Here is a 144179-nt window from a genome sequence, read left to right as displayed (position 1 = left end):
CCCAGGATACAAACCATAGACCACACAAAGCTCAAGAAGGTCGACCAAAGTGTGGATGCTTCAGTCCTTCTTAGAAGGGGAAACAAAAATATTAATAGGAGGATGTATAGAGACAAAGTTTGGAGCAGAGGCTTAAAGGAATGGCCTTTCAGAGCCTGACCCACCTGGGAATTCAGCCCAGCCAAACCAAGACAATACTGATGGTGCCAAGAAGTGCATGCTGACAGGAGCCTGATATAGCTGTCTCCGGAGAGGCTCTGCCAGAGCATGACAAATACAGAGGTGAATGCTTGCAGCCAATCATTGAACTGAGAATGGAGTCCCCATTGAAGGAGTTAGAGAAACGATTGAAGGAGCTTAAGGGGCTTTCTTCCCATAAGAACCAACCAGAGCTCCCAGGGACTAAACCACCATACAAAGAGTACACATGGACAGACCCATGACTCCAGCTGCATATGTAGCAGAGGATGGCCTTTTTGGGCACCAATGGGAGGAGAAGCCCTTGGTCCCGCCAAGGTTTGATGCGCCAGTGTAAGGAAATGTAAGGGCAGGGAGGTGGGAAGGGGTGGGTGGTTCAGTGCGGGAACACCCTCATAGAAGAAGGGGAGGGGATAGGGAGTTTATGGACGGGAAACCAGAAAAGGGGATAACATTTGAAGTGTAAATTTAAAAATCCAATAAAATGTAAATATATATATTGTTCTTATAAAAGTTGGCTTGGTCATGGTATCTGTTCACAGCAGTAAAAACCTAAGATAAGCCCTTCACTGCCTTCTACATCTAAGGCTTTGTTCAGGGGCCAAACAAGTCTCTTCTGTTGCCACCATTCCCTAAGTCATAAACCTTTTTTTATTGAATTAATAGTTGTTTATTCTCCAAACATAACAGCTACTTAAGTAAATAGTATTTGCACTGGAGTTATCTGTATTTTGATGCTAATTCCACTGCCCCAAGGAGAGCTGCCTAGTCAGTACTCAGGAATCAGGTGACTTCACCAAAACCTCTCCATTGAATTTGTAAAGTACAGGTGAGGGGCAGGTACAGGATAGAAGGAAGCCTGTCATTGGAGGAGAAGGAAGGATGGATGGGAGAGAAGTTTGAAGGAAGAGGAGGAGCCTGGAAAAAAAGGAGAAGGGGAGGGAGAGGCAGAGTAGCCGTGGCAGGACGATGGAGGCTGATGTAAAGTTCTCTCTCTGTGTATTTACAGGTTGTTATCAATGTTCCTAAGGGATGGATGGTACCGGGCTTTGTATGTTTAAGTGGGCAATTATATCTTATCAATTGGATCTATGATTATTGTGTTGTGTGTTCTTTTATGTGACGGTTTGAGTAGTAAAGTGTGTGATAGCAGGAGACACTGGGCCACCAAGGAATTGGGATGTGTTTCCGCCAAGATATCTAGCAGATATCTTGGGGCACCGCGGTGCCGACCCAGCAAGGTAATAGACAACTATACTTTTTTTTTTATTTTTTATATTTTACGACAACAGAGATTGTTAAAGGTATACAAAAGGCTGTGCATAGAAGATAGTTTTTTTTGTTTTTTTTTTTTTTGGTTCTTTTTTTCGGAGCTGGGGACCGAACCCAGGGCCTTGCGCTTCCTAGGCAAGCGCTCTACCACTGAGCTAAATCCCCAACCCCAGAAGATAGTTTTTTTAAGGTACCATTAATTGCAAGAGACAAACATCTATAGATTTGATTATATCCTTTGGGGAATCTTAGAATCAATCCCGTGTGACACCTGGAGGTGACTGTACACACAATACACATTTCCAACTTATTGGTGCTGCCAACCGACAAGGGCTTCAGGTGCTACCCTAAGATGGAAGGAGGCTTCTAGGCAGCTTTGTAAAGTCTGAGATGTGCTGGGGTGGTCAGCTAGATGTGGCATGCCCCTGCTCAGTCATCAGAAACATATAGCTTGGATTTACTGCTCCTTGAAGACTAATCTGTATTGAAGATTCTGTGACTGATTTTCACATTACTCACGAGACAGACTTTTGCCTATTGATTTAACACCATGTCAACATCATTAAATGCAATAAAAACCCATAGGTTAGCCAGTCTTCTGCCTCCCTTTCTTCTCACAGGCCCACCCTCAAGGTCTGTGAACTGTCCATAAATGTGATAAGGGTTTCCTTGAAGCATAGTCCACTTTGGGCTGGAGAAAACTGACCAGACTCTTTCTATCCTTGCCCAGGCTGAGTCTGTAGGGTCCAGTGTCCAGTGTATGTGAGGGATCACACTCGCCCTTTCTCCTCCCTGGATTGGAAGTGGCCCTGGACAGACAAAGCCTTCTCCTGCTGGTATAGCAACCTGTCAAGTCTGTCATGGTGCCGTGAGGTTGGGAGGACTGTCGCTTCCACACCTATGTAACCCTCAGTTAAGACTATATCATGTTCAAAGTGATATGGTCTCTCCAGGTGACAGCCCAAGGACTCAGGTGCCTCTGTCTGCACTCTGACATCCTGGACTCTGTACCACCAGTGCCAGCTCAGCATGGAGGGAGAGAGAATTTTTCTCTAAAAGCACAAAAGATATTATTTTTATTATTTTAAATTGTTTATATGTATGTACATGTGAGTACAGGTGCCCACAGAGGCCATCAGATCCCTTTGGAGCTAGAATTACAGGTCATTGTAAACCAACCAACACAGGTGCTAGAAACAGCTCATAGATCCTGTGTGAGAGCAGTAAGAATGATTAATTGTTACTCATCTCTCCGACCCCAGAGAGAATTTTTCAATTCTAGCTGAACATTAAAATCACCTCGGGGCCTCTTTAAAAACAACTTGTTGGACACTCAGTCACACAGTATGTCATCCACCACATAAAGCATCCTTACTCAGTGTTTGTAGTATTGTCAGAGTCACGAAGCTGTCACCCCAGTGAGAACATGATTGTAGCCACATCCACATCCACGCGCACAGAGATCCAGTAGCCATTACTCATAGCCTCGCCTTGCTCATACCCTCCTGCCCCGGACCAGCATTAATCAGCTCTTTGACTGCACACATCCATTATCTGTTCCGCACATTTCCTACACACTGTCTTGTATAACGAGGGCCCTTGTATAACTGACTTCTTTGATGTAGCGTAATTTTCCATACATGCAACAGAGCTGATTTTTCTTCTTTAAGATAGGGTTTCCCTGTGTAGTCCTTGCTGTCCGGGAACTCACTATGTAGACCAGGCTGGCCTCAAACTCAGATCCGCCTTCCAAGTACTGGGATGAAAAGTGTGTTCCACCACCGCCTGACAGTACTCTGTTCTGAGTAATGTTCAGTGTGTGGATAGACCTTGCTGCATTAACCTGATGGCTGTTTGGGTTTGTATATTCTTTTTGCTATTATAGCCAATGCTGTTTTGAATAGCCTTCTTTAAATTTTTGGTAGATAGCTGCTTTCATTCCTCCTGGAGTACCTTTAATGGAGTAAATAATAACTCTATGTATGGTTTCTTCAGCAATTTCTAGGCGTTTGTTGTTGTTGTGGTGGTGGTGGTAGTGGTGGTGGTGCTGGTGCTGGTGATGGTGTTTGTGGTTCTTGTTGGTGGTGGTTGTTCTTGTTGTTGTTGGTAGTGGTTGTGGTTGTGGTTGTTGTTGGTGGTGATAGTGGTGGTTGTGGTTGTTACTGTTGGTGGTGGAGTTGTTGGTGGTTGTGGTTGTAGTTGTTGTTCTTGGTGGTGGTGGTGGTGGTGGTGGTTGTTCTTGTTGGTGGTTGTGGTGGTAGTGGTGGTGGTTGCGGTTGTTGTTGTTGTTGGTGGTGGCTGTGGTTGTTGTTCTTGGTGGTGGTAGTGGTGTTTGTGGTTGTTACTGTTAGTGGTGTTGTTGTTGGTGGTTGTGGTTGTAGTTATTGTTCTTGGTGGTGGTGGTAGTGGTTGTGGTTGTGGTTGTTGTTGTTGGTAGGGTTGTGGTGGTGGTGTTTGTGGTTGTTGTTGGTGTGGTGGTGGTGGTGGTGGTGGTGGTTGTGGTTGTGGGTTGTTGTTGGTGGTGGTGGTGGTGTTTGTGGTTGTTGTTGATGGTGGTGGTGGTGGTGGTGGTGGTGGTGGTGGTGATGGTGGAGGAGGAGAGTTTTATGCTGAAATAGTTTCATAGAGCCGAGGGTGGCATGTAACTAACCGTATAACTGAGGATGACTTTGAATGCCTGTTGCCCTAGCTCTACTTCCTAGGTGCTGGGATTACAGTTGAGCACCACCACATCTGGTTTCATGCAAGGCTGGAGATCAAAACTCAGCAAAGCTTTTTACTTTCATCCAAAAGCTAGCTCAGTACCTGATAAGGACTGTTGTGTAGTAAGAACACTGAAAATGTCCCACATGAGACAGGTTAACAGAGAGGTCTCTGGGAATATACCCACTGAGCTTCCTGCTGGTTGACTGGAAGTTGCGAAAGTATGGAAAGGGGCATGAGTTGATGAGCCAGGAGTCCACTGTCACTTGAGATGAGCCATGCCTTGAACCAGGAGCTCATAATTTGTGCACCAGATGTTCAGTTGCAGGCCTCAGACACAGATTGCTCGAAGTACAAAACTGCTTGAACTTCATGATAAACTGGGGCTTCCAGCCATCCAGGCAGGTAAGGACTTTCTCATCCTGGATTTGATCCACATTTTCTGAATGGATATTGATGCTGGGGAATGAATGAGGTTTTTTGTTTTTGTTTTTGTTTTTTTTGTTTGTTTGTTTGTTTGTTTTCTTGTCCATTTGGACTGTTCACTTATCTAAGTATTTAGGTAATTCCTCACGTTTTAATTAGGAAGTCTTTTTTTTTCTTTTTGAGACAGGGTCTAGCTATGTGACCTCTTTAGCCTCTCAAGTGTTGTTATTATAGATAGGTGTGTATGGCTATGCTAGCTAGGCCAGGTTACTTCTCTTCCTAAGAAACTGAATTGCATATTTCACTTACATGTCTTCTATCAGATTATTTGAAAACATTCTTATAAAAGTAACCTTTATTCACCTGATGCAATTGTTGTCTGGGAGCTGTACTGCTTCTGTCTGCTAACCTAGGCCTAGTCCTAGAAGCTTCTAACCTCCTCACAATCTCATCCAGGCCTAGAGTGTTTTCAGCCTCTGAGACTGCTGAATAAGCTCACGCCTTCCTAGTTCTTTCCAATCTCTGGCTGGCTGATTCAACTCAGCTGTTCTGACTTAAACTCCTCTCCAAGCTGATGGATTCAATCTGGCTTCTCTGGACTTCTCCAGAATTGCTCTGCTTGGCCTTGAACCAATTCTAGCAATCTGTTCTAATCATCTGGCTCCTTCTCATTCTCTGGCTCAATCTGTCTTCAACCTGTGTCTAGTTTGTTCTCTTCAACCTGTCTCTGTGCAACTGTCCTGATAAAACTTGTTCCTCTTCTTTTTTCTCTCTCTGTGCTGCTCTCTCTTAAGTTGCTTCCCTTTCCTCTCTCTTTTCCTGAGAGTTGGGTGGATCCTATTCTGTTACATATTTCTCTGATTTGTCACTTTGTCTGCCAATCAATTAGACATCACTTTCAACAAACTAACTTTACTTTCATTGTTTGGGATTAAAGGTATATGCTAAGGACCAAGCCACACCACAACTAGAAACAAATATCTTCAGTAAATAACACAATCTGGGGTTCACACTGTGATCAAATATCTTGCAGCAGATTCTCTCTTATTCTATAGGTATGGAAGCTTTTTAACTATTTTTTTGATACAATGTATTTTAATCATATTTTTCTCCTAGATCTTCCTCACCTCTCTACCCAGACAACTTTATATAACCAGGGCCAAGCCAATCTTGTTTCTCCAGTGTGTAGCAGTCAAGTACAGAACTGATGAATTAGGATAGTTATTATCACTGCATCCTAGAACCAATAGTCTTAGCCTCCAGAGCAGTGCACCTCCTTACACATCCACCATGATAGTTCATGGTGAGTCAGTTCTCATTTGTACATAGAAGTCACTATGTCTAGAAAAGTAAATAAAATTATATTCACCAGATATGTTATGGTTCAGGAATTGCCTCACAAACCATATGAGCACTGATCTCAGTCAGATAGGGATAGTTTATTTGAGCATACACCCCAGGACTGATTGACCAGGGCCACAGTCCAGATTCAGAAATTGAGCCATGACCCCAAGTTAATGTCCTAGGCTTTTTAAGCCTGAGAGCTACAAACATCTATACCAAATTATTTCACCGATCAGCATTTAGGGATAGAGGATTTCCTTAGGAACATGTCTTTGTTGTACATTTATCCTGCTCCCATTGGTTGGGATATTCAACTGTGACAGGGGACTTACCTTGTGTAACATTCATGTCTAATTTGTCAACCAGGATGTCAGTTGCCCACTAGCTCTTTCTGCCAGCTAAAAGGTAAGTTTCCAGGGAGGTCTTGGGAACTTAAACTTTATTTGATCACTACTCAAAATGGAAGTCTTATTTCAAATGGTTTCTTATATCTCTTATGTTGGGGTCCATCTTAGGGGCAGCTTATAAAGGCAAATACCATACAAGCATATAAGTAGGTGCAGGAAGTGTGCTGGGTAGTTGGTATTGGTCCAACCCTATTGTGGCTAACCATAAAAAGCAGTTCTACTGATTTTTATCATTATCAGTTTTCGGGGTCATGGACAGAAAATGTAATCAACTTGGCATTAGAAAGTTTCCTAGTAACAACAAAAATATGAGAAAGTTTCCTTATAATGGCAGGCTAACCAGGTAATAGGTACATATAGGTCTTAACATTTTACCTAGGCCTTAACAGATGTAAGTGTCATCTCAGAGACTTACTGCTAAATAAGCTCACACTTTCTAGTTCTTTCTGAACTCCGGTTAGCTGGTTCAACTCAGCTATTCTGACACAAAACTCCTCTCTAAGGTGACTGATTCAAACTGGCCTCTCTTGGCAACTCATTGAACTGCTCCATTTGGAAAAACTGCCTCTGTCTTCAACTAACTGAACTGCACTGACTGCATGAACTGCACAGAACTGCACAGAACTGAACAGAACTGCAGGAACTCAACTGCACCCAACTGCGTTCAGCTGAACTGCACCGAACTGCACTGAACTGAACTACACTGAGCTGCCTGAACTCAACTACTTGTATTCAACTGAACTGCACACACTGAATTACCCTCCACCTTGACTCACTCTGTACCGTTCTCCATTAGACTTTCTTTCCTCACTGTGTTCATCAAAGTTGGGCACATCCTATCTCTGACTTTTTCTGTCAGATCTTTCTCTTATTCTCTGCTTTGCCTGCCCTTCAATTAGACATCGCTTTCAAATGTTGCTGTTTCCGTATACAAACTCACATTGCCTATAGTATTTGGGATTAAAGATGTACAATAAGGGTTTGTATTCCAGACAAATGGATTAAAGGTATGTCCAGCCAGATTACACAGATGTACAAGATCTTTGGATATGATCCCTTGCCAGAGCAGCCATATTACTGGATTAAAATTCCTTTACACAGAAGGCCCTTCCATTATGTGATAATAAGAGGTTGCCCTCATCCTTCAGAATCCCCACACTTGTTCTGCCTCTCTTTCACTGTTCTCTAGGCGATGATATGGGTTCAGGAGCTGCCCCTCCTCTACTGATGCTTGCTTTTTAGCTGGTGTGCACGAGTGGAAGGGACAGTAAACAAAACAACTCCACAACACCCTCCACAGAGAGATCCGTGCTATGAAAAGTAAAGGAAGGCCATGGGGGGAATGTACTGGATACAGTGGGAAGGGTAGAGGTTGTATGTCCTTCACTCGGGAGTCGGAAACACAAATGGGAAACAACTTGTGGAATGCACACGGCACTCAGAGAAGCAAGAAACGTCTGCATCACAATGCCATTCTCTCTACATAGCCACATCCCATCAGTCTACCTGCTAATAGGGTAAATAATGCCACTAAATTTTAGATATTTAAAGCATTAACCCTAGTAGGGCCTATGAGGAGGTAGTCAAAAGGATGTAACGAAATAGTGGGATTAGAGACTTTGTGAGGGGGCTCCATGGGTACAGGAGCTGCTGCCAATCCCCCAAGGACCTACATTGGTGGAAATAGGGCCCCAGCTCCTGCAAGCTTCCCTTTAACTACAACAAGCACACACACACACTACACACACACACACACACACACACACACACACACACACACACACACACACCACAACACATACAAACACACCACATGTGTTTTTAAAGAAAGAGCCAGAAGGCGGTCTGTCATTCTCGAGTAAATGTCCTTCCTTCCTGAGGCCAGCCTCGGTCAGTGGGTTCTCAGACACAGCCTTCACAGATGACATGTTCAAGTAATTCACTGGCTTAGCCTTGATTTTCACAGCAGCTCCCACATCCAAGCCTTGTAAACATCTCAGAAGAGATTTAAACAGCTCTCAATTGTTGTCTTGCTCTTTGGGCAAAAGCTGAATATGGCGGTGGGGGAGGGGTGACCAGGGAGACAGGCTGTTATTCTCACCCAGACTATCAGCTTCCCTGGGCAATTTACCCAGTGCAGGAGCAGTGAAGCGTGGGTTTTATCCATAATGCCGCACACCCAGGCATATTAACCCAATTATTTTATTAAATGGATTATAGAAAATTCCCTTTATCTGCTGCTCTAAGAATCCCTACCAGCAAAAATATTGATATTTAAAGCCTGGATTTGGAGGGGAAGGAGATTTTATTAGGATTCAATATATCCCATGTTAGTGAAATGTAACTGTTTATAATGCACTGCATAGGCCATGAGGAACATAAGTATGAAGTATGTGCTCAGTCCTCGGCTAGCTACTGAGTAAGGCACATGAAACCCCCAGAAAACATCCAAAAGCAATATGGTTCCTTAGAGACACAGATGATGTAGTAACACACACGGAAACATTCTCAGTCCCTACCAAAATGCCAGTAAAGGTTTGAGAAGAAGGAAAACCAGTGCCACATCCACATACATGTATTCATGTGTGTTCACATGTATATGTGCAATAGTGCTTAACCATCCAGCCATCTTTCCAGCCTCTGTTCATCTATTACTTTGATGGCATGTACATCATCAAATACAAGTCTTAAAGCCAATGCTGGGCAAACCCTCCTTTGGGAGGACAAGTAGAAAGCCATTAAAACCACTTTATTTTATATCAAGAAAAGATACTATGTTCTGATACGGAGTTACCCAAAATGGGCATTTTAAAAGCCACTCTGGAAATCAATCTGGAGGTTCCTCAGAAAATTGGACATAGTACTACCTGAGGACCCAACTATACCACTCCTGGGCATATACTCAAAAGATGCTCCAACATATAACAAGGATACATGCTTTACTATGTTCACAGCAGCCTTATTTCTAATAGCCAGAAGCTGGAAAAAACCCAGATGTCCCTCAAAAGAGGAATGGATACAGAAAATGTGGTACATTTACACAATGGAGTACTATTCAGCTATCAAAAACAATGACTTCATGAAATTCTTAGGCAAATGGATGGAACTAGAAAGTATCATCCTGAGTGAGATAAGCCAGTCACAAAAAATACACATGGTATGCACTCACTGGTAAGTGGATATTAGCCCAAAAGCTCAAATTATCCAAGATACAATCCACAGACCACATGAAGCTCAAGAAGAAGGATGACCAAAGTTCAGGACCAAAGTGGGGATGCTTCAGTCCTTCTTAGAAATGGGGACAAAAATACAGAGACAAAGTTTGGAGCAGAGACTGAAGGAATGGCAATCCAGAGCCTGCCCCACCTAGGGATCCAGCCCATATACAGACAGCCACAAACCCAGACAATATTGCTGATGCCAAGAAGTGCATGCTGACAGGAACCTGATATAGCTGTCTCCTGAGAGACTCTGTCAGAGCATGACAAATACAGAGGCGAATGCTCACAGCCAACCATTGAACTGAGAACAGGGCTCCCAATTGGAGGAGTTAGAGAAAGGATTAAAGGAGCTGAAGGGGTTTGCAACCTCATAAGAACAAGAATACCAACCAACCAGAGCTCCAAGGGATTAAACCACCATCCAAAGAGTACACATGGAGGGACCCATGGCTCCAGCTGCATATGTAGCAGAGGATGGCCTTGTTGGGCACTAATGGGAGGAGAAACCCTTGGTCTCACCAAGACTGGACCCCCAATGTAGGGGAATGTCAGGGCGGGAAGGTGGGAAGAGGTGAGTGGGTGGGGGAACACCATAGAAGGGGGAGAGGGATGGGATAGGGGGTTTATGGATGGGAAACCAGGAAAGGGGATAACATTTGAAAAGTAAATTAAAATTACCCCCCCAAAAATGTGTCATTTTTGTTCTCATATAAGACCAGGACAGGTTGGTAATCAAAGGACATGGACTATAGAAGTCTCTGAATGGAGAGCTACAGTGTGATGTTGACACTGAGTGGGTGCTACACGCATATCATTATACAGATGAGAAACCCAGAACTAACCTAGAAGCCGAAAGAAATGATTGAAATAAACACACAAATTAGGATGTGAAAAGAAGGTTGAACCTGGGCAGTAGTGAGCATGCCTGCATCTTAGCACTTAGGGACTGGAGCTAAAGGATCAGGGGAAATATATAGATATAGATATAGATATAGATATAGATATAGATATAGATATAGATATGAAATGTAGGTGCCATTATCACACACTTCTCTGCACTAGAACCTTTTACCAAAATATACACAATGTCTCTGGTTTATGACAGACAAATCTAAAGATATGAATGACTTAATGGTTACCTGTGACATGGTGCCATTTAATCATAAAGCTACCTTCTTTTCCAGGCATACAAAAGTTATTGTCTTGCTTTCCAGTGCCACTCTAGTAGGGAGTAACAAAACTCAAAAGGAACACGGTAGAAATGGTCCAGATCCCAGTCCTCTGACCAATGGTGTGTGTGTGTGTGTGTGTGTGTGTGTGTGTGTGTGTGTCTGTGTGTGAGTGTCTCTGTGTGTGTGTGTGTCTGTGTGTGTGTGTGTGTGTGTGTGTGTGTGTGTGTGTGTGTATGTGTGTGTTCAAGCCCCTGGAAAATGTTCTAAATTACTCTGGGGTCAAAACTAGGATCAAAAGAGGTGGCTTGGTATTAAGAACTTGGACTGCTCTTGCGAAGGGCCAGCGTTCAGTTCCAAGCAGCTACACTGTGGTCACAGTCACCTGTTAGTCAAATTCCAGGCAACCTGATGCCCTCTTCTGTCCTCCATAGACACTGCACTGTTGTGCACACAACTACACACACACACACACACACACACACACACACACACACACACACACACATACACACATACAATTAAAAACAAAAACAGATCTTAGAAAATTAAGAAAGAGATAAATACAACATCAAAGATTGTTGGGGTTACAAAATACACACATTTATAAAATTTTCAAGATGCTACCAAAATTATATACAAATAAGTACCCAAAATGTCACAGCATGAACTATTCTCATGTGACATAAGCAAGGGGAGCCCGATCCACGACCTTTTCCTAATCTGTCTTATGAAGCTAACACACTTTAGCATCCAATACTGAAGACTACAGAAAATACAAGGCTCTTAAAGAATAGCTGACAATGATCAAGAAAACATCCCTGAAAACAAGAAGTGGGACTTTGTATTTGGAAATCTATTTACAGAATCAAAGCAAAGAGAAAATACATACCTTGGAAAATAGAAAAGTAAATGAATACATTAGAAAATACATCCCATTTGAGGTCTAAAAGTATCAGTGTAGGTTATTTAAGTAGTCAGAGAATTAATATCCATTACCTAATATAGAATACTTACAAACTAATAGCCAATGCTATTCCTGTATTGATGTATTGCAAGACGCTTGGCAGTTTTCGGTGGAGTAGAAACAATTTATATGGTGAAGTTATAATGGCATGAGCTCTTTCTGCAGCTTTTACAGCACCGGCATATTTACAAGTTGTGCATCGTCGTGTCCTTACATTACTGCACACGGTTAAAGACTTCAAACTGTGCACGCTTGCCCTGTAAACACTTCGCACCACACTCAGGGTTTCATGTTGCCTGTGTTGTGCTTTGTCCTGTGCGCTGGAACAGTGACCTCGCTGCCCCTTCCTCATTACAGCTAATCTTTGTGGAGGTCCACACCCTGTTACCGTAGTGGAGCACCTGAGGTTGGCAACTTACAAAGAAGAAAGGTTTGTCTCGCTCACTCTCTTGTAGGCTGAAAACCCAGTCACTGTGGCACTGGTTCTAGCTAGAGCCCCCAGGAATGCACCACATCATGGTGGACAGCACCACAATGGAAGGATAGAGTGGAAGGAAGCCAGTATGCACGCAGCACACAGGAAACCAGAGATGGGTTTCGAGTCAGCCTTAGAGTTTCTAACAACTCGCTGTCACAAGAACTAACTCAGGACCTGATGACAACTACTTCTCCCCCCAAACATAATATTTTTATTGATTCAAATAGCTTTATTGATTTATTTCATATAATATATACCCCTACCACATTTGCTTCCCAGTCCTTCCCTGCCCCTACCAGCAACAAACCAAAGCGAGTCCAATTTGTGTTTTCTATATATTCACTAGGGCCTGGTCAGACTCGGCAGCCTGGCCCCTAAATGGAGCTTAGTGCTTCCCCTCCTGCATCCCTGCTGGAAGTCATCTACTGTGGAGGGTGACACCCCAGCATCCTTTCACAGTCTTTAAGAGTTGTCCCCGATGGGTTCCTATCTAGGCTGCTGCCATTTGTGGGGGAGGGTGTCACTGAAACCTCCCATGTCCATTCTTTCCCAATTGTGCATCTGCAGTCATCGAGATCACAATGAAAGTAATTTATTTCTCTTTGCGGATCCCAGGAGCACGGTTTATAGGGTTGCACCTGATTTCTGGTGTCAGCACAGGCCAAAAACAGGGTCTCCTCTTACAATAGGACCATGGACCCGAAAAAGGCCTTCTGATGCAGCTGGGGTTCCAGACATCAACATGGCTTCCGGCAGCAGCATAAGCCCCTACCCAGCATTCGATGGCAACATGGCCACAGACATCAGCACAGATCTGGCCACCATAGAACCATGGACCCAGATACGGCCCTCAGCAGCACAGGCCTGAACCCATGGACCCAGGCATCAGCAGGCTGAGGCACAGACCTCGATCACTCATGTGGTCTTCCGTGGTAGTTCATGCCATGACCATCAACATAGATCCTAGAGACGTGGCCTTCACTGCGGTTTCAGGTAAAAGCGCAGGCACTCACATCAGTATGGTCCCTGGGGGCTTCATGACCCACGGACATGAATGAACATGGACTTGGGCCATGAATATCCACATGTTGTCAGATGACAAAACGGTTCTCTGACATCAACCTCGACCTTGGTCAAGCAGGGCCACCACTCTACATGTGGCCCTCAGTAAGCACTACAGAATATGATGGTCCTTCAAGGATGTCTAATCTAGAAAGTAGATGGTTTCTTGTCTCAGGCCTCTGTCATTGCCCAGATCTAGGGCAACACTGTGTCCAGGCGGCTTGTTTTCTGCTTACACTGCTGTACATCATCCCATCGACGCCTCTGGGCAAAGACCTGTTCAGCCATTCCCCTCTCCACAGCTCATGCCCATACCGCTCTGCTCCCCCATCACGCCCATCTCTCCCTCACCCATTGTTTCCTCCCAGTGGTGCCTGCCTGGGTGACCTGTGTGCCATGTTGTATGCTCAACTGACCACTGACAACTACTTTAATCCTCCCAAAAGCAACAGAGCCAGCACTCTAGAGAGCTGCCTCCAGCTTGCCCAGGCAGAGAGAACAGATTCAAGCCCCACCCAAACCTCATCACCTCTGGTTTTGTTTCCAAAACCGCTCAGTGATGCTCACTGATCTCTCAATCAGGGATCTCTCAAGGACTTTCCTATAGTGCTTAACTCAGGATCGGAGCAGTCTCTGCATTCTCACAGAGCACATCAGAAACTTCAAACAATTTCAGAAAGAGGAGCACAGCCAACAGGTCCCTCAGAGGAAGTGTGTATCCTTTGTGGTGCTTTGAATAAGAATGACTGAGTGCTTAGTCAGCAGGGAGTGGCACTATTTGAAAGGATTAGGAGGTGTGGCCTTGTTGGAGGAAATACATCACTGGGGGATAGGCTTTGAGTTTTCAAAATCCCATGCCTGGCACCGTGGCTGGTTCATTCTTCAAGATGCCTTCGGATCCAGATGTAAAACTCTCAGCTACCATGTCTGCTAGTGTGCTGCCATATTCCCCACCAAACCTCGGAAACTATAAGTAAGTCCCAATTAAATCTCCTTTATAAGAGTTACCATTGTCATGGGGGGAGGTGTCTTTGTAGCAATAGAACACTAAGACACCCTTAAATTGCTTAATGTTTTCATCTTGACAAGTAGCTAAATATTATTGCTAGAGATGAATGTGACAAAAAATATATTAAATGACACTCTTAAGAGACCTGCTGAAGAGCCCCACTGCCCCTCTCAGTTGAAGCAGACTACATCAGTAAATAACACACTATGTTGGAGACTTGGGATCTGAGATCATCACACCATTGACTCTCCTTCAACCCTACTGTGAGAGAAGTCAGCGTTCACTAGACAGTCAAGGGCAATGCCGATAAATATTAACTATCATATAATTTCCTGTGCTGATCCATGACAAGGGTTAAATTACATACACATCTGGTGGGCACACAATCCATGTATGGGATATAAAAAGTTAAGAATGGTGAGTGATTCAGCTCAGAAAGAAAGAAAATGAGCCAGCTGGGGCAATGGGCGTAAGAATGAGTGTTTATGATTTAAAAGTCGATGCTTGGTGCAGTGCAATATATAGAACACGTGTATGTATGCTATCGACACATGTGATGTAGGTAATATGTATACAGCATGTATGTATAGAATGTAGAACATCACTATATACTATTCTGTAAAAAAAAAACAAAACTATGGAGACAAAAGCCAGTAGCTGACAGGGGCTGGAGAGAAAGAGAGACAAGTAAGTGGAGCTCTGGAGATGTTTAGCTCTGGTAAAGTCTTCCATGACCCTGTCGTAATGGGTGATTGTCATAGCACTTCTACTCAATCAATAGCATGTACAGCACCAGGGTTACCTCTGCTGGGAACTCCAGACGTTGATTATGAATGATGTATTCATGAGCTGGGAAGACATCTCAGTCAGTCCTATCAAGGGTAAGACCTGAGTTCAATTGCTATCATTCATGTAAAAAAATATCTAGATACGGTAGCCCATACTAGTAACCTTAGCAGTAGAAAGTCGAGATAGTAGGATCCCTGAGGTTCTTTGGCAAACTGGTCTAGCTGAATTACCCACCGATCTCTGGGTTAGATTTAATGTCACTGTGATCATGAGATGTTTGTGGCCCTGGTTTCTCTATAGCATGGAAGATTTCCCTCACAGATAGAAGATGCCAGTGCTGACCCACGAAGTCTTAGTAAACACACATTTTGACTCCAGTGATGGTGTTAGTCTGGTTCTACTTTGCCTCGACCAAGTACCTAACCAAGCAACTTAAGAAATGGATTTAGTCTTTATCCTCATGGTTTGAAAGGTCTCAGTCCACAGTTTACTGTCTCCCTGATTAGGGCAGAGCATCCTGGTGGAACATTGCTCACCCAATGGTTACTGGGAAACAGAGGAGTTCTGACAGGAAGCGTCACAGATAAGGCAAACCATCCTGAGGCATTTCTCATTCTCCTTGTTCTCTAGCCTGATACTGCCTCGAAGTTCTAACCACTTCCAATACCACCATCACTTTGTAGCTCCGTTGAGAGATTAATCTATCCCTGGATTCAAGATCTGAATAGACCACATCAAGGTAGGGAACCAGGAAGGTGTGGCCTAGTGAGGAAGGTGGTTTCTAGGTACTTTGAAGGCTGTATCTTTAACCAGGTTCCTTCCTGTCACCTCCGCTTATGCTTTCCAATGCTATAGGGTAAGCAGCTTTGCTCTGTCACACCCTTCCATTGTGATAGCTATATGTCATCCGAAAGCAGCTCTGAAAGTGTGAGCTCCAATAAATCCTTCCCATCTCACTTTTTCTCGTGTGCCTTGTCACAGCAATGACAGGAAGAAGAGATAGCTAACTTGGAATGGCATTTGGCTTTTGACATCTCAAGGTCTGCCCCAAGTGACATATTTTCTCCAGCAAGGCCACACGACCTAAACCTACCCAACCAAACAGGGACACCGACTGGGGACCAAATATCTGAACACCTGAGAATATGGGCGACATCTCGTTTGAACCAACAACACCTTCTGACGAAGACGAGAGAATAAAGACTCGGCTTGTGGTTGTCTCACACTGCTCCATCTTGCACGTTTTTAAAGACACAATCAATGCAAGCAGCCTGCCTTTCCATCAGTGAAAATGGGTGACTGCGCACATGTCAACCCACAGCAGTGGTGGTTACCTCCACAAGATCCAGCTACCTAAAAATCCCAGCACCAGGGCTAAAGTGGACGAAAGCACTTGCTGCTCTTGTGAAGGATAAGGGCTCATCTCCCAAAACATTCCCTACAACAGGCGGCTCACAACTACCTGTAACTCCAGCTCCTGAGGGACCAACATAATCTTCTGGAATATACACACGCAAAGGCACACACAGACCCACACATGCACACACACACACACACACACACACACACACACACACACACACACACACACACACACACACACACGGGAGAGAGAGAGAGAGAGAGAGAGAGAGAGAGAGAGAGAGAGAGAGAGAGAGAGAGAAGTGTACACACCATATACCCACACACACAGAAGCATGAGTATAGACACCACACACATGAACACACACATACAAACATATACACACAGATACACATAGATACATACATACATACATGCATGCATATATATAACCACACATGTACACATCTTTTAGTGATTTTTAAAAACAATTCCAGCATAGGTGGTAGAAGGGCTCTCAAGTCTCCACGGCCAGCTCAGGAGCTGTTGGCAGTCGAGAGAGAAAAGGACACACTTCCCTTTTGGGGGTATGGCCAATGACAGGTTCCCCCCTCTCCAGTAGATAGCTCTGTATTTAAGCAGCTTATGGATAGCTAGTATTAAAGATTCAAGTGCTTGTGTGTTCGTAAATGCCAAACCGTGGACATCCACACTCTGTTGTATTGCATTGGCATAGGGCGCTCTAACGAGACTGCCTCAGAAGGAGCAGTCTGGCTCCAAATGGCTTGATCAATGCTTAGCCAAAGTCCCCCTCCCAAAAATCTCAGCTTGTTCGGGGTCTCCAACAACATTTAAAAAATAACATAATCATTCTCTAAATTATCGTCAAGAAGTAAATTAAAAGTTAAAGCTTTTGTAATGGAAAAAGGCATAGCTGGATGTTTTTAAGAATTCCCCTGGGACCGAAGGAACTAGAGGCTTGTGTTTAATAAAATAGAAACTCCTTAAAATGATATCGCAGGTTTAATGTTCCCATTAAATTTCTCCCCATTCTGCAAGGAAAACATTTTCTTTCTTTCTCTGTGAGCATTTACCAGCCGTGACCCCCTGCACCTCAGTCTGGCTCTCTGACAAATTGTGACCCCAGAGGCTGGGGACATGAATTTGTTGTTTTGAGTCAGAGTTGTCTGAGCCAAAGATGTCAGTTTTGTTCTGTCTGTTCCTTACTTTCAACAATGTTCCTGGAAACAGGACTTAGAGTTCAGTGGTGTTTAGAAACCAACTGGAGGCAGACCAGCATTGCATTGTGCGGAAGAGATGCAGGCCGGGTGCCTATGCGCCACCAAGTTATATTTTCTTCTTTCTGTATAAGTTAAGGGTGGGGAAGATGTGTGTGTATGCATACATGCATGTGTGTGCAGGCGAATTGCGATAAGCACATGTATAGACACATGGAAGCCTGAGGTCAGCCTCGGAACTTGTTTCTCAGGAGCCATTCACCTGGTATTTTTGAGACAGGGCTCTGACTGGTCTGGAAATGGCCAAGCAGGCAATACCGACAGGCCACGGAGCTAGGGGGATCTTACTGCTGTCTCCTCTCAGCATTCAGATCATAAGCATGAGCTAAGAGTCCACACTCAGACTTTGTATGTGGGTTCTGGCATTGGGCCTCAAGCTTATGCAGCAAACACGCATGGGCTAAGATACCTCTTGCATCCAAGGGACTTGTTAATTTTATGTATTTATTTTATATGAACAGGTGTCTTGTCTGCTTATATGTCTGTGGATTGTGTACACATATGGTGCTCTCAGAGGCTAGAAGAGGGCATTGGAACTGCTGGAGCAGGAGTTACCGATGGCTGTGAGCCATGTGAGTGCTGGGAACCCAACCCAGGTCACCTGGAAGAACAGCAGGTGCTCTAACCACTGAGCCATCTCTCCAGCCCCAGGACTTGTGTTTATTAAAAGGGAGTTTTAAGGCACAGGAATCAAAGGCAATGTGAGGGCATTGACTGTTTAAAGTTATAGGTTGGAAATACTCCATGTAGAACTAGGGAAATTCAACTGCAGACTGGGCGTGAACCGACACAGAACAGCCATTGTGAAGATGATACTGTGGTGGAAAGCATATTGTGTACATTTCAGCAAGAGTAGCATTCTGAAGCACTTAGTAAGGATGGTGGCCAGACATGTGTTTTTTAAAAATTAGTCAAAAATTAGTTAAAGCAGATGTAGCAATATGTAAATACAGAGGGCAGATTCAGGGTGATTATTATAGCAATTGATCTGTTTCATGTTCTGTTAGGTTTTGTTAGGTTTCAATGGTAAGGCAGAATACATTAGAGACTTTTAGAGCTCCAAGAGCCTTAACTTATACAGAAAGAAGAAAATATAACTTGGTGACACTTAGGCGCCTGAACCGCATCCTCCTCTTCCTTTTCCTCCTCCTCTTCTTCTTCATCTCCTTCCTCTTACTCTTTCTCGTCTTCCTCCTCTCCCTCTCCCTCCTCTCCCTTCTCTTCCTCTTCCTCCTCTCCCTCCTCTTCCTCTTCCTCCTTTCCCTCCTGTCCCTCTCCCTTTCCCTCCCCCTCCCCCTACTCCCCTCCCCCTCCTCCTCCTCCTTTTCCAGGATCCCCTGACTCTGTCCCACTGCCCTGAGTGCTGGGTATAAAACTCACCTAGCAGTTTTTGCACGGCTTCTGTGATGCAAACTCAGTCCCCCATGCTTGCAAAGCAACTACTTTGCCCACCGAGCCCCTTCCTTCTCCAGCACCCAAAGAACACATACTCAAATACCTTCAAAGGTACTGAAGTCACTCTTTCCAATGACGGGCACATTCTCCAAAGCTACATAATTGGTTGATGGAAGAACTGGGAGGCCTCTTCTCCCGAATCCCAGGTCAGCTCTGTAGCTCCAGTCTGCTTCTTAGAGTCAGCCCTGACCACCTCAGGCTTGAGACTAGCTCAATGTGGCTGCCACTGCAGAGCCATCCACTCCACCGCTTTCCTGCCAGCCTCAGGCATCTTCACCAGGGTCGCTCTTGCTGCCACTGTACAGTGACAGAAGCCCTGGTCCCACTACCTCTGTACCCAGTGTCACCTTAGCTGCTGTCCCCAGCAGCGATTCTACAGTGAGGCAGCTAGTCCAGCCCCTTCTTCTATGAACCTTCCATAATGGATCACAAAAATTCTACCAGAGTCAAGGGACGGCTCCTTGTCATTTTTAGCAAGGAAAAACTCCTCCAAAAATTGCTTTATTCCCATGGAATACATGGATTGAGCTAACTTTGCATTTCTCTAGTAAGTGACACTGCTTTGGGGGTTAGGGGTATGCATCTTCAAAAATGCATTAGCAGTGAGCAGGAGGGAGTTCCCAGAGATTAGATGTATTGTTCCCTCTGCAGGACAACCCTACTAAGATGGGTTAGGAAATTTCAGAATGTTTAAAACTGTAAAACAAAAGCCAACATGGTCACACAAGTTGTACCAAAGAGGAAAACTTTTAAATTTTACATTTATTTACTGGGGAAGGAGCATTGATTGGCCAGCACATGTGGAGGTCAGAGAACAACTTTTGGGAGTCAGTTCTTCCCTTTCACCATGGGTGTTCTGGGGTTCTCAGGTAATCAGGCTTGGGGACAAGTGGACTTGCCTGCTGAGTCATCTCAGTGTCTTGATAAAGAAAGTTTAATGCCCCACCTGGGGATCCAGCCCATATGCATACAGCCACCAAACCCAGACAATATTGCTGATGCCAAAAAGTGCATGCTGACAGGAGCGTGATACAGCTGTCTCCAACGAAGCTCTGCCAGAGCTTGACAAATATAGAGGCAAATGCTAGCAGTCAACCATTGAACTGAGAAAGGGGTCCCCATTGGTAGAGTTAGAGAAAGAATTGAAGGAGCTGAAAGGGCTTGTAACCCCATAAGAACAACAATACCAACCAACCAGATTTCTCTGGAATTAAACCGCCACCCAAAGAAGACACGCGGACAGACCCATGGCTCCAGCTGCATATGTAGCAGGGGATGGCCTTGTTGGGCACCAGTGGGAGGACAAGTCCTTGATCCTACCAAGGCTTGGAGCCCCAGTGTAGGGGAATGTCAAGGTGAGGAGGTGGGAAGGGATAGGTGGTTGGGTGGGGGACACCCTCATAGAAGAAGGGAGGAAGATGGGATAGGAGGTTTATGGAAGGGAAACCAAGAAAGGGGATAACATTTGAAATGTAAATAAAAAAATCCAATAAAATAAAGAAAGAAAAAAAAAGAAAGAAAATTCAAGGCTGTAAATTCATCTTTACATTTAAATCTTGATCCCTGCAGCTCTTCTTGCTTCCTCAACTTCTCCAGCCCGTGCTATAAAAACCACCTCCTCTATGACCTTTGCCTCCTTCTTACACGTCTGTGAGGAGAGTTGCTCAAGGTAAAATGAGGCTAAAGATGAACAAATGCTGTGCTCTGAGAAGATGGGAGGTGGAAGGAAAGAGAGAGAAGCATTAAAGTCTCGCTTTCTTGAAAAGGATGTCGCTGTCACTTTCCCCTGTCTGCCTCATATTTTGTTAAGAAACTTTAGTTTCCTTGCCTCCTCAGAAAATTGTTTCCTGCTTCTCTCTGGCTACATGAGGTACCTACCCTCTGAGGGTTAATGACAAACACGGGAAAGCATCAATCACCCCAGGCAGAATCCATCAGCAAAGCACATCAGCCTGCTCTCCCGGTTTCTGGGGTGATGCTCTCTAGCTGCATCCTCCTGCTGTATTGCTCCAGCCCATGGTCTGATACTTTCCTTTGGATATACAGTGTTTTGTTAATTTATAGGTGTGTGCATATCTACACACATGTGTAGATGCCCATGGAAGCCAGAAGAGGACACTGGATCTCTTGCCACTGGAGTTACAGGTTATTGTGAGTCACCCGATGTAGATGCTGCGAACTGGATTCTGGCCTTCTGGAAGAGCAGCTTACTGGTCTTCACTGCAGAGCCCTCCCTTATTTAACTGCCTTTAAATGAGCCAGAATGAGTGGTCTTGGGTAGATGCACCCTTAAGACAGGAAATCCTTTTCTTGGCCACTCTGAATTCACTGCTGTGGAGAGCACATTCTCACCCTCACACCACCAAACTTGAAATTCTCCTTCACCTGTAGCAGCTGTCACCCCATTCCTCACCGCACACCCTGCTTGTGGCTCACCATGGATGTGTGGTGTGCTTCCTTACATGCACATGCACTTCTTCACACAGAGACAAAACCTGAAATCTCTTCTGTGTGTTTGTTTTGCTTTTTCCTTTTGCAATTGAATCCTCCTATTTTTCCAGCTGACTTTGTTCCAGATGACCTCTCTTGCTGCAGAAGAGAATCTTCTTGTCCCTCTGGATTCTGGATGCAATGGTCTGGGAGTGGCAGCCCCTGTGATGCAGAGCAGTAGGGCATCTTGTGTGTGCTCACTTCCTGAGTTTGCAAGGGTCTCAAAGAGAATGGCTGACATCATTCTATCTGAATTTGGCCTGGCATTAACCTTCTGTCACTGCTGATACATATAGCTCCTTTAGAAGTCTGGAATGACTCAAAATGCTTTGATAGCCAAAGTTAATGCAAGATTGTGAGAGAATTTTTGTGAATGGATCGGGAGATGTGTTTACACTGCCGTGAAATCTCCCTTTAGAGTCTCTGATACAGAAGAAGATGAACTACAAGGAACAGATGTGTAGATGGTAGCAGGATATAAAGGACTTTGTTCTTGTGCAAAGTAGAAGCTGAGACGTCTGAGAGGTGATGAGCAAGCTGTGGAAAGCAGAGCCCTTCTGTGATGGCAGCAGATCAGGATCACATTTGCATGTGACTCAAAATACCGTGGACAAAACCACGCCATAAAGCTGTCATTTATCAATATGAACTTATGTAATAAAGACTTCCATGTACCAAACCTGCTCCAATTGCTAGCTATATACTGTATAGACTGTTACCAAACAGACATGGCATGGGTAGAGGGGTCTCTACAAAAACCATGGCCAGCAGAGTGTTGATCCATGTGAGACAAGAAGGAAGTATGGTTTAACACACTCAGTAGTTCAAACCACACACATTGGTTCAAACTTCTAGACTATGACACCAGGCAGTATTGGAAAAAAAAAAAAAAGGTTTCTAGTATAACACTATCCTGTGTGCACAATAAAACTTAAGACATAATTACATTGAAATGCTTTTCAAAATATATGTCGTCTCTTCTATAAAGACAGGTTCTGTAGATAGACTACACCTGTCATCCTAAGGATTTTGGGGAAGATCTGATATGGTCTCAGTCTTACAGATAGCACAGAGGTCACCTAGGCTAGTAACCATTTCCAGTTCTGTTTCTAAGAGTCTTAGGGATCCAGATATGGCCTCTGTCATACAGATTGGGGAGTTCACCAGACTATTAATCACATCCATTCCTAGCCTTCTGGTTACAAAATAGGTCATTTCCTCCTTTGAAAAGGCAGCCTTGTGTATTTAACATTCCTGCTTTTCCCAGTGCTTCTCTGTGAACACAAGGATCTTATGTCCTCTGCAACATCAGTTAATATCTGATGGTACCTGTCTGACGTGCTTTTAGCTAGTTATGAGGTCTCTAATTCAACACTCTTTTGGAGACTGAAGGGTTGAGTGTCATCTTAGGTCGACCAGTTGGAGCTTACTTAGTGACAGCAGGCACTAGGTAAGTGATTGTAGAATTTAGTGCCCTTTCATGGACCAGACTTTGATAGCAGGGAAACTCTTTAATCAGAAAGACACAAGAGCAGTAGTTGTCACAATTCAGCTATATTTGAGGCCTGAAATATGATCATATCAACGTTAAACTTCCCTTCCATGTTACTATAACATATTAGTGTCCTTACACATGTGTCTCTGAAGTCCTCAGGCATCTTTCTCATCACACATTCTTAACATTTGGCACAGAGCTTTTAAAAACAGGTATTAAATAAAAGTCTGCTGAAAAAGACACCTTAACACGCTTTATCTCACATTAAATAGATAATAGAAACAATAAACTATCGGATGGAAGGAAATCTGTTCACATCCTGTCTCTCTTAAATTGTCTCTCACCATAGGGAATGGAGTTCCCTTTGTGCTCACTATTGAGAACTCTTCTCTCTGTATCCTGTTACAGAGTATTGTACCGGGTACTCTAGAACTCTGCTAGGGAAGTATAACATGCGATATCTCCATGACTATTCTCTCACACGCAGAACCAAAGGACTCATGGGGATAAACACGCAGCCAGCCTGAGCCTCCCAAAGAAGCCCGGGGGGGAGCTAGACCCCCAACAAATGATACTTGCCTACTGGGGTTCAGAAATCTCAATCCATAACTGCATGGCATGTTGGTTTCTAGAGATTTTCAATGATCTATATCTCCCTGTGTATACCGCCTTCAGCGCTGCATTGGAAACACGCCAGGCACTCCTCCCCTGATGATGTCAACCTGGAAGAACATTTGCCGGCAAACAGGTGTCCCATCCCTGCTGTGCCTGGTGCCTACAGCACCCCACAGAAAAGGATTCTGTGAAATTAAGCTATAAAAGAACTAAAACATAATTATTTCAGGCTTCATGGCTTTCAAACATTGCAGTTGAATATGTTTGTTGGGACACTGTTGCCTGCTGTTTTTTAAAATACATTTTAAAATACATAAAATATTCTTAGTTGAAGAACCATAAGACATCAGACTATACAGGACTCCAGGATAACATTTCACAGCCTTCTAGCGATCACTGTTGTACTAATAACAGTAGCCAGGGAGGGAACCAGCCTAGACAGCCACCAGAGAACACATGGTAGTGATCTACGATCAATGGATTTTAAATTGCTGGGAAGAAGTATGAAACCATGGTATTTGCAGGGAAATAGATGGAAGTAGACTCATTATATTAAGTGAAATAAGGCAGACAAAATGACAAATAGCATGTTCTTTCTCATTGTGGGACATAGAGTTTAAATTATATATCTATGATGCGTGTGTGTGTGTGTGTATCTGCGTGTGTGTGTGTATGTGTGTGTATGTGTGTGTATGTGTGTATGTGTGTGTGTGTGTGTGTGTGTGTGTGGGTGGGTGTGCGCGTGGGCGTGGGCACACACACACGTGTTTGTTTATATTCATGGGTAGAGGTCATGGCACAAGAAAGGGGATCCTGAGACAGATTAAGATCTTTGAACTAGAGGCAGAGGGGCTAATAGAATAATACAGCATAAGTGAATGCAAAGGGAAGGTTAGAGGGGGAGACCAAAGCTGGGCGCCATGCAGAGAGCATGGGTGAGTGCAGTGGGGGATGGGAACACATTCCAATAGAGTATTATGCCACATATCTATGAAAATATCAAGATGAAACTTGTCATTTTACATATAGAAAATCTACTGGGCTGGTAAGAAGGCTCAGTGGATAAAGGTGCTTGGCACCAAGCCTGACTACCAGAGCCTGATCCCTGGATCACATGGTAGAAGGAAAGAACTACCCTCAAACAAATTGTCTCCTGACTCTACACATGTACAGTGTACACACACACACACACCATTAACAAACAAATACATGTAAACATTTAAAAAAATTAATAAAATAAGTTAGAGGGTCGTATTTCACCCATGATAGCTTCCTAACTCTTGGGAAATGTCAAACCCGCTGCTGGAAGATGGTATTATTCTTTCCTGTTGAAGGTGCATGAAACACAGCATGCAGTTCATTGTACTTGGGCTCTTCTGTCCTGAGAAGAACTGTCTGTCCCTGAGTCTCTGTGTGACTCAGTCCTCCGCTCCTTTACCTTCTCAGAGCTTTAGTTAACTTGTCTTAATCGTTTGGAGATGTGTTTTTATCTCACTGTTTGAGTGTTTTGCCTGCAGGCATGCGTGTGTGCCACCTGCACACAGTGCCTGAGGGGTGAGGAGAAGGCACCGCACCCTTCGAAACTGGGTTTACAGGTGGTCGGAAGCTGCCATGTGGGTGCTCGGAGCAGAAGTTTGGCCCCCTGCACAAGCATCCAGTGTTCCTAACCACTGAGCCATCTCTCCAGTTCCCAATTATCTTGCTTTTTTAAAAACAAAATTTAGAAACTTCAATATTTTTAAAAATACAAATATAATATCACACACCAAATTTAACCAGTCCCCATGTCTATATACTCAGTGAACTTCTACACAGTTAGGATTGTCTTAAAACTCTGATCCATTGCCTTAGAAAAGGAATGTGAAAATTCTTTACAAACTCTAAACTGTACTTAAACACTTGTTGTGGGGACTGTGAATGTCATTGAACTCCACAAAGATATTAATTCTCACAGGGCATCGTGGATTACTTTGTGTGGATAAGGTTCCAGTGATAGAGTGTGGGAAAACCCTAAAGAAATATTGCTTTGGAACATAAATTTTTAGCAAGCTATGAGCTTTTCTTAGAAACTGTTGTTTTGTTTACATGGGAAACTACTTTTGGGGGAGAAAGTTGTGGTGTCTTGACTTTCCACAGTCAATGGATTAAAAACCACAAAAGAAGAAATCATTTTTGTAAAATATATTTTGAGAAGTCAATAATAAATGCCAAAGATTTTGTCCTTCAGACATTAAAATGACCGGAGTCATTTCTTAGATTAAAAAAAAAAAAGATTTTAACTGATAATTAGCAAATATACCTCCGTAGAGAAACAGTACATGCAAATGAATAATTGTTGTAACCACAATGCTTGCCTGTCTAATACATTTAGGAATTAAACAGCATTGAGTGTCACTGAACTGTAGCCACTGACAAAGCTGACTTTATATTCTCCCTACAACCTTCCAAGGGTGTGCGGATGACAGAGTAAGACCGTTTATAAAATATGTATTAGAAGTCATATCTAATTCTACAGTTTGTCTTTTTATCTGTAATGTGCTTTATCATTATTTATACGTACCATTCAACATTTATAGCTTTAGGGGGAACAAAATTTGACATTTTGAAACCTGACACTTCCAGTTCCTTCCCTCCCTGGATCCTCTGTATGTCACAAAGACGCAACAACTCTCCAGGCTCTTCTATGGTCCCCAGACATCTCCTCATTAACAGTGGAAAACCACATGTGCATCGCACGCTTGCGCGCGTGCTCACACACACCGCAGTCTGACAGCCAGAGCTGCAGCACCAACCTGCCAGGAAAGACGTGCCCGCTGGTTCAGTAGTGGTTTGAGCCTTAAAGGAAGGGGAATAGAGTGCAATGGGTAAAGGAGGAAGGGATCGTCAGGGCACATCACACACATTCACATGGAATGCTGAAGGGGTGAGTGACAAAGGCCAGTGAAATTAACGAAGGGAGACTGAACACGGATCCGTAAAGCTCAAAAAGGACCACTGCACAACCACACGTGCACCCCAGCCGAGCAGATAAAGCTCCATGAGAAATTCAGGAAGACAGTGATGGACGTTCAACAGGCTCTCTCAAGACAAGTGTCCAGTAAACAGGGAATACACATATCCTCAAAATAATCCTGTTTGTTAACTATTTCAAATATTTCCCTCTCCCAATTAAAATTGTAATTCAACACTGTCTGTTTCTTCCTTCTACTAAAACAAACCATTGGATATTAGTATGGCTCGAGTCACTGATTTTTTTAAAACAAGTTTTTTTTTCTCTTTGTTATGTTTGTTTATTGTGCTCGCAGTGTGCCACCACCTGTGTGTGGAGGTGAGAGGGCAGCAGTTGGTTTTCTTCGGCTGCTTTGTGTTCTGGGGTCAAACTCTGGCCATTGTTTCCTTTGCTGCTCAACCATTTCGCAAGTTCTGGTTTTGATGCCATGGTTAAAAAAAAAAAAAAAAAAAAAAAAAAAGTAGAGTTTCCTAATCCTGATTTTCCAAAATCTCAGGTGTGGCCACTAGTTCTTTCACAGGCCACCCTTCCCCTGTGAAACCTCTTCTGGTCCGTTCTGCTCCCTGCTGATATCTAGACCCACACTGGAGTACTAGGCTGCCTTAACTCACTGTCACATGGATCAAGGTCCACAGTCCCTCTGGACATTCTAGAACCTCACGTACAGACCTGAGTATCCACCCATCTTGCCGTACTCACTGTTAGCTGCAGAGATTTTGGAGACAGAACCGAGAAACAAATTTCATGGGAGAAAAGATTGGACTCGAACCTTGAAGTTGGCTTTAAAAGATGAACACATTATTTTAATTTAAACTTTGTGTGTTTGGTGTGGTGGTTTCTAGAAAACTGACAAATGTCACCGCCAAACACGTTAGTCTAAAATACTGTTTCTTACTTCATTAGAAATTGATGATTTTTTTTCATAGTTTAGAAACAGATTGGTCACTGAATATAGCAAGTAGACACTGAGGGTTATGTGTTTTCAAGAGTTCATTTTATTTGTTTTTCTCAGCTGATTATGTAACCCTCCACCTTAGTTACTTTTCTATCACTGTGGTAAGATAGGATCCAGGTAAGTACAGAAGCAAGAGTACATTTGAGGCATACAGTTCCAGGAGGCTTCCTAGTTATTGTAGGTTTAAAAAATGGACTTTTAAGTGTATCTTTTCCCTTTTTCTTCCCTCTTAAGCGTATTAAAGTCCTCTCTGTTGGGGTCATCGATTGCTCCCATGGGATGCAGCAATGATAATGTGCTTTAGAACTTTTCCCCCCACAGTAGAATTTGCTGTCTTGACTTTTGCTGATATGGAGGAATAAGACTGCCTTATCAATTTATGTCTCGTGACCTCTAGAAGGTAAATGTGATGCATCATTGGCCATTAATATAGCAAGACTGGATAGAAGTCTGGTTATTGATCCAGAGTACAAGCTTAGCCTTCAATAAAAAGAGTAAAATCCTCCCCTGTTTCAAGTCTTCAAGTGATATCATACTTTTTACTGAACTGAAGCTAGAAGAAATAAAGGAGCCTCTCTGTCCTGATACTGTACAGAGTCTTCATATCAGAAAGACTTCCAAAAACATTTTAGGAATTATGTGTGTTCTTATGTAAATGTGAATGCATGTTTTGTGTGAATATGTGTTTGCGGAAGTCAGAGGTCAATGAACATCACATGCCCCTCAGTCTACCTTGTTTGTTGAGGAGTCTTTCACTGGCCTGGAGCTCACTGATTTCTACCAGGAAGGCTGGCCATCTATCTATAGGGAACCTCCTCTCTCTACCTCTCCATTAGTGGGATTACTAGTGTGTTGCCACCATGCCTTGTTTCTTCATGTAGGTTCTGAGATTTGAACTCAGATCTTCATGCTTGCATGGCAAGCACTTTACAGACTAAACTATATCTCCTGTCCCTCAGAGAGTCTTTAAAACGAGTTTTAATTCTCATCTGGTTCACATGACATAATTTCAGTCCTAAAATAAATCCTAAACATGGAAGGGAAATTCAATGAGTCAAGAGGGTGAGGGTAAATTCTTCCATGAGGTCACCCTTCCTCATCACAGAGGGAACGTCTTATAAACTCCTGGAATGTTGCACAAAACACAGGCAGATGCAATTCTTTGGTAAACTAGGCATACATTTGACAGGAAAAGGAAGCAAGGGTGGTTGGTGGAGTGTCAGACATGCTGTCTTAGCAGGCTTGAGATACTATTTGATCAAGTGACCAAGAACACTTGGTTGATATGGTTCAAGTCAGATTAGGTCATGGGACAGCAAATAAGGAAAATCTCTCCCTACAAACAAGTTTATAATATGTTTCTTTAAATGTCTGTGAGTAGAAGAAATAAGAAATCTCAAAAGTGCTCATTTTAGGTTTTAATTTTGCTCTTCCAAAAAGCAGACAAGAGGGCATGATTAGGCATAGAAGTAACTTGTTGAGGAAATATTTGTGACAGGAAAAGGGAGGTGGGGAAGTCATGGAGATCCTAATCCAAACCATGAAATAAAGGGGGAAGGAAGCAAGAGTGGTTGGTGGAGTGTCAGACATGCTGTGTTAGCAGGCTTGACATACTATTTGATCAAGGGACCAAGAACACTTGGTTGAGTGGCTCAAGTCACATATGCTATACGAGAGCAAAGCTGCCAGAGTACCTAAGGGGGAAGATGAGTAGCATCCCTACCGTGCTACACGGTAAGCTGAGGGGGCAGGTGAGCTCCCGCTGTTCACAGGAGGCTGTTTTCCCAGGGTGCTGAGGTTTGGGGCAGTTGACCTCACGAAGCCTCCTCTCACAGTATCTTACACTGTGCGGTTTTCACAGGTTGTCAGAGGATTGGAACTCAATGCTCGTTTGGAGAATTGTGATTTATTACTTCATCCACAGCCTTCTGAGCAATGTTTTTCATTTTCCTCCTGTTTGAACTTCCTAAGCCGTAAGAGAATTAATGGACGACACAGGTTGCAGTGGTGGTTGCTAACGTTAAGCCATCTACTCTTCCACTTCAAATCGTAAATCCCAGAAAACAGTCCTAATTTCATTGTGCATTGTTCTAAGAAGCTGATTGACAGATTACCTGCTCCAAATCTTGCACTGTTTCTTTCTCACTAATCTTTAACTCAACCCTACCAGCCAAAGAGACCAGGTATGTATGTGCTGATTGACTGATCCTTCTCCAATCAGACTGCTTCTTCCTGTGTTACTTACACACACACACACACACACACACACACACACACACACACACACACACACACCCCTTGTGACGGTTCTGTTCAGTTGCTTTTCCCCTTCCAATCTATCAGCCTGAATCTGGCTTAGCCTGCAATCCTTCAGTAAAGTGTGTTACCAAGCTTTCCAGACTCTCCCCATCTCCTGCATGTCTTGACCCCCACCACAGCCAGTGACACGGTACTTCAGAATGAAGCAAGAGGAACCTCTCTTTGAGTTTCGGAGTTTTAGGGAATCCAGCTCTGATTCTTTAGCCACAGACTTCTCCTTGATATAAGGGTCCATGGGACTAAACCTCATGCCTGATTGGAGCCTGCACCCTGAATTTCACCTGTCTCCATCCTCTCTGGACAGACATCACAGGTTTGTACTTGTCACGGCCAACATGTGGCTCTCAGGAGGCCTGGCTCAATGGGCTCAAATCCATTTGCCTGGCCCCTGTAGACTCAGGGAGAGGAAGAGAAGAACAGCAGGTGTCGGTCCTTGGTCAGCTTCTCCAGCTGTGCAACATTGGAGCCTCCTGATGTCATCATTTTCCCAAGTAAAATTTCAAATTCAGCATCTATGGCTTATGCTAGAGTATAGGTATATTTCTACTAAAAGTAAACCAAAAAATGTGCAGGGGAAAAAAGGAACTCCCAAGTAATTGATCCATAAGATGAATGGCAAACAATCAACCAGAACCATGAGCAGAATCAGAGACTTGATTTCATGCAACCTCACTAAAACAGCCTTGGTGGGTTTCACTATTCCCTTTAAAACTTAGGAAGTCAAGACCCAAAGCCTCACAGGAGGTGGGACTTTCTCCTCAGGTCTCCATGGCCAAAGTCTCTTTGATGCACCTTCCAGGAGTCTGAGTCATTGTTGTCACCATGCTTTAAAGGGTGACTAGAGTGACTAAAGAAAGTGTGTACTATGTGCACAATTCAGCCATGAGGAACAAAATGACATCATTTGCAAGAAATATATGGAACTGCCAATTATGGTGCTAAATAAAATAGGCTGGACTCAGGAAGTCAGACATTGCATGTGGGCAACTCGATCTGTACATATATGTGCATAACATTCCTAAATATTACATATGACATGAATGTAGAATGTAAAACTACTTGAGGAAAATATAGGGAACTAGGGGGAGAGGGTAATGGGGGTGAATATGGACAAAGCACATGACATATTTGAGCTAACATGTCATTTTTACAAGCTATCATTTTGAATAATAACTATAAGCTGATAAGATAATTAAGAGTTCATAGAAGGTGGCTAGCTTCCCACTCATCAACCAGTTAGCAACCGGAAGCTTTGTGCTGAGTCAAGCTGCAAAGATTGAAATTCTAAAGCTGAGGAGGTTTGGAAGCCTACGTGGTTAAAGTGAGTGGTTTGTGCAATAACTAGTTAGTGGGTGGTTTAGGTATCATCCCATGTGTTGGGCTTACAGATTTAGGGATTCCAGAAACCTTAGTTCATTTTTCCCTCCACAGCCTGTTTTCACGCAGACAAAACCACTTACCTCATCTACTGTGGAACAGATATTAAGAAGGAGTGTTCATGAGGTAGGGTAATCTAAAACTAAACATCGGCTCTCCCTCTAGGGGGCGAGATTCCCAAAGAACAAACAACTCCTCCACATTCATTTGACCAGGGACAAAAGTCCTTCCGGTTCTAGAGCAGCCTCCTCCAAACCGGGAGGGATCTCAGAGAGCACGTGATTTAGTCTCTGGGGTTAAAAGAGCTAAATTTCTTGTCTGTGTGTCCACTGGGCTTCCTCTATACTCCAAGTTTGTGAAGAAGCAAGCCATTTGTGTATATTCTCTTTAAATGTTACTAAAGTCCAAACAAATCCAATGTGGCAGGTATGGGTAGCACATCTCTAGACTCAGGGGTACTGAGATTTTATACATAAAGGAGAAATAAATCTAAGTACTAAGTCTTCAGTATCATAAGATCCCTGGTCATATTGTGTGTCATACTGCTGTTGAAAAGTTATCTCTAAACATCATTTTTTGGAGAATGACTAATGTTAACACATGTTTGTTCAGAAGAGGGAGCAGAAATATAGGGTTCCAGTGATCCAAGCCCTTATTTCATACATGCATGCAAGAGAAGATGGTACCGACTACACGCAGCTGTAGCCCCACGCTCCTAAGGTTACCTCTGTCTTACCAGATTTAAGGGATCTTAGCAAGCATTTGTAAAAACCATGCTCTGTCTGAGTCAACAACAATGAATGACATAGGCAATGGGAACCATACCGGGAAAATTCTTGTTTATTCCTAGTTCTCTGAAATTCTTTTGACTTCACGTAGTCCTAAGTTAAGCAGAGCATGGATTTTGTCCAGAAGAGATAAATAATAAAATCGGTTGTGTGAGCGCTCCACTAAAAAAAAAAGAAAGAAAGAAAGAAAAGAAAAGAAAACGGAAGAGGGGAAACTGTCCTCCAAGGTTATATTTGGTTATATTTTCTTTTGAGAACCTGAAACAAATGCACTTAGAGACACTAGTTGTGCGAGAGACTGCCTTGAGAGAATAACTATGTAACCAAGTGAAAGGTGGGTCATATTTTAAAAGACTTTATTTTCCTTGAACTATTGCAATCAAATCTAAGGAATAGTCTCCGGGTTTATGAACTTTTTAGACACCTGCAAATACTGTCAAGCACCAGCACATTTGCCACCGCCGGCCTCACACTTACTGTCTAAAACGAACCCGGGCCGGGACTTGGACTAAACTTTTCAAAGTAACCTTAGGAGAATTTCGATGAGCACATTATCTATTCAGTAAAAACTTGGAAAGGGAGTCTGGTTTTGGTTTTTGTTTGTTTGTTTGTTTCTTTCTTTCTTTCTTTTCTTTTGTTTTTTTTTTTATGTAAAAATCAGCCTATTGATAGGTAGAGACCCAGAAAAGGGAAGGAGAGGGAGGGGGATAAGGATCTAGAGTGGAAGGGGGAGGATAGAAGAGAGGAAGTGGTAAATGGGAAGAGAAGACACGGAGGAGAGGGGGAGGTGGAAAGGGGACAGAGAAACGGAGAGGAAGAGAGAAGAATCCACTTTCTAAGTAAGAAAGAGAAGGACAATAACCCCGAGTTTTACGAGATTTGTGCGGGTTGCTGCAGAGGAATACGGTAACAGCTGGAGATTACGGTACTCGCTAGGCTACCGCCTGCCTTGTACTACGTCAACCCGAGCCGCAAAGTTCCGAGCCGCTCTTTTCTGGTGTCCAGAAACTGAATATCAAACTGGTGATCGTGGAGTTATTGGCTCGCTGTATTTGTCATTTCTTTTCTCTATTTTCAGTCTTTATTTTTAAAAGATCCGGGAGAAACAGAAGCGAGCCCGGAGTTTGAGGTGCTCGGTAGTGGTGGGGTGAGTCAGCGGGTGCTAAGGACTGGGTCTTGGTCTTTGGAGACTGCCCCCCGCCCCCCACGCCCCATTCTCCTGCAGAGAAGCAGCCGGCGCTGCAAGGACTGAAGGTCCGCTTCTCCTGGCGCCAGGGCCTCCGCAGCCGCGCAGCAGGTGAGTAGCGCAGCGGTGCGGGGTGCGGAGCGCCGGCATCCCGCAGGGCCCGGTTGTGGGGTAGACTGGTGTGCCCCAGGACCTCCACTTAGCTCCACTCCTGCATCTCCGCTTTGGGACCGGGTTTGATACCAGCACCCCAAACCACCAGATTTCCCTGATTTGCCATGGGGAGTTTCCTTCTAGTTAACAAGTGTCATTTTAACCCATATAAGACCCCAGATGGGAGGAAGCGGTCTCCGCAGTGGTGGCATAATTCGGTTATCACCTGTGAGGGCTTGAACTTGTGATTTTCACAGCAGCCTGCTCCTGAGATCCCTGCCTTAGGGCCCAACCCCAAAAGACAAAGTATGCAGGTCCCCAAGCCCCAACCCTCCTCTCATGTCTTCTGGTCTGGTCCTTTTACAGAAATCGGGTTATTTAGGTAGATCATGACCCTAGCCCAGAAAATCCCAGGCATCCCCGACTGCTGGCACGCGAGCTTGATTTTTTAAGTCCCTTAGGAAATCTGCAGTGACTACTACTTGCAGAGCCTGGTCCGAGGAGTAATGTACTCCCACCCAGGTCCCCAGAAAGCCCGGGTGTGGCTTGATACTGGAATCCCTAGAGCGGGCGCCCCTTGGAAATCCTGCCTGAATCCACCCGGGGCCCTGTTTAGCCCTGGAGATTGGCTTTGCTGGGAACCTGGCTCTTTCTCCAGCGTGGCTTGGCTGGTTGGCAGACCCGCGCGCTCTGCTCCCACCAGCGCAAATTCCGCGGGAGTGAGCGTGCGCGTGGCCCTGCGGTTCAGTGCTCTCTGAGGTTCGCACTCCCAGGCCGCCCTCTCCAGGTGACTATGGTGCAACCTGTTCAAAGGGCGACACGGAGGATCCTCCAGATTCCACCGGCTTGCCTCTGTGAGACAACCGCAGCTGCACTCCAGCATGTGGAACTGGGAAGGTGGTGCAGGAAGGGGGCGTTTCAGGGTTTTATTTTCTTCAACCTATTTCTCGAATTTCAGTTTCCAGCTACTGCAGCTTGGGGTTTTGTTGTCATTATTTGAGGTGGGGAGATTGTTTTGATTTTTTTTTTTATTGCTTTTGATTTGGATTTTGAACTTGGTCAGCCAAGACAAGGTGAAACATTTGAAGGCAGCTTCCCAGAGGGGAGGACTGCAGAGGGGGACAGAGCACGCAGTCCTCTCCTTTGTCCCGTTTTGCCTACGTCAGGGCAGCCCAAAGCCACTCGGGGACTGCAGAGCGGCGGGCTCCCAGCAGGAGTCTGGTTACTGGGCGAGCTCCCCAGGGCCTGGCTGTCCAGGGAGCCTGGCTCATGGTCTGCCGTTTTCTTTGTGCTTTTTATTTTCAGCTGGATTCAGATAAACGAAGCTCCAGGGCCACTACGGTCTTCTCAAATATTTCAGACCCATGTCACTTAGCCAGAACTCCTAGACGCTGGAGCTAGCGACATCCCATAGATGGGCGGACAAGTGGAGAGTAACTGCGGGTCGTCTGCAGCACCCAGATGCCCAGCGTCCCTGCCTTGAGCTTCGAAGGCTGAGCCACACTTAGCTACCATTTCAGCAAGGACTGGTCATAGACTTGTGAATTTCTAATTGTGTGGATGCACAGGATGGATCAGACTGCACAGAAAAGCAGATTTTTGTAATTTCAGGTTGCTTTCGCAGCCTGTCCTTTTAAACCTTGGGAAGGTGTCCCCGGAAGCCCAGAGCGCCCCTGGCCATGTCACCTTTAATGCACTGTACCTTAACGTGGCCCTCTGAGGGTTTCCAAGGCTGCCCAGGGTGGTTTGCAACAGGTGTGTTCTCTCCCTACCGGAGCCCAACCCAGCTGGCAGGAGTCCCCCGAGCTGAGATTTTTTGACTTGGCTTCCTCACACCGGGTTCCGCCCAGGCCCCACCCCCACTCCTGGAGGGTGGCTGTCCAAAGCCTGACCTTGCCCCCTCCCTGAGACCATGGTGCTTCTCTCTGAAAATGCTTCGGAAGGCTCCAACTGCACCCACCCACCAGCGCCGGTGAACATTTCTAAGGCCATTCTGCTTGGGGTGATCTTGGGGGGCCTCATCATTTTCGGAGTCCTGGGGAACATTTTAGTGATCCTCTCAGTGGCCTGTCATCGGCATCTGCACTCCGTGACTCACTACTACATTGTCAACCTGGCTGTGGCAGACCTCCTCCTCACCTCCACTGTGCTGCCCTTCTCTGCCATCTTTGAGATCCTGGGCTACTGGGCCTTTGGCAGGGTGTTCTGTAATATCTGGGCGGCCGTGGACGTCTTATGCTGCACAGCGTCCATCATGGGCCTCTGCATCATCTCCATCGACCGATACATTGGTGTGAGCTACCCGCTGCGCTATCCCACCATTGTCACCCAGAGGAGGGGCGTCAGGGCTCTGCTCTGCGTCTGGGTGCTTTCTTTGGTCATCTCCATCGGACCCCTGTTCGGCTGGAGGCAGCCGGCTCCAGAGGATGAGACCATCTGCCAGATCAATGAGGAGCCGGGCTACGTGCTGTTCTCAGCGCTGGGCTCTTTCTACGTGCCACTGGCCATCATTCTGGTTATGTACTGTCGAGTCTACGTAGTAGCCAAGAGAGAAAGCCGGGGCCTCAAGTCCGGCCTCAAGACCGACAAGTCAGACTCAGAGCAAGTGACGCTCCGCATCCACCGTAAAAATGTCCCTGCAGAAGGCGGCGGAGTCAGCAGTGCCAAGAATAAGACTCACTTCTCAGTGAGGCTGCTCAAGTTTTCTCGAGAGAAGAAAGCTGCCAAGACGCTGGGCATCGTGGTGGGTTGCTTCGTCCTCTGCTGGCTGCCGTTCTTCCTAGTGATGCCCATTGGTGAGTGTTCTCAGCCCCACTGCTTACAGACACTGGGTGGGGAGTCTCAGTGGGAGACCCACCCGCTGAGGTGGGAGAGGGATCTGCATTTCAAAGGCACAGGAAGGACTTCCTGGTGGGAACTGGAACTTCTCCTCTTTTATCCCCCTAGTCTTCTTTGCATTGGGTCCTAGGGCACTTCTTTGTCAGATTCAGTAAAGAAGGTGACTGGCTGCTAGTGAGTTGTCGGTTTTTAAGGAGAATTGTCAACTTTTCTTAATGTCCTTGTGCCTGGTTAACTTAAATCAATTCAATCTCTTTAGAGTCCCCCAAGCAGACTACTGGATACTGCTCCTGTTCTGTTATGGGTGGGGACAAAAGTCCTCTTGGCTTGAAACTGCACACTATGCTTGTTCTGGGCAAACGGACTGTATGGCTGGGTCAGACGTGTTAGTCTCTGCGTAGGCTCTGGCTGTGCTCATTTTGTTCTCAAATTCAGTATGGAAGAGAATATGGCAAGCCACTCACAACAGAAACATTTTTTTCATGTCCAAACTAATTAAAACTCCATAAAGAATTCCCCATTAAAAACCCCATTGAGCGAATACTCTTTTATTTGAGCAATGAGTTTGAAAACAGACACAACTCTTATCCAAAACCACCCTGGAAGTTGCAGGTGACAGCTTGAAAACAGTACAACAATGTGGCGAATCCAACTTTTGCAGATGCAGAATTAGCCATTGTCAAAATTAATTAGCTCATTGTAAGTGTCAACAAGTCAATCCACTGGGACAGTCTGCTCTCTCCAAAAGGCCTTCCTGCAATTCCAAAGCACTTCTTCGCTATTTTTAGTTTGTAAACTAAAATACAGACTCACATGCTGGTTACCACCAAACACAAAACAAACACAAAATCATAGCAAACATGCCCTCTAAAGTACCCTTGAACCCTGTATCAATTACGTACCAGACTCTGCAACTCCGTGTCAGAATAACAGGTCTAGTTTTTGAGTACCAACGGTGCCCCAGATGTTAACCAGTCTTTTCAATACCTGTCATCTTGCCACCACACATGCAATAAAGACACTTCTCTGTTGTAAAAATATAAAAATAAAATGTAGTAGTCTTTTATCCCGCTAGGTCCGCTTCGCAGTGCCCCAAGATATCTGCTAGATATCTGCTAGATATCTTGGTGGAAACACAGCCCAACCCACACTTTCCTACACTCAAACCTCACATAAAAGAACACACAACACAATAATCTTTTGACCCAATTGGTAGATATAATTGCCCACTTAAACATACAAAGCCCAGTACCATCCATCCCTTAGGAACATTGATAACAACCTGTAAATATACAGAGCAGAATCTTAACATCACCTGCCATGGCTTCTCCCCTCTCTCTCTCTCCTGTCTCCTCTCCCTCTCCCTTCAAACTTCTCTTCCACCTTCTCCTCCAATGACAGGCCTCCTTCTATCCTGTACCTGCCCCTCACCAGTACTTTACAAATTCAATGAAGAGGTGGCTCTGGTGAAGTCACCTGAGTTCTGAGTCCTTGACTATGCAGCTGTCCTTGGAGCAGTGGAATTAGCATCAAAATACAGTAACTTCAGGGCAAACCACAACACTTCTCAACACTATATCCTCCACACACATATAGCTGTTTAAAAGTGCATTAAAATTAAATTATACCCAATTTCCATCTCTCAATTCCACTAGCTACTTTGCAAGTACTCAATGACCAGCTGTGGCCAGTACCTACATTTTGAGACAGTAGAGGCACAGACATTTTCTACAGTTGCAGGATTTCTGTGGAACAGGACTACTGAAGAGGCTGACCCTACAATGGCCTTCCTGTGCCTGCCTGTCCCTGTTCCTAACTCTTCTGGAAGGATGTTGGAGCTTTGAGGTTACTGGAGCAACACTCTTTGCTCTAGTCATTCTGCCTACTTTTCTTCCCACACTCCTTCTCTTTCTGCTTCTAGGAGTGTACACTATTCTAGTTGCCCCTGCTCACTCCACAAATGCTAGCTGAACCCTTGTTTCAACCACTAAAGGTGGCTTTGTTCATGAAATAGACAGGTGCACATATGCCCTAAAAATGTAAAAGACCAATAAGCACTGAGAAGTACTGTGGAGTGCAGGGGATATTCGAACAGAGCCCTGACTGAACTAAGCTTGCAAAATCCCGAGGGAAGAACAGGTTGGCAGAGGGAACAGTGGCTGCAAAGATGGGAGAGCCTCATGCTTAAGCAAGGGTAGAGGCAAGGACAAAAAAAAAAAAAAAGCCAAGGGTAGTTAAGGTAACCTTGGTGTCTTTTGTTGTTGTTGAATAAACTTTGCATACCTGTGATTGGAAGCTGTTGGAGGGGTTTTAGCAGCTGAGTGACTCACCTTGTATTTTGTAATGATTATTGTGATAGCCAGCTAGAGAGTGGCCTATTGCAAGCAAAGAGGAGGCTGAAGGTCTAGAAGAGATTGCCTGGGGCTCTGGTATACTGAGCAAGTGGAGGCAGGGAGGAGTGACCACACTCTGCACTTCCCTCAAAGGCAGAGCTGGGCACAGGGTTAAGAAATCAAGTGTAATTTCTAAGTCCAGAACTGCGTCAATGGTGATGTATTTGACTGTGACTGAAAAGAATGGAGAATGAGAAGGGAGGGGAGGGGCTGGGGAAAGAGGGACATTGACATCGGAGCATTGCTCCCACTATGCTGGGAATGCCCCTTGGACATCTGAGTGTCTGCCAGGTGGGCAGAAGATATGTGAACTGGGAGCTTCGAGGGGACACGGGCTAAGGGTAAAACCTTGGACACACCAATGTGTACAGCAAGAGGCACAGGGAGGCCTGCCAGAGAGGAGGTACCCAGAGAAAAGACAGAGAAGAACCAAGTCTCAGACGTGTCAGTCAGGGAGAGGAGCAGGCAACACAGGGAAGGCAGAGTGTATGTAACCCAAGAGGTGGGAGGAAAATTAAGAAAAATAAAGAGACAATTGTGTCACACACAGCTCTGGAAGACAACTTGGTGTCCTTAATGGTGGACAGCAGTCAGGTGAGGCTGATGGCTTCTGTAGAGTAGTGGGAACAGAAGCCCTGCTGTGCATCCTCCAGGGAGAATAGAAGATCAAGTGGGAGGAGGGAAGACAGACAACTCTTAGGAAGTGTTTGCTAGAGGCACTAGGAAATGGTATTGCTTGAGAAAGCCAGAGGCAATTCTCAGAAGCGGAAGCCGGACCTTGATGTTTATATTCTGATGGGAAAGATCAGATAGAGAGGGACGCAAATGGCATAGGCAAGATTAGAGAGAAGTGCCCAAAAGTGAGAAATGGCAAAGCAGTCAAGGGATGTGAGCGCCACAGCAAGGAGAAGGAGAACATTAGAAAGCTCTCAGAGCAATTCAATATCCCCAGTGAACTAAGCAGAGAGAAGGAACAAGGAGCCTGTCCATTGAATAGCAAGGAAAAAGACACGAGCTCTCTTAGGAATGAGAGTCTGTATATTATGAAAATTTAGTCAAGACACACCAGTGGCCCAAAGGCCTGTTTGGAATCTATGGCCATGAATCTGAAACCAAGCAGGGAAGAAGCCTACACCATGCTCTCCCAGAGCTAATGACTGAGGGATATAGGGTGTGACTGAGGGTGGATAGGCATATTTGAGAGGGGTGAACGCCAATGAAGTCAGATTGGGACCCACACAGAGCAGATGCTGGAAAAAGTCAGAGATGATGGATACCTGGACTTTAGGGTTGTGCTGGTGACTGGGGCTCTAAAGGAGATGGAGTGTGGTTACCCAGCTTCTGGTGTCCCGGAGAGTAGGTGGATGTTTGAAACTTAGAGTCTTCTCCTAAGCACTGCACTCTCGAGGAGTTGATAATACTGAAGTAAAGATGTCACGACAGAGGGACTTGTGGCTTTAAAAATAAATGGAAAGTAGGTAAGAAGGTAGGTAGGTAGGTAGATAGATAGATAGATAGATAGATAGATAGATAGATAGATAGATAGATAGATAGATAGACAGACAGACAGACACAGAAGAAAATTGAAAACCTATAGTTCACAGTATGTCAAGAAGCTGCTTACTGGACCAGAAGACCCCTAAACTCACCAATGTGTGATTGGCAATTTCCTCTTAACACCAAAGGAATATGATGGTGTTTCTCCCAGGAATTATGGATAGGTGATAAGTCCCAGCCACCAAAGCAGAAAGAATGGAAAGACACATTCAGCACAAACTAGCTTTCCAGGCCTGGAAAGTTAATTAAAAAGACATGGGCCTGAAAGACAGATGTAGCATCAGTCCTCCGTGCTGAGGAATATAGCAGTTTCATTCATCTGGAAGTCACTGTAGAAGCTTCTAGAAGTAGCACTGCTGATGGAGCAGGTTAAGAGAGCAGGACCTTGACTGGGCCATCAGGGAGATGTAACTTGTTTTCATTGGCAGCCTTAAGTGCCTTTTACACACAAGATGTGAACAGAAAAGTAAGTAGGCCATTATGTTATCAATCCCCAAGAGAAGAGGTATCAATCCACACTTGGTGGCCCAAGATTGTAAAGATTAGAAATAAAGCAGAGTCCAGAAGGAGGCAGATATGCCGAGCTGGGAGTGAAACACCCACATGCAGGCTATCTAAGGGAAGTCAAATGAGTGAGTTCCATCTCATCACCAAAAGTTCCTGAACACCGAGGTTCAGTGTCTCATACCTGTAATCTCAGCACTTGACTGGTGGTGTGAGGGAGATCAAGAGTTCAAGATCACCTTCTGCTGTATGACACTCAAGCTACAATGAGCTCGAGAGTGGCCTGGGCTTTAAGAGACACTTGCCTTTCAAAAATCCCCAACTGGAGACCAGGAGCAGGCTAGCGACTGATTTATTGATGATTGATTGATTGATTGATTGTATTCTGCCTTTGTTATAACACATTCCTTTCCTCCAAGCTCCTTCCCACTGAGCCTGGGGTATATGCTGGATTGACCAGTGTGTCTGTGGGTGAGAATCTAACAGGACTGCTTTCTAACCTAAGCCTTGCTTGTCCTGTTTCCTTTTTGCAAGCCAAATGTTTGGTTGAAGCTCAGAAGCCATTCAGCTAAGGGAGGTGACTCTGGTGGCTGCTATCAGCCATTCTGACTTGGCAGTAACAGTTTGTAAAAAGTGAGTGTTGATGCCAGAGAGACTAGGAAAGTGTTAGGCCTCTGCTGAGCAAAGGAAGGGTGGAGACTGACCCCCAGGGAAGGCCAGCAACTGCATGATGTCATCATCTTTGGAACTTGACTCCTTGACTGTCTCCTACTGCTTCCTGGGGCCTAAGATTTAGACCTCAGCTCGACTTTTTCATAAAACAAGGGACACCATACAGACCGGGTTTCCCTGTAGTGCCTAGCTCAGAGCAAATGACAAAGATTACTGATCTTATTAAAATTCATACAAGTCATTGTGGATGTGTGGACATATAGCTGTTGCCATGGGTGTGTGGCTGTTGCCATGGATGGGGGATGTCCCTGGAGGTGTAAGGGGGAGAGAGCATTAGAAAACAGGAAGTGAAGGGGACATTTATCAAACATATGATTACATGTCTGAAATCTGCATATAGTACGCTGTTTCAATACAATGCCCGGCATTGCTGTTGGACCTCCACCACTGCTTCAGCATCAAAGGATCCAACGAATTGGGTTGGAGGTTGACTTATAAAGGCAGAGAACATCTGAGAATTAGCTTCCTGGAAGACAGGAGACATGGCAAGGAGGGAGAGCGTGTTCTAAGCTGGGATGCCTGTGTGAAGGAAGAGCTGGTGAGATGCTTACTACATGGAAGCAGAAGGAAAGAATTTGTTTACTCCATAAAGTCTCATAGGCTGCCTATTATGTTTTAGGTGGCTAGAGACCCACCGACAATCACAAGGAATCCCTGAAAGTCAGAACAATTAGAGACACGCAGAACTTCAGACAGTGATAAGTGAGAACACAGCCAATTGAAAGCACCAACTCGTAGAATAGCTTTTAAATGTCACATAATGGCTGGTTCCTCAGTGGGTGCCCAGATAACAGGTGTCAATCATTGCTTTCCTGTAGGTAACATGGGACCAGGCCCATTGGTACTATAAAAGGATGAGGTCTTGCCAGCCAAAAGCACTGGCAAAAGACTGCATCCATCTTTTTAAAAAAAATTATTGGATATTTTATGTATTTACGTTTCAAATTTATCCCCTTTCTCCTCTCCCCACTCCTCCTGTTTCTATGAAGATGCTTTCACTCCCACCCACTCCCACCTCAACACCTTGGCATCCCCTACACTGGGGCATTAAGCCTTCACAGGACCAAGGGCCTTTCCTCCCATTGAAGCCAGACAAGGCCATCCTCTGCTACATATGTGGCTGGAGACGTGGGTCTCTCCATGTGTACTCTTTGGTTGGTGGTTTAGTCCCTGGGAACTCTGAGGGATCTGGTTGGTTGGTATTGTTGTTCTTCCAATGGAGTTGCAAACCCCTTTAGCTCTTTCAGTCCTTCCCCTGACTCCTTCTTTGGGGTTCCCGTTCTCTGTCTGATGGTTAGCTGCAAGCATCCTCATCTGTATCAGTAAGGGTCTGGCAGAGCCTCTCTGGAGACATCCATATCAGGCTGCATCCATCTTAACTGTGTCTGTAGACATAAGTCAGAGCTCAGCCTGACTGGTGGTCAGGACTGGCTGGCCTTCATGGTAGTCTCTCTTCTTCCAGTGCTATAAATCAATTTTCTTATAGTGAGACCATATGTCTCCCATCAAAGAGCATTAGCTACCAGACATCTGTGCAACAAACTGCATCCACCTCTGGCCCAACATCAGTGCTCTCTCTTACAGGATCACAGCAAGTCAGGAGACTGGCCTAAGCCCCAAGGAAGAGAAGCAGACCAGTCTCTTGATACAGGAGTAAGGAACACATATAGGGATGGGGACGGAGGGTTATAATGATAGTGCCAAGTACTGGCTCCAAGTGTGTGAAGCAGCCTCTCCCTTCTATCTGTCAGCTACATTGAGAATTCGCCATGAGCTGGACTTAGCACAACACCTAAAGACCTTTATTTTCCTTCCTGCTAGTTTCCAATGTCCAGAGTGAGACCCACACAAACAACTCTGAATTGTATATGATGCTAGAAAGTGGCTCTGGGTGGTACCTTAAAATCCATACAGTAGACTAGGGTAGTCCTAGCCACCAAGGGCTGCAATTCTCTCCCAGAATGACCTAACCTTTGAGCCAAGATCTATATAACTGGCTGATCACTAGTGGTTCAAAGTGAGTGGGAGAGCTGGGTATATGGCACCATTGGTGGAATGTTGAGCTGGCATTCCTGAGCCCTAGGTTGCATCCCCAGCACTGAATAAACCAGACATGGAGGCACACACCTAGAGTCCCAACACTCTGAGGTAGAGGCAAGAGGTTCAGCAGGTTCAAGATCATTGCCCACTATAAAGTTAGTTCAAGGGCCAGTCTTGTCTAAAAGGGGGACAGGAGGAAACAGTGTGCAAAGAACTTGGCAGGGCCAACCAGATGTCCACAGGGTCTTTTCAGATGGTCACTGTGGTCAGAGTTAATCCATGTATGAAGTTGCAGAGTAGTGCCAGGTCAGGCAAGGTTTGAGAGTCATTTCTACAAGTTGTTTTTAAACCGTTGACAGCCAGGGCACAGAAATGACAAGTTCATATGTCAACATCTCAAAGATGAACGTAAGATTGTGGCTAGACCAGTTGGGAGAGCTTTGCCTTGGACGGGCTAAGCTATCTGTCTCCTGCCAGATACGGTCTGTATCACATGTTCCTTCCGGGGCTCTGCATGCCTCTGGGGTTCCTCCTTGGTCAGCACCTCCTGAGCTCTGATTTACAAGAAAATGTGCCTCATCGTCACAAACAGTATAGCCACGGTTGGCTTTAAATGAACTTCACCTCCCTCCAGAAGACAAATTTGTTTTGAAGATATACTTGTCATATTCAAAGGAATACACAGTGGGCTGGGAAGCTATTGGCCGTGACCCCTGCAGTGCTGCGAACAATAGCTGAGTCTTTCAAAGCCTGTGTAGTCTGGCAAGTTCCAGGCTGGCTGTGTAGGCACCACCTACGGAACACACTGCTGTGGCCTTACCTCAGCACTTTGAGGTGAGGAAGAGAATATCTTCTGAAACATTTTCTTCGCCTAATGAGTTTCTTCTCTTCCCACCCTACTATTTAGCTTGCCAGTCTGACACATACATAGTGGCCTTTCACTTTTAATAGCAGATTTCTCTGCTATTCGAACACTTCTTTCCACATTTGTAGTAGTCATTAATATTTTTCCCTCTGACAAAATTGCTTGTCTGTGCTTTGAGGGCACTTTTCTCCGTCATTGTCTTCAGTAATCACTCATAAATACTGGCTTGTCCGCCTTCTGCAGAACTCAGATGGGCTGAGAAAACGCAGCTGCTTTATATTCCAAAGAAACATTTGATCTTTCAGATTTCCACAGCAACACACACACACACACACACACACACACTCACACACACACACACACACACACACACAGCCACTCCCACACTTAATAGTATCCCAAATTAGCTCCTTCAGATCCGATCATTTCGTATCATCCTACCTACCCTGTATCCTTCATATGACTTGGTGCCTTGGTTTACTTTGATGCCCTTCCACACCAGGTTATTTCTAAACAACAGAAACTTACATCCCGTGGTTCTGAAGCTGGTAGGTCTAAGAACAAGGCACCAGCAGACTCATGCGGTGAGACTCTATGTTCTGGTTCTTACATTGTTCTAGTTGTCAAGGTGGAAGAATGGAGTTTTGGGAGTCTTTTCTTCATCCCAACCAAAACCCTTACCTTCTTGTTTTTTTTTCTTTCTTTTTTCTTTTTTTTTCTTTTTTTCGGAGCTGGGGACCGAACCCAGGGCCTTGCACTTGCTAGGCAAAAGTGCTCTACCGCTGAGCTAAATCCCCAACCCCAACCCTTACCTTCTAATACCATTCTATTGAGGGCTAAGATGTCAACATACACACTTTGGAGGACATGAGTCCTCAGAGCAGAGGACTTGACCTTCTAGAACTTTGTTCAAACATACTGACTATGCCAGATCTTGTAGAACTCCAGGGTTATCCAGGGCAGGAAATAAGAGAGTGTGTTGGTCAGCTTTCCATACTATAATAGAATGTCTGAGGCAATGAACTTATAAAGAAAAAAGGTTGATTTTCATGCATGGCTCAGCAGATTGTAGTCTAAAGTCTGGTAACCTCATTGCTTTGGGCCTCAGATAAAGACAGTGTGCCATGATGGAGAGTGTGGCAGAACAAGTACTTAACTCCAGGAGCTGGAAAATCAGCCAAGAGATGAGAGAACAAAAATTCCCTAACCCCTTTGGAGCTCACCCTCCATGACTTCAGGACCTTCTGTAAATCCCCACTTCCTGAAGGTCCCCAGCATGCCAGTCTAGGCAGCAAGGTTTTATGGAACCTGCTACAGGATGTTTCTGCAGATACACTATGGTCTTAAATTTGTCTTATTAGTTTGTGTGTTTTTAGTGTTCAACAAGGTGAGGTGGGTTAGCCCAGTGGTTGGCCCTCAGATATCTGGTCTCTAACTCTCACACCTGATGAACCTGGGACTGCTCTTCCACAGACCACTGCTCCCCCAATGACCCTGCCACACCCTATCCTCATTATGACTATAGACCCTAAAGGTCTGACTGTGATCCCACTGGCCCATAGCTAGGGTCCACTTGCCCTATTGCCACTGGGCAGGGGATCACTCAGTATCAAGAGTCCCCTTGCCCACCTTTGGTAAATTCCTGACCAATTTTGCTGCACAGTTTTTATTCTGGGCTCAGTGCAAAGAGAGCTGTGGGCTTCTTCCACACGTGTGCTGCCCGAGACTTGCTCTCTGTCCCTGATTGGCTGCCCAGTTCTCTCGTCTTCAGATAATTTTAATGGCTCCCCAATCTGTGCTGAGGAGAAGCTCAGAACAAGTGACTACCTGCCATTTTCTACCATATCTTCACAGTCCTTTAGAGTAGAAAGAGACAAGGCCTCTTCCTCTGGCAAATAAATGGGACCCTCGGTGAATCTTGTCACCACTTCCCAGGGTGGCCCCCAGATTCTGTAAAATAACCATAGCTAGTAGGCTGCTGAGAGACATAAACGGCTTTAAAAGAAGAATGGAAATGTTCCTATAATCCTTATACTTGGGGACCATTTTCATTTGCATTTTTCTGGGACTTGTTTGTTTTCAGTCATGTAAACATAGAAAATAGTTATGCCGTCAAATGTTTTAATCCATTTCTTCATGGAATGTGTCCTCTGGGGATACTCAAAGGAGCTTACCCAGCAGGACTCGGTAGCCTATTTTCTTTCAAAGCATCATGCATTGTCTATCTGGGAGGTTTTGTTCGCATTTTGGTAAATGACACATAAGTGTATTAATTTTGAAATGGTTTTAGATCTGTCTCCACAGATTTATTGAGTAATCCATCAGACGCTATCGTACTTTGAAAATGTCATTTGTCATAGTAAAAAGGATCTTGAATCTGTTTTATTTCCATCCCATTCATGCTTTAGTGCTGATGCTGCATTAATCGAATAACTGTGCCCTTGTAATACTGTGGTTTCCTTTAATCCTTCGGTTTCCCTACAAACTATAAAGGACGTTGATCAGTTTAAGACCTTCTGGCTTATGACTCCTGAGTGAATACTCTTTCAAAATTATACCGTGCACTTTTAGGTACCCAGTCTTCCCGGGAAGCTCGTGTGCTTCTGGGCCCATCTCGGAACTGTTGCTGCTGCTCTAATTCAATTACAGGTCTCCCAAAAAGGGACTATTCAGGCCCCAGTTTAAAATGCATTTCAATTCATTTCTGTTTTGGAATGAAGTTCCATCAAAACTGGATCTATCAAACATGGGTTTTTTAAAAATCTTTTTTAGTGACATTGACGTAATCAATTTTATTTTATACCGTGTCCTAGCTGACATCCTTGGCTTAGGTGCTGTGTGAGTAGGAAGCTAACCCTCTAAATATTTACTTCTGGTTTGTATTTCTGCATCCACATGGAGTCGAGCTGTCATCTTGACCCCTTTTGGGTACCAGCAAATTGTAACATATTGAATTTTTTTGGACCATCAGTAACAGTTGAACTAGTGTAAGAATTATGTGTGCCCTGAAGCTTTGAAAAATTTGCCCCATAAAACACTTGGGCTCCGTTCCTTTTATGGATGTAAGCCTCTGAGACTCGTTTCTATTCCTTCCATGGATACTCATCTATTCTGATTGTCAGGTTTGATAATTTGTATTTTATTTTCCACTCTCCCCTCTCCTTGCAGTTGAGTATTTCTGTTTGGGATTTGTGCATCACATTGTATAATTTCTCCTCTCCTGGATGTCTTCCTCATCTTCCTCTTTAGACATCGCAAACCTCCTTCCCATGTCACTGTGACAAACTGGAAGTCTTTATTTTATGACTTCATTTGCTTGGGGGTTTTTGTTGTTGTTGTTTTGTTTTTTTGTTTTTCCTTTCAACAAACTCTGGTTCTGAGTTTATTATTTTCATTTGTTCTCCAATTAATTAATTTAGTCTCTAGGATCTTCTCTCTTTCATTTTCTGGTTACAGTTTTGTTTTTCAATATCAGCTTGACCACAATGTTTGTGTATTTTGGTTCTCTCTTGTTGAAGATTGGAAACAATCAAAGCTATTCATCTCCCTCTAAGCAAATTCTCACTTCTTCTCCTAATGCTTTACTCTCTAGTTTTTTCATCTGCTTGGTCTGTATTTCTAATTTTGACTTTTCTTTCTTTCCTTCTTTCTTTCTCTCTTTCTTTCTTTCTTTCTTTCTTTCTTTCTCTCTTTCTTTCTGTTCTGTGTAGACATCAAAGGAGTCCTTGTGGTACTGGTTAATTTGAAAATAACTGGTATTTTATTGCCCAGTTCTTTAAAATTAATTCCAATTTATTCCATTCTAGTCAAAAAATGTAAACTCAGTAATTTTTAGCTATGGAAATCATCGAAGCTTTTAGAATTAATCAATGATACACAGGCTGGATATATTTCACGGTTAATAGATTTCTCTCATTTTTACCCTCATCCATTATCTAGTTTGTCAAGTGTTCTGAGGTCTGGTGAACTCCCACTGCTCCCGTGTTGCTTGTGGGTACTTTTATGCAGCAGGTGGAGAGCTGTTCTTGTGAGCCTGGGGCTATCACAGAGCAGCACAGATGTGGCCTACATGGCATCATTTCCTCCTCACAGCTCTGAGGCTGATGACTCCGGGCTCAGGGGAAGGTGTGATCAGTTTCCAGACTCACAGTCACTTTCCCTGGGTCCTCACATGGCAAAAGGAAACTTAGACCTCCTTCTCCTCATAAGGACACCAGTACCCCTCCCGAGTCTCCACCCTCATGACCTCTCTGAAATTTAACTACTTCCCACCTGCCCGAATTCCTCCACACTGAAGACTGGAGCTTCAACATACCAGTAGGGAACACGTGTCCTTCTGTGCCACTGTATGTGGACGCCACTTACAGAATTAGTTCAATTCTTGGACTTCAGGATAGAAGCTACAATACTGAAGGAAACTGAGGCTCACCCGGGAATCAGTGAGTTCTTGCTGGCCCTGTGTGGCTGCCTTCCAAGGGACGACAGTATGGAGGGCCTCATTCCCCAGCCCAAGCTCTCACCCACAGGGTAGCACCCATCTTCTGGACTCTGACTCTTTGTCCAAGGGAAGAGGGAGTTGGATTCCACCTTCCAAACCAAGTTTCAGAATTTTGTGCAAGCTAGACCCAAGATACACACTGGATGTAAGTGGTGCCTTGCTGGTGACAGCCAACTAGAACCCCTGAGTCCCGAACACTAAGCTACACCCACACGCACTCCCTCTCTGCTGGCAGCCCTGCAAGGAGATCAGAACACAGGTCGCTCTTCCAAGGAGTGTCGAATTCCAGACACTTGGGAGAAGGCCCTGAGAGGACTGTTGCAAGGAGTGCAGCCTGCCTTTTCCAGAGGGAAGGAGGCGAAGCTGACCTGGGCTCATGGGTTGTTGTTATTCTGGAATGCCCGCAGTGCAGTAGCCTTTGCCGAAAAAGGGTTTGAGAAGGGAACAGTTTGCACGATCACTTTTTTTTTAATGTGCTGTTCACATTTAGTTTATTGCCAGACATCTAGTTGCAAGTTAGAAACCTGCTGTTTACAAACTGACCATGTGCATCCATCCCTCATTGTGAGAAATGTTTTAGCAGTAGCCCCGCAGTCTACATGGTGATAGGTGACCTTAGAAACAACTGAGCCATATTCCAGGCATCCCAGGCTGGCTTCAACCTCCTTATGTAGTAAAGGATAACCTTGAGCTTCTGATCCTCCTGTTTCCATCTACGAAATGCTAGGATGATGGGCATGTGCCACCAGACCTACCGGGCTTCCCACATCTTAAATAATGATTGTTTTAATCCTCAGACTCCTGAAGGTTCTCAAAAAGTCTTTCCATCATGTGTGTATATGTGTGTGTGTGTTTAATTGTGACCATTTGACCATTCACATGACATATGGTTTGCTGTTTTAACAACTTGAAAGTGTCAGTTCAGCAGCTCTTGACAGTACACTGATAGTGCTATGCAGCCACCACCACTAATTAGCTCTTCTCCATCTCCTCCATATGAAACTGTATCCATTAGCAGTGATTCCTCTCTTGCCCCTGGCAGTCATCCATCCTCCTTCATCTGTATGTTTGCCCTACCTTAGTACTGTGTCCATAAGGAACCACGCAACATGTGGCCTTCCACATGTCCTCCCATAGCCTGCTCTTGCGAAAGTCACTCATGTCGTGACACTTGTCGTTCATGACAGGCTAATATTCCGTCGTGTGGATATACACTATTTGACTGAGCTACCCATCCACTGCTGGGCAGTTGAATGCTTTCTACCTTTGAGCTAGTTTTGAATATTTGCCAAGATGAATATTCATGGACCAGTCTTTGAATGTCTGCCGCAGTCCATTTGGATCCATAATCAGAAGTGGAACTGCTGAATCATCTGAGACTTCTATGTTTAGTTTGCAGAGGGTCTGCCAAGCTGTTTCCCACAGCAGCTGCCCCAGTTTCTGCAGCCACCCGATGTGCGATGCACAAGGCCCCACTCTTTCCAAGGCAGCCACCACTTCTTTTCTTGCCTGTGAGGGTTACAGCCGTGGACCCTGAACGTGTAGCAGTACTCAGATGTTTGGCATTTCCTCATGACTCATGATGGCCCGAGGCTTCCTCTGTGCTCGTGGTCACCTTTGTTTATCTGCTCTGGAGTAATATCTACCTGCTTGAATCACTTGCCCACTGTGAACTGAGTTGTTTGACACTCATGGCTGAGTTTTCAGAGTTATTTGTCCCAATACCAACTCTTTATCAGTTTTGTGAATTCACAGATGTTTTTATTTTTTAAGTTGCCCTTTTCTCCTTCATCCCTTGGCCTTCTTGTTATTATTCCTTCTTCTTCTTATTGTAGTTTCTATGTATAACCTCTCTCAGCCTCAAATTCACCATTGTTCCTCCTCAACAGACCTACAGCTAACATTTCAGGCACATTATCACAAGGCGCCATTTTCTTCATAAAGTCCTTTGATGCACATCTCTCTTTAATTTTTTTTTTTTTTTGAGACAGGGTTTCTCTGTGTAGCCCTGACTGTCCTGGCATTTACTCTATAGACTAGGCTGGCCTCAAAATCAGAGACTTGCCTGCCTTTGCCTCCTGAGTGCTGGGATTAAAGGCGTGCACTACCACCCTGTCTTTAATTTTATACAGTGCAACTTATCTGTCTTTTCTTTTGTTGTCTATGTTGGCTTGCCATATATCCGAACCATGGCCTGATCCAAGATTAGGAAGGTCTATCCTATCTTCACATCTAAGGATTTCATGGCCTCAGTTCTTACAGTAGTCTGCTGATAGGTTGTAAATTAATTTTTGCATTTGGGTTGAGATAAGGTTCCACATCATTCTTCAATATGGAGAAATCAGTTGTTTCAGCACCGACCATTATTGAAGCGACTGCTCTCTCACCCACTGAATGGCTGTGGCACAATGAACACAATGTTAATATGCACAGACAGAGGCCTAAAGGTGACTTCAGCTGTATTCTCCATTGCTCTCCACAGTATGGTCATATTCTCATAACTCACAGCTCAACACTCTGCTTAGGCTGGCTGCCCACCAGCCTCAGGGCTGCATCTGCCTCTGCCTGGCGAGTGCTGTTTACTGACTTGAGACACTACTCTCAGCTTTCTTCCTGTTGCTGTTAACATCAGTGCCCGAGATCAGAACTAAGGTCTTCCCACTTGTTTGTCAGGCACTGAACTGTCTCAGCTGTCTCCTGGACTCCTACCCTATTATGCATATTCCATAGGTGTGTCATCTCCACACTAAAAACACACTGTATTGACTATTGTAGCTCTGTAATACATTTTTTTAAATTGCTATCCACCATTTTTTCCACCTCTGGATGCTAAAAAGACAATTTCAAGATAATTACTTCTCATAGAAAATTGTGTAATGTAGTATGGAAACATATTTTCATCAGAATGTCCAATTTCAAAACCTACCAAGACAGAAAGTTCAACATTAATAAGTTGTAGTGCTGATAAATTATTTTTAAATGTTCCAAGAGATGAAAATGCTAACTTTCCTGATATGTTTAGTCAGTGTCTATACATAGTAAGTTATTGAGAGGCATCTCATATATAAACATAATTAAAATAATAATGGGGGCTATAGCTTGACCTGATGAGAAGTCTCTTGGCCCAGAATCCAGTCTGAACTCGGGAGCCTATTTGTATATTTTAAACTCATACAATATGTTTCACATGTGTTCATATTTTATTTGAGCACATATACATTAGAATTATTACACAATATACAGCATATAACTCCTTACTGTTATAAAAATCTATTTTCCAAAATACATTTAACTCCCAAGATTTGGGGAAAGGAATTATAAGTAGCTACTTTACAGTGCTCTGATAATTTCTAGTCTCCAATTAGAAAAACAGCAAGATAATTAATAGATTTGTTTCATGCAACTAACATTGATGGCGCCACCGCGCTGTGCTGGCCAGGGCATCTTGCTCCTCCTGGATCCACTGGGATTCCAGACAATTCTCCTCCTTCTGCGTCTCTTATAGTTCCCAAATGTGGGCCAGGGGTGGTAGCACAGAACTTTAATCCCAGCACTCAGGAGGCAGAGGCAGGTGGAGCTCTGTGGATCTGAGGTCAGCCCGGTCTACAGAGTTAGTTCTAGCACAGCCAAAGCTACACAGACAAACCCTCACTTGACCAAACAAAATAAAACAAAACAACAAATTTGTACTTGAATCTGCTTCTTTGATTGCGCTTTACCCTTCTGAATTATCCCTTCAGAACAAACTGTCCAGGCCATCCCTGGATGTGCCACGATCTGCCTCAGGCATGACCAGTCCAATATTGCAGCTCATTTTACTCACTCTATAGTTTACCAGTAAGACTTTAAGACAGTATTTTCACCATGACTTCTGCTCCTATAAATGAGCCTCGTAGAGGATAAATAACTCACTAGATATTACCAAGCTATTCCATGACAGAAGCTTTCTTGGTGTTTCTCTATCCTGTTCACTTTCTTTGACAAATGAAGCGTTAACTGTGACTTGGGGAGAAAACCGATAATCCTACATTTTCTGCTCCACCTTTGTCATGAATAGCTCGTATCTCTCCCTGTGTGAGGGGAAGAAGAGAAATGAGTTGAAGCTGGAGAAAGCCATGAGGAGCAGAGAAGTGGGGGAGCAGAGAGCAAATAATTAACTCTGGGGTCTAATGTCCACTGAGTTTTCCAGGGTTTTCATGTTCAGTGCTAACCCTGCACTGGCTGATTAATCACAAAGCGTTTATGAAGCACTGGGCATTTACTGTGCCCTTAGTCCTGAGCTGAGCCTCATGAGGCACTTGGAACAAGATCCACTGCCCACTTTGAGAGACAGGGTTATGCAAACCAAGCAACAGTCATCAGGACGAAGTCATGTTTGTTAGGAATGGGCTAGAAGTTCAGAGATAAGATGTAGCTGGGAGGGAGAGCTTAGGTAGTCACAGACTACTTCATGGAAACAAGCAGTTTTCAATGGGGTCTTGAACAACAGGATTGGAAAAGTCCGAAATAGCAAGGCGGGAGCAAGAAATGCATGATCATGGCCTGGTGAGATAATACTGTGCTGGCCAATACTGACTGTGCCATCTTGACACTGTAGGAGAAGAACATATGTGTGCATTTGTGAGGGAGTTTCTAGAGTTGGATAACCTAGGCCAGAAGACCCACACTAAATGTGTGTGTGTGTGTGTGTGTGTGTGTGTGTGTGTGTGTGTGTGTGTGTGTGTACATGTGTAGGTAGGAGAGGTTTGATGATATCCCACCTGATACTGTGGTGTAGAAATGAGGAAACCATGAGTATGACACTGGGTATTTCTCAAGAAGGCTGAGAGATGAACTTTAGGACGTGGAGGAAACTGGAAGGAATAAACAGAAGAACAAATATAAATTCCCTGAAGTTGGAGGCAATTGGAACATTTAGGATAGCATAAAACTCTGACAAGACAAAAAGAGACAAGAGTCAAACGCAGCAGCAGAGCTGGAAGGAGAGAAAACCACAGAAGTGTTGTCAGTAAGCCGAGGTCATTTGTATCTCCATTTACAGTGGGAAAAGTCCTCATGGGCAGGAAGACCCCAGTTCTCAGGCTGTGTAGCATTCAGAACCTGAAAAGAGTTTCTCAATTGGGAAAAATGTCTCCGTAAGATTGGCCTATAGGCAATTGGGCATTGTCTCGATTAATGATTGACGTAGGAGGGCCTAGCTCACTGCGGGCAACATCACCCCTGGAAGGGTCCTCAATGGTACAGAACAGCAAGTAGAATAAGCAATGAGGAACAAGCTGGTAGAGAAGTCCCCCATGGCTTCTGCTTCTGTCCCTGCCTCCATGCTCCTGACCTGACTCTCCTCAATGTCGGACTGGGACAAGATGAAACAAACCCTTTCTTTCCTTCAGGTTGCTTTTGGTCATGGTGTTTTTCTCACAACAATAGGAACCAACTGAGGCAGCAAGCTAAGGGATTTACTTTGACTCACAGCTTGAAGCCACAATTCATCATGGTAGGGAAGCCATGGTGGCCAGAAGTCACAGTGGCAGGAACACGAGGCAGCTGGTGACATTGTAACTGCTGTCAGGAAGCAGAAAGAGGTGAATGTTTATATTTGCTTTCTCTTTTTCATTCAATCCAGGACCCCATCCCTTGGGATAGTGTCAACACACACACACACACACACACACACACACACACACACACACACACACACACACACACACATTTAGTGTGGGTCTTCTGGCCTAGGTTATCCAACTCTAGAAACTTCCTCACAAATACACACGGATGTTCTTCTCCTACAGTGTCAAGATGGCACTATCAGTACTGGCCAGCACAGTAGCCACAGAAATGATGGCCTTCACATTTGGATGGGTGAGAAAGGGCAGGAGGAAAGGGTAGAGTCTGGGACCTCAGGTGAAAGGAGCCACAGGTTGACCGGAACACAAAAACATCTCAGCACATCTGATCACCTTTGGTCCCCTGTCTTCCCCTGGATTCTTCCTTTTGATTGGTTTGCTCTTAAACCTTAATTAGTTACAGCCTGATTCAAGACGCTTTATGTATAGTCACTAATGTACTCCACGAAGACATTTAGAGCAATAGGTATTTTGATTCCTATTTCAAAATAGAAAGTGTGGTCGAGTGTGATAAGAGTGTGATGAAGTAACTCACTCAGGGTCAGGCAACAGGCATGTGGCAGAGCAAGAACTGGTTTGGATCTCCCTGGTGCCAAATCTCATGCCCTAAATGTCCTCTATGCCCTCCAGACCAGCGTGCTAGAAAGGCCAGTCTACTTCTGCTGTGGTGGGTGGGTGGCTTGTTCACAGCTGTGCCCATGCCCACATAAGGATTCATTTGCTCTCTTCAGCCATAATTCTCCCTTGTTACTAAGAGGTGGAAAATGGGCATGGGAAATCACACAAATAACACCTCCCGGTGTCAACCCAGCTTCCATGGGGACAAAAGTGCTTTAGCAACTCTTCCAAAGTAACCAAGGAAAAGCTTGACCTTCGAGCAGTTTCTCCATTTAGAGTTAAATTTGTCTTCAAACAAATATAGTTTGAGCAAATCAAGACCTCCTGTTTCAGCTATGTAACTGAGAAGGTGATATTTCTAATCTGATTTAAGATTTTTCTTTTGCCAAACTCCTCGGGGCAAGAGAGAGAGAGAGAGAGAGAGAGAGAGAGAGAGAGAGAGAGAGAGAGAGAGAGAGAGAGAGAGAGAGAATGCCAGCCATCAGAATAAAAAAGAAATAACCCAAAAAGCGCATTGTTATAAACCATAACCGTGCTCGTTGTAAATAGCACTTAAACTTTTCAAACCTTTCTGGGGTTTTCATGGTAACTGCCTTTATTCCAGCTGATTTGAATCACGATGTTGTGTAGAAGCCATTGGCAAGAACTGGATGTGTGTTGAAGGTCAGGTGTCAAATGGATCTTCTGGGGCAAATACCAGAAAGAAAAATCCTGTGCACAATACCATCCCAGTCACCACCTACCCACACTCTGCAACTGTGTGGGGAGCAGTGCTTCTCAGTGATACCCAGAATCACTGTCCTCTCAAAGTCAGCCCAATGCCTGCATCCCACTGTGAGCATCTCTACACTCCAACTGTGCCCCTAGGAAGGGAATTATAGCCACGAGCTCTTAGTTTACTAATGTTGACTCCTCTCTGAGTGTTCTTGGGTAAGAGTGTTTCGTAAGGGTCAGGAAGGAGATTTGACAGCACGAGTCAAACACAAACTTGAGAAGCTACATATTGCCCTTCTGTGATTCACCCCGGCTCGCAGATGTAAGTGAGGTCCAAGGTCTGTGGGCAGCTCCATGCCAAGGTGTCTCATACAGAGAACAAATGGTATGGGGTAGAACCAAGGGCCTGTTCTCTCTCTTGACCTCGATCAACTTAGTCTGACTCTCCGGTCCCAGTGGAGTCATGACCAGTTTGTGTGTTTTCTCCCCAACCCTATACTCTTCTCTCCATCCCCAGGCCCTCCCTGCTTCTGACTTCTAGTCTCTGGGAAAGACTGAGAAAAAAAGAAAAGCATGCACCTCTCACCAAATCCGTTCCATCTCTTAAAAGGAACTCAAGTGCACCTTTTATAGGAAGTCATCCCAGACTGGACTGAGGTCTTAGAATATCTTTAAGAAACAAGTTGAAACCTTAGTAAATGCCAGATTCTAAAAGATTCTGCCCTCACAGTTGGCCTACGAATAAGCTCAGCATGGGGCTCATGGTCATACAGGTAGAGTCAAAGGTCAGAGGTCACTATAGACTCACAATCTATCACTTTATGGGACAATTAGCAGTGTGTGCATGTGTGTGTGTGTGTGTGTGTGTGTGTTTGTGTGTGTGTGTGTATTCGTGTGGATGGGCATGCTTGTAGAGATAAGAAGTCAATGTTGTGTGTCTTACTTAATTGCACCGTACCTTATGTTTTGAGACAGGGTCCCTCAGTGGACGTGGAGCTCACTGACTCAGCTAGACTAGCTGGCCAACAAGCCCCAGAGATCCTCTTGTTTTTGCCTTCTAGCACATAGATTACTCATGGCATCATATCCAGCTTTTCTATGAGGATATTGGGACTATGGACTCGGGTCTTGTTGCTTGTGTGGTATCCACTTTGTCAACTGAGCCAACTTCTTGACCCATATGTTTATTTTGTGTGCATCGGGGAGGTATGGGTGTGGCTGTGTGGGCCTAAAGAAGCCAGAAGTCAGTCTCAGGAGTTGTTCCTCTGGTACTCTTCACCTTGTGTTTTGAGACAGGCTCTTCCTCTAGCCTGAAGCTCACCAAACAGGGTAAGCTGGCTGGCCATTAAGTTCTCGGGATCTGTTTGGTCTTGCCTCCTCAGTGCTTATATTATGAGTGCTTTCCCATACATTTGGCTTTTTTAAAAGCATAGATTCTGAGGCTCAAAAGCAGGTCCATGTACTTCTATGCCAAGTACTTTAATGAGTGAGCCATCAGCCCAGCCCTATAATACACACGTTAGCTCCCCATATCCATATGCGACTGAGCTTGACCTGTCCTTCAATGGCAGGTCCCAAGTGTGAAAACCTTGTCCTTATTAGTTTGACTTCAATATCTAACTTCCCCAGAATGGAGCTGAGAACACAGTTAGGATCATAATACTTTGAGGGCATAGTTGGGGACACATAGGCTACTTAGGTCAGAAAGGAGATGGCCCTGTGCAGAGTGGAGACGTGTGTCCAGAGGAGGGCTGGGTAGTTCCCTGAGGCCCAGGGCTACAGAGAAGCACCTTGGGATAGTATTTTAACTGCCATTATTTTTGTTTGTTTGCTTTGTAGTTACATAATCCATGGCAGTCACGAATTCAAACATTTAAATTGCCTGAACTCTCGCCTGCTCTATATATCCTTAGCTAAGACCCTTCCTTGTCTCCAGGCCTTGATATACCGTCAACATAACCACTGGGATGGCTTAGGCCATCAGCACTTAAGCCCCAGAGGATATTCTTGGGCCTACCCTGGATCTGCCTTACTCATATTTGAATTCTCAAGACTCACTAGGCATCAGAAGTAGGTGCTGAATAAATGTTTATTGAATTAAATTAAAGACAATCAAAGTCTCTTTGTATTTCATCAGCGAGTACCCAGCCAGCTGTGGTTTATTTAATGTGAGCAGCTTGTATTTTCAGCCTGTCACCTAGACTCCAACAGTAGTGAGTCGATCTTTAAGTAGGTCCATGTTGGTGACTTAGGCTGTAGATTCAGACAAGTCCTGGATTTGGGCCATGTGTTGTTGACTATGTGAATACACACTGGAAAAACAATTTGGTTTTCCAAGGTGCTTAAATATAAACTTAAGAACGTATCCTAGCAGCTTTTTGATGCCTACGAGGGAAAAAAATATGGGGTGAAACATCTGTTTGATTAACTGCTTGTCCCGATTTGTACTTAATTACTTGGCTTAACTTTACACAGCTTGGAGAAGCAAGAGTCTTGTGATTGGGTGTAGACAGCCAACTGGAACAACTTAAGCCAAGGGGGGAAAAATCTGAATTGTTCTGACTGTGTGTTCTGCTTACAACAAGTTGATGAATTCTATTTCCTTGCCTTCTGAGGTACTTCTTTAAAGAGTAAAGTAACACATAAAGGCAGATGTCAAAGTCAGTAAAGGTCACTTTAGTGGGTCTCCTTTAAAGGGAGGTGACTCAGTTGGCAAAATGTCTGCATTACATCTCCGAGGGCTTCAGTTAGCTATGTTAAAAATCCCATCGCTGAGGAAGCAGAGACAGAACTATCCTTGAAGCTTCCTGAACAGACAGATTAGGCTTCTTGGCAAGTTCCAGGCCAGTGAAAGAACTATCCCCGCCCCCTGACCGTGGAAACAGACAGTACTGAGGAATAACACCTAAGGTTGTTTTCTGGTCTGTACGTGTGCATGTGCATAGGTGCTCGTGTGCACACACGCATGCACACAGAGACAGAGACAGAGAGGGAGGGAAGGAGAGAGAGAGAGAGAGAGAGAGAGAGAGAGAGAGAGAGAGAGAGAGAGAGAGAGATCTATGCACAACAAGGGAGGAACTAATTGTGACCATTCTGGATCACACGTCTAGTCACAGAACCCTCTGCAAACAAGCTAGCTCACCAATGCAGGCATCTGAATAGCCCCTGCAAAGTAGTCTCCTCCATCCAAGCTGGTGTTGCTGGGTGGTACCACATCTCCAGGAAGCAGGAGACACTCTCCTCCAATGCATATTAGAGCCTTTAATGGTAAACTTCTTGCTTCTCCTTTTATCTCTTTGTGGGTGAATTATTTTTAAAAAACATAAAATCTATCCTCCTAAAGTTGTTTTCATCCTACATGGAACAGAAATCATAGGAGAAAAAAAATGACTTGGCAATCTCTTTCGATGGGGTTAAAAGCCTATAAGCAGAGAAAGATGAAGTCGACGAGTATTAGTTTTATTGCAATTCACATGGTCAACTGTTTCACAATGCCTCTGTGTTGGTCAAATCTGTTTTCTCATTTTGTACTAATAATACTTCTTGGGCCCAGCAGGTACAGGATCATGAGTTAGGAAATGGTTGGGCTTGGATTTTAACCTGGATCTCCCGAGTCTAGTGTCAGAGCTTCCAACTGTGTGGCTCGCACCCTCTGCTCTGAGCCTCTGTGCTCTCCTCTGCCCTTTGGAGCCTCATTTAACTGTGCACAGCCCAGTGTAACTTCAACAATAACCTTGACTCACCACCCACCCAAACACTACTGCTGGCTCCTGGTACAGAACACAGGAGGAGCACTCCTTTTGAACAACCATTGAAGTTTTGCTTGAAAGGTCTGAGACCTGTTTGCAGTTTGCAACTTGACATAGGAAGCTGACTTTCACAGCCACTCATGCATATAATAAACCTGCCAAAGTTTCTTTGGTTACAGTTTTCTCTCTCTCTCTCTCTCTCTCTCTCTCTCTCTCTCTCTCTCTCTCTCTCTCTCTCTCTCTCTCTCTCTCTCTTTCTCTCTCTCCTCCTCCTCCTCCTCCTTCTTCCTCTCTCTCTCTCTCTTTTTTTTTTTTTTTACTGATAAAGAGTCTTACCATAGCCCAGGATATCCTCAAATTTGATCCTCCTGTCTCAGCCTCCCAGTCTCTAGGATTATAGATATGCACCACCATATCCAGCCACCTCTGTGCTCTTAGCATTAAATAAGTCTCTAGTGACTTAGCAACAACAACAACGCGGTACATTCCTTGATTCTGAAGCACACATGCTTTCTGACTGACAGCTCTTTTGCCGCTTGCTCTTACATAGTGATGTGGCGTGGGAGCCTCAGCATTGGCCCCAAGAAAGGAGCGCTGGAACACTGGCATTTGTGACCACATGTCCAGAATAGCAGCCAGTTTTGCTTACTGAGCTGTAGATTAGAGGCCCTAGTCCATTGCCCACATACTTGACTCTATTAAGGAGTATGAAGAACACAGGATCACCAAGGAGAACACAACCAACACATTTCAGCTTTGACACTACCCTCTGAGACTATGCCATGGAGTGTCTAAGGACCCACAAAATCGGGTCCTTAGCAAGGGGTTTGTAGCAAGTTCCTTACAGAGCTCAGAGTTGAACTATTGGAGAAGTGATTTGCCTACCATAAGCAGTGAGTCACTATGGCAGTATAAGACAGTGTTGCATAGACCGTGGGAGATAAAGGTTCATCCTCTCCAAAGGAAGCCAGCCTTTTTCTGATGAGCTACATGACAGTCAACAAGGCCCACCTAAGAAAGCGCAGGGTTGGAGACATTGATAGCAATGGGAGACCAACTTCCTGTCTGTTGCTGAACATAATAAAACCAGCAGCTGCTTTTCTTGTTTCTCTTCTTTACTTCATTTTTATAATGATTTCTCTTACATTTACAACGAGCACCTGACAGATTTGAAAATGCCGACTCTCCACACAAAGGATGAGACCATCACCATCATGTGAAGCCTCAGAAGTCTAGTAGACACATTAAGCATTAAAACTGGGATCTACGCCTTTCACCTATATAGCAGAAAGCCCACAGGAAGTGGAAGACATCCAGTGTTCCAGCTGGATGGTCACTCCTCTGCCAGATGTTTGTTGTCATGGAGACCCAGCCACAGGATTCACATCCAGATTTTCTCAGTGCAGTCAATAGAGACAGGTCCAAATTGTAGGCCTGCACTGGTTTATCTAATACAATGCCCAGGAGCTTTCCTGGGCTGGTAGACTGGGATAGAGGAAGGCCCTGGGCAAAATAATATCCATGAGAACCCACAGTTGCCTGAGAAGCGAGAACTGATTTCTGTGTCCAGCTATGTTGGCTAGTAATTGAAAGAAAGCCCCATCTGCATTTTATCACTAAGGTTTATAAATAGACACTTCATTCTCATTTGAGTGTGTGTGTGTGTGTGTGTGTGTGTGTGTGTGTGTGTGTGTGTGTGTGTGTGTGCATGTGGGCGTGCACACCATAGGGCATGTTTGGAGGACAGGGGACAGGTTGTGGATCTTGTTGTCTCCTCTCACCTTTCTGAGTGTTCTGGGATCAAATACTTGTGAGGCTTCACATCCTGCACTTTTACCCACTGAATCCTCTTTCCTGACTGTGTGTAGCTTTAAGATACCTTTTAAATCTAACCAGCCAACATTCATTCCCTGCTCTGTCTCATTTTGTTTTTTCATTCATATCAATTCTTCCAGGTGAAATTAAGAATGTTTTTAGCCAATGCTAATAAACTATGGTTTGGAGTTCTGTTCACTAATATACTCAAACAGATAAAACTGATATATTCACAGTATAGACATATCCCTTTGAAGAAAGTAACAGTTTCCTAGAAGCCAGTCCATTTGCGTAGTTTTCCTTGTTATTCTTCTGCACCTCTTTGCATCCCTGGATTTTCATGCTTTTACTACTAAAGTGAATGGAATTTTGTCCTCTACTGTGTCAAATGCTGGTTGTGTCATTACTGAATAAAGCCACAGGTTTGGGGGCATTTATTGCCTAACCAGATATGTCCCTGCTTTCTTATATACTGCTAAGCACTTCCAGCTAATCCTTGTTCATTGCCCGAGTATATAAACACTATCCTAATTTACTGGTGTCTCTCCTTTCCAGTTCTCATAGCTGGACCTTTTCTTGGCCGTCTGCATTGGCTGTTATTTCTACAACAGTCTGGGCTTTGTTTCTTTCCCTATTGCTGTAATACAATGCAAGTTAAGGGAGAAAGGACTTATGCTGGCTCATGGTTCAAGATCCGCTCCAGGTAAGGAAGTTAAAGAATCAGGAGCTTGAAGCTTGCTGGTCACGTTCTATCCACAGCCAGGAGACTGGAGAACAATGAATGTTTGTTAGTATTCAGCTTGCTTTCTCTATGTTATGCTTTCCAGGATCCTCTACTTAGGGAATGATGCCGCCCACAGTGGGCAGGTCATCCCACTTATTAAGGCAATCAAAAATAATCTCTGACAGATACTCCCTGAAGCTTATCTCCCGGGTGATTCTAAACTCTATCCAGGTGATACTATCACAAGCACCATAGCAATACTATAAAATAGTATAGAGAAAACACTTAAATATTTCTGTTTAAATGAAAATGGAAACAAAATAGTATAAATGAAAATGCCCAGTTAGAATACTGTAATCTCTGGACTGTTCTTTCCATATCGAAAGCATCAGGTTACTTTGAGGTTGTGTGAGAGCCTTCACTTACTAATAAAAAGCAGAATGTCACACTGAGAAGCGATGTTGGGAGGAACTAGCAGGCTGAACGCATCGTTTCTACTTGCTTTGAGGATACAGTTGGGGAAGAAAGTGTCTAGTGATGAGGCCCTTCCATTTTTATAGCATCTTAATTAGCCTCAAGAGGAGAGCCTGAGTCACACTGGGATGCCTGTTTGGGGCAGAGGCAGAGCAAGTGCCTTCATTTCTCAGCACTCTGAATCACTCTCCGCCTAAGGCAGACAGTGGGGTGTCCGCCTGGAGTCTTTGCTTTGTATTTTATTCTTGGTGCCAAGTATGAATCCATATTCAAGGTACTCTAGACAAGTCAAAGGGAGATAAAATTTATCCCTTGGTTCTATTTTCATCTCATTCAAAAATAGCAAGCAGAGAGCTCTCAGGAGTTGGTAGGCACTCAGACAGGAGGCAGCGCACCTGCTGCCACTGGGACAAGGTCAGAGGGAACCATTGGTTCTGAGACAGCACCTGATCAGCAGGAGCTTGTCTGTCTCCCATTGAAAAGGAGTCCTGCCAGCCTTAGAGTTATTGGTATTGATGCATTGTATAATTCAAGAACCAAAGAAGCTTACTTTTTCTAGTACAATTGTGCATACATGCTCCTCACTTCACAGACACACACAACCTGTACCCATGCCCTGAGTGCTGTAATGAGCCATCTGCCTACCCACATTCACTCCAGAGTGTGTGGATGATTGGCAGCAGGTAGCTGAATGTCTGCCCTGATGGCTTTCCTCTGCAAATGGGAGATACTTCCTTCCTCGGTGTAGAAATCCCAATGGCTAATCCACATCCTTATTATACCTATATTCAGAGGGATGCTGTCTTTGCTACAGTTACTATTGCTGTGATGGAACACCGTGACCAAAAGCAACTTGGAAAGTTCCATATACAGTTCATTATCAAAAGCAGTGAGGGCAGGAATTTGAGCAGGACAGGAATCTGGAGGGAAGCAGTGGCTGATGCAGAGACCATAGAGGAGTGAGTGCTCCTTACTCATCATCAGTTGTTCAACCTTTCTTTCTTTTTTTTTTAATCTTTATTAACTTGAGTATTTCTTATTTACATTTCGATTGTTATTCCCCTTCCGGGTTTCCAGGCCAACATCCCCCTATCCCCTCCCCCTCTCCTTCTATATGGGCTTCCCCTCCCCATCCTCCCCTCATTAATACCCTCCCCCAAACAATCATGTTCACTGGGGGTTCAGTCCTGGCAGGACCAAGGGCTTCCCCTTCCACTGGTGCTCTTACTAGGATATTCATTGCTACCTATGAGGTTGGAGCCCAGGGTCAGTCCATGTATAGTCTTTGGGTAGTGGCTTAGTCCCTGGAAGCTCTGGTTGGTTGGCATTGTTGTTCATACGGGGTCTCTTCAAGCTCTTCCAGTCCTTTCTAAGATTGCTTCAACGGGGATCCCGTTCTCAGATCAGTGGTTTGCTGCTGGCATTCGCCTATGTATTTGCTGTATTCTGGGTATGTCTCTCAGGAGAGATCTACATCCAGTTCCTATTGGCCTGCACTTCTTTGCTTCATCCATCTAATCTAGTTTGGTGGCTGTATATGTATGGGTCACATGTGGGGCAGGCTCTGAATGGGTGTTCCTTCTGTCTCTGTTCTAAACTTTGCCTCCCTATTCCCTCCCAAGGGTATTCTTGTTCCCCTTTTAAGAAGGAGTGAAGCATTCGCATTTTGGTCATCCTTCTTGAGTTTCATGTGTTCTGTGCATCTAGGGTAATTCAAGCATTGGGGCTAATAGCCACTTATCGATGAGTGCATACCATGTGTGTTTTTCTGTGATTGGGTTACCTCACTCAGGATGATATTTTCCAGTTCCATCCATTTGCCTATGAATTTCATAAAGTCATTGTTTTTGATAGCTGAGTAATACTCCATTGTGTAGATGTACCACATTTTCTGTATCCATTCCTCTGTTGAAGGGCATCTGGGTTCTTTCCAGCTTCTGGCTATTATAAATAAGGCTACGATGAACATAGTGGAGCACGTGTCGTTTTTATATGTTGGGGCATCTTTTGAGTATATGCCCAAGAGAGGTATAGCTGGGTTCTCAGGTAGTTCAATGTCCAATTTTCTGAGGAACCTCCAGACTGATTTCCAGGATGGTTGTACCAGTCTGCAATCCCACCAACAATGGAGGAGTGTTCCTCTTTCTCCACATCCTAGCCAGCATTTGTTGTCACCTGAGTTTTTGATCTTAGCTATTCTCACTGGTGTGAGGTGAAATCTCAGGGTTGTTTTGATTTGCGTTTCCCTTATGACTAAAGATGTTGAACATTTCTTTAGGTGTTTCTCAGCCATTCAGCATTCCTCAGCTGTGAATTCTTTGTTTAGCTATGAACCCCATTTTTAATAGGGTTATTTGTCTCCCTGCGGTCTAACTTCTTGAGTTCTTTGTATATTTTGGATATAAGCCCTCTATCAGTTGTAGGATTGGTAAAGATCTTTTCCCAATCTGCTGGTTGCTGTTTTGTACTAACAACAGTATCCTTTGCAGTTTTATGAGATCCCATTTGTTGATTCTTGATCTTAGAGCATAAGCCATTGGTGTTTTGTTCAGGAAATTTTCTCCAGTGCCCATGTGATCCAGATTCTTCCCCACTTTTTCTTCTATTAGTTTGAGTGTATCTGGTTTGATGTGGAGGTCCTTGATCCACTTGGACTTAAGTTTTGTACAGGGTGATAAGCATGGATCGATCTGCATTCTTCTACATGCTGACCTCCAGTTGAACCAGCACCATTTGCTGAAAATGCTATCTTTTTCCATTGGATGGTTTTGGCTCCTTTGTCAAAAAATCAAGTGACCATAGGTGTGTGGGTTCATTTCTGGGTCTTCAATTCTATTCCACTGGTCTATCTGTCTGTCTCTGTACCAATACCATGCAGTTTTTATCACTATTGCTCTGTAGTAACTGCTTGAGTTCAGGGATAGTGATTCCCCCTGAAGTCCTTTTATTGTTGAGGATAGTTTTAGCTATCCTGGGTTTTTTGTTATTCCAGACGAATTTGCAAATTGTTCTGTCTAACTCTGAAGAATTGGATTGGTATTTTGATGGGGATTGCATTGAATCTGTAGATCGCTTTTGGTAAAATGGCCATTTTTTACTATATTAATCCTGCCAATCCATGAGCATGGGAGATCTTTCCATCTTCTGAAGTCTTCTTCAATTTCTTTCTTCAGAGGCTTGAAGTTCTTATCATACAGATCTTTTATTTGCTTGGTTAAAGTCACATCGAGGTAGTTTATATTATTTGGGACTATTATGAAGGGTGTTGTTTCCCTAATTTCTTTCTCGGCTTGTTTCTCTTTTGTGTAGAGGAAGGCTACTGATTTATTTGAATTAATTTTATACCTTTCTTATAAAGCCCAGGACCACTAGTGTAAGGATTAGCAACTCCCACAGTGGCCTTGGCCCTCTCCTATCAACCACTAATTAAGAACCCTACAGCCGAATGTTATGGAGCCATTTTCTCAATTGAGGTTCTCTCCTTTCAGATAACTATAGCTTGTGTCAAATTGACATAAAACTAGCCAGCACAGATGCCCACTATCCAGAGATAGGCTAGGGCCTTTATCTTGGCTTTGTTGTAGCTCAGTGTTTTCTTCTATGCCCTTGCAGGTATGTATAATACTTGGGGGAATGTCCAATAAACTGATTAAAGGTGAATCTCCAACTCAGCCTCCTTCCCTAACCTATACAGTCTATTTGACATCATTTTGTTAGTACATATATGCATTCATGCCTATTTTCATGGGTGTATGTGTGTGTGTACACAAATGTGTATGCACATGCATATGGAGGCCAAGAGTCACCCTTTGTTGTCTTTCTTCGAATACCATTCATCTTGGTCTCTTTAAAAGCAGTGTCACTGGTCTGGAATTGGCCAAGTAGGTTAGCCTGCCCTGCTGTGGAGCCCAAGGTATGCATTTCTCTGCCTCCAATGTTTGGTTGACAAACTCATGCAGCCACTCCTGGCTTTTCTCACACTAGTTCTGGGGATCAAAGTTAGATCCTTGAACTTGCAAAACAAGCACTCTACCAACTGAACCATCTCTCCGGCCTCCTGCCTCTCATTTCTCCCAAACTCTTGTCCCACATTCAACCTGATTTGTACTGGCATTTTCATCTTTGTGTTTTCAGTGAAAGCTATCTGTAGTGCATCAAAGCCTTTGCTTCCTCTGTACTCACTGTGTATCCTGCTCGAGACCCCACTAACAGTGCCTCTTTGGACAAAGGTGTTTTTACTACTGTAAGATAGTCGTCTTTCTCAATGAAGGCATGCATGCTTCCAGTTGTAAAGATGTCACCCGCTCCCTTTCCCAGGAGGCTGGAGCATGTGTCTCTAGCCATGAAGGAGAACAGCCTGATGTTTCTTGGCCCTGTAAGCATCCACGTGCAAATCAAAAGACAAGACAGACCACTTGGTTCACTGTTGTATCACTCTCACTGCTCCTGTATGGATGGCAGGAGGAATTTGGCAGGAGAAAGGGAAGGCAGGTAGTCTCAAAAAAAGGACTTGGGATCTTCATGGCTTCTTCGTCTAAGCAGATGAGAGACCAGCAGGGCATCCTCCCCTCCTCAGCCTGCAAACCAGAGACAAAGGTGAGCTAGCCTAGAGTATGGGACTATCCAAGGCAGAGTGTACGTGGGCTGATACTACTGCTGAGAGCCCCAGACAGGAGTGGAGAGCATTGGAGGGCAGAAACTGAAGATGGAGAAAGAATGGCAGAAATCAGCATGCAGCAAGACCCAAAGGATCCTCAGGTCCCTGTGTATAGGACACTATGCTCTTCTCATCTGGGGGAGGGAGCAAAGGACAGGAAAAGGACTTTGATGTCTCTCCTCTCAAGATGACTGCTCTTAAGTTTAAGAAAACCCACTTGGACTATTTAGGTATGATGCACCTCCTCCAATGTCTAAGACACCAAGTGTCACCTGAATATCCATGAACCTCTCAATGGGGTGTGTGTGCGCGTGTGAGTGTGTGTGTGTGTGTGTGCGTGTAATGTGTACACACAGAGGCCAGAGGAAGATGTCAAGTGTCTTGCTCTTACACTCTGTTTTAACCCCTTAAGACAAGGTCTCTCACTAAAGCTAGAGCTGAGCTGGAAGCCAACAGGTCGGAGCGCTCATCCTTTGACACACCTCATACCCCAGTGCTGGAGTTACAAATGTTCGGGATCACAGCTGGGTTTTTACATGAGTTCAAGCTCAAGTCCTCATGTTCAGCCTCACGGTAAGTGCCCTTACCCAAGCAAGAATAACCTGAGCCCCAGCTAGACCTTTCATAAACTGGTCATCCTCAGTGAAGAGGCGCTTTTAGGGGCTGGCTCCCAGGCAGGCTCAGAAGGGCTTGGCGCCAGCTTATCTGCTTAAGCCCTGGGCACAACATCACCACTGTGTTCCTGCCTTGGCATTGTTGGCATCTCCTCTGCCCTCATCAGTTTGTGAAATGACTCTGCCCCTATAGGCTGATTTGTGGAAGAATCATTATCCACAACAAGCATTTCATAACTCCCTCGATTTTTGCCAGTTGTTTTAGATCCTCCTCCCTAGCTCTGTTGGGCATGCTGTTATCTTAATCTTCATCAGGTCCATGTGAGGTTGACAGATCTGCAGGGTCTGTTTGTGTGGCTGCCAAGGAAATGTGATTAGGCTATAACTCCACAATATGAGGCTCCCGAATGTCCCTCTTCCTCACCATCTGAACCCTAGGTTCATCTCCAAGCATATTTCTTTAAGCATGAGAAACTATGAAATTGTCTGTGTATAAGGCTGAACAAAGGCACTTTATACGAATAACATCATGTGCTTTCAACAAGTCATTCAATCTTGTATGAATCTTGATAAACAACAGAAAGTAAGAGAGAGACCCACACCCACAAACCTTAATCCCCTCTCAGACCCTGCTGTGGCAATGCAAGCCTGATCTGGTAGGTCCCAAAAGAGTTTCCACAACATTCAAGGGTAGAGCTGGCTCTGTGATTTTGAATGGTTCTTCTAGGATCATCTAAATAGGAAAATCATCTGAGTGTTGGCAGCAGAAATGACTGTGTAAGGTATAGCTCATTTCTTAATCAATGCCTTAAATAAACCATCGCATCGCTGGATACCCAGGTACACATTTCCCTCTTGCTGTATCCACAACTAGCTATCCACAATACTGGGCTGTCCGTCCAACTAAATGTCTTTGGGCTTCTTTTCTATTAGTACTTCCTTTTCTGTATTAAAGGAATGTCAACTGACTCCAGGGTATCATCTGTGAGTGTGTGTGTGTGTGTGTGTGTGTGTGTGTGTGTGTGTGTGTGTACATTGGTGTCCATGCATGCACATGTGTATGTGCACATGCACATATGTGCATGTATGGGTATGTGTTTGTGTGCGCATGAATGTCTGTGTGAGTGTATGTGGTGTGTGTGTGTGTGTGTGTGTGTGTGTGTGTGTGTGTGTGTGTGCACGTGCGCATATGTGTATGGAGGCCCAGAAACAGTCTTGTACATTGCTCCTCAGGTAACACTCCCATTTTTCAAGGCAGTCTTTTACTAAACTTGAGGCTAGGTGGGCCGGCTAGCAAGTGTCAGCCACTCACCATCTCTGACTCCCTTGTGTTGTAATCACAGTCACACACCACCACACTCAGTTTGCTTGCTTGTTTGTTTTTAAATGTGGTTCCAGGGGTCTGGATTTCAAACTCAGTTCTTCATGCTTTCGAAGCAACCACTTTTCAACTAAGCCATCTCCCTCCGCTCCCTTGGTACCATTTTTTTAATGGTCTTTCTTCAAGTGTCCAAATGTGTGGTATCCTAAAACAGAAAAAGCTTCAGTGGCTGTGTTTGGAGTTCTAGAGGTGGCAGAGGAGGACAGTGTTTCAAGCCAGCTGTTAGGAGGAACTTAGGGAGCACCGTCACTGCCAAACAAGGATGCCCAGGTCAACATTCAAGATCCATGACCGGTGCAAGAGGAATATGCCTTCCAGGCTAGTGTTTGCTCTAGTATCTACAGTCTTATGCTCTATTGAAACACGCTGGCAGTAATTGACATGGGACTTTCAGGGTAGAAGGTGACAACTCTCAAACTGTGATGAGCACAAATTACCCAGGAAGTGAATTACAAGCACATATTTCCTCTTCATCCCCCTCAAAAGCCTGAATCTCTGCCTGAAGTTGTCCTCACTGGATCTACCTTATGTCACACACTTGAATATAATAGAGACTCAAGATCGTGGCCACCCTCACATACCATTTCAGCATTTGACACTCTAAAATACTCCAGTCTACCTCTAACACACACACACACACACACACACACACACACACACACACACACACACACTCAGCAGGTATAAATGAGGAGCCATAATCCCCCAAATGAAGAAGCTTCTTCTTGGCATGTCTTCCCTTCTCTCAGGTCTTTCTCTTCTGCAAGGCTGCTCTGAATCCCATGGCTGTCTCTCTACTCATCTATGTACTAAGCACAAGTGTAAGAAGGGCACCATGGTTTCAGAAGTGGAATCAAGGATCACGTGGTGTCTAGATGCCTCTCTTTGGTGTCTTATTGAGAATCTTATCACATTGCTGGTTTTTCGTTTGTTGCTGGCTCTCTTCTTTTTCCATTTGTGCCTAGGAATATTTCCCTGGAATTACATGTTTGTTAATGCTAAGACGTGAGTGGAAACTGTTGTGGTATTGTGTGCAGATGCTGGTACTTGTGTGTGTGGTACATGTGCCTCTGTGTGTGTGCTCACTAGCGCATGTGTGCCTGTGTGTTTGAGTGTGTGTGTGTCTCTGTGTGTGTGTTTCTGTGTGTGTGTCTGTGTCTGTCTGTTTGTCTGTAAGTAGGGAGCAATGGCCCACATTGAATGTCTTTCTGTATCAGTCTCAACCATGTTTGTGGGGTTATTTTGTTGTTGTTGTTTTGTTTTGTTTTTTAACATGGTCTCTCACTGAATCCAGAGCTTACTGATTTAGAGAGGCGGGCTGACTGGCCAGGGAATCCCAGTGATGTTTCTGTCACTGGCTTCTCCCCTACTCCCAACCCCGCCCATGCCCAGCACTGGAGTTACACGTAGGCCACCATGTCCAGCTATTGCATGAGTTCTGGGGGTCCAAGCTCAGGTTCCTGGGCTTGTGCAGCAATGGCTTGGCCCATGGCACATTTTCCCCCAGCACTGCTATACTGTTTAAGGATTACACGGGTCTCCATTACCTTGCGTTTTAGAAAGACTGTCAGTGAGCTGGGAGAACTTCTCTGTGATAGATGATGGAGCACATACCTGAATTTACCTTACCTTGTGGCCATATTCTCATCAACCCCCTCCCCACACCATCTTGTGTGGAGCAGGGTTTATCCAGATTCTGGTGTGGCTAAGACAGGTAGGCTGCCTATGCTGTATTAGTCATTGTGGATATTGGCCTACTTCCAACTCAGGTGACAGATTGAAGTCACTACTGTTACTAGTATGTCTGAGATCCCAGAAATCACAATCTAGTGTGGCTCTGAAGTTACTGAGATGTAACATTTACATTACATATATATATATATATATATATATATATATATATATATATATATATATCAGATACAGGATACCAGTCAAGCACAGCCTTGAGCATGTAACCCTCAAGGTAGGCACTCCATTGTTCCCACTGTAAAGGAAGAAACACAGAAATCTTAAGACAGTGTGAGTGAACTGGCATCTGAGAAAGGCAGAATTTGAGCCAGGTCCTGGCCTTTTACCCAGAATGCCCTGTGTTTGATTATGACATGGCCCTGACAAGACCACAGGCGTTGCTTTTTTATGTTGCTTTCATTGTTCAGATTCACTAGGTACCCTCTCAGGAAACACAGGGATTTGAAAGAACTGGGACACCAAGCCATGGCTTCATAGGAAAAGGTTCTTCAGTGTGGGAAGGCCTCTGAAACCAAGTAGACTCTGCCATGCTGTAGAAATGCCAGTGTTGCTGAAAAAAAGAAAGGAAGGAAGGAAGAAAGGAAGGAAGGGAGGAAGGGATGGAGGGAGGGAGGAAGAAAGAAAGAAAGAAAGAAAGAAAAGGAAGGGAGGAAAGAAAGAAAGGAAGAAGAAAAAAGACATCGAGTCATATCTCATTTTCTCAATTCTCTTGTACCAAGCCTACATCTGCACATCCCTACTTGTCCCCAGCCTATATTCATACCCATACCAAATTCCCCAGGTGTCCCAAGCTTACATCCCCACCTCCCCTCCCTGACCTTTTCCCTGCCTATGTCCTCAAATCGCCCATCAGTGCCCAGCTTGTTCTGGAAATGAGCAGCACCTATGGGTTAAAGCGTTACTGCCTGAGAAAGGACATGAAGAGATGAGAAAAAGGAAAGAGAGCTAGCATACCTGGGCTTAGCAACAGATCTGTCCCCCAGGGATGACTTGGAAGTCATAGATAAGTAGGAAGAGTTTGTTTAGATACCAATATTCCTTAATATGAGAGAATGAATGAATGAAGGAAGGAAGGAAGGAAGGAAGGAAGGAAGGAAGGAAGGAAGGAGTGTTTGCGGCACATGGGACAGGTTTTTGATCCTTGTGAGATTGTTCCTTGTGTAAAATGCTATGTTAGTTTCACACAGTTTCACAGATAAGAAGGTGAGGTGTCTAAGTGCTATGGTCTGAATATTTGAACCCCCAAATCACTATGAAGAAACCTTGTCACCGCCGTGGTGGCAGCAAGCGCTGAGAACTTGAGGAGGTCATGAGGTCATGAGGACATAGCCCTGATGGTTAAGATCACTGCCTCCACCTATGGAGACACAGCTACAAGAATCAAGAAACTGAATCTCATTAGACACTGAATCTGCCAGCACCTTGATCGTGGACTTCCCAGCCTCTAGGACCATGAATCTCTATTGCTTATAAGCCATGTAATAGAAGCTATTCTGCTATAAATGCCTGAATGAACCAAGACAGAAATGATATGGGCCCCAAACACCCCCTTGCTGGTGAGTGACAGAGCTGATATCTCAATTCGTGTCTGTCTTATTCCAAAACACTCCTACAAAACCTCCTCTCTCTATCCAAAACTCTCAGCCGCAGTGAGTCCCAGAATCTGTAGCTTGCTTTCTGTTGTGCTATGACAATTCTTAGAAAGTCTAAGTACTCCATAAGCACAAGTCATTTCTGTGCTGAATCACAGGGGTACCGATGGTCACAGTTAATGTCACCGTGAAAGGATTGTGTTCTTGTACTCCATTTTATAGACGGAGATGCTGAGTCACAAACTCATTCAATCATGCATGACTCAGTCATTCATACAAACAGCACCCTGGCTCTAGACCAAGCACAGCACAGTGTTCTAGAAATCAAGAAAGAGACCTACTGCTTGCTGGGGGGGGGGGGCGGCAGGTAGTGTCCATGAAGGCAGCAGCGAATCGAGGTTGCATGCCCTAATGCTAAGGAGACAGAGCTGGGTGAGTGAGACCAGGAGACAATTGGTACAAATTAGATGAGCATATGCTACATACCACAACTCACTCTCTCTCTCTCTCTCTCTCTCTCTCTCTCTCTCTCTCTCTCTCTCTCTCTCTCTCCCTCCCTTCCTCCCTCCCCTGTCTCTCTCCCTCCTGTGTGTGTATTCATGTGCACACAGGAGATGATGTACGGTATTCTTCTGTCCTTCTCTATCACTCTCTGCCCTCTTCACTTAAACACTTGAGACAGCGTCTCTCACTGAACATGGAGCTGAGCTGGCAGCCAGGAAGCTCTGGCAATCCTGTCTCCATCCCTCAGTGTTGGCATTACAGATGCATAGTTAGCCATAAGGGATGACAAGATCCAAATTCAGGTTCTCCCACCTGGGCAACAAATGCTCTTCCCCACTAAGCTATCTTCCAACTCTATACCACATTTTGAAGACCTCATAGAAATGTTCTATTTCTTTAAAATCAGAATAAAAATAAGCCTTATGTCAAACAAATCATACTGATGCACAATAAAGTCATCTCTGTACCAGTAAGAGCTATAAAATATAATTGTTAGTATTCTACATGACCATAGGGTCCCATGAAGGCAAAAGTAGCAGGAGCTAGAGCAGTCTCAAAGTCACATGCCATCCTCTGTGGTCTCCTCCATGCTGATGAGTCGAAGCCAATTAGGGAGTGATCCAACTACAGGTAGGAGAAGTCTGAGTCCCTCCTACGGTTCACGAATCTGTCAATCACAAACATAGATTCAAGAGATTATCTGTGACCTTCACCAATAGCTTTAGCATTCCATATGCCATTTTTCCTTGACAAAATGAGTGTTAGAGTTACTAGTTCTGAGGAAAGCCACGGCAAGAAATCCGATCCACTCCAAGCCATGCCAGGCAGAAAGTGGTAGCTCAGTTGGAGCCAAGCCCATGGTCACTGTCTCTACAAGGAGAATGAGGTCAACTTGTGGGGGTGGTGACTTTAATCACAAGGAGAGGAAGGCAGCGCTCACAGGGAAGATGTGCTTTTGGCATGGCCAGAGCCTAGCACAGTCTCTGGAACACTGGAGGAATTCAAGAAATGGCATTCGCTCCCTCATGCAAATACACTGAGCACACTCAGAAGCCAGCTTTCTGCTGCAGTGACCACTGCATAGGCAACCCACAGTGTCTGCACTATGCTTGCACAGCCTTCGCAGAACACCGAAGGGTGTAGAAGAGATGGTGCCTGACATTGCTTGCTAATTCCACAGGACCTAGAATCAACTAGGAAACTAATCTCTGGGACACATCTTCTGGATTAGGTTAAGTGAGATGGGAAGAGCCATCCTGGCTGTGGGCAACACCAGGGGGACCGGGGTCCCAGGCTGTATAAGAAGGAGAAGGGGGAGCCTTCATCTGTCTCCCGGCTTCTGCAAATACAATGTGACTAGCTGCCTGAGCTCCTCCAGCCACACCTTCCCCACCAGAATGAAGGGTATGAACTGTGAGCCAATAAACCCTCCTTCCTTAAGATGACCTTGTTAACTATTTGATTATAGCAAAAAGACAAGTAGCTACCACAGAAGGCTGATCCCTTCTCATGAGATGGTCACGTCAGGACTGACACACATGATGGATGCAATCCGGATGAAGTGATGAGCTAACTTCAGATCTAGTCTAAAGAGGTGATGGGAACAAGACGGGCATAGGCGGGAGGAATTAGGTTATCAGGTTGACAGGTCAATATGGCCTTGTGGATTGAGAGCCCCTAGGATGACCAACATAGAATGGCTATGACCACTTCTGAAGTGAGGAAATGAAGTCCATCTTCTTCTCTTCTCATCCTTCCCATTTCTTAAAACAACCCAAACAAACCCTTGGTATTTGATGGGAGAAGAGCCACAGGTATCTTTCCATCATGGAGTATCCATCACAGGCAACTTTAAAAAAAGGAAAATTCTATCTTATCCTTCAGTCTCAGAAGTGTCAGTCCACTGCCCTTGTGGTCCAGTTGCCTTTGGGACTAGAGCAAAGCAATGCATCATGGGTGACATGGATCATATGGTAGGAGAAACTGCTTACCTCATCACTTCCAGAAAGCAATGAGGAGAGAGAGAAACCATAGCTTCAACACACCTTTCAAGGACATGATGCCAAAGATCTCCAATTCCAGCTAGGCCACACCTTCTAGACTTTCCACCATTTCCCTCTAGCAACAAAGCTTTTGGGCCATGGCTTCTGAGGGAGTTTGAAGATTTGAAGCATAATGAACAGGAATGAGAAGAAAACTGCATGGAAAACAGGCTAGGGATTATGACCCACAGAAGCCATTAGTAAAGAAGTCCTCTGTTTCCAAACATCCCATACGGAGCCTAGAAATAGCTCAGGGGGTTGGGGGAGTGCTTCACTCCTGAGTTGAGTGCCCAGAACTTATGTAAAAAGCCCGGTATGGCATGCGTATTTTGTAATGTCATAACCAGGAAGGCAGAGACAACATAGCCAACCAATGAGCCCCAGGTCCCAGTAAGACTCTGTCTCTAAAAGCCAGGATGGACAGTCATTGAGGCATGACATCTGAGGTTGACCTCTGGCATCCACTTTCATACATACATATGCAGGCACTTGTGCACTTGTATTCACAAGTGTGTGTGGGCACATGGATGCATATACATGTACACACACACATTTATGCATGTGCACATGCACATGCATGCATGTGCAAATCCCAGGAAAATGGCACTCTCTCCTACCTCTCTCACAATACAGATGCATGGACCAAGGCCTTGAAATTACAGTCAAGTGGGGGTGGGATGTGTGGACTTCGGCAGCTTCCCTGCAATACATATGCACCCTTGTTTTATAAAGTTCTTGAATTCAGAAAAAGCGACAGCAGACAGTATGGAGTTGCCTCGTTGTTACAATGGTGATTGGGTCCCACAGAGTAGATATTTAAATCAGTTCTTAAGAGAACCTCCTGACACAGCTGAGCTCCAGCATCTGATCAGAAAGGAGAGCCGCCTTCTGCTCTTTCTGCCCATGATTAAGAAGTAAGCATGCTCATGGATCAGAGAGCATCGCTGATTTTTCTTTCAGGAATAAAGATGGGCTCATTTAACATAATTTCTACCTGTTCTCCTGTGATTAGTGTTTAAGTGACTGTCTCTGGGTATTAGTCACTCCAAGGAAATGAAAAGATGCCACGGTAATTGGCCATGTGGTTTTCTTTGCTTCCCTGGGGATTTCACTGGGCTCAGAAATCATTTTTTAACACAGGTCCTGTCTGCACTCTTTATTTAGCTAATTAGAGGGCTTAAGGGAGCAGTTGGCATGGGAAGGGGTGTGGGAGGTGAGAGGAGAGACAGCATGCTATAATGTCAGAAGAATTGCTTGAAACGGACTGAGTTCTCGCCCAAACTAATAAGCTTCCTCTCCTATTACGTTCTTCCCTGGGACGGCTGCATTACCCACTCATCTCCCCTAACCCACACCTTGCATCGCTGGCATTATGCCCTCCTTTGCACTGGTGAGCAAACCAAGTTCAGAGAGGCTGCCTTAAGCATGGTTTCCTTGCTGGGAAGCAACAAGAGAGGGGCCAGAGTTCTAGTTGGCCCTGACTCCTTGGTGGACCCATCCATCCTTGTTTAACCTATGAGATGCACCTGGGTTTGGGAACCTGCCACTCTGCCTCCTCACCCTTGCTTGCTTTGTTTGTGGTCCTGCTGATGCTGGCTCTGCTGGGTGTCTGAGTGCTTTTCTTTCTAAGGAAGATATTAAGCATCTTCTCTCACTTTCCCCTTCCTTGCTCTCTCCCTCCTTTGTGCTATTCTTCTCTTTCTTCTTACATTTAAACTAGAGCTGGTGTGGCAGGTACAGAGGGTGGAGAAGGGAGGGACTGGGGAGAGAGAGAAAGAGAGAGAGAGAGAGAGAGAGAGAGATCTGTCCATTACAGTGTTTTCTGGAGCTGAGCAATACTTGGCTTCTAAATGAGAGCAATATGAGAACAAGAGATGAAATTTCTGTTTCTGTGTCTTCACCATCTTGATGATGATGATGATGATGATGGTGATGATGATGATGGTGGTGGTGGTGGTGGTGGTGGTGGTGGTGATGATGATTATGGTGGTGGTGGTGGTGATGATGATGGTGGTGGTGATGGTGGTGGTGGTGGTGATGGTGATTGGTGGTGGTGGTGGTGGTGATGGTAGTGGTGGTGATGGTGGTAGTGATGACGATGATGAAGACGACAATGACGATGATAATGATGATTCATTCACTGGACACATTATCACACCTCTAGTTCCTTGTCACCTCTCCAGCTAGAATTATCGTCTGCAGGAGGTATTATCCCGCTTAGATTTCCTTTGTCCACTTGACGCAAGTCACCTAGAAAGAAGCAACTTCAGTTGAGAAAGTGCCTCTATCAGACTGGCCCATAAGCAAGTCTGAGATGTGTTCTCTTGATTAATGATGTGGGAGGGTAAAGACCACTGTGGGCAGTGCCACCCCTGGACAGGTGGTCCTGAGTTATATAAGAGTCTACCTAGGCCCTGGGTTCGGGTCCCCAGCTCGAAAAAAAAAAAAAAAAAAAAAAAAAAAAAGGAAAAAAAAGAGTCTACCTAAGCAAGCCAAGGAGAAGAGACCAATAAGCAGCACCACCCCACAGCTTCTGATTTAGTTCCTGCCTATTGGTTCCTGCCTTGGGTTCCTGCCCCAACTTCCCTTCACAGTGGACTATAAACTGTGCAATAAAATAAATCATTTTCTCTATAAGTTGATTTTGGTCACAGTGTTTATCACAGCAATGAAACCAAACAACAGCAGGGGCGTTATAGTCCCCAGACTCTTAGACCCTCTAACCCCAAATGTCTATTAAACAGAAAGCAGGAGTGCATCTCCTGGTGCTTCATTGGTGGCCTTGTGTGTGGGAACTTTGCCAGTGCATTTCATCCCATTTTTAAGAGTGTAGAAAGTATTTTTTCCCTCTTCATGGAAACCACACCTCTTTTAGAGGACTTGTGAACTCACCAACATAAAACTGTAACTTCCCTTGGCTCCTTTAGAGGTTCTAGAGACAGGGCTCCTCATGGGAATCATACCCAAATATATTCTTACTGGTTCCCTGCTGATTGTCTTCAAGCCCCCATCACTGATGCTACCATGGAAGGCAAAACCCAGCAGTTGACAAATGTAGGAGGCAGGTGCTACAGTATGATCTCGTGACTGTGTATTACAGGCAAAGTCACACTTTGAAAAGAGACCAGCCATATTGTTTGCCTCCCCGACCCTTCCCTCTTTTGTTTACTTCTGGCTTTTCTACCCACATCTGTAACAAAGATTCTCAGTTTACAGTTAGGGGTAAGGTCATCCTCTATCCAAAACATCCTTGAGTTATTACATGGACTGCAGACTCACTTTAATTTGTAGGTGTCGATCCTTCCAAAGCCCTTTACATCCTTGTTTCTGCTTTGCATCAGCTCTGTAGAGATTATGGGAATCTTATTCTATAGCAATGTACGTCTGTCTGCCCAATAGAAGAGCCACTAGCCAGATATGGCTAGTTAACTTAAAATGACTCCAAAGCTAAGTAATTGAAAAGCTTCATTTCCTCACACACCAGGCATATGTCAAACTCCCAGTAACAGCCTAAAATAGTAAGAACATATTGCAATCGTGTTAGCCCTCAAGACTTAGTGACATGGCCCAGGAAGCAAGTACAGCTTTGTACATGAAGATTCTGAGGTTTGGGGTAAAGAACAAATGAAGAGCACTTGGGCTACTCAGGCTCCTGCATCCCCTTTCTGAACAATCAAACCACACTGTCCCCGGGATGGAGAATAGCCAAGAGGATGCTTACTGAATACTCTGCAAATTCTGCTTCTGAGAGGTGTGCACACAGTCTTTTTACCTGATCCTCTCACTGAAAGCACAGCAGAAAACCCTAAGGCACTGTTTATGCGGTAAATGTGAGAAGACTCTGAAAGTTGGACAGAAGGTAGACAGACTGGCTACCGACCTAGAGACGGGAGAAGCGATCTGGTGACACAACCCTCAGATTTCCTTTTTTTTCTCTTGTACATCAGTCACTTCCTTGGAGCTAAAGAAACCAGCGATGCAGAAACTCGGACTCAGTAAAAAATACTGTGAGCCAAGGCTGCTTTCTTCAGCCAGTCATCTTTGATAGGAGCAGATGGAGGATGACAGAATAATCTCTCTGCTTAAAAGAAACAGCAAAGGAAAAAATGTAGCCCCATTCTGACCCGTGTCATCAAAGGCTGGGTATGGAGCCGAGACTTCCGGCTGTGCCAGGTTGGGTGAGGTACCTGACCCTGGTCTACAGAGTGAGATTTTCATCTCCATCAATTGGCAACTGTATGCATCATGATTGTAATGGAGACATCTGAGAAAATTAAACCCCATTTCTATCAGGGGATCCTCTCCACTCCCAGTCAGGGAAAGTGAGTTGCTGCTGATGTGTACAGGGTTTTTAGATTAGAGTGTTGTGTTTGCATCTTATAAGACATATACAGAGTTATATCCTTACTATGTTTTCTTATGGCTACTATTTAAGTTTTTTTTTAATGTTTCAGTGTGTATGGGGGCAGAGTTACCCGCACATGTGGGTACAGGTGCCCCAGGAGACCAGAGGCATCCAGTCCCCGGGAACTCAGATTATGAGTGATTGTGAGCTGTGCAACATAGATGCTAGGAAGTGAACTTAGGGGTTTTCTACAAGAGCAGTATAAGCTCTTAATCACTAGGCCATCTCTCTCTCTCTCTCTCTCTCTCTCTCTCTCTCTCTCTCTCTCTCTAACACAATGCTTATTCTTTAAACAGCATGATATAACCACTCCTATTTTTTAAGATTTGTTTTATTTTATGTGTATGAGTGTTTGCCTGCCTGTATGTATGTGCACCACATGAGTGTCTAGTGCCTCAGAAGCCAGAAAGGCCCTGACCCAGGAGTGACAGGTGGTTGTGGGCTGTCACCTGAGTGCTGGGAATTGAACCCAGGTCCTCTGCAAAAGCAGCAAGTGCTCTTAACTGCTAAACTATCTCTCCAGCTCTGGAATAACAGCATTTACATCATGTGTTAGAAATCCTCTAGAAATGTTGTGAAAGAAATTTCGCAGCACAGGTTATATACAAATGCTGTACCTTTTTACACAAGGAGTTTCAGCATTCCCAGGCTTTAGTATCCTCCTAACCAATGGACTTGAGTCTGAAAACCAATCCACCACAGATACCATAAGACTGTCTCAAAACAACACCAACAATATCAACAAGAGCAACCTATAGACCAGGCGGCTGGAGAAATGGCTTGCTGAGAGCGCTGACTTGGCTGCTCTTACAGACTCAGTTCCCAGCACCCCCATGGAAGCTCATGGCTACCTCTGACTCCACTTCCAGGCCTTCACATTGGACCATCATGCTTTAACCGTCAGGCCATCTCTCCAGCCCCTTACCAAATTCCTTGAATAAATATTTTTTTTTCTTTTGCTAAATTTGGAGACACTTCTGCCATTGTTTCTCTGGGTTGTTTTTTGCCTTGGTTTTATTTCTCTTCTCACTCCAGGTCTCTAGTGACACAGTGCCAGACCTTTATTGGTCTGTGTATTGGTCCCTGAAGCTAAGTTCTGCTCCTAAAAAGAAAGTGATTGTGTCCTCCGCTTCAGTTGGATCATTGATATTGGTCTGTCTTCCAGTTCACTGAGTCTTTCTCATCTCCTCTATATCTCTTCTCAGTTTATAGCTTCTGTTGCTTGTTCCAGTCCCGGGGGCTCCTGCGCCCTCTTCTGACATCTGTGAGTATTGCACACACATGGTGCACATACTCATACACACGTGGGCCAAACATTCATACACACACACTAAAAATAAATAATTTAAAAAGAGAGAGTAGGAAAAGAAGAGCAAACTAGAACTAACTTAAAAAAGAAATGAGAGCAGAAATCATTGCAACTGAAAACAGAAAAAAAAATCATTGACAGAAAGGACTAGTTCTTTGGAAAGATCGATAGAATTGACATTCAACAAGTCCGAGAAAGAAACTAAGAATGAAGACATATTGTTCAAATATCAGAAGTGAGGCGAGAAATTCCCTCAAGCCCTGCAAATATCAAAAGGAACAGCACTAACACCAGTTTGAGGTCATAGATGAAGTGGACGGGTGACTGGAAGTAGCATGACTCCCTCAAATAGATAGCCTGAGCAGACCTGCAGTTAACCATAGAAGAGCTTAGATTCAAGCTTAAAATTGAGTTTTAAAACGACCAGAAAAGAAATGGCCAGCATCAGATGGCTTCACTAAAGAATTCAATGAAAAGGAAGAGTTAAGAGCAATCTAATTTTTCCAGGAATAAGACAGTAAAATCCAATACAATTTTTCATGACACTTATATTGCTCTAATATGAAATCCAGAGACCATTTAAAAAAAACCAAGAATAACACTTTAACAGTTTCTTGTGAATACAAGGTAAAAGTCATTAACAAAATAGGAAGTAGAAGCATGCTAGGGGTGGTAGTGTGCGCCTGTCATCACAGCACTGGAGGGTGGGGGAGTAAAGCAGGAAGGCCATGAGTTCAAAGCAATCCTCAGCAACACACTTAAGTTCAAACCCAGCTTCAGCTACATAAGACCTGATGGCAAAACAACATAAAAGATGGCACAAGCCCATAATGACCCTTGCCATCCTCAGCTGTGTCCAATACCCAGCACCCACATAGTAAAAGGAAGGAGAGACCCAACTCCTCCAAGTTGTCTTCTGACTTTCACATGTATGCTGTGGCATGCTTAGCCACACACACACACTCGTTTCTCTCTCTCTCTCTCTCTCTCTCTCTCTCTCTCTCTCTCTCTCTTCTCTCTCTCTCTCTCTCTCACACACACACACACACACACATACACACGCACAGGTGTTCTCTCACACACACATACATGCCTGCTCTCTCTCACAGACACAAGCACATGCACCGTCTCTCTTACACACACACACACACACACACACACACACACACACACACACACGTATGCACCCATGCGAGTGCTCGTGAGAGAGAGAGAGAGAGAGAGAGAGAGAGAGAGAGAGAGAGAGAGAATAAGTAAATTCGTAAAACAGACAACAGAATTAAGTCAACCGTGTGTCACCAGAACGTGACTTGGAGATGGGCTCAGTCGGTGCCCAGCCTCACCGTGAGCCTGAGGCTGGCCGAGCTCATCATCTCTGCATCAGCCTTCCCAGCACTGGTGATGACGAATCACCACCACATCCAGATTCACCTTAAACCTGTTTACCTCACACAGCCCCTAAGCTATGGAGGCTGGAGCCACTTTAAAAATGTGTCTTGAGCTTGCATGCTGGAGGAAAGTTCATTTACATTATCTTCATAATATGACAATATTCTGAATCTGTCTTTAAAAACTTTTATAATTTGTTATGTTTTTCTTTCCTGTTGTCAATTAGTGTCCTTTAATTTCAACTTGAAGAGCTCCCTCAACATGTCTTGTAAGGCAGGTATGGTGCGAAAAACTCAGTTTCTGTTTGCCTGAAAATGTTTTTTTTCCCTCAATTCTGAAGGATTACTTAGTGAGGAACAGTGTTCTTGTTTGACAGGGGATTTCCTTCCTCCTTCCCTCCTTCCCTCCTTCCCTCCTTCCTTCCTTCTTTCCTTTCCCCCTCTCTCTCCCCTTTCCTCCTCCCCCTTTCCCCCTCTTCTTCACTTCGGCCTACCTTATCATTCTGCTCTCAGTGTTTCTACCAAGTGAGCTCCTAGGAGCCAGATGCCATCTGCCTTCTACATAATGAGCAGCTTTCAGATTTCTTTATTGTCTTTGGCTTTTGATCACTTGATTATATCTGCTTCCGTCATCAGTTTTGCTTTATCCTTTGGGGCACTCTGAAGTTCTCAGTGAACCTATTTCTTTTCTCTAGGGCCAGTGCTCTGCTGTGCTTCAGTTCAGGTGCCTTCTCTATGAGCCCTGTCAGGTTAGAGGACTACTCACATGGCTGCCAACTGTATGGGAAAGAGGCTCTGAGTGCTGAGGGTGTGGGTGGACTAGTTGAAGAGGATGGTGTGATTTGAGGTTTGTAGCAAAGCCTCACTGTGACCCTCACAGGACACGCAGTAGAAAGTGAGGTAAACTCTGCACTCCAGTTGCTGTGAGTCCCTGCCTTTCCCTCTCCCCTTTCTGCCACTACACTACGTGGTCAACTGTGTAGATCCCCTCTGTGTTTTAGGTAACGTGAGAAACAGGTCTCTTGCCTAGAGTCCTATAGGGTTAGGGGAATCTGTGCCAACCTCTGTGGGGTGAAGTTTCTCTCTTGGCTCCATATTCCCCTTAAGGAAACCTACGTGAAACAAAACCTTGCGATGTGTGTATCCACGGATTGTCTTTCTACAAGGAAAACAGAGTCCTGAAATCAGGCTTCTGAGTGCTCACAAAACAATTCTGTGGGTGTTGTTAAAATGGGTAATTCTGTGAGGATGAGGTGAGACAACCGTCTGTTCCAAAGCCCACTTACTGATTCCATTTGAGAGCTTTTAAAACGACTTAAGGAAACACAGAAGGAAATAATAACTAATGAAATCTCCCTTCTAACCTTCCTCACTTCAATAATGATTATTCCCATTTCCTAAGACAGTTACAGAAAACTAGGTGAGAGGATGCATGTTGAAATGCTACTAGTGCTCACCACGTCAAAAAGGATTCATAATAGGAATTTCATATAGCAAATTCCCACTGGGCATTATGTGGAAGTGTAGTTTATATCCAATAAAATGTATTACACTCTAGAAGTTCAGTAGGTATTTGATAAATGCATATAATCATGCAGCTGCTGCCACAATCAAGAAACAGAAATGATGTTGTCACCCACAAAACTTCCTTCACACTTCTTTTTACACAGCCACAGAGAACTTGTGTTCTTTCCTTCACCATCCCTCCTTCCCTTCCTCCCTCTATCCATTGACCCCCCACCTCACTGTCTATCCACCTCCGTCCCTTCCCACACTCTCCCGCCATTTCTCCCGCCATTTCTCCCTCCCTTCCCCTCTCTCGACATCTACACCCCCATCCCACCCCACCTCAGCAGTCACTGGCTTTCCTGTCTTTGCGATGCTATCTTTCAAAGAATGCCACAGGAATTCAGTCATGGAGGCATCCAAGTTCCACAGTTTGCTTCTCTTGCTTAGTTTAACATCCGTATTCAAAACCCATCAGTGTTGTGTGGAGGATTCTTCAGTCAATCTGAGGCATATTCCGCTGTACAGATAGGTCACAGTTCTTCATTCCCGCCTGGGTGGGGGCATTCGTGATAATCTTCTCTTTGTCTTTTCCTGTTCTTGCTGCTGTTCTTTGAGTGAACATGAGTTCTCATTTCATTTGAGTAAATACCTACAAATTAATTGCTTGGTTGTTATGATTGTTGTAGATTTAATGTCATAAAACACTGTCAAACTGCTTTGCGAAGTGACTGTGCCATCTTGTGTTATTATAAACTACTCAGACAGAGTTGTCTGGAGGTCTTTGGTGGGAGGGATGTGTTAGCCAGACACTTCACACTGTAATGTCTGATGTACATCACAGGAAGGAAGGGGACTTGTGTTTTCTCATGGTCTCAGAGGTGTCAGTCTTTGGTCCTTAGTGGGGTCTTGGTGAGGCAGCACATCATGGCGGCACGTGTGGCAAAGGCTGCTCATTCCCCAGCCAGAGAGCAGAGAGATGCCCTGAGAGAAGACTAGGATAAGTCTGTGTCCCGGGACACACCCATAGTGACCCACTTCCTCCAGCTATGCCCACATAAATATGGTTTCCAGAGCCTCCCAAATTAGCAGCATCCAGCTGTAGACCAAGCCTTCAACAACTTATACTCATGTTCGAACCATGGAAGAAGGAAGACTAGCTGTTTTGTTGATTTTAGCCATTCTACTGCGTGTCCAACGGCATTTCATTGCTTTGATCTCCATTTTCCAGATAGCAACGGATGGAGCCAGCTATCCATTTGCTATGGCCACTTATTGGTAAACTCACAGTTCAAAATCCTTTACTACTGTTTTTATTGAATCATTTCCTTACTGGCAAATTTGAAGGGTCTTGTATATTCTGAATACAAGTCATTTTTTAGACATATGATTTGAAAGTATGTATGTGCATGTGTAGTTGTACATGTGTGTGCTAGTGTGTATACACATGTGTACACTAGCCTGTAAGGGATCAATGTTGCTGTCAGGAGCCATGCTTGATTGCTTTGGCATGTTACTCATGGAGGCAGGGTCTCTCAATCAAACCCAGAGCTCAACTGACTTCTCTGTAACAGGAGAATTTTTAAACATCTAGACTGTTCTTTCTCCAAAGCTGGAAGCCTAAACTATGACCCTGATGTGTCTTAAAGACTTCCTCTCCTTGCCTTCGCCCATGTGATTCAATCCAGTATGTCTTGGTGAGGATTTTATAATGGAATTTTTTGTCATTTTGGCCCATGTGTCTAAGTGATTTTGAGCAATGAGAAAGGGGAGGATGAGCCATTCTGCAACATCAAATGATTGGACTGCAGAAGAGCACACAGTCGGGAATGCCGCTGCCCATTCGGGACGTTCAGATGTTAAAACTCTTCTTAAAATCTGAAGAATGAAGCTCGCCGTCATTCCGCTCTCATCTAATCACACCCATTACAAGAATTGTAATAAAAATAAATTAAGAATCACTCAACACCCTCTTCTTCTTAGGATAAGCCTGTTTCAAATTCTATGTGAAGTGACCTAACAAGTACAGGGCATGGTAATACATGCCTTTAATCCCAGCACTCAAGAGGCAGAGGCAGGAGGGTCTCTGAGTTCAAGGCCAGCCTGGTCTACAGGTTGAGTTCCAGGACAGCCAGGGCTACACAGAGAAACCTTGTCTCAAAAAAAAAAAAGAGAGAGAGAGAGAGAGAGAGAGAGAGAGAGAGAGAGAGAGACAGAGACAGAGAGAGACAGAGAGACAGAGAGACAGAGAGACAGAAGAGAAGAGAAGAGGAAAGGAAAGGAAAGGAAAAGAGAAGAAAAAGTAAAGAAAGGTAATGCAATAAATTCATAACATGCCTGTGTTAGCCAAACAAAACATATCTGTGGTACCCGAGGATCACCACATCAGCCTTTTAAGATGGAGCCACTTAGCATCTTTCTCCATCCCCAAATGAGATGCTCCTAGATGCACCCTAACCCTAAAGAACTGAGGTTGCAATCCACGTGTAAGGGAGAAGTGCAGCATTTGTTTCCAGGTCCTGGTTATGGCACTCCAGGTCCATCTACTTCACACTTTCATCTTTTTCCCTTTACAGTCGAACAAACCCTCACTGTGTCTGTGGACCACATTCTCACCATCTGTCCATCAGTCCTGGGGCATCTAGGCTGATCCCGTATCCTAGCTATTGTCAATGAAGCAGCCATGAGCACACACACACAAGTGTCTCTATGGTAGGATAAAGAGTCCTTTGGGCGTGTGCCTAGGGATGGCATAGCTAGATTGTACGTCAGCTCTATTTCTAACTTCTTAAGGAACTTCCATGTTGATTTCCAAGCACTGGCTATAGTTACCAAATGGCTGAGAAGAAGTTCAGGAGTGGGCTCTGAGTGGATGGTACTTAGTAACCACAAATGAGGGAAGACTAGTGTCAGGAATAATGTGTCTTTACACAGCCAGAGGGTAAGCTCACCTAAGCAGGATCCAGCCTTCGTCGTGATTGTTTCTCTCCTAGGAGCTCATAAAATGATCGTAGAAACAGCCAGCTTGTCAATCAACTCAGTGTCTGCCGTGAAAAACGTTCCTTTAAATCCGTGATTGGGTGCTAACTAGCCCTAAACACTGGCTGAACACATTGATGAGAAAGGATGAAACATTAAAATGCCATACAAAGCAAATCTTGAGTTTTCCTTGGGGGTGGCAGATTAGGGGGTTTTCAATGAATTGCTCGATGACACTTGAAATCAGAGCAATTCTTTTTGTCACTAGAATAGGACATATGCTTGCTATAAATCAGTGCCGAACCTGCCAATCAAGAACAAAGCTATGAGGGCATATGTGATATGGAGGTGGGCATGCCAGGGCAGGAGAAGGGACATCAAAACGTGACTTCTGATATCCTCCAGAGCCATTAGGAAGCTAATACCGTGACCCTTTAACAGTGCCTCACATTATGGTGACCCCGCCCCATAATGTTATTTTTATTTCTATGTTATAAATGTCTTTTGCTACTGTTGTGAGTTATAATGTAAATATCTCTGGTCTTAGGCAACCATTGTGAAAGGCTTGTTTGACCCCCCACACAGAAAGGGGTCACGACACACATGTTGAGAACCACTGCTCGGGGTTGGGGATTTAGCTCAGTGGTAGAGCGCTTGCCTAGGAAGCGCAAGGCCCTGGGTTCGGTCCCCAGCTCCGGAAAAAAAAAAAGAAAAGAAAAGAAAAGAGAACCACTGCTCTAGAATCTCTGTGCCACTTTATGAATGGGTGGTATGTTATAAACTGACACATTCTGGAACACCATCACTGGATCATGATGTATTGGTATGTTAAGATTTTCCTTATTTTTTTTTTTACATCCTCCTTATTTATTGGGAGAAAAGGCATGCAATGGTATACAAGTGGAGGCCAGAGGACAGCCTGTGGGAGCTGGTTCTCTCTCTCCACACTTCAGGTCCCAAAGAACAACATGGGTCATGAGGCTTGGCAGCAACTGCCTTTACCCTTTGTGCCACCTCGATGCCCCAAAGTGTTCCTTCTTATTTGAGTGTTTCGGAACATTATGTGAGTAATTTGTTGCCTTTAATTGAGCTTCTCGAAAGCACTCTCCACTATTTCATCCTTTGCCCATGGTCGGAAGACTCCAGCAGATGACTCCATTCAGGAAACACGTGCAGCCTTTCTCCCTAGTGAGGCAGAGCAGCTGCTTCAGCTTTGTTTCCTGTCACCAAGTCTTCAGATGGAGCAAGGAAAACAAAAATCCTACAAACTTGATTGACTCGGTGGGAATTCAGACATGCAGCATGAAATTAGTCCGAAGTGAAAGTCTGGATTAATAGAACTCGCATGGCGGCCCCTTAGCAAAATTGCTTTAGTGGCGACCACAATTGGTCAGGAGACGGGTATTATGGATATGACCTCTGAACATATTCAAGTACTAGTAGTTGGCTGTCTGAAAAGACTTGCACGAGCCCGAGGAACTCTGTTCAGGGAAAGGCAGAAAGTTAGAGGACAGCAGCTTTTGTCAGAGGATCCTTCTCAGAACTCCACAGCTGCGACAAGTCAGGAGGTCGGGACTGAGGATGGAACGGTGATCTAAGGAGTGTCCATTAACCATCTACAGCACGCAGATTGAAGCCATAAGCCATGTCTAGGACTAACACTTTGCTATTGCCCTGTGGGTAGGTGGCATTAGTTTGCATGCATTGAGATTAAATCAGTAGCCATAATCCGTTCTCCTTCGCTCTCTCCCTCCCTTTCTCCCCTCTTTCCCCCTCTCCCTGTTTCTTCCTCCTTCCTTCTTTCCCCATCCCTTTCTCATGTTCTCCCTCCCTCCCTCTTTCCCCATTCCTCCCTTCAACAGTAGAAAACTTTCCACTTACAGCACATTTCTCAGTATAAAAATAAAAGTTACTATATTTTCTTTTAATTGACTGCACATCCCCTATATGCATGGCAGAATTATATAAGGCTTCACGATTTTATAAACTGATACTATATTGACTGTTCCGTGGCCTGCCCATTCCCCAGTACATTTGTAAAGCACTTTCATAGTTCAGCCTCCAAAGGCAAAGTGACAAGCTTGTCGAGAAGCAGCACGGTGCTTCCCTGTCTGAGTCCAGGCTCATGGGAGCTGAGGTGACAGGGCTCTGGGTCTAACTTATCTGCTAAGGAAGAGGCTTTCATGTGGGCTTTGGTGAGTTTAGGATGGCTAGGCATTACTTTCAGAGATGTCGGGCCTTAGAATCTGATAGGTTTTAGATCAGAATCGAGAAGAAAAGTGTTCTAAGCAGAGAAAATTACATAGTCTAAGCCATGAAAGCTAGATGTTAACTTTTGGTAGTAGTTCAAATGGTTAAAATTCAGTCTGGGTGTGGCAGACAGTGAGAGTGGGACGTGCCCATAGGCAAGCTCTGCAAATGTATACTGGGCAGGTGCATACATTGTTCTATATCATGGCAGATTCTAAGGGGACAATGATGACTGGGGCAGGTCCCTGACTGTCAGATTCTAGGGGGACAATAATGAATGGGGCAGATCCCTGTCTTCAGAGCTCATCATTCTCGAGAAGAGCCCATGGACTCTCATCAGAAACAGCAGTTCAGCTATCTTCATTACCAGTAAGAACTACATCCCCAGTGAGGGAGATGATGACCCACTAAGAGAGTGGGAACTTACTTCCAAAACCTTTTTACACAATTGTAGTAGAAACATAGGGGAAGGGTTTTGTTTTTGTTTTGTTTTTTAAAAAATCAGTTGTTACTCATTATTGTTTTTAGGCTGATGTATAATTTTTTTATTCCTTTACTTTAAGAGATTTCTCTGTTGGCTTCTGAGGCTTCTCTGGCTTTTTGTAGGTACTGTGCATTAATTGTACAAAATGCCCTGTTTGCTTGTGACATTTTTATACACCATGTGACATACCTTGGTCACCCACCTTTCTCACCCTGTCCCCTCGTCTCTGCTAGCACCTTTTCTACTTTCCCATTGATTTCTGTCTTGAGTTCCACACAGAGAGAAAACATGTAATATATGTAATATCTGTCTTCTTGTATTTGTCTTAGCTCAGATGACCCAATGACCTGCCTGCAGTTTCAGCCATCATCCTGAAAAGAACACTCTTTTGTAACTGAATATGCATATCTATCTCATTTTCTTATGCTAACAACATGTATTTATGCATTTTCTCTACCGGTTCATCTATTGACAGGGACCTAGGCTGGTTCTGGACTTGATACAGTGATGCCTGAAAAATGTGGCAGGCAGATACCTGTGTTGTGCTGGGCTGATTAGAATCCTTAAGACAGAAACTCAAGAACAAGGTACCTTGACCATACGTCCTTAGTCCTTTGAAGAACTTTTTCTATACTGATTTCCACCGTGACTGGACATTTACATTCCTACCATTGATGTAGATGGATTAATGTTCCCTAACCTCAGTCCCTCTGCCCCGAACCCCACCCCACCCCCAGCCCTACCACCCCCAGCATATGTGGTTTTGTGGTTTCTGGGTGACAGCTGTTTTGACTAAGTTGAGATGAAACCTCAATGTGGCTTTGATATGCATTTCAATCATGGCTAAGGATGCTGTGGGCTTGTTTGTTTGTCACCTACTGGTCATTTGCAAGACTTCGTTTGAGATTTGTCAGCACCATTTATCTCAATCTCTTGGGGGTCAGTGTTTTTAATTCTCTGATGTTCTAGGTATTAGTCCTGTTGAACGTACGTCTGGCAAAGATATTTTTCTGATTCTGTAAACTTATCTCTTCTCTTCCTTTGCTGTAAAGTTTTCTAATTTCACACAGTCGCATTTGCCAGGTTTGGATGTAATTTCTGTGCTAATGGAGTCTTTTTTCAGAAAATCATGCCTATGCCCCTGTCTTGAAGTTTCCAGTAGTTTAAGCCCTTTGCTAAGCCCTTTGGTCCATTGCGAGTTGATTTCTACACACGATGGGCTTTAGCTTCTAAAGCAGATGCACTGTTTCCTTGAACCACCTGTCATAGGCTGGCTTTTCTCCTGGGGATGTGTTTGGCACCTTGCCGAGAATCAAGGGCCTGTGTTTGTGATGCTTTACTTCTGAAATCTCATTCCCCCGCGCCCTCCTGTGTACAGCTGTCTTCCAGGACTAAGTTTTGAGTACTAAGCTGTTCTCTGAATGGCTCTCTAGTGTTAGCTCTATGTCCTGTGGTGATGGTTTGAGTTAGTTGTTGCTCTGCTCACAGTTGTTTGGTTATTAAGGAATGTCAAGATTATTTGTCTAGGTCTGTGAGAAATGTAACTGTTTTGATGGGGCCTGCACTGAGTCTATGGATTGTCCTGAGTGACAGTCTCATTTTGACAGTATTGATCCACTGATCCAGGGACATGAGCTATCCTTTCATTGTGTCCTTTCTTCAGTGATTTATAATCTTTGGTGCAGAAGTTTGTGTCATGTTGGTTAAGTTATGACTAATTCTTTTTCTTTCCGAGATGCTTGCGGTTGCCATTGTCTTCCTGATTTCTTTCTCAGCAATTTCATTGTTAGATGAATATCTAGGTAGAACCAAGCATGAAAGTAAACCCTGCAATCCCAGCACTCAGACAAGAGGCAGGGGGATTGTTACAAGTCTGTAAGCCAGCCAGATCTCCATAGGGGACCATAGAGTTCCAAGGGATACACAGTGAGACCAAGTAGTATTGGTAAACAAGAATGAAAGAACCTATGCAAGAAACAAAGCTGAGTTTACTGCTCTGTTTGATGTAGACAAGCGAAGTTTCTCAGTCCAGTGAGAAGAGCCGGTGTGGATCCTGGTGTGGCCTTTTCGCTGGTAGGAGACAATAGCAGAGCAACATGAAAGGAACAACCAACATGTGTTTGGAGGTAGCTGAGAGAGGTATTTGTGAGATCCCGACCCTGTGATATCAGACGGGCATCCAGGATCAGGCTGAGGGACAAGCATGAGCAAGAGAGCTTCACCATTGCCATAGATGTGACCCATGGAGTCCCGAGAAAAGCCAAGTCACCACAGAAAGAAAAGAAAACAAATATGCAAAGGCCCTCAGTGACAAATTCTCCACGGCTAGTTGCTATGTCCACAGTGTAGTTTACATGAAAAATAAGAAACCTAGGTATGCAACAGTAGGAATGTGTTGAATACACACACACACACACACACACACACACACACACAGACATACACATACACACAGATACACACACAGACACACACACACAGAGAGAGACATACACATACACACAGATACACACATAGACACACACACAGACACATACATACACACATACACACATACTTACACATACACACACACACACACACACACACACACACACACATATACAGACACACATACACACACATACACACACATGTACATATATACACACACAAAAACACACACACACACAACTGCCTATAAGGTCAAAAAAGATACAGGGTCAGAGATGAGAGAGCCAAGTCTTAAAAATTTAGAAGTATTTAGTATGCTACCTTCTTGATAAAAAAAAATGTCAAAGTAGAAATATATAAATACATTCCTTATGTTTCCATAAAATTAAACAATAGAAAAATAAACAAAAAAACTAATAAAAGTTATCACCTACAGGGCTAGAGGGAAACAGGAGAGACAGGGTCAAGGCTAAAACAGCCCAATGTGTATTGTATATGTTGTTCTCATTTTAGCCAAGGAATTGTTTAAGTAAAAGCAATGCTAAATGCATAGTCATGCGTCTGCTGTGAAGGACTTGAGAAGCGTGTGTTTCCAGGGAGGAACAGGCATGGGCAGAAACAGGTGAATGCTCTTTGCTGTAGGATACAGAGCTGGAAAAGGAAGAGGTGGGCTCAGAATTCACAGCTTAGGGACAGAGGTGGGTTTCCTCTCTCCCTTTGCTATGTCCATATCTTCCTTGGTCCCCTACAGTCTTTACTTGTCCTTCCCCGAACCTTCTGAGCTATTTCTACTGTGGGCCATGCTACTGCCCTACCAAAGTGAGCCTCCTTCCTGCCTCCATCTTTCCTACAGGACTCCTGCCTGCCCAAGACACCAGAGAAACCCCAGGACTGAACAAGCCCCAGTCATTATTTCTCTTTGTAAGGCTCACAACACTATTTGACTCACTAGGCAGGGCTTCCTGAAGAGACAGGCCTCTGAAAGCCAGTCATGCACGCCTGTAATCCCGGCTGCTCAGGAGCTCGGGAAGAGCCACAGTTTAAGGCCTCGCCAGGTAACTTGAAGGAGGAAGAGTGCTGCTTGGCTCTCTCTTGGTGTGAATTCCGCCTCACAAAGGAGTCTTGATGATCCAAAGGCTTCTGGATTTTTCAGAAGCTCATTCAGTTAACACACAGTGTGTGTGTGTGTGTGTGTGTGTGTGTGTGTGTGTGTGTGTGTGTGTGTGTGTGTGTGTATACATATGTGTAGCTGTGTATGGAAGCCAGAGAACCTCAGCTGCCATCCCTCAGGTGCTGTACACCTTGTAGTTTAGAATAGGATTGCACTTTGACCTAGAACTCACCAATAAGGTTATGGGGTAGCTGGCAAGCCCCATGAATCTGCCTGTCTCCACCTCTCTCATGTCAGGATTAAAACTTCATGCCAACATATATGAGTCCATATGTATGAGTTCTGGGGATCGAGCTCAGGTGCTCAGATTCTGCATGCACTTGGTACACACACATGGGAAGACAAACACTCATATGCAGAAAATAAAGTGAATAAGAGAGTCCTGAGGTCCATTTCATGGCCAGGCTCTGCCCTCTTCCCCAGAGCCTTCATTTCTCTCCTGTCTGTAGATGACACCCACCTGCACCCTCTCTGATAAGCTGCTGTAATGGCCTCTCCCACTTCTCTCCTACATTGGATTTAGAAAGTCAGTTGTTATTCTTGAAGAGTCAAAGCCAGTTCTTCTCTCCCAAGGTTTTCTATCTACCATGTCTGCTCAGGCCTCAGCTCTTGTCCCGAACCTCATCCCTGTTTCATCCCCAGGGTTGGGTGCCACCTCTTGTAATGCATGAACTTGGATGCAATGAAGCGAAGTCTGAGAAAGCAATCCACGGTGTTGGAGGTTCTGCAGTAACCTGTAGGCTGTGTTGTTTTCAGGCATCAAGGCCCGACAACTTTCGCCTAGTATGTGGCAACCATAATTTACCACCTGAACAGGACCCTGAACACTGGAGAGTTTTCATTTCTGTCAGGCTCTGGCATCGTACTTGCAGTCTATTAAAACTCAAGCAGAAGTCACAGAAGGCTTGACTTTTGCTCTTTCTCCCACCTAGAGGCTCCATGAACTGGATAAAGGGTTGTCTATGCTCTTGTTGTTCATTATCCTACAGAACAGAGGGCCACCTTAAAGGTGAAATCTTAGCAACTGAGGCAGGAAGGTTGTAGAGAAAGTCTCATTCAACGTGGGGTGGGAGGCTAAATGAATTTTGGTCAAGTTGGAAGTAGGGGAGTGCTAACTCCCCATTGCAGGGGTATTGCCTGGAGAGAGTAGAGGGCAGAGATGGGGATAAACGGGACCATGGAGGGGATTCTCTTTCTTCAAATGAGGAAAACAAGAGATGGACTTAGCACTTTGTTGTATGAACAGAACATAGAAGAGAAGGCCGGAATCCAGAGTATATACCCACTCCTGCCTACATGGTTTGGGGTAGGTAATTTAGCCTCACATGCCTGTTTCTACTCTGAAACTCTAAGATATTGGTATCCCTCTTCAGAAAAGTTAAATGAGATGATGTAGGAAAAGCATGTGAGAAGTTCTGAGCACAGAGTGACCACACAGTCACTACTAGGTCCCGTTTCACTTTGAGTCATGGTCTTCCTCTGTTATAACAATGCAATGGTCCAGTACATAGCTGATCTGCTTTAAAGGGATATAGGCTATACCTTATAGATCCATTATTCACAATAATTTATTATCCGGCTGCGATACCATAGACAGAGAAGAAATAAAGCCCCATTAATGTTCTGTTGTGATAAAATATCCTGACAAAAAGCAACTTAGGAGAGAGTTTGTTTCAGCTCACAATTCTGACTTATAGTCCATCACTGAAAGGCAGGTAAGACGAGAACTTCAAACAACTGCTCACAGCACATCCACAATCAAGAGAAGGAAGAAATTAATGCATTCTTGTTAACTTGCTTGCCTGATGTGCTCACCTTGACTTACGCATTCTTATTTAGTTCAGGACTTCTACCTAGGGAATAGTGTCGCTCACAGTGGGCTAGATCTTCCTTCCTACACCAACTAACTTAATTAAGACAATCCTCCAAGGCATAACCAGAGGCTAACCTGATGTAGACAGAATCTCATTGAGATTCTCTTCCTAGGTGATTCTAGGATATGTCAAGTTGACTAAGCCAACCATGACCACTAGTGATGATGCTAAGGTGACAGGAATATATTGAGACTGCCTAGGGAAAACTAGGAAGAAAGAATAAGGGGACAAGCTGGCTCAGACATGCCTGAGCTCTTGTAGGATTTGATTTGTAACCTGCAATGCTCATTGGAATCACCAATGACATTAGAAAAAAGTCCAGCTTTGTCTCAGGTGGTAGAATCAGAATCTGTGGAACCTAAGTGTGTGTGTGTGTGTGTGTGTGTGTGTGTGTGTGTGTGTGTGTGTGTGTGTGTGTGTTTAAAGTCAATTTTAACACAAAGCCATGGCTGTGTTTGCTGATGAGCTATGAAATTCCAATTTTGTGGCTTCTCTAAGCTGTTAATATCAAACAATAAGAATAAATTAAATTTCCATCAGACTTTATTGTTGTAATTATTTTCACAACTCATTTCATTTGGACCCTACCACACCCATCCTCTGTTCTGCCAAGTAGACACATAAAGGTGATCTGTGTCATTCTGGACCTAACACCCAAATTTTCATGTAAAGGTTTCTACTTTATATGGTCACAGGGATATGTGTCTAGATGATTCCAAACAAAACCAGATGCCCAGGCAATAGAGTGATGTGGATTTCAGTCTACAGGCAGATGCGTACATCTATAATCACATCAGCCTTCCATTTCTAGTGTGGGATATGAGAGGAATTGTACAGTAAGTGCCTCTTTTCATTCACTTATCACAGTGATACTGAGATACATCCATGTGAGGCATGAAGTTTGTCCTTTCTTTATTCTGGAAATGTTTATATGTGTATAGAGAACAATTTTTAATGAGTATGTGTGTGCACACATGCATGCACATGGACTCATATGCATCTCTCTCTCTCTCTCTCCCTCTGTGTGTGTGTGTGTGTGTGTGTGTGTGTGTGTGTGTGTGTGTTTCCAATTTGGTGCTTTTACAAAAATGTTTGAATGTGCACATACAAGCCTTTATGTAGCTACATATTTTCATCTCCCTTAAGTGTCAAGGAGAGAAACAGCTGGATCAGGTGAGAGGCATGTGGATGTGTTTGACTTTTTAAGAAATCACATTTTTATTCTCTTGCAAAGTGATGACAGTGTGTATTAGTATCACTGGATTATAATTTCCATGTCCCTGATGACTAAGATTGCCACTATTGTGTGGAACTGAAGGAGTCTCCTGAGGCTTGTGTGCTAAAGGCGCCCAGTTCAGGGTGCTATAGGAATCTGGCAGAAATTAAGAGTTGGGGCCTTATAAGAGCTTTTAGGTCATAGGGAGGTCATGTCCTTGAAGGGCATTGTGGGACGTTGTCCTCTTCCTCTTTCCCCTTGTCTAGCATTTACTGTGAGGTAAACAGTTCTCCCCCTGCACATTGTCCCTCAGTGCTTTGTTACTATGAAGCTGGAGCCATGAGGCCAGTTTATTATATACTGTTATTATCTACTTTTCTGTTGATGTGATAAAATACCATGGCCAAGGCAGCTTAAGGAAGAAAGAGTTTGTTTGGCTACAGTTCTGGTAGAGTGAGAGTCCATGACATGGAAACATGGCAGCAAGAGCAGAGAGCTGAGAGATCACATCTTAAATTATAAGCATGAAGCAGAGACAGCCAACTAGAAGGAGCTGGATTCTTGCAACTTTCAAAGCCAACTTCCCATGAAATACTCCCTCTAGCCAGGCCACACCTCCTAAACCTTCCCAAACAGCACTGCCAACAGGACTGAGTTGGTGGTACACCTAAGCCTATGGGGGAACATTTTTATTCAAACTATTTCACATACCGAAACTTCCAAAACCATGAGCCAAAATACACCTATTTTCTTTTTTAAGTTGATGGCATAGTGTCTCAGATATTCTGTTATAGTAACTGAAAGCTGACTACCAAATGCTAAATATATTTTCGAGCATCTATACGTCAGTTGTGTATCTTCCCGTTCAGAGTGTCTAATCACATTGCTTTTCTATTCTTCGAATTGGCACTTTTATTACTTAGTAGTCACCTCCAAGTATGCATTTTAAACACAAGTGCCTGTAGATGTTCATAGTACCTGCCTTCTCTCCCATGTTTTATTTTTCTGTTCATTTTTAATGGCCTTTTATCAAGCTGATTTATCTACTTCTGTATTTATCAGTTTCTATGTTCTATGAAAAATTCTCCTAATCTAAAACCACAAATATATGTTCCTATCTTCTCATAAATACATGTGTAGTCAGGGGACTGGAGAGGTAGCCCAGCAGTTATGAGCACTTGGTGCTCTTGCGAAGGACCCAACTTAGTAGTTCACAACCATCTATAATTCAGGTCCAGAAAATCTAATACCTTCTCTGGCTCTGGGACACCAGACATGTACATGCTATACATACACGCATCCTGACAAAAGCTCATATACATACAATAAAAATAAATCTTTACAAAGAAAAAGCTGGATAGCCTAATCCTTTACATTCCTAAATCCATATTAGGTTGATGTTTCTTGTACAATGTAAAGAACAAATATATGATCATCTTTTTGTTGTGATGGTCAGTTTCTTTTTCCCTCTCATTGAAATCACTCTTCTTCTCCCCCTATTGAATTGCTTTTATACCTTTGTTGAAAACCCGGTTTGGCTGCATCTGTGCAGTCTGCCTCTTGAATCTGTTCTTGTCCATCTATCCATTTCTCTATCCTCTCACTAACACAGTACAGCTTTGATCACTACATCTCCTTCATAAGTCAAGAAGTTGCTCTAACTTCGACATTGTTTTCCCTTTTGCATTAGCAATGCTAGATCATTTGCAGTTCCATATAAATCAATCAATTGATGACATTTTATATTCTTCGGACAGTTTTGAAGTCTTACCTATTTCAAAGAATGTGCTCATCTACATTATTGAATTATTAGAAAAATCATCCAAAATATTCACTTACTGTCTATGCCTTAAAGAGTGATTCAAGAGGTTATGCACATGTGGACACTTTAAAAGTGAAACAGAGCAGAGTGGAAAATTTATCCCATAACCTAGACTTAGCTGAGATCCCAAAAATGTATCCCTTAGGAACTCAGGAAAACCTCAAGTTGAGTCTCAACAAATTCCTTGGTTCTCTTGTAGTTCTTGCCTCTCGCTTGTACAGCCCAATGTTTAGCCCAGTTCAGGACTGCCCGTCTGAAGACTCCACAGGCCCCTCCCCAGACCTTGCCTTTCATTTCATCCACCTCTCCATTCCTGAGTAACAATCTCTGCCTCTTCCACCCAAGGTACGCTTTCTGTGCAAGCACCTTTCTGTGTGACAAATGCAAAATGCTGATAGAGAGAAAGGAAGAGAGAGCACAAGCTTTGAGTTGCTCTCAAGTTATGTGTTTTCACCTCTGGAGCCTGATACTCTAAAAGCAGAAAACAGCACGTCTATGCAGAACCCAATTCTACTGCTACTTTTTATACCAGAAAGGTGTATCACAACCCATTACTGTACCATGTGCCCAGCACAAACTTTTGAGCAACTGCCTATGTCATGAAGACAACTCTTAGAAACTTCTAAGTAACTTGGAACTCCATTATTGAAATTTGTACATGGAAAGAAACATGCACTGTTCAAGAAACAGTTCAGAAGCAATAGTCATGATGTCTTTTGGAAAGCTTTCTCTGGATGGGCACAGAAAAGGCCTCAGCACATTGGCATGTGCTGATACATATGAGATAGGCAGCTCAAAGTGCCTCTGAGGGCATAGACAGAAGGTGCAGTTTTAACATGGGTTGATGTTTTAGAAAGTTGCTTCAAACTTGTTTTTCCTCATATGAAGAATGTGACATACATAATCCCCCAAAATATCCACTTTATAAACTTTAATATATCTTACAAATTGTATTTTCTCTGGATATCATCGCAGCTCCATTTTTTCATTAGGTTCCAGAGACTAGCAAGTCTGCTTTCACTGCACAGACATTAAATGGCATGTCAAGATAACAGAATTGTTATCTATGCCTGGGGAAATAATTTGGAAGAGAAAAATGCCCTAAGAATAAAAAGTAAATGAGAGTGAGCAGGAGGTAGGTAAGAACCACACATGCTCTTGACTTCCGTGAGCAAAGAGAAGCACACATGCGAATCTGCTGACCGTGTTGTCAGTGAATCTGCTGAGTGCGTTCTCGGCGAATCTGCTGACTGTGCTCTCAGCCCCTTTCACACTGTGTTCTTTTCACCTGGATGAAGAAAACTGCTTTTTCTGAATGGGAGAAGTTCAATCATTCTCCCAAAATGACCCCAGGACATGGCTCAGTAGGTAAAAGTACTTGCCACTAAACCTAATGACCTGAGTTTGATCCCTGGGACCCATGCGTTAGAAGCCAGATAGAGCCAGTTTCCTCTAGCTGTTTTTTGAACTCTCTCTCCCCCCCCTCTCTCTCTCTCTCAATACATAAATATAAATCATTTAAATAAAGCTTTCTCACTCAGCTGGCTGGACACTGGGGACATTGTTCCACTGTTTAGATGGATGTCGGGGTTCAGTGAAGGAGGGCAGACAGGAGAGCATAGTGGGGGTGAATATGGCAAAGTACATGATAAACAAGCATGAAAAAGTCATGATAAACTCACTGTTTTTATACTGACTGGAAAATTTTTATTTTAATAAGTTAAGGCACATCTGTCAGCTGATGCAAACAGCAGCAATCTGATTTTGGATCAAAAGGCAAACTTGATAACTTGAAGACATCTTTATCTCTCCTGCTTCAGCACCCAGACCCCAGACCCCAGACCCAGGGAGTGCTTAAGGATCACCAATAGACTTATTTATTTCTGTTTTGACTTCTTTTCTTTTGAAATTCCCCTGAAATTCTTCTCAACAAATAGGTTTTCAGATCTGTTGTCCATTGAAATCCCCCTATCCCCATGCCCCATTTCTAGGATCATCACACAGGACCTCAAAGAGGTTTCGTCCATGTAGATTAGATCTCCAATGTGTACCATATTTGTAATTAGAACTGAGAAAACATTTAGTTACAAATCTTTTAAAATAAGGAAAACAAACTCAACAGTAGCAATAACAACACTAATGTTAAGCCTATATGTGATCAGATAAAGAGTACGTTTTAGTGAAATGAAACTGTTTTCCAAATAAAAACAAAAAAAAAAAACCAGAAAAGAGAAGAAGAACTGGGGTTGAAGAAGTAGCTCAGAGGTTAAGAGCACCTACTGCTGCTCTTCCAGAGGACACGGTTTAGCTGCCAGCACACACATATGAATGCTCACAACCTCCAGGTGCACACATATCACACACACACACACACACACACACATCTTTTTAATTTTTTAAATTAAAAAAGTATTAGTAATGGTTATCAGACATTCTAGTTGTATTCTGTCTTCATTACATAGCTGGAAGAGTCTCTAAGAAGTGGTGTTGCTGGTGGGCTGTTCGAGGTGTGGATAATGCAGGATTTATGCTGACCCTTTACCTGTTTATCTGATCCCCCAGTAATCAGATGATTATTTAACTGCCTTCAAAGACAATAGTAAGAGTTTCTTTTCTCCCGGGATCATTAGGAACTTGAGGAACTAAGCACATTGATAATTCTTATTACATTTTCATGCTCTGTAACTCCCATTGACTCTGGCACAGTCTCACCTTTGGCCAATGGTGATGGACTGTACGGGGGAATTTTAAGACCCTGCAGTTTCTCATGGTTGCCTTGCCTATGGCGAGAAGTCTGACCTCAGGTTTCCTACACAGACCTGCAGTTTCTCCAAAAGTGTGTTGGTTCTTCTCAGAAAGTGAAGCACCATCTTATGATATGTTCATTGCAACTGCACCGAGAATGGTTTCTGGGTATTTTTAGAAGCCAAACTTCTAAAGGAAATGAGATTCACTTCTTAAAAGCATAAAGTACATCATGGGGGTGCGGACAGCAGGCTGTCTCAGGAGATAAAGGCACTTGCATGCTCATCTGGTGACCTGAGTTCAATCCCAGATCCTACAACGTGTCAGAAGAGACATGGCATACAAGAGTTGCCCTCTGACATGCCTCCCAACATACATGTGCACACACACACAAATACAATATTATTAAATTTAAACACACCAGGTTTCCATACAGCAAATCAGTGTATAGTTCAGAAAGAATGGTCTTTATTTGTGTTTCCATTTTTCTTCTCTCACTGAACTGACTTAATCTTTTAGGTTATTATCAACTGGTTGCAACTTAAAAGATGTCTTCTGTTTACCATGATGGAAACAGAAGAATTCCCCTTACAATAAGAGATAATTTCTGTTAAGTTGTTAACCGTGACCTCTGGGCCACTTCTGTACTAGCCCACCACCCCATTATTCATGACTCATGAGTTGGGAAGGATTTTTGGATTTTTAAATGTGTAGGGAAAAGAATCAACAGAATGTATTTCATGACAGTTTGTCTAAAGTTCAAAGTTAGTGTCTACAGATAAAGCTTAATTGGAGCACAGCCACACACATTCTTTGCATCCCTACAACTTCTTTCCACATGCAATGGCAGAGCTGAACAGTCAGAGGTTTGGGGCTTGCAAAATTGGAACTAGTCACTGCCTGGTTCTTCACGTAAACACGTTTTCTAGATTCTACCACACTCAGTCATATTGTGTTTCAGTTTTTAAAAAAGACAAATACATTTAATGAATTAAATTTTATTATATAATTAAGTATGATATAATATTGTATAACCTTGTTGCCATTCTACAAGGATGTAGGGTATTTTTCTTTTGGTGGTTAAGGATAATTGATATTTCTCATTTCCTTTGCTTTGACTTGGGAATCTTTCTTACTTTGGGCATCAGAATCCTGCTCTCTTTAAAAATGATCACTCTTGGGTTGGGGATTTAGCTCAGTGGTAGAGCACTTGCCTAGCAAGCACAAGGCCCTGGGTTCACTCCCCAGCTCTGAAAAAGAAAAAAAAGAAAAAAAAATGATCACTCTAAATTCACTATAGCAAAGAATTGGGATCAGCCTAGTTGTCTACCAGCTAGTGAATGGACAATGAAACTTTGTGTGTATATACATAACTTTGTATATGTACATGTATATATATATATACATATACATATATAGTATACATATACATATAGAAGCATATAAGATTCATATATATGAATGCTGTTCAGCTTTAAAGAAACATGTAATCACAAAATTTACAAGGAAATAAATGGACTTAGAATGTATAACATTAAGTGATATTACATAATCTCAGATAGAAAAATATCCTGCACATATACATATATATATATATATATATATGCCTCATATGCAGAATCTAGCTAATGACGCACACCTAGTACAGAAGAGCATGTTTAAAAGACACGAGGAAAGGCTGAATATTAGGAGATGAGGAAAGGCTGAGTGCAAGCAATGAGCAGGAACTGTGGAGAAGGACATTGAGTTCATTGGTTTCTAGTTCTAATCCCTAAGTGCATAACGATGCATTCAACAGCCAGAGTGTAAAGCCCAACATGGCCGTTCCAGCTCTACAGAGGCTCAGTGGGCGGTGGGGTCTGTGAGTCTTGTTAATTCCCACCTGAACTGCTTTTTGTTGTTGTTTTGTTTTGTTTTTGCAACATTTTTATTAACAAAGTTTTTTCATTTTGAAAAATAAAAAAGTAAGCATTGTAGCTTTGAACACGCTTAATATCTTTAAAAATATTTACACGGCATCAGTACAAATAAATAGTGTGGACCCAGCACATGCTGGGGTAAATTCTGATCATTTCTGTTATTCAAATGTTCTCCTTCTCCTTGAGTAAAACAGCACAACTATCTACAGAACTCTCCCAGGTCTTAAGATTAGCTACAGTTTTCTCCCGAAGTTGCCTTTATCCCTCTAAGCATTTAAAAGTACATTTTTTTCTCACTGTTGGTAGGCACCTGGGCTCTCCCTCTCGTGTTCAGCCAGGCCACTCAGGGAACCATCCAATCTGGGGTCACGACACTGAATCCAACTAAATTTGCCAATTCAGCCAAATTTTCCGCTTTCTAATTGCAGATTTTTTTTAACTATCCATATTTTAGTTTTTGGTCACTTCAAGGCTGCTTAGTCCAATGGTCAGCTTGGCTCTCTGTGGTGTCCTCCCTGGCTACACCCAGACCATCTAACATTCTGTGGGATCCAATTGAGGCTTCTTGCACAGGGCCATCACTGTTAATGTCTGTAAGTTGCCTGTCTGTTTTTGCAGTTTTATTTTTAAATGCTTCACTGACAGGTAGTTTTAATTTGTTTGTGCAAATGTGTATGTATGGTGTATGTATATGTGTGTGTGTGTGCATGTGAGCGTGTGTGCATATGTGTGCATGTGCGTGTTGGTGAGCACAGGCCACCATATGCCTGTGAAAGTGAAAGCACAACCTTCATGGGTCAGTTTCCACACTATGGGTCCTGAGCTTGACTCAGGTTGGCAGGCTTGGTGGCAAGGCCCCTTTACCGCTGAGCCATCTTGCATGGCCCATATCATTACAACTGTTATTTTTCAGCTGTAAAACTATTAGTAGCTATTTTGTTTTGTGTATATTTTAGACAGTAACTTTTAAGTAGAGATTTCACTTTTTCTAATAATTTTTTGTTATACATACATTAATTGTTGTCACTTAGCACGTAAGATTTGGCAGCTGTAGCCCCTCTTTAGTAAGTGAACCATTTCTCAATTTGGAAAGCCCATTTGTTGGTGGGAAGACGTAGGAGCCTTGTGCCGAGTGCTCGCTCCTTGTCCCTCGCTGGGATGGCAACTATTCTTCATTCCTGGCCCAAGTAGATATAGGTATGCTCTCTCAAAGGGAAACTTCAGAAAAAGGGGTTCAAACACTTAGAAAAAATGTATACCATATGATTCATAAATTCTTTTCTTAGAATGTATCTTGAGAAAATATTCAAAAACTGCCCTTCCAAATCCAGCCACAAAAACCAAAACCAAAAACAACAACAACAAAAAAGACATTTACTTCTTGGTTGTTTATAATGTACAGACTTTGGAAAGAAGCAAGCATATTGACAAGAGTAAATAAATTTCAGTTCACTCACATGAGAAACACTATAATGTCATGAAAAATTGTTTCCTGAAACAAAAAATAAAATAGAATGTCGGTGGTTTTTAAATGAAGAAAGTCTTGTCACAAAAACATGCACTAGAAATACAATCCCAGTCTTTATGACATTCTTGTTACCAGAATTAAAGTTGAGATATCACGGTGCTCCAGGGATGAGTATGGAGAGGAAGGAATGGTGTAGTGTCATGAGAAGACAGATAGGCTGTCACCTTAAAGCTCCAACCCAAGATCTCAGAGGCACAGGAGGAAAATAGGAAGCAGGCAGTACTGTGCCATTCAGGGGCTTCCTCATTAAGGGAGAGGCTCAGTTGTTTCTCTAGTTCTTTTTTAAAAACTCTATACTTTTTTTGCAAGTTAAAATTTATGTAAGTTAACAGACCCAAAGCTCACACTTTTTCAAAAGTCTTCAAATGTCCTGGGTAAAAGTAAATAAAGGATTAACTGTGATCATCTTAACACCCTGTGGTGGGACTTCTCTTTAACATTTCAAATTCTTAGCAAAGGGGATGGAGAGGCAGCCAAGGTGTGGAAGGACCAAAGGAAGGAAAAGTGAAGGACAGCTCTGGGGAGGACCCATTCCATCTGTGTTTCTAGACTATAGCATCTTGGTTGACTTTTAGTTGGCAGTATACATGTCTACACATACACACTCACACATGTGAGTGTGTGAGAATCCAGACACTGCAGGAGACACACCAATGGTTAATTAATTTAGCAGCCTGTACAGATTTGGCATTTGCAACTCAAACACAACTATTTTTAAGCACAGCTACAATAACCATTTTCAGATGGTTTTGGTGCCTGGATACAGAGAACCTCATTCTCAAAGGAAAGCCACTGTACATTACTATATGAGGAGTTTCTAGACGTGTCTTAATCATTGATTCTTGTTTTGCTTTTGCTGTCTAAGTCAAGACCTGATTTTTGCTTGGATTCATCCACAGGCATCCGTAGCACTTAGGAAGGAGAGAGTGTAGGCTGCATACACACAGGCCCTCAGCAAGTGTGCTGTTGAGTCTACACAGCAGGACCAAAGCCAGGAAGCGTAGCCCTAAACTCTGTTCATTCTTACTGGTTATTTGTTCTTTGGGAAATTACAGAATACCTCTGTCTTTTTTTTTCCTCACCTGTAAAATAGGGGTAAACTGTATGCAGCTTCTAGGGTTGAGATGAAACAGGTTATTACCCAGAGCAAGTAACCAGCACAAATGTGTTAAAATATCCAATGAATCACACTGTTTTAGTTGCTGTCAGCCGACCTCATCACAACCCAAAATGATGAAGAACCCCTACAAGTGTTAGAAAATTTTATAAACTTAAAATAAATTATTTCTAACTCTTAAAAACCTTTTCATCTAAGAAGGAAGAAAAAAGAAGAAGAGGAAGAGGAGAAATATGCTGGGTGACACAAAAGAACATCTGTGATCCTAGCATTGAGGAGGCTGAAGCAGAAAGATTGCAAGCTCATGTCCAGTCTGAGCTACATAGTGTGACCCTCAAAAGAGACAGATGAAAATGGGTACACAGATGATAAGTTGATAGAGCTAAAGAGATGATAGACAGACAATAGATTGCTAGAGATAAGTAGATAATAAGCATATGGGTAGGCAGACATAAAAATGATATATTGATAAAGAAAGGTAAGTAGATGATATACTAGTGGATGGATGGATAGATAGATAGATAGATAGATAGATAGATAGATAGATAGATAGATAGATAGATAGATAGATAGATAGATTATAGATAAATAGATAGGTGATATAGACAGACAGACAGATAGATAAAACATAAATAGATGATGATATAGGGATAGGTGGAAGATAGATGACCAATAGATGATAAATAGGTAGATGATAGATGTAGATGGATAAGCAACATATACTTCCTTGTACAATATCATCTTGAATTTCATCTAATGCTTTATTTAAAATGATAGAACATACTTTCTGACTCACTCCTGCTTCTTTTTAAGTACATTTCACTAATAAGATTTTAGAAGAGGTTTTCTACAGAACCTAGTGTACACAGTTGACCCAATGTCCAAACATGTCTGTCCTGAACACATAATTATTCACATTCAATGGTTATTATTCACTCTTAATGATCAGAATTGTATAAAATTCTGCTTTCTGAAAAAAAAGTACAAATGTGTATATGATTAATTCTTTTGTCCTCTCAGATAACTGTCTTACTTCTGAGCTCACAGTGCTATAACACCATGTACCCACTACATCATAAAGTCAGAAAAGCAGAGGCAGACTGCAGAGATTACATAATCTAGAAAGTAAAATACAGTTCAAACCACAATTTGGATTTGCATCTTAGCACAACCAGATATTTCAGTTATGAATTAAACTCCCTATTCTTCCATTTTCTCATCTGTAAAATGGATTTGCTGGTATGTTTACCTAGGGTTGTCAGTAGAATTAAATGGAATAAGATTTACAAAATATTTTACATGTTGTCACATATTAAAAGTCCCAGGAAAGGGCTGGGAAGATGTCTCAGTCAGTAAGGTATTTTCTGTGAAAGCAGGAGGATTTGAGTTCAAATCTCAGCATCCTGCTGAAAATTGGGTATAATTACACACATCTGTAATCTCAGCATAGAAGCAAAGATTGGTAGATCATTGACTGCCCTAGGAGAGGTCCTGTTTAGTGTAAGACCCTAGTTCCAAAAATAAAATAGAAGAGTAGTAGAGAAAGATAAGCAACGCCTACCTCTGACTTACACATGTACACACAGAGACACATAGGTACATGCAAACACACATTCACCTCAACACATGTTTTATTCATGAGTAAACAGTAAACATCTATAATGTGCCAAGTACAATTTCTTTTGTAATCAACCATAGAAAGATAAAGACATTCAAGAAATCATCATACACATCATCAGAGAAGAACAAGTGTAATAAATGCTGTGATGGAAAAGCCAAGGCTGATTTTACGACTATTAAAGGATAACTCCTCCTAGACTGGAGTCTGGAGCATACAATGGGTACAGGCAAACCAGAGAGCCTTTCCCAAAGGAAGTGGAATTTAAGCTGAGACCAAAGCAGTGAATGGGAGCCTCCATCACGAAGATGATGGAGATACAGAGAATACCCCATGGAAGAAAAACAGCAGGTCCTGACAGAAGGTCCTAAGAGAAGAATTCTGTGAATCGGAAAGTCCAGAGAAAAGTCAGAGCAGTGTGGGAAGGAACAAGAAGCAACACAAGATCAAACGTTCTAATAGACCATACTAAGGATTCTAGATTCCATCTCAGAGTCCAGGAAGATGGTTATGACACATAAGCAGAAAATCGCCAAATTGAAATTTCAGACAGTGATGAGAACATGCAGAAGTCCTATAGCAGAAGGCTATTGCAGGTGACAAGTTTTTGTGACTCGGCTTGAACAGCAGAGTTGGATGGCAGGAAGGACTCGGAAAACGTTAGGCAGATCATCCACTGGGGATGACCAGGAGAAGATGTCAAAAGTGATTTCTGTTGCAGCTTTTCATCTAGCGTAACAAACACCTGAGGTAAACGATCCCAACAGAGGAAGAACTTGCTCTGACTCATGGTTTTACAAGTGTTAGTCCATGATGCCAGGAAGAGACGAATAGAGTGCTTACTCACAGCATCAAAAAGGGAGGGCTAACTAGCCTTCTCCTCTTTCTTCTCTTACTCCCATCCTGTAGCTGTGCCACCCACATCAGAGCTCGTCTTTCCTTTTTGACTCATCTGTAGAAACATCCTTGCAGGCAAGATGAAAATGTGACTTCCCCATCTTCCAGGTGCCTCTAAACCTAATCAAGTAGAACACCAAAATCAGCCATCACTATGTCCTACTTTCTGTGACCAAAAAGCAGTTGCTATCTATCACTTATAAGGTGGGGAGCCCTAGAAGACAAGCAGAACCACATGAGCTTCTTTGGACTTAACTACCATACAAGTTCCTAGGAGAATTTAAGTAGAAATGTATATGAAGTTGTGAGTTCAAACACTAAGGACCAAACCACACACTTGATAGCTGGATGCCAGCTACAGATACTCATCTCAAAAGTGTCCAGTTTTCTCAAGTAGGTTTCCTGAAAGATCTCAAATACTTCAACACAATTCCTACATTAGCAAATGAAAGTTTTAGCATATTAATTAACAGGAAGGATTATGAGCCAGGAATCTGAAAATCAGAGTACTTTGCCTTATTCCTGGATGGTCACATCCTTACCTATTTGTAGCCCAGTCAACTTGGCTCTTCATGCCTTACAGGTTTATAGACAGTGGATAATGATTTGATAATGAATAACTTCAATATCATTCAGAGCAAATAGTAATTTGTGATGATTTGTAAATTCCTTAAAACATTGAAGCAAATGAGCCAGCTTGCCATAGCAAACAATATACCCACATCGTTTTATACATACATTTAAAATTCTTCCAGTGGACAATTTCTTGGTTACAATATAAAAAAAAGAAAGAAAGACATTTAAAACATCAACTTAGAACCAGGTGTGGTACTGCATGCATTTAATCCCAGCACTCAGGAGGCAGAAACAGGAGGATCTTTGAGTTTGAGGTCAGTCTGGTTTACAAAGTGAAGTTCCAAGACAGCCAGAGCTACACAAAGAAACCCTGTCTCAAAAATACCAAAACAGAAGAGACTACACTCTGCCCACATTTCTGACTCCAGAGGAAAACACATAACACCATCTGGGACCCTGGTGCATGGGGCCCCGGGAGAAGGCAGACGCAGGCCCTCCTGGTTTCGCCCTCATGGACAGCTCAAGAGCAACCCCCCAGGAGTAACTTCAGTCGCGGGACCACAGGTAAGACCAACTTTTCTGCTCCAAGTGACCTGCCTGGTGGACTCAGGACACAGGACCACAAGAACAGCTGAAGACCAGTAGACAGGAAAGACTACACACCTGAAAGCAGAACACTCTGTTCCCATAACTGGCTGAAAGAAAACAGGAAAAGAGGTCTACAGCACTCCTGACACACAGGCCTATAGGACAGTCTAGCCACTGTCAGAAATAGCAGAACAAGGTAACACCAGAGACAACCTGATGGCGAGAGGCAAGCGCATGGAACCCAAGCAACAGAAACCAAGACTACATGGCATCATCAGAGCCCAATTCTCCCACCAAAACAAACACTGAATATCCAAACACACCAGAAAAGCAAGATCTAGATTTAAAATCACATTTGATCATGATGATGGAGGACTTCAAGAAAGACATAAAGAACTCCCTTAGAGAAATGGAGGAAAATATACATAAACAAATAAAAGCCTATACAGAGGAATCACAAAAATCCCTGAAAGAATTCCAGGAAAACACAATCAAACAGGTGAAGGAATAAAAATGGAAATAGAAGCAATAAAGAAAGTACAAGGGTAAACAACCCTGGATATAGAAAACCAAAGGAAGAGACAAGGAGCCGTAGGTACAAGCATCACCAACAGAATACAAGAGATAGAAGAGAGAATCTCAGGAGCAGAAGATTCCATACAAATCATCTACACAACTGTCAAAGATAATATACAATGGAAAAAGCTACTGGTCCAAAACATACAGGAAATCCAGGACTCAATGAGAAGATCAAACCTAAGGATAATAGGTATAGAAGAGAGTGAAGACTCCAAGCTCAAAGGACCAGTAAATATCTTCAACAAAATCATAGAAGAAAACTTCCCTAACCTAAAAAAAGAGATACCCATAGGCATACAAGAAGCCTACAGAACTCCAAATAGATTGGACCAGAAAAGAAACACCTCCCGTCACATAATAGTCAAAACACCAAATGCACAAAATAAAGAAAGAATATTAAAAGCACTAAGGGAAAAAGGTCAAGAAACATATACAAGCAGACCTATCAGAATCACACCAGACTTCTTGCCAGAGACTGTGAAAGCCAGAAGATCCTGGACAGATGTCATACAGACCCTAAGAGAACACAAATGCCAGCCCAGGTTACTATCCAGCAAAACTCTCAATTAACATAGATGGAGAAACCAAGATATTCCATGACAAAACCAAATTAACACAATATCTTTCTACAAATCCAGCCCTACAAAGGATAATAAATGGTAAAGGGAGGCAAGCTACACCCTAGAAAAAGCAAGAAACTAATCATCTTGGCAACAAAACAAAGAGAAGAAAAGCACACAAACATAATCTCACATCCAAATACGAATATAACAGGAAGAAACAATCACTATTCCTTAATATGTCTCAACATCAATGGACTCAACTCCACAAAAAAAAGACATAGATTAACAAACTGGATATGCAATGAGGACCCTGAATTCTGCTGCCTACAAGAAACACACCTCAGAGACAACGACAGACACTACCTCACAGTGAAAGGCTGGAAAACAACTTTCCAAGCAAATGGTCTGAAGAAGTGAGCTGGAGTAGCCATTCTAATATCAAATAAAATCGATTTTCAACTAAAAGTAATCAAAAAAGATAAGGAAGGACACTTCATATTCATCAAAGGAAAAATCCACCAAGATGAACTCTCAATCCTAAATATCTATGCCCAAATACAAGGGCACCTACATACATGAAAGAAACCTTACTAAAGCTCAAAGCACACATTGCACCTCACACAATAATAGTAGGAGATTTCAACACCCAACTCTCATCAATGGACGGATCATGGAAACAGAAATTAAACAGAGACATAGACAGACTAAGAGAAGTCATGAACCAAATGGACTTAACAGATATTTATAGAACATTCTATCCTAAAACAAAAGGATATACCTTCTTCTCACCACCTCATGGTACCTTCTCCAAAATTGACCATATAATTGGTCATAAAACAGGCCTCAATAGATACAGAAAGATAGAAATAATCCCATGAGTTCTATCAGACCACCATGGGCTAAAGCTGGTCTTCAACAACAATAAGGGAAAAATGCCCACATATACATGGAAGTTGAACAATGATAACCTGGTCAAGGAAGAAATAAAGAAAGAAATTAAAGACTTCTTAGAATTTAATGAAAATGAAGGTACAACATACCCAAACTTACAGGACACAATGAAACCTGTGCTAAGAGGAAAACTCGTTGCTCTGAGTGCCTGCAGAAAGAAACAGGAAAGAGCATATACCAGCAGCTTGACAGCACACCTAAAAGCTCTAGAACAAAAAGAAGCAAATACACCCAGGAGGAGTAGAAGGCAGGACATAATCAAACTCAAAGCTGAAATCAACCAAGTAGAAACAAAAAGGACCATAGAAAGAATCAACAGAACCAAAAGTTGGTTCTTTGAGAAAATCAACAAGATAGATAAACCCTTAGCCAGACTAATGAGAGGACACAGAGAGTCTGTCCAAATTAACAAAATCAGAAATGAAAAGGGAGACATAACTACAGAATCAGAGGAAATTCGAAAAATCAAAATACAAAAGCCTATATTCAACAAAACTTGAAAATCTCCAGGAAATGGACAATTTCCTAGACAGATACCAGGTACCGAAGTTAAATCAGGAACAGATAAACCAGTTAAACAACCCCACAACTGCTAAAGAAATAGAAGCAGTCATTAAAGGTCTCCCAACCAAAAGGAGCCCAGGTCCAGATGGATTTAGTGCAGAATTCTATCAGACCTTCATAGAAGACCTCGTACCAACACTATCCAAACTATTCCACAAAATTGAAACAGATGGAATGCTACCGAATTCCTTCTACGAAGCCATAATTACTCTTATACCTAAACCACACAAAGACCCAACAAAGAAAGAGAACTTCAGACCAATTTCCCTTACGAATATCGATGCTAAAATACTCAATAAAATTCTGGCAAACCAAATCCAAGGGCACATCAAAACAATCATCCACCATGATCAAGTAGGCTTCATCCCAGGCATGGAGGGATGGTTTAATATACAGAAAATCATCAACATAATCCATTATATAAACAAACTGAAAGAACAAAACCACATGATCATTTCATTAGATGCTGAGAAAGCATTTGAAAAAATTCAATACCCCTTCATGATAAAAGTCCTGGAAAGAATAGGAATTCAAGGCCCATACCTAAACATAGTAAAAGCCATATACAGCAAACCAATAGCTATCATTAAATTAACTGGAGAGAAACTTGAAGCAATCCCACTAAAATCAGGGACTAAACAAGGCTGCCCACTCTCTCCCTACTTATTCAATATATTTCTTGAAGTTCTAGCCAGAGCAATCAGACAACAAAAGGAGATCAAATGGATACAGATTGGAAAAGAAGAAGTCAAAATATCACTCTTTGCAGATGATATGATAGTATATTTAAGTGATCACAAAAGTTCCACCAGAGAACTACTAAAGCTGATAAACACTTTCAGCAAAGTGACTGGGTATAAAATCAACTCAAATAAATCAGTAGCCTTCCTCTACACAAAAGAGAAACAAGCCGAGAAAGAAATTAGGGAAATGACACCCTTCATAATAGTCCCAAATAATATAAAATACCTCGATGTGACTTTAACCAAGCAAATAAAAGATCTGTATGATAAGAACTTCAAGCCTCTGAAGAAAGAAATTGAAGAAGATCTCAGAAGATGGAAAGATCTCCCATGCTCATGGATTGGCAGGATTAATATAGTAAAAATGGCCATTTTACCAAAAGTGATCTACAGATTCAATGCAATCCCCATCAAAATACCAATCCAATTCTTCAGAGTTAGACAGAACAATTTGCAAATTCATCTGGAATAACAAAAAACCCAGGATAGCTAAAACTATCCTCAACAATAAAAGGACTTCCGGGGGAATCACTATCCCTGAACTCAAGCAGTATTACAGAGCAATAGTGATTAAAAACTGCATGGTATTGGTACAGAGACAGACAGATAGACCAGTGGAATAGAATTGAAGACCCAGAAATGAACCCACACACCTATGGTCACTTGATTTTTTGACAAAGGAGCCAAAACCATCCAATGGAAAAAAAAGATAGCATTTTCAGCAAATGGTGCTGGTTCAACTGGAGGTCAGCATGTAGAAGAATGCAGATCGATCCATGCTTATCACCCTGTACAAAGCTTAAGTCCAAGTGGATCAAGGACCTCCACATCAAACCAGATACACTCAAACTAATAGAAGAAAAAGTGGGGAAGCACACATGGGCACTGGAGAAAATTTCCTGAACAAAACACCAATGGCTTATGCTCTAAGATCAAGAATCGACAAATGGGATCTCATAAAACTGCAAAGCTTCTGTAAGGCAAAGGACACTGTTGTTAGGACAAAACGGCAACCAACAGATTGGGAAAAGATCTTTACCAATCCTACAACTGACAGAGGGCTTATATACAAAATAAACAAAGAACTCAAGAAGTTAGACCGCAGAGAGACAAATAACCCTATTGAAAATGGGGTTCGGAGCTAAACAAAGAATTCACAGCTGAGAAACACCTAAAGAAATGTTCAACATCTTTAGTCATAAGGGAAATGCAAATCAAAACAACCCTGGGATTTCACCTCACACCAGTGAGAATGGCTAAGATCAAAAACTCAGGTGACAGCAAATGCTGGCGAGGATGTGGAGAAAGAGGAACACTCCTCCATTGTTGGCGGGATTGCAGACTGGTACAACCATTCTGGAAATCAGTCTGGAGGTTCCTCAGAAAATTGGACATTGAACTACCTGAGGACCCAGCTATACCTCTCTTGGGCATATACCCAAAAGATGCCCCAACATATAACAAAGACACATGCTCCACTATGTTCATAGCAGCCTTATTTATAATAGCCAGAAGCTGGAAACAACCCAGATGCCCTTCAACAGAGGAATGGATACAGAAAATGTGGTACATCTACACAATGGAATATTACTCTGCTATCAAAAACAATGACTTTATGAAATTCATAGGCAAATGGATGGAACTGGAAAATATCATCCTGAGTGAGGTAACCCAATCACAGAAAACACACATGGTATGCACTCGTTGATAAGTGGCTATTAGCCCAAATGCTTGAATTACCCTAGATGCACAGAACACATGAAACTCAAAAAGGATGACCAAAATGTGAATGCTTCACTCCTTCTTTAAAAGGGGAACACGAATACCCTTGGGAGGGAATAGGGAGGCAAAGTTTAGAACAGAAGCAGAAGGAACACCCATTCAGAGCCTGCCCCACATATGGCCCATACATATACAACCACCAAACTAGATAAGATGGACGAAGCAAAGAAGTGCAGGCCAACAGGAACAGGATGTAGATCTCTCCTGAGAGACACACCCAAAATACAGCAAATACATAGGCCAATGCCATCATTAAACCACTGACCTGAGAACGGGACCCCTGTTGAAGGAATCTTAGAAAGGACTGGAAGAGCTTGAAGGGGCTTGAGACCCCATATAAACAACAATGCCAACCAACCAGAGCTTCCAGGGACTAAGCCACTACCCAAAGACTAAACATAGACCGACCCTGGGCTCCAACTTCATAGGTAGCAATGAATAGCCTAGTAAGAGCACCAGTGGAAGGGGAAACCCTTGGTCCTGCTAAGACTGAACCCCCAGTGAACATGATTGTTGGAGGGGAGGGCGGTAATGGGGGAAGGATGGGGAGGGGAACACCCATAGAGAAGGGGATGGGGAGGAGTTAGGGGGATGTTGGCCCAGAAACTGGGAAGGGGACTAACAATCAAAATGTAAATAAGAAATACCCAAGTTAATAAAGATGAAAAAATAAAATAAATGGTCTCTCTGAGAAAGAAAAAAAAAACAAAACAACCAATTTGCTCTCCCTCAGAGTCACTTGTGTCTCAAGAAGTTCTAAAACCTTGGGGTTAAGAGGCTTCATAATCAGTTCTGGTTTACTAACTTATTTTCTTACTTCTTTGAGAGTTTCATGAAACCTGTTTTGATGATATTTAACACCCTCTCCTAACTCTTCTCAGATACACCCCCTTTTTAATCCTTCAAAATCAATTCATGCTGCCAAAATATTCTTGGATATGTGGTCTTCCATTGTAGAACAATCAACTTACCAAGGTTCTCATGGCTCATTAATTATTATTTTAATATTTGTATTTTTTCTTTGACAATTTCATGCATTTATACAATGTAGTTTCACAACATCCATCCACCATCATTTCCCTCCAGGCTCCAGTTCTCCCAAGTGCCCCCAACCCTTGCCAAATTCATGTAGTCCTTTTTACCCCCAGTCAGATGCTCTACAATGAGTAAGATTCTGGTCACGTTATTTCAAGCAATCCCTGATGGGAATAGATATCAGGTGAGATGTCAGGCAGGAATCACACAACATTGGAGAACAACCTTTTCTGAAAAACATGACTGCCCTTAATAACAGAAAAATGACACCTCCAACACAGGATTGGATCTTTCTCCTTAAATTTTTACTTATATTTATTTATGTGTGTGTGTGCATGTGTGCCTACTTGTCTGTGTATGTGCCATACACATGCAGGTGCACATGAAGGCCAAAAATGGTACTGGATCCCTTGGAACTGGAGTAGGGGTGTTTGTGAGCTGCCGGATGTGGGTGAAGGGAGACGAAAACCCAGGTTTCCCAGAGCAGCAAATGCTCTTAACCACTGAGCAATCTCTCCAGCTCTGAGATTAGACCTTTCAAAGAGCCTTGAATGGCTTGGGTGCTATTTTGGATTTGTCCCTACCACTCTCCCCTTGAATCTTCCCTTCTGCCTTCCTCGGGCTTCTCTTCTATCTTCCCCTTTCCTGTTTTCTGGGTTTTACCAAGCTTTCTGAGCCATTGTTAAAACTTCCACAGGAGTCGCTGGACATTCTGAGTGATTGCTATCCGTTGGCCTTAAGAAAATGTCTAGTGCATGTGTTGCCTCTTAGAAAACACATTTTAGTCCATAATTAAACACATCAACATTTGTATATACCATTTATTCTACCTTTAAATGAATCACAATGAATAAAAGGCACAATTGCTCTGTGACTGAACAAGCACACTTATGTTCAAATCCAGATTGAATTTCCTATTCTCCTTTGATATTTGTGAGAGACTTTGGTGGACACTGGAGTAAAAAAAAAACCTGCAACTAACTTGTTATCAAACAAAGTGGCTGTTTGGTCTCCTCGATTTTGCACTTCTCTGGGGAGAAGTCACTGAGCTTAATAAAGAGAGAGATAATCAGGATCGATTTTTCTCTCTTTCTCTAAATTTCTCTGGACATAGTGTGAAAAATAAGTTGAAAGAAGTATAAGTCAAGATTCTTTAGAGTAACAGAGCTAATAGAATGGATATATGCATCATATATATATGTATACACATACACACATACAAACACACACACACACACACACACACACACACACACACACACAGCTGCCTATGAACAGAAAATCAAAGAATCTAGTAGTTGTTCATTCAGTCCACAAGGCTGAATGTCTCAGCTAGTCTTCAGTATATACTAGAATCCCAGAAGTAGTAGGCTTTAGCCCCAGTGAAAGAATAGACTTGCTAACAAAAAGATAGCAAGCAGGAAGAGAGCAGAAGCTTCCTTCATCCATGTCATCATGGAAGGCATGGCCCAGATAAGAGGTTGGTTTTCCCAGATCAAAAGATCTGGATGAAAGGTGTGTCTTCTCACCTCAGCAATCCAAATTAGAAGTGGATCTTCCCACTTCACATTAAGTGAAAATCCCTCACAAGTGTGCCCCTCCATTTTGGGCTTTTAGTTAATTCCAGACATAGCCAAGTTGACAACCAAGAACAGCTACTGCAGAAGGGGTAAGACTGACAACAGGAAACCAGTTAGAGGGCTGGCACAGGGTCATAACCAAAGGAGATGTGGCCAGAGTAGAGATGGACAGTGACAGGAGATGGAAAGTTCTGTGGTCAGGACACGTGAGCTGTCATGAAGGAGTTGAGAGAGTGAGTGGTTGTAGTGGCCGTCAGGGTTCTAGCTTGAGTAACTGAGGGGAAAGGCTGCCATTGACTGCATGTAGAGCAAGAAGGAGCCATGGGGTCCATGGGAGACAGTGAGTTGGATTTGTTAAGGGTGAAACAGTCTGTGAGAATCAGGAGAAAGGTCTGATAATATGCACGCCCTGGAGACAGAAGCTTGGGATTCAGACAGAGTCTAGAGAACGGGATGTGAGAGAGTCATGGGTCAAAGAAAGTCAAGGAGTCTAAATCAATGAGCTGCTCCAAATGTAGTCTCCTCCCTGAAAGTATCACACAGTTCACAGGAGAGACTGCAGGATACCTGGTTAAGTTTGTATAGTTAAAAGGAAAAATGTCTCCTTCAAGCAAAGATGAACTCCTTAAATATTTCATTTATGATAGACAATTCTCATTTATGATGCCCATTATTAAGATAGTACGTATATTATTGCTGCTTTAAATTTCATTGCTCCAATCCCTTATAGTATTTTTAAACTGGCTGGCATCATTGTATGTAGAAGCTATATTATAGATTCCAAGAGATGTCCTGTATTTTTTAAACGAACTATTAAAACTCTTGGCTATATCTACTCTGACAGTTAAAATACCCATAACGGGTGGAAGTCAGGAACTATGGTTCTCTCTAGGACTGGAAAGATGTGTGGAGCCACAGACAACCCATCCCTGGCTCCTCCTGGGCCACTGTGGGCAGGAGGGTGAGGTTGGCATGCAGGAGCCATGAATGAAAAACAGTTATTCTGATTCTTACATACTGCTGGAGGGTGGCTCTTGAATCAGTGGACATGCCTATTGGTAACCTGGTAGCCATCAAAAAGTACATGGTACATAGTTTCCATGTAAGGAAATTGTCCAGAAAGCATTAAACAGCATCAAGAACCAAAGCCCTTTCGTGAGCTCTCCTGTTCACTTTTCACTACCCCAACATCAGCCAGCTCACCCATGACCTTGCTGGCAAAAACCAGGACTTAGACTTCATTCGGCCTTTCTGTTCAATGCAAAGGAACACAGTCCTGAAAAAAATCCCACACTTCCTCCTAGGCAGACCGATTTTGGTTATTTATGTCACTGCTTCAGATTGATGATGTTTGGCTCCAGACTCGGGTCCACAAATATGGGTGGGGATGATAGCTATCACAGCTGAAGTACAGGCTTTAGCTCTTCCTTCAGGACCCTGTAAAATGTTTTTATAAGTACTGGAAGTAATAATTTTATGAAGTGCCTGCAACTTAACCATATAAAATTGCTTAGAGAATGCTCTCGTTTTCATGTAAACATGAGCATCTTGAGGATCAGGAAGATAACAGTTTTGGAATATGAGTTAAGATTCCTCTCTCTCTCTCTCTCTCTCTCTCTCTCTCTCTCGGTATATTTATAATTGTGAGTGAATGAAGCCAGAAATTTATTCAAAATACCATCTTCTTCCATCAACAAAGACCCCATAAACATTCACTCAGCACTGTTCCCATCACCAAAACAGATACAAAGGCTCACAAGTAGCATGCATTTTCAAAAACACTAGAGTCATAAAGATAAAGGACACCATTCCTCACATGCTAAAAACTGTTGCTAGTGTTGGGGATACAGCAGCAGAGCCAAAACTGAAATGGTCTGTCCTCTTGGGGACTAAATAAATAAATAGGTGAATAAGTAAATAAATGTAAACAAATAGGCAGATGGACAGACAAGCGGGCAGGCGGGCAGGTGGGCAGGCGAGCAGGTGGATAGATGATTGATAGATAGATAGATAGATAGATAGATAGATAGATAGATAGATGAAAATAGATGCTAAAGAAGAAACTAATAAGTAGTGTGAAATGGTGGAAAGTGTAAGAAAGCAGGTTAGATTTCAGGTCTAGAGGGGTGAAATTTTGAAAACAAAAGGAAATTTGAATAGATTTATCTTTAAGTATCTGTAAGAGGCAGGTCACTGAGAAGAGAAGAATGGAGTGAAGAACCATAGCCACGTCTCAGAGGCTGTCTTAGTGGATCACTGAAGAGACAGTAAAGGTCTCCTGGGCCAAGGAGAAAGCCTGCATGTTGGAAACTCATAACACATGTGCACAGGCCTTGACAGGGCATGTGTATAGATTCTGAGCTCCACAGGCAGGACCTATGTGCCTGCCTCTGACCCCCTCCTCTCCAGTTCTCACCACACTGCCTGACTCCGAGAAGTATTTGTTGAACGATTAAATGATGGAAGGGAAGATTGTATAGAAACTAGTGCAGGGTCTTGATGAAGGGTCTCAAGTTATTATGATGAGCTCAAGTTAATATGATGAGCTCGGACCCAGTCTTAAGAGTAACAAAAAGCCCCTGTGTGACCCATGTCATCAAGGAGATGCTTCTCGTTTTGAAGGAGAGAATTGGTGCTCAAGGCATTGTTGGCTAGGGAGACAGGACTTTTGAAGAGCTCTGGTTTAGGCAACTTGGAGGTATTTGGAGGAAAGTGTTCTGTATCTGGAGGACTTTCCTGAGACAAGCAGAGAAGGCCGTGAAGTACACTTCATCTTTCATTTGTTGTTTCTTGCCTTTCCTAATCTGAGAGTAATGGTATCTCTGTCTCTGGGAGAATAGCTAGCCATTCCATTCCCCACTGAACAGGCCCTCAGGGGACCCAAGTTTGCACATTATTTTCACTCATCATGTCCTTCCATGGATCCACCCTTTCTTACCTGCCTACCATTTCTTAAAAAGACCCAACATGCTGTTTCTCTCAAAGAAGGAGCCACTTGTCTGCACTTAGGCATACAACGAGAACTACATAGTTTCCAGTTATAGTTAAACAGGGGAAGGGATAGGAGAGATCCTTCCAGAAAGGTCCTCAAGTCACATCTTCTGCTCCTACTCCAAAGTTGGACACTGTCATGAGACACAGGCTGAATGAGATGCATAGGCAAAGACTTACCTTGTTCTCACTAGCTGCCCAGGCTTAGCCATGTTCCCCATCAGCACAGATCACTGTAAGATACTAATAGAAACTGATGGCCTCTCCCCAAGAAGATGTAAATGGTATATACAAAGGCTTGAATTGAAATTCACAGGGAATCTGTTTATGGGTCTTGAGTTGTGAACTTGAGTTCTTGTATAGGCTAATCCAGGCAGCATTCTTAGTAATTCCTAGCCACCATACCATGTGAATAGTCTGAAGAATTCTAATAAACGAGAACTGTCAAAAATTGTGACCTAGATTAACCCCATGAGGTGCTCAGTCAGGTCACTATGACACAGCCAAACTAGGAACCCAACACAGGCCATCTGGTAGACCCCAGGAGACCAAGAAGCTTGAATCTGTTCTTACGCTGTCATTCCTATGGCATTTCTCTGGGGTGATAGGATGAGGCAATTTTCTCCCTGGTATTAAGGGGACAGCTGGTTTGGCCTGAATGTTACTTGGCATTAAGGTTCCTTGGCAGGGCAAAGTGGCCAATTGTTTCTCATCTATGTTCATTGGATATGTATCATGCCTACTACTGAGACCACTGTTGAACAATAATCAACAGTTAAAGGTAATTTTCTCCCATGGTCACATACATCAGATTCTCCTTTAGAGTCAGATGATGATGATGACTTTTTTTTTAATCTAGAGTCATTTAAACACTAATTTTTCAAGATATGATAAGAATATTCTGAAAAGTTTCCTGAACAGTACATTCTAACTTTTTAAATAATGTAGGCATTAATTAGACCAGCTCACTCTTCCTCTTTATATGTGCCATACAGTGGAAACTGCTTTCACTACCACTAACACTGCCCGGGCTGTCCTTGGATTGCTAAATGGCATATAAGGACTGGGGGTGGGCAAAAGTAACATGAAATAGGATCTGGGTCTTGACAAAAGAGTCTTGCAGTTAGGGAAACCACTGCCCTGCTCAGTTTAACTGTCTTGATCTCTTCAGGTCAGAGGGAGGCTGCTGGTCTCCAGAGTCCTACCAATCCTTGAAGCCTAGAAATTCTGTGGATGCACTTACCTGGAACTCACCACAACCTAGGATCTGTTAAAGTTGTCATCAGGACCTCAAGCTTTCAGATAGCTAATGTAAGGCACACATACTGGGAGGCTAAAAATTTTCTGATTCCATACTTTCAATATTCCATCACCCTGATTCAGGATGGAACCATTTTAATAAAAAAAAAGGGAACCCTCTAAATATCAGTGTTGAGTTAAAACTGAAGCATTCCATTTCTGCTCTCACTGATTTGGGGAGTAAGCAGAAGGGCTGTGGAATCAAATTCACATAAGGGAATCAACACTTGTTGATCTTCCCAAAAGCACTGAAGGAAAGCAGCACTGTTGCCTCAGAGCTGAAACACATCTGTAATAGCCAAGCCTTTTAGTATCTCCTTACCAACATACCAATGGAGCCCCAGGCCAAAAATGAGAAGCTGGGTGTTCCCAATGGTTAGGACTTTAAGTGAAAGGCCAGGATGCTTCATCTTAATTTGCCAGTGTCAGTTTCTCCTTGGAATCTAGAAGCTTCTACAATGAAAGTGAAGGTTCTGACTCTCCAAAGGTGAGAAGATTGTTTATGTTGGCCTTCGGCCATGAGCACCTGCTCCACCTGCCTCTAGCCAGCTGGTTTTAAAGTGGTCACAGGGTTTAGGTTGGAAAAGAGTCCAAAACCTGCAGCAACTAATAGTAGATGGAAAATCAATTGTTCCAGACCAAGGAGATGGCACAGTAGGTAAAAGCACTCATATCAGACCCTGACAAACAAGTTCGGTCCCTGAATCCCATCTTTAGCCAGATGGGTGCAGTAATACTCATCTATAATCCTGGCATTCCTACAGTGAGATGGGAGGCAGAGACAAGATCCAAAATCAACGGGCGAGCTGGCTTAGGATACAGAGAACAGGGCAGAACAAACGACAGATCATCATCATCATCATCATCATCATCATCATCATCATCATCATCATCATCATCATCCTGCCTCAACAAGGCAGAAGGAAAGAATCTACCATGGAAAGAATTTCCTCTGACCTTCACAAACATGTTGTGGCATGGTCAGACAAATGCACACATAAAACATACGCACACACACACACACACACACACACCACTTTGAGAATGAATGGATAAACGAACAAACAAATAAATAAATAAACATTTTTTTAAAGAAGAAGCTTCAAAGTATTGAAAATTTTCCAAAGCCCAAGAATTAAAATAGGCAAAGTCACATGTTAAAGGTGACCTGACCTACAAGGCAAGATGTTCCAGGAACTAAGCTGATTGCCGTTGGATCCCTGGAGGCAAAGTCAGGACAGAGGTCACTGGGGGATGAAACACAGCTATGGTGACAAAAGAAGCAGGCACTTCTCACATAGGGTTTCAGAAAACTTACTCTTCCTGGGAAGCAGGACAAGAAATGTTGGGGTGTTTGACAGCAAATGGTACAGAATGGGAGAGGCATGAGAAAAATGCCAGTACAGAAAACAACCAAAGACCAGAAAGAAAGTGCACAGAAAAGGAAGAAAGCTCGAGAAGTGAGGGGTACAATGGTTAGAAAAGAAAAATGCATGCCACAAGGTAGCCACAAGCACAGGGAAAGCAAGGACACTTAGTCATTCAGTCAACTACAGTCATCCTCAACCAGGTCAGCCACTCAACGGGAATAATGGCTGGCCTTCCAAGTCATTATTCTAGATTCTAGAGCTCTGGGATTAAACAAAGCAAGTTCCTGATGAAGTGGAGTTTACACCCCACTGTCTGGGTCAGAGAACCATAGTTTGTATTCATTATTTTTCTGTCACTGTGACAGAATACCAGACAGAAGCAATTTAAAGAAGGAAGCATTTATTTTAGATCATGGTTTTAGGGGATACAGTCTGTAATGGTCAGTAAATCAGGATGGCAGGAGTGTGAGGCCCCTAGATACATTGCATCCACTGCCAGGAAGCAGAGAAGAATGGATATTGGCATTCTATTCCCTTTATCCTTTTTATCCTGCTCAAGACCCCAATCCATGAAATGGCACCACCCACATTATAAATCTCTCACAGACATGACCAGAGATTTCTCTTCTCATCCTTAGCATGACTGGTTCCACCCTGGTGCTCCTGAGAGATGGGAGACAAGGAATAACCTCCTTCATCCAGGCTCACATTTTCAAAAAGCATCACCAGTAACCTGGGAGAGAGGAATCTAAGAATAACACTGAGTTGAAAGGATATCTTTGGGGAGCCCAAATAAGACTGAATCTGTGCGGTAAGGTTTGGGCCAGAAAGGAGACAGTGGACTGAGGAACTTTAATACGAACTAGCCTACTGCCCACTCCAAGCACTCTTCCTAAGACAGAGATATGAAGTGAAGAAAGAGAGCTGAGGACATGTCTAATATTCAAAGGAGAGCATAACCCCTTGCCATCTTTCTTCGCCTACTAGGAAGTCACTGGTCAAGTCTATTCTGCATCCTCCCCTAGGCACAGCCTCTTAGCAGCTTTCCAGAGAGAATCACATGTGTCCTTTCTAAAGTGAAAACCATGCTCTATGCAAGGGAGGAGATCCAGCCACCTCCCTCTAGGGAAATGATCAGATGGGAGTGGGCAAGTACGTACAAGGCTGAGACACATCCGGGTACTGTCACACACTTACTGAAATAAACCAAATGGGGCTGTTTATGGAAAGGTCTTTGACCTGGATGTACCCCCTACTCACTGTTTGAATATTCAGAGATGTTCTTGGGTTAAAAAGAAAATCTCCCTGAAGAATTGAGGCTAGAGACTATCTTGTATCCAAATCTTAATATGTTTCTTTTTTTAAACTAACTCCTTTTCTTACCCTATACCTCAGCTACAGAAAAAACAAATGGGATGTTCTGAATGGTGAGTGTCAAAACAGAAGCCCTACATGTCTGGACACAGCTTGGGAACCACAGGAAGAGAGTACATGAAATTAGCCAGGGGTCAGCTAGATGCAAGATTAAGGAAGCAGGGCTCGGGGAAGAGTGAGGGGCTCTGAAATTGAGGAATAGAAGAGAAGGGTGAGATTTATGAATGCCAACCTGGAGAAACAGGATCCTTGAAGGAACCTCTCAAATCACTTTAATACTTTCATGTTCAAAGAGCCTATGGGATGTGTTGTTGCTGTTGTTAGCTGAAAATTCTTCAAATAAGGAAAATACCTCCCCCTATCTAGCTGGTTTGTTTGTAATGAACTCTCCAGATGAGGTGGATTTTGCCATATGCAGTTCATCTCTGCTTGCCATTGGACATTAAGCCCAGGAAAAGGCAGAGATTTGTAAAAATTAGTTGTCTTAATCACATTGCTGTCACCATGAGAAATATTGGACAGTATATATGCATTGGAATGCAAAGTAAATTGTCCCCAAGAATTGACCATGTTTGCACAAAGCCAGTAATCATGTTAACATAGACCACTTTACCTGCTCTCAGATGAAGTTTGAAAAGCTTGAGTCTAACTGAGCCTTTCCCTAACCACTCATCTCACTTATCATGTATACCATTCTCCTTCCAAGAAATGTGTTAGTCTAGGAGATCCCGAGAGTCCATGAAGTTAGACTTGAAATGTCAAGTCCCAGCCCTGCCGCAGACTACCTGAGTGACCTTGGTTGAGTTACTCAACCTTATTAAGTGACAGGGTGTTTGGGATTTTTGTTTGTTTTGTTTTGGTTTTTTTGCTACAATAGAAATATTCATATTAAGCCTGTAACTAGTTATGTGATCACGTGCTTATGTGAAGGTACATATATGTGTGTAGATGCATATGCATGTGTATATGCTTGCATATGTGTGTGCATGAGTGTGAAGATCAAAGGACAACTCCAGGTCGTATTCCTGAGGCACTATCCACTTTGTGTAGGAATGGGAAACAAGTTCTCTCACTGGCCTAGAACGTACTAAGTAGGCAAGGTTGGTTGACCAGAAAGCTTCAAGAATCTACCTGTCAGTGCTGGGATGAGCACTGACACGTGCCATCCATCACATCTGTGTTGTTTTATGTGAGTTCTGGCAACCAAAGTCAGGTCTTCAGGCTTGCAAGGCAAGCGTTTTACTGATTGAGCCGTTTCCCCAGCCCCGAAGTCATATAACTCTCACTCTTATTGATAGTTAAATTATATGCAAAAAGTTAATCACACTGCCTAACTCAAGACATAATTGGTAACTCAAACCTTTGTTTTAATGATTAGACAGCACTAAAAACTTTGAACCGAAAGTATAAAACTTCCTCAGCTACATGGTTTTCCATAGTAAACACTTGTCAACTCATGTGTGTATGTGTGTGTTTGTTTTTGTGTGTATGTGCATGAGTGCTCACATGTCTGTGTGTGTGTGTGTGTGTGTGTGTGTGTGATTTCTTTGAGAAACATTGAACTTGACAAGAATTGTGCTTCCGTGATAAATGTTCTCACCAACTATACCCCATTCTGTGTGTTTTGACTTCCACGGCATTAAGTTTTACCTCTGGTTGAACTCAGAATACTGTTGGCTGGAGTCATCTATAAGAGCATCCAGTACGCGTGTTAAGAATCCTGACTCTATGAGTTTTCAGCTTAAAAGGAAGAGAAAGGAAGAAAATAAAGATCATACTCTTCCCAGCATGGATAGAGAAGGTGGCCCATGAAATCCCACCCTTAGCTTCGGACATTTCAGGAAGAGCACATGAAGATGAGAGGGGAAAGTGGTGAGCATAGGGGAGGAGCTGGAGGGAAGGAAGTGTGAGCAGATTTTATCCAAACACACTACATGCATAGTGTGAACTTCTCCAGCAATAAAGTAAGATAATAGTACTAAAGACTAAAGGCTGTAAGGAAGGAAAACAATGTGAGGCCTTAAGGAAAACATTCATTCCACCTTCCTCTTTGTTTGAAAAGAAAGCCTGAAGCCCACAGGTGTAATAAAACGTCCCCCAAGCCACTCACCTGAATGGACAAAGAACTATTACAGGAAGCAGGTGGGGAAAGGAGACCAGCTCAGGCATGAAATGTGGAACAGGGTGAGAGGACTGTGAAACTATCCTTCAAACCTGACTGAAAGGAATGAAGAGGAACATTTTGGGGGTTCATAATTTATACAGTGCATTTTGGGGGTACATAATTCATACAATGCCTTTTCAAGGAAGTAATAAGTGTTAGGAACGGGAGCTGGGCATTCTAGACCCTATGCTCACAAAGGATAGGATAGGGTAATCACAGCTTTCTCCCCTCATTCAGAGTCTATCTGTGTAGTCCTGGCTAGCCAGTCTTGGGATTCCTTCCACAGACCAGGCTGACCTCAAAGTCTGCCTTCAGAGTGCTAGGATTAAAGGCATGCCCTACCACACTTGGCTAGCGTCATCACGATTTAATGTGATGTGGGTTTGGGTGTACCCCCACTTTATTTTACCACTCAGGCAAAGCTGAGTGTTTAGACTCTACCAAAATGTGATGCCACAGTCTATAAAGCTCTGAGGAAGCTTACAGATGATTCCCTACAACTGAGAGAGGGAGCTGCTACAACCCTATCTGTGTGAAATGGTCTTTGAAAACCTAGCAAAGGAGTACCAGCCAGTATGAGACATTCACTTGCATCTGGAAGCTTTTGAAACTTTTTATAAATATAAAAAAATATGTGTGTTGTTTGTGGTTCTAACCGATCAGCCTCTTGACTTGCCAAACATATGTGTAACTCTTTGCGTTCTCTTTCAGGGTCTTTCTTCCCGGATTTCAAGCCTTCGGAAACCGTTTTTAAAATAGTATTTTGGCTCGGGTATCTAAATAGTTGCATCAACCCTATCATATACCCATGCTCCAGCCAGGAGTTCAAGAAAGCCTTTCAGAATGTCCTGCGAATCCAGTGTCTTCGCAGAAGGCAGTCTTCCAAGCATGCCCTGGGCTATACCCTGCACCCACCCAGCCAGGCTCTAGAGGGACAGCACAGAGACATGGTGCGTATCCCGGTGGGCTCGGGAGAGACTTTCTATAAGATCTCCAAGACAGATGGAGTCTGTGAATGGAAGTTTTTCTCTTCCATGCCCCAGGGATCGGCCAGGATTACAGTGCCAAAGGACCAATCTGCCTGTACCACAGCCCGGGTGAGAAGTAAAAGCTTTTTGCAGGTCTGCTGCTGTGTGGGGTCCTCGGCCCCGCGCCCTGAAGAAAATCACCAAGTTCCAACCATTAAGATCCACACCATCTCCCTCGGTGAAAACGGGGAGGAAGTCTAGAGGATGGGAAAGGTCACAGGAAAAGGGAGAACACTAGGTACTGCTGGTTTTCCCACTCGGAAGGCCAGGGCCATTCAACAGGGGAAAGGGTAGAGGGAGGATGCCGGTTTATCAGGCGAGTGGGTAGGGCACAGGGGAAGAGGCAGGACGTAGGGTAACTGACCGCTTCTAAGTGATGAGAGGCCCATTTCCCTCAGTCGTTCTCTGATCCTGCTTTCCACTACTGACCCTTTCAACAAGAAATACCATGGGAAAGAAAATTTCATACACAATCCAAAAGACTATAAATACAGGATGATGATTTCATTGTGAATATTTTGAGCACACACTCTAAGTTTGGAGCTATTTCTTGATGGAAGGGAGGGGATTTTATTTTCAGGCTGAACCTACTGGCGACTACATTTGACATTTATGGAGAGGGGACCTAACAGAAAGGGGTGTAAGGTAATGGCCAGCATGCTTTTACAGCAAGTTTAGAAACACCCCATATTCTCAGCTTGGGTGAACCTGGAAGTGTGTGTGTGTGGTGGTGGTGGTGGTGGTGGGGGTGGTGGTGGTGGTGGTGGTGGTGGTGGTGGTGGTGGTGGTGGGGGTGGTGGTGGTGGTGGTGGTGGTGATGGTGGCCGTGCTTCTCAGTGGTTGCTCTCTGATTGGCTCCTTATCCCCATTTGAAACTGGGGTGCATTTTCCACTCTTGGATCTGAGGAGTGAGGCCAGGACTAATCAAGGACAGCACACTTTTACCAAGACGATAAGGCATGCCCGAGGCAGCAGTCCCAAGACCTGGTGGGGAAGGAAGGCTCCTTCTTCTATCTCCATACAGAGCAAGAGGCGGGAATGGGATGGACACTGACATTCAGGCTAATGCCCTGCTTAATCTTTGATGTGATAAGCAATTCGCCTTTTTCAGAACTTCACAGTGGGATGGCAGGATGCTGGCTTCCTTTCCTCCCACTCCCGTCACTACGGCGTATTGAATGGAGTTCACTTGTGGCATGTAGAATGAGACTTAGGGTCCAGATGCACCCCCGCCTGAGCTTCCAAACATATTGAGGCCTATCCTCAAGCACTTAAACTCATTGCCAAACAACTGCCCAAATAGATTCCTACGTTTTGCAAAACCTGGGAAGATGTGCTTTTTTTTTAAACCAAATCCTTGCATTCTTAGTGTTCCAGATTATTACAAGTGGTGCCTATTAATCACATGTAATAACTAAAATATGCCTACCATTCTACCATAAGAATTGTAAGATAAGTTATGGCTGTGGCAGCAACTCTAACAAGAATCACAACTACCAATGTTTTCTTATAACGTCTTGCCCCACTCACCTGATTTCTTCTAAGAGCTTCAGAGCAGGCTGAAGCTACCATGAAACCTTCACAATGAGGCTCCTGACCTTTACTTCTGTCCTTTCCTCCTTATATCAAACGAACTCTTTTCTACCGGCCTTTCTAAGGGCAAGTCTCTGCCCACGTTGCAGTGGAGGAACTGTAAGCTTGTGGCTCTGGGTGTTGTGGCTGCTTGTCTTGGAACTTTGACTGTGACCTGCTTCCTCCACCTTTTCCTGGATTCTGTCTTCCTATTGGCTGGCTAGGTCGTTACTCAGCCTTGTGTTCTGAACTTGGCTTCTGCCACTGAGAAGTTGGCTAGGATTCTACTAACTCTTGGACTCTCTGCATAGCTCTTAACAACTCTAACAGATGTGGGTGTGTTGATATCGGGAGAGAACCTGTCTCGTCTTCTCTATAGGCTTCATTGTTCAGAATATCATCCTTCTAAATCGAAATTCTAAAGCCCACCCTTGACCATGTCACCCCCTCATAGAAGGGCCTCCTTACGGGAAGAGGAATCTTAGCTTTTTTCAGCAGAGTACCATTCCATGTTACCAGTCATCTTTAAATCCCTTGATGATAAAATGTAAATGTTAACAGTGAGAAAGCTTAGGCACACTAAAAAGCCACCCACCATTGGTGCCATTTCTAATCAGAGAAAAGGAAAAAACAACTAGAAAATGAGTTGTCAGATACAACCTTGACAATCATACACTTGTAAAGCTATCCATGAACAATCGCCTGCACACTGCTGGCGTCCGTCCATCCGAGGAGGCGAGTACCTAACAGCTGTTCACTCCACAGCAGGACACACTGGATAGAAGCGCACCAACTTTATAGGAAATTGATAACGCCACCGGAGTGTCAAACACAGGGTAAACAACCTAGAAGTGGACTTGCATTTTCATCATCCACCAGAAATGTCTGTACTGTTGAGTGTGCCAAAAACCGAAGTGGTTGCGGCCAAACAAATGATTGTCGTATTTATATTCACATGTTTACTGCTTCTATTTGGAGTTTGAGGAATTTACCCAGAGTAACCCCAGTTAAAATGTCCTCTTCTGTGTGTTCTATAAAACCATTGCTTTCGGGTTGTCTCTATGTCACAAAATCAACCCGACACTGCAGTAGGGAATTTGAGTCCCATCTTAGATTCAAACCCTGTGTATGAAGAAGGACCTTGGATCTCTTTGCTCAAAAAAAATCTCTCCAGAGCATCAGAGATGTCACTCAGTTGCTAGAGTGCTTGCCTCCTGGACACTTGACCAGCAGGACCTAAAACCTGAGTAGTGGCTCATGACTATAAACTCAGCTTTCAGGATGTGCAAATAGGGGGATCAAGAGTTCAAGGTCATCCTTGAATACTTAGTAAGTTTGAGTCAGCCTAGACTACTCAAGACACACACAAACACACACACACAGAGAGAGAGAGAGAGAAAGAGAGAGAGAGAGAGAGAGAGAGAGAGAGAGAGCTATATCCACTGTGAGAAAAGCACTTTTCTTTTCATAGCCTCATCTATGAATGCTTCTGCATGAAATCACTCTGCGTTTAACAAACTTTGCAGAGCACCAAGGTTTCTGAGCCTCCTCCTGATTGCTAGTCATGGTTTATATGAACACCTAGGTAGAATGCCTCTTCAAAAACACACACAAACAAATGTAACATTCATTCTCAATCACCTGCATTCCAACTTTTATTTTACAGCTTAGCAAGAACAGACGAGCTAGAGGCATCCACTAGGAACTGCAGGGCATGGACTGGGCTCATAATTTTCATATATGCCAATCAGAGTGGAAGGCTCAGAATGCTGCTCTCCAGGTAGCCAGAGACTGTGGTTAATTTTGACGACAGGCCATTGATAGGCAGCTGTGCATCTTAGTTTGCTTCCTTTTCTGTATGAACCACCATGAAGACCTCCTAGACCAGCAGGTTTTGGGGTGAAAGCCTGAGGAGCAAAACTATTTTAGGAACCATTTTCTTGAGTAGGTAATTGTTCATGTGTTAATCACCACTCCGTAATCACCGCTAACAAACATTCCTAATTGCTTCTGGGGAGAGCTCTGTCCCCATCCTCTTGCCAAAATATGAGGCTGTCTCTTCGATGAATGCCTGCTGACTTAATTAGGGAAGAGATTGGCTCATCTGCAAAGGGAAAGCGAACAGGTGGATGTTCAAGCAAGCAGATGAAAGGCAAGTGAAAACCAGGGGGACAAGACAAGACAGAGGTAGCAGATACGCAGGCCTCAGATATACTCACTATCACTGTGGTCTCTTTTTTTACACTACCAGGGCTTTTATCCATGAAGCCACCTGTGCGACAGAGCCCAGTTGGAACACTTCACCTGCTCTGGGCCGCCAAACTAATGCTGAGGAGCTGTGCTGAGGCCACATCTTCCAAAAGCCATGGCAACAGTGGCCTCCCGCCCTCCAAGGTCCCCGCAAGATGAAGGAGTGGACATGACTGTTGGGGGCCTGGGTTGGGAAGCAAGCTAGGATTTCAGCATACAATGCCCACCCCCAGGGAAAGGTGCCATTGGTAGGATCTCCTTCATGTTTCCCAGACCTATGGCATAAGGGTGAGCTGAGAAAGAGGCTTACCTGCTCTCTGCAGGAGAATGTCATGGTTCAAAACACCACTGCTGAACCTACAAAGGCCTTAGGAATGGCAGGGAGCTCTGAAGGGAAGATTGACCATAGCTGTGGCTCAAAGCAGAGAGGTTTAGTTATGCTTTTCCGAGACTGATAAGCAAGGAACTGCCCTGAAACTGGAGGTTTGGATTTGGGAGTTCTTGCCGTACTGTCCCTGTAGCTCACGCAGAGCCATCTCACTTAAGGCTGGAGGTGATGATTTGTTAAGTCGTGAAAATACAGATTTAGGTGAAAAAAATCCTAGCGCAACTTAGCACTGCATTTAGAGAAAAGAATATGATGAGCATCCTGGTCTACAAAACAGGCTGAGTAAATGAGTATCTGTGGAAGTCATGGGGAATGAAGATTGAAATCCCAATATGAATTTAAGTTTATGCCCATCGCCACATACTTACCCAGGTCATTCCAGGGTGGGAGAAGGAAAAGAAAGGAAGGTTTTGTTGGTTTTTAATCTACTTTTGGTGTGTGAAGAAATAGAAGTTATGAGTCAAGGACTTCTTTGAATGCCCTCGTATTCAATCTGTATTAGTGATGCTTCCGTGCCCCCCAGGGTTCACTGTGTATTTTGACTCACTGACTTTCCTAGTGAGCTTCTTCAGTTCCAACTTGTAACCCCAGCTCAGTCTGGACCTTCTGCCCTCTTGTCCTGGCCAACAATTGGGAAGAGCTTGTAGTTCATGGCCACCCGTTCTTGCTTTCCTGGCTAACAGACAGGCATGAGTCACTTTGTTCTTTCTCCATAGATAAGCTGCTACCAAACCAGGGAAATTGTCAGGACAATCATTGCTTTGCTCAATAGGGTGACATGTAATGACAAGCCAACTGTCACTGTCACTGTGAGGTCCTTAAGAACACAAAGGCCTCAAAGGGAACCTGTGGGCCATTGGGCATACTCTGACCAGCAGCCCCAGATGGCCACTCTTCATTGTACCACCCTGGTGTGAAACCAAAGAGAGGTGATGATAGTCCCCAGTGTATGAGGTGGCAAGGTGGTAGTTTCATCTATTTGGAAGTGAAGAATGTGCTTTTCCAAGAGACATTGTTACAAATGGGGTGGGGGTTGTTCCTAGAGAAACCAAAAGTAAATAAATAAACACCTGTTTTATGTATACCAGGAGTTGGCCAACTGTTTCCATAAATGGCTAGATGGTAAACATTTTAGGTATGGTGAACTATATGATCTCTGTTTTGGATCTTTTCAAGGGAAAATCCTTTAAAAATATAGACCCATCATTAACTCAAAAGACAGCAAGGTATGTTCCAGGTTTATCCCGTGGGCCACAACTTTTCTTCCCTGATCCATACCACCACCAGTTGGTTATAGAGCCAATACTTCTGAACTCCAGCTGTAGGTGGTGAGCATGCTTTTAACAGGAGGTCACTAACCTAACATACCCACTGGATCCAATACTTGTGAACTCCAGCTGTAGGTGGTGAGCATGCTTTTAACAGGAGGTCACTAACCTAACATACCCACTGGAATAAATCAACATTCCCAACCTGTGTGAGTGGTTACATTATGCAGCAAGTTCATAACTTCATGATTGCCCATCAGGTGGGAGTAGCAGAGAAAAACACTTGCCAGTTCCACATTGAATCCTACCACAAAGACAGGTCAGCAGAAAGTGCCATGAGGGAGGAATCTTCAAGGTTAGGAGGTAATTTCCCTCATGACATATATACAAAACTAACCCTAACCCCAACATCAATGCCAACCTTAAACATGAAACCTAACACCAATCCCAACCCTGACCCTAACTTTAACACAAAACGTAACCCTGACCATGACATTGACCCTGACACCGAACTTGACCAAAAGCCCAACCACAACTACAAACCTAACCTTAATCCTACCCTAAGCTTAACCCTAAACCTACCCCTATCCCTAACCCTAACCCTAACCTTAACCCTAAACCTACCCCTGTCCCTAACCCTAACCCTAACCCTACCCTGACCCTGAGCTGCTGCTTGGAAAGATTTCTGAAGAACATCTGCTCAACCTCTCATGCTCTGGACATCTTTCCCAAGCTCTCGAAGTCAGCTTTGATTCTCCCTCGTCATCTTGTGTCTCTCGCTTTTGTCTTTTTTTTTCCTTATAAACCGTCCCTCTCAAGAGTTCCTTAAAGCCTGTCGAGGCCTTGATAAATGAGACTCAGTTTCCCCTTTACCTTGAGCGATGACTAATCCATCAGGAAGCATATCCCAGGCTAATGATCCACAGGGATGCTGTTTTCTCCAAGGCTCTGTTCCTTGCTCCTCCCAACACACATAGTCCCATGTGCATCTGGGACTTGGGATTGTCCTTTTCATGGACCCTGCCCTTGAACTTGAAGGAAAATTTCTACTCTGGAGAGTCTTCCCCCACATGTGTTCCAGTCTTCTCCGGGAGTTTCAGCCTTTATATCCCTGTGTTCATTTATCAGGTGCATTTCCACCCAATTCTGCAGGCTCGCTCGGCTTCCAGAGCATTCACTGTTTTCCTTACCGCACTGGATGCTAGAAGTACAAAATCAAGGCATTGGGTTGTTTCTTCTTCACTGCGTCTTGACCTCCCCCTGAATTTTCATGTGGTCTTTTCTCTGTGTGTACACAAGTCCCCGTGAGAATGTCTACTTCTTACAAGGACACTGGTCACATTGCATTAAGATCTGTCCCCCATGACCTCACTGCGCCTTAATTACCTTTTGAAAGACTATTTCCAAATACAGTCACATTGTGAGGTGAAAAAAAAAGTTCAAATTGAAGTGGGAATTTAGGAGGCATTCAGTTCAACTCATGAGATCCCACATATTCTCTCTTTTGTTCTCATGCCAAAAGAATTTTAAAAAAATATTCATAATCCTTTACCAGGATAGGAAGTTCAAAGTCAGCCCTTTCTGTTTATCCTCTACCCTGGCAAGTTTTTATGCCAATTGTCTGCAAAAATGTATTTAGCAACTAATTATGCACTTGCTTGTATTCTTAAAACTCTTAATACTTAGAGTATTTTGAGAGGTACCTCATAGACATTGATCTTATATGGGTTCTGACAGGACAGGGACAGTCACTCAGTACTGTCACTCAGTACACCACAATACCCCTGAGAGAGGAAAGCCTTCCACCCCCAGCCAGGCAAGGAGGTAGAGGAGAAGAAATGGCTGAGAGAACAAATAGCAAGAACTTGGAAGGGCCAGGGTAACGGTTGGAGACCTGGAGGTTTCTAGAGATTTCATAACTTTATGCACTCGCTGTGGGGAGTGCAAGCTGCCACATGGTCCTGGGTCAGGTGGGCATTTGATCTCCATGAGAAACATCAGCACCCAAGAAAGCAGAACCCCAGCATGCAGTGGGGCAGCCCCTTGACCACACAGTTGGAGTGAGGCAGAAAGTGGGAAGAAAGATGAATGGCAGCCTCAGTCCTGAGAACTGGGTCAGTAGGGCCCCATGGGAACAATGTGATCACCCCAGGTCCCATCTATCAAAATAACCAGACCAAAGGTCACAATGGCCACTCCTGCTGAAAGAAATTTCCCTTAAGACCTCTGAGGATCCCTTCTCTTCACTACTTCCCAAACCTCCCAGAACCCTAGTGATGTGCTTTGCTCTTCTTCAGGGCCATTGAGCACCTCACCCTGTCTACATCACGTCTCGTGAAATTCTACTTCTGCTTCATCATCTACCCCAGCCCTTATGGTAGACAGATTTACTGTCCCCACGGTCTCACTGTGACAAGCATAGAACAAGATCTTCTCCTCTGCCCTGATTCCTGTCAAGAAGTGGAGATCATCCATCCTCATTAGGAAGCCTCTGCTCCTCCACAGCATGGCGTCCTCCACTCTGCTTTCCTTACACTGAGCTGTGCTTTGGTTTCCTGCCCTCATCCTACCCCAAGCCTCTCAGGCAAGAAATATCTCTGGTCTCACTCTCTCTGTCACAGTGCAGTGCCTTGTCTAGAGTGCCATGACATGTTTAACATTAGTCCAATCTAGAAATGAGAAAAGGAGAATTTATTGTGGAATTAAAACCTACAGAAGTATTTAGAGGCAGAAGTCAACCCAAAATAAGTCTGAATGTGTGGGTCTCTGTCTTGATGGATCCCTAAAGATGTCTGGTTTGTTGTTGTTGTTGTTGTTGTTGTTTTCTCCTCTCTGATCAAAATCTGAGTATAGGATTATGACTTCTCACCATGCAGTGTCTCCCCTTCCTGGTCCCTGTGTCATAACAGAAGTGACAGTGGTTGTAAGAAGCAGAGGCATGGGGTATATTAACAAACAGCAAGATGCCTGTGAGCCCCAACTTTCTACCACAGAAGAGGTGCTCAAATTCCAGCTGATAACATAGGAAGGCCGTTAAAAAGGATGGCCTGCAAATACCTTAGATACTTAGGAACCATTCATTGTCAGTTTTCTGCAAACTTGTTTTTGGTTTGTTTATTTGTTTGTTTGTTTTAAAAACGAAATCCGTATTAATTTAATTAAAAGGTAAAGCCCTTGCTTGCTCTCACCTCCATTCTAGCAGTCAGCCTGGCTCCTGACTTCCTAGGTTGAGTATTGCACCCAACCTTCATCCCTAACTTCAAGTGAGAGCAGGCAGTCTGCTAGAGCCACCCTGTCTCAGCTACAAAAGCCCAAATCAAAACGCATGCTTTCCTCATTAGATGTAAAGAAAAAGAAATTGCATTCTCTAGACCCAAGAAGTTACAAACAGCGTCCTTTCAGTTATATCCATAGTTACTTAACCCAAGATAGCAGATACCAACATCATCTCACTCCTTCCTTCCTGTGACTCTGATGCATGGTGCAGAAACGAGGCAGAAGTCATAAAAAGTAGATTGTAAGGTTCATGGGGGTAAGCCAACTGGTAAAGTGTTTGCCTTGCAAGCATCGTGAAATCCTCAGAAGCCATGAAAGAAAATAGGAAGGAAAAACTGACAGAAAGGAAGGAAGAAATAAAGGAAAGAAAGGGACCATAGCTCATAGCAGACATGTGGATCCTGGCCAGCCTAGTCAATTCACTGAGTTCCAGGTAAATGTGAGAGAGTGTGCCTAAAAGACAAGATGGTCAGCTCTTGAGAGACATTTTCTGAGGTTTGTTTCTTGCCTACACACATATGCACACATAGCTATATTTTTAGAACACATGCTCCAAGCTAAACCCTTTAACACACTTTGAAATGATGACATACCAAGGGACGAGATTTTCTAGTCATATTATAAATGAAAGATTTTCACAGAAAGCTGGCACAAAGATTTGTGCGAATGGAGAGAGGGGAAGGTCTTCAGGGAGCTTGAGAAATAGAAGCCTGAGACTTGACCCACCCATTGCTCTGAAACTCTCTTGTGTGAACCTGACCCAGACTCAGCATGCTGAACCTTGACCTACTCAGTTCCACCCAGACCCCAGCCCAGGAGGAAAGCCAAAATAATGCCATGATTGGTATAAAGAAAGCTGTAGACAGGGCCATCAGTCCTGGGCTTTAGTGTGTCTCCTGTCTCGAGGTGACTCTGAGCAATCTCCTTGACCTCTCAGGTCCCATATCTTCACCTGTGAAATGTAGGTGTGATGTGAATTCAGGAAGATGCCTCATGAGGTGATAAAACCAACCAATCATGGTAGGCCTCTGCACACACCAGGACACTCCCTGTTTGTATATTCCCCTCCCAGCTGTTCCCTACATGGGACAAGTGTTATTAAGGACCTGCAAGGCCTGACCACTCCACGTACAATTGAGAGATTAAGTCTTCCCTTTACCCTTCATCCCTCCTCAAGCTTACCTGCGGGATCACCAGCAGCCATGGATAACTTCTGTATTATTAGAAAGGAAGGCAGAAACAAGCTGTACCATGCCTGGTGCTGCATTCTGAAACTCAGACTCGGGCTCTGTACCCACTATGCTATTTTTTGTGGATTAGAGATGTCTTTACCTGGAAATTGCACTTTAATATTTTTTAAGTCAAACTCCCTAACCTACTTTGAAGATGCCCACCTGGCCATGGACCGTCTAGGCAGAATGGTGCTTGTGCTTTCCTCACCTACCAACTGGGTACAGGACGAGTTTTACATTACGGAAGTGGCCCTGTGAAAGTCTTTACATGCATGGTGCACGTGTGTCTGTAAAACTGATGCCACAAGAAAGAAAACACGTTCTGAGTGCAGGACAAGGGACAAGGGATTGAACACAGAGCTTCAGTTTAAATTTGTCCAAGCAATGCCTGGCAACTATCAGAAGTAAATGTTTACAAGATGAACAGCCATTCCCAATTACTAGCAGGATCAGTTGGAGTTGGCATGGAATTGAGTGCCTGTCATGTGAGCTGTAGGTCACATGTTCTCCTCAGATATGACCATGGGCCCTTCAAAGAACCTCTGGGAACCTCTGGACAGGTGACTTAATGGGAAGGTCCACACCACCCATGGCTGAGCATGACTGGCACATTTGAGAGACTGACTCTGGCTATCTCTTTGCCAACAGTCTCTCATGACTCCAGATCTCAAATTTGCTCTAAGCAGAAGGGAAAAGTCAGTTTCTGAGCTGAGGTTCTTGGCCCAACTATGCTTCCGATAAACACAGCCCAGGGCTATTTCAGTTCTGGATTTTAGGGAGCAGCTGTGAGGTTAGAGAAAGAGCCAAGGGAAGAGCCTTGACCCAAGTGAATGTTTCTCTGAGTGCTTGGAGAGAGAAAGCACTCAAGGGTCAGGAGGACATCATGGGGTTGTCCCACTGATGGGAGACATGTATCTCAATTCTAAGAACCCTCTTCTCCAAGTTCTGACTCTAAAAATGAGTGTTTGGGATTCAGGGTAAAAATTACTACTTTGTGAAAAGAGAGAGTTTTATTACATTGATACCTGGTTGTCTAAAAGCAGATTATGGGAGCCAGCAAGATGGCTGAATATTTGCCACCAAGCCAGAAGATTTGAGTTCAGTCCCTGGGATCCACACGGAGGTAGGGGGAGAACAACTCCTTCAGTTGTTCCCTGACCTCCACACATGTGCTGTACCACATATGCAAAATAAATAAGTAAATGTAAAACAAAGAAAACTCATTTTAAAAAAATCATAATATGGTTCCCTACAGGTCCACCTACCCTGCTTTTTATTGAAACATATGCCTATTACAGAAAGTCATATCTGTGACTGATATCCAATCTCCCCAAATTATCCTCTGTCCTTCTGAGATCACCTCAAGAGATGCTGAGTCCTGCCCAACATGTGGACATGTCCCTTGTCTAAGCATCACCTCACAGGGACACAAATCTCAGTCATGTCATAGCCTTCAACACTGGGACAAAAGCAGTTCAATATCATAAAGTGAGCGTGGATAACGTCCCCCAGTGGATTCATACAAGTTACGAACCAAAGGCTGAGGGTGGCCGGGCATGAATATGGTCTAAAGTTGATCCCCAGCACCATATACACACAAAAATAGCTAAACACTGAAGTCCCTTTAGTGTCCCTCAAACCCTAGCATATCCATAGAAGTAGAGGGAAGCCAGCACACAAAACAAATCCCCACCTTCTTCCTGAGGAAGCTCCCACTGCATCCAGCTGTGGGCACCATCACTGATCTAGGATGTAGTACGAGCTTTCTAGGACCCAAGGAATGAAGAACAACAGTGACAGAGATAGTCTTTACCTTCAGAGCATCCATGCTCCATGGAGGGGAGGAACAAATTTGTGAGTGGAATAGTTCTGGAGGATCCTGTGATCCTTCAAAACTAACCACAAAATTAGGTTTCTCAAAAATATTATCCCTTCTGGATCCTGAAAGAAAAAGACAGTGAGTAATAAAGGAAGTTGCTCCCCAAAAGGAAGGAGTACACCAATGCTAGTCCATCCCAAGTATGGGCTGGGGTTGCCCCCCCTTTGGTGTGCCAGGCAATTAACTATGGCAGCCCCTTGACTCAGCAAACCTCACTCCCCAAGTCCTGCAGGCAAAACCATTTTTCTCTCTCTCTCTCTCTCTCTCTCTCTCTCTCTCTCTCTCTCTCTCTCTCTCTCTCTCTCTCTCTCTCTGACAATGGAAAACTCACTGGACAAACCAGGACACAGCAAATGGTGGTCCAGTGGGACCACCATGTCTGATAATCAAAAAGCATTGGTTATCATTGGTTATCTAGTAGCCTGCATTTGTTCTCAAAGCTTTCTACAATGTTATAGTGAGATGACTATATAGAAAAATATCTAATTTCTTTTTCATTGTACATTTTCTCAAACATGAGGTATTTAATCCAAAAGAATAGCCAAAGGCTTGAGAAGGCTTAGTAAGGAAATTGTACAGAAGGCACTTCTGTGCTATTAAAAGTCGAGAAACTGTTATAGCAAGGAAACATTGTGCAATATGTTCGGAAATAAGGAGGGGTTTTTTATCTTGCAAAAAATACAGCAGTGAACTGCATGCATCACTAAAATGTCCCACTGGTTGCCTTCCATGCCAGAGAGGAAGGGGCAGTAGCTGGTTCTGCCAGGACAAGTGTTCTGCCAATGGTGTTTGGTGATTATTACAAACTAAACACAGCCCAGGAAGTAGAGGAAAGAGCAATAAATCGAAGGACTTGGACTACACTTTTACAGTCTGCCGGCGCTCACCAACTTAATTTACTCAGACTAGGGAAAAGTGTGTCTCAGTAAATAAACTGAAGCTGCTGCTATTCCGACATGAACCCTGACATTTGCTGGCCTGATGCAGCTTTTCTACCTGTCTCTTCCTCAGAGCTGCTGCACACACACACACAAGACCTCCATGCTGCCAGAGACGCAGATGCGGGCTGCCTGCCTGGTTTCAGCTGCCATTATTCTCCTATAACCTTGGCGATTGGGATATGTAACATCCCCAGGAGGTACAGTTCCTAACTGCCCAGCTATGTCCATCAGTTCTAGGTTTGGTCTTTGGTCAGTGGAGTTGATGATTATGTTCCCTTCAATTAGTGCAAATCATGCTGAGCGTCTGGTATGTGCTCTATGCTCTATAAGGGAAAATTCCCTCCCATGTGAAAATAATGTATCCATGTGTGTGCATTGTTGTACTTGAATTGTGTGCACTGTTGTGTATTAATGCATATAGGCCACACTCAGACATCTACAATGGCTTCGAAGCTTTTGATTCCATTTAAATGGACTCCATGCCCTTGGCATGTGCTATGTAAGTGTTTATGAACTTTTTCCAGGCCCATTTATTTATGATGTGGCATGGTAGACAATCGTGTTGGCTTTGTGTTCTTGTTTTTCAAGAAAATCAATGTACATACTACTAAGCAAGTGAATAAATTATTAAAATATAGACGTATGGCTCATGCCCACTGTTAAAAATAAATTTATCTTATTTGTTTCATAATGTGTCTGCCACGATGATGAAAATTTATATAGTCCTTATACATATCGATGCCGTGTATTTAAGCTTTGTTCAATATTGATGAGTGTTCCCTAATAAAGTATTTTAAACCTCTTTCTCTAAATACACAAGGCCCTCACTATTCAGTTGTGCTGTGCTTTAATATGGCTGGTGATAAGTGGCGTGGGTAGCTGAGGCTAGGAAAGCTGTGTTTGGACGACACATGGGAGAATGGACATGCAGTGTGTGTGCTGGCTGCAATCAAGGCACAGACCATATGACCTGCTCATCAGTCTTAGAGGGAGGCAGCAAGGAAAGGAAGTAATAAAAGTCAGATCTGGAGGTATTAAATGTATTCGAGGCAAATTGAGGGGCCAGTGGTCAGAAAAAGATGTGCGCAATCCAATCTGAGGAGAATCTCCTAGCGATTCCAATAGAGATCATTTTCTGACCACGATGTCAGAACCTCGGAATCCTAGGGTTACACTTGAGCCCCATTCCCTCTAAAGGATCAAATGAGCATGGCCCAGTGATGCAGAGATGCTTCAACATGCACAAACCAATACATGTAATACATCAGAGTAAGATATACAAGGGCAGAGACCAGACGATCATCAGACAACAGATGCAGAAAGGTCTTTGAAGAAGTCTAAAATCCCTTCATGATAAAAACCTGAAAGAACCAGAAATGAAACAGAAAAAAAAGCAGTGAATGGAAGGGGTTTACCTCGATATGACAAAGGCTTTTTATGTCAGACCTACAGTCAACAGTATAGTAGGTGGGGAAAACTACTAAGTTAGAAACAAGAGCAGGGTTTCCATCCTCTCTAGTCTCATTCTGTAGAGTATCTGAAGTCTTATTAGAGAAATAGCATAAAAGAAACAAATAAAAGGACCACAAATAGGAAAGAAAGAATCCAAACGCTACTATAGGCAGATGATACAATCCCACATATAAGAGACCAAAAGATCCCACCAGAAAACTCTTAGATATGATAAACACTGTCAGTAAAATATCAGGGCACAAATTCAGCATACTGAAACCAGCAGCTTTCCCATATGATAACCTCAAAATATTCTACTTGTAATACTATCCAAAAAAAGTTACATATCACATATGCAACACACATATCCTTAAAACACACACACACACACACACACACACACACACACACACACACACACACACGAGAAACATGCAATCTTGAGAAGAAACAAAGCCAGACCTGGACTGCCACAGTTGTACCTTCAGAACCGTGTTTACAGAAGTAGCATGGTGCTGGGACAAAAGCAGACACATAGATCTGCAAAACAGAGGATCCAGCACTAATCCCACCCAAGTGTAGCCACCTTGCTCTTTACAAAGATGCCAAAACATACATTTAGTGAAAGACAGTCTTTCCCACCAGTAGTCCTGAGAAACATGTCTACATGTAGAAAAACAAACTAGTTCCCTCTCCATCATCCTGCACAGCATAGATTCCAAGCATATCTAAGACCTAGACCTCTCAAGCTGTTAGAAACATCCCACAAATACATGTAGGAAAGAACTGCCTATGCTCAACAAGCAGGATTGCATGAAGTTAAAGACTTTCCAGCAGGGGGAAAGATAATAAGTGAAGAGACAAACTACCAAGCGGGAGAAAACCTTTATTAACAGCACTACAAACACAGCATTGACATCTAGTATTTAAGGACCTCAAAAAGCTGAATACCAAAAGAAGTTATCAATGCATGAGCTAAGGAACAGACCTGAAAAGATGAAATATAGATAACCAAGAACCTTATTGCAGTGGGTGCTGGACAGATGATTCATCAGTTAAGAGCACTGTCTGGGCTTCTGAAGGACCCGGCTTCAGTTTCCAGCACCTACACAGCAGCCCACAACTGTCCGTAGCTCCAGTTCCAAGGGATTCAAAGTCCTTCTTTAGCTTCTGTGGATACTGCATACATGAGGCGCACAGACATACATGCAGGCAAAACACCTATGCTTAAAAAAAATAAATCTCATTTAAAAAAAAACAAACATGGAAAATGTTCAACATCCTTAGTGAGTATGGAAACTCAAAGCTACACTGAGGTTCCATCCCTGGTCAGAACAGCTGCCAAGAAAACAACTATAACAGCAAGTACCAGTCCAGATGTGGGGAAAGAGGAAACCTTTTATACTGCTGGTGGCACAGCAAGCTAGCCAAACAACATGGAGATTCTTCGAAAAGCAAAAAGGCAGAACTACCATTTGGCTCTGCTATACCACTTCTGAGGAGGAAGGATGTTCAGTCATCATATCATAGAAATACTTGAGCCTCCATGCTCACTGCAGTACTAAGTCGGGAGTCAGCCAAGGTGTCCATCAGCAATGGATAAAGGAAACTGTATATATAATGAAGTGTTATTCAACCATGAATAAAAGAATTAAGCTATTTGCCAGGGAATGGGTTTAACTTCAGATCATCACATCAGGCAAAATAAGCCACGTTCAGGAAAACAAATAATTCGTGCTTTCTCTCAGTTTTAAATCCTAGGTTTTATAGAGATACATAAACCCACTTACGAGAAAACAGAAGGAGCCTAGGGGTGGGGAAGAAGAGAATGTCAGGGCGGGGAGAAAAGGGAAGAAGGGGAAGAGAAGACATGTGGGGTCAAAGCACATATTGTACTTGAAAGGATTCTTTATGAAGCCTACCACCACATATGCTCGCCAATAAAAAATTCTGAAGAAGAGCAAATCCTTTTTATCACACTCAATTCTTAAGGAATACTTCCGCAGGATATATGTCTGAGGTATTATACAGCACAGGTCCTATACCCCCACCCACACTGAATTTGTTAGTCTCTAAGGTTGAGTGATAATTCTATCCCTTTCCATTCTGATGTTAGCCAACATATTGAATGACTCTGTGAACCAGTGTTCCCAGACAGAGAGCAAACGCCAAGTCACTCTGCTGGCCAATTATCATCTCTCCTGTTTGTAAATGTAAATTGCTTCAAACAGAACTCACAAAGAATCACTGTTGTGTAGATGGGGATGGGGGATGCATTCTCTGCTCACTCCAGGCTTACTATTCTACTCTGATCCCGACAGACACTTATTTAAAACAAAATTCATGCACAGGGAAAGCTAATCAATTAATTGCATTATCATGTTGGAGTTGAGATGTGCACTGGGGTCTGAACTGCACCCTTCTGCAAGGATCAAACGTGGACAGATGCCAACCAGTGACTTTCAGTTTTTACTCATTCTCTAGGAGAGCTGTCTCCCACATCCTGGGTGTCACTACAGAACCACTTGCATCTGACCTGCATGAATCTGAAATTTCCAGGGTTGCAGAATGTTCAGATCCTTCCAAAATCCCTGTGCGGAAATCTAATTTCTAGTGTGAATGTGTTTGAGGATGAATTAAGCATTTGGAAGGTAACTGAGTCATGAGGGGAGAGCTCTCTTTCCTGGGATTTGTGGCCTAAGGAAAACCAAAGACAGAAGATGGTGGAAGGCATTGAAAGGTGGGTAAACACCATCAAAGCATGGTGTGCACTGTGGAAATGCCCCCAGGGACGTGGCATTGATTAACTTACCCAACATTGTTTTGATGGTCAACTTGATGAGATTTAGGACCATCAT

General features: G+C 43.5%; 1 protein-coding gene across 2 annotated transcripts; it reads left to right on the top strand.

Moving 5' to 3' along the window:
• The first annotated feature begins 33167 nt into the window (after positions 1-33167).
• On the top strand, positions 33168-127739 carry Adra1a (adrenoceptor alpha 1A). Of its 2 annotated transcripts, XM_032917848.1 has the most exons (3): positions 33168-33486; positions 34834-36323; positions 126747-127739. In XM_032917848.1, the coding sequence occupies exons 2-3, from the start codon at positions 35441-35443 to the stop codon at positions 127262-127264; spliced, it is 1401 nt and encodes a 466-aa protein (XP_032773739.1). In that variant the 5' UTR covers positions 33168-33486; positions 34834-35440; the 3' UTR covers positions 127265-127739. The 2 variants fall into 2 exon arrangements, with proteins under 2 accessions (XP_032773739.1, XP_032773740.1); XM_032917849.1 differs by lacking the exon at positions 33168-33486 and having other exon boundaries at positions 34814-36323.
• The last annotated feature ends 16440 nt before the right edge of the window (positions 127740-144179 follow it).

This window comes from Rattus rattus, chromosome 12 (assembly GCF_011064425.1).
Source record: "Rattus rattus isolate New Zealand chromosome 12, Rrattus_CSIRO_v1, whole genome shotgun sequence".
Classification (NCBI taxonomy): Eukaryota; Metazoa; Chordata; class Mammalia; order Rodentia; family Muridae; genus Rattus; species Rattus rattus.
Note: the sequence above shows the minus strand (reverse complement) of the source record. Positions and strands in the feature narration are given on the sequence as shown.

Coding starts and splice junctions, on each gene's coding strand:
- Adra1a (XM_032917848.1), top strand. CDS start 35,441: ATGGTGCTTCTCTCTGAAAATGCTTCGGAAGGCTCCAACTGCACCCAC. Junction 36,324..126,746: donor CTTCCTAGTGATGCCCATTG/GTGAGTGTTCTC, acceptor GTTCTCTTTCAG/GGTCTTTCTTCCCGGATTTC.